At 34.2% G+C, this 144,179-nt stretch overlaps 7 protein-coding genes and 3 long non-coding RNA genes across 18 annotated transcripts; 8 read left to right on the forward strand and 2 right to left on the reverse strand.

The window, feature by feature from the left end:
• Positions 1 to 2,024: 2,024 nt before the first annotated feature.
• LOC106067356 (endosome/lysosome-associated apoptosis and autophagy regulator family member 2-like) lies at positions 2,025 to 42,088 on the reverse strand. Of its 4 annotated transcripts, none has more exons than XM_056026890.1 (25): positions 41,945 to 42,088; positions 39,891 to 39,986; positions 36,636 to 36,765; positions 35,706 to 35,910; positions 26,259 to 26,406; positions 24,937 to 25,026; positions 23,959 to 24,070; positions 23,144 to 23,290; positions 21,813 to 21,901; positions 20,817 to 20,985; positions 20,126 to 20,242; positions 18,874 to 19,094; positions 17,391 to 17,455; positions 16,169 to 16,369; positions 15,097 to 15,315; positions 13,706 to 13,841; positions 10,546 to 10,587; positions 8,634 to 8,734; positions 7,864 to 7,943; positions 7,648 to 7,687; positions 5,914 to 6,156; positions 5,575 to 5,644; positions 5,372 to 5,454; positions 3,969 to 4,140; positions 2,025 to 2,157 (listed from the first exon to the last, which is right to left on the reverse strand). In XM_056026890.1, exons 2-25 carry the CDS (start codon positions 39,981 to 39,983, stop codon positions 2,101 to 2,103), a joined length of 3,030 nt encoding a protein of 1,009 aa, XP_055882865.1. In that variant the 5' UTR covers positions 39,984 to 39,986; positions 41,945 to 42,088; the 3' UTR covers positions 2,025 to 2,100. The 4 variants fall into 4 exon arrangements, with proteins under 4 accessions (XP_055882865.1, XP_055882863.1, XP_055882864.1 ...); XM_056026888.1 differs by having other exon boundaries at positions 39,891 to 40,123; positions 41,945 to 42,087; XM_056026889.1 differs by having other exon boundaries at positions 39,891 to 40,123; positions 41,910 to 42,087.
• A 258-nt stretch (positions 42,089 to 42,346) lies between these two features.
• Positions 42,347 to 47,572, forward strand: LOC106067389 (protein CFAP276-like). 2 transcript variants are annotated; one of them, XM_013226577.2, is made up of 4 exons: positions 42,347 to 42,577; positions 43,939 to 44,171; positions 45,660 to 45,778; positions 47,349 to 47,572. In XM_013226577.2, exons 1-4 carry the CDS (start codon positions 42,491 to 42,493, stop codon positions 47,420 to 47,422), a joined length of 513 nt encoding a protein of 170 aa, XP_013082031.1. In that variant the 5' UTR covers positions 42,347 to 42,490; the 3' UTR covers positions 47,423 to 47,572. The 2 variants fall into 2 exon arrangements, with proteins under 2 accessions (XP_013082031.1, XP_013082023.2); XM_013226569.2 differs by having other exon boundaries at positions 42,348 to 42,577; positions 46,859 to 47,572.
• A 3,533-nt stretch (positions 47,573 to 51,105) lies between these two features.
• LOC106067405 (rabenosyn-5-like) lies at positions 51,106 to 65,494 on the forward strand. 2 transcript variants are annotated; one of them, XM_056026883.1, is made up of 11 exons: positions 51,106 to 51,223; positions 51,387 to 51,475; positions 53,925 to 54,083; positions 54,877 to 55,017; positions 55,161 to 55,304; positions 55,662 to 55,823; positions 57,415 to 57,617; positions 58,794 to 58,864; positions 60,597 to 60,683; positions 61,234 to 61,357; positions 62,949 to 65,494. In XM_056026883.1, the coding sequence occupies exons 3-11, from the start codon at positions 53,954 to 53,956 to the stop codon at positions 63,468 to 63,470; spliced, it is 1,584 nt and encodes a 527-aa protein (XP_055882858.1). In that variant the 5' UTR covers positions 51,106 to 51,223; positions 51,387 to 51,475; positions 53,925 to 53,953; the 3' UTR covers positions 63,471 to 65,494. The 2 variants fall into 2 exon arrangements, with proteins under 2 accessions (XP_055882858.1, XP_055882859.1); XM_056026884.1 differs by lacking the exons at positions 51,106 to 51,223; positions 51,387 to 51,475 and adding an exon at positions 51,730 to 52,395.
• Positions 65,495 to 65,811: 317 nt separating this feature from the next.
• On the reverse strand, positions 65,812 to 75,095 carry LOC106067416 (probable 28S ribosomal protein S25, mitochondrial). 3 transcript variants are annotated; one of them, XM_056026886.1, is made up of 6 exons: positions 74,951 to 75,095; positions 71,145 to 71,200; positions 70,454 to 70,591; positions 69,227 to 69,333; positions 67,899 to 67,986; positions 65,812 to 66,191 (listed from the first exon to the last, which is right to left on the reverse strand). In XM_056026886.1, exons 3-6 carry the CDS (start codon positions 70,588 to 70,590, stop codon positions 66,005 to 66,007), a joined length of 519 nt encoding a protein of 172 aa, XP_055882861.1. In that variant the 5' UTR covers position 70,591; positions 71,145 to 71,200; positions 74,951 to 75,095; the 3' UTR covers positions 65,812 to 66,004. The 3 variants fall into 3 exon arrangements, with proteins under 3 accessions (XP_055882861.1, XP_055882860.1, XP_055882862.1); XM_056026885.1 differs by having other exon boundaries at positions 74,946 to 75,095; XM_056026887.1 differs by lacking the exon at positions 74,951 to 75,095 and adding an exon at positions 71,611 to 71,689.
• Positions 75,096 to 75,187: 92 nt separating this feature from the next.
• On the forward strand, positions 75,188 to 88,009 carry LOC129926026 (solute carrier family 2, facilitated glucose transporter member 1-like). Of its 2 annotated transcripts, XR_008777715.1 has the most exons (6): positions 75,188 to 77,145; positions 77,302 to 77,367; positions 78,959 to 79,119; positions 79,493 to 79,576; positions 87,681 to 87,788; positions 87,980 to 88,009. XR_008777715.1 is itself a non-coding variant. In XM_056027848.1 (5 exons), exons 1-4 carry the CDS (start codon positions 76,957 to 76,959, stop codon positions 79,569 to 79,571), a joined length of 495 nt encoding a protein of 164 aa, XP_055883823.1. In that variant the 5' UTR covers positions 75,188 to 76,956; the 3' UTR covers positions 79,572 to 79,576; positions 85,152 to 85,266. The 2 variants fall into 2 exon arrangements, 1 of the variants encoding a protein (XP_055883823.1); XM_056027848.1 differs by lacking the exons at positions 87,681 to 87,788; positions 87,980 to 88,009 and adding an exon at positions 85,152 to 85,266.
• LOC106067366 (solute carrier family 2, facilitated glucose transporter member 5-like) lies at positions 84,557 to 88,047 on the forward strand. Its single transcript, XM_056027587.1, has 5 exons — positions 84,557 to 84,699; positions 85,152 to 85,276; positions 86,291 to 86,461; positions 87,681 to 87,788; positions 87,980 to 88,047. Exons 1-5 carry the CDS (start codon positions 84,557 to 84,559, stop codon positions 88,045 to 88,047), a joined length of 615 nt encoding a protein of 204 aa, XP_055883562.1.
• Positions 88,048 to 89,144: 1,097 nt separating this feature from the next.
• LOC129926027 (solute carrier family 2, facilitated glucose transporter member 1-like) lies at positions 89,145 to 93,406 on the forward strand. The gene is made up of 4 exons (XM_056027849.1): positions 89,145 to 89,245; positions 90,225 to 90,300; positions 91,320 to 91,447; positions 92,591 to 93,406. Exons 1-4 carry the CDS (start codon positions 89,216 to 89,218, stop codon positions 92,837 to 92,839), a joined length of 483 nt encoding a protein of 160 aa, XP_055883824.1. The 5' UTR covers positions 89,145 to 89,215; the 3' UTR covers positions 92,840 to 93,406.
• Positions 93,407 to 117,528: 24,122 nt separating this feature from the next.
• LOC129926040 (uncharacterized) lies at positions 117,529 to 121,853 on the forward strand. The gene is made up of 3 exons (XR_008777724.1): positions 117,529 to 118,486; positions 118,627 to 120,615; positions 120,756 to 121,853. It is a non-coding gene; the product is annotated as an uncharacterized LOC129926040 (long non-coding RNA).
• A 12,517-nt stretch (positions 121,854 to 134,370) lies between these two features.
• On the forward strand, positions 134,371 to 136,509 carry LOC129925642 (uncharacterized). Its single transcript, XR_008777327.1, has 5 exons — positions 134,371 to 134,532; positions 134,673 to 134,869; positions 135,360 to 135,499; positions 135,913 to 135,975; positions 136,395 to 136,509. It is a non-coding gene; the product is annotated as an uncharacterized LOC129925642 (long non-coding RNA).
• Positions 136,510 to 138,509: 2,000 nt separating this feature from the next.
• Positions 138,510 to 139,759, forward strand: LOC129925643 (uncharacterized). The gene is made up of 2 exons (XR_008777328.1): positions 138,510 to 138,758; positions 138,855 to 139,759. It is a non-coding gene; the product is annotated as an uncharacterized LOC129925643 (long non-coding RNA).
• The last annotated feature ends 4,420 nt before the right edge of the window (positions 139,760 to 144,179 follow it).

The following is a 144,179-nucleotide window of genomic DNA, read 5'->3' on the forward strand; positions in this document are numbered from 1 at the left end:
TATAATGTGAAACAGAGGTCAACATTTCAAAAATAACACTTTAAAAAAAAAATGCAGACATGCACACAAAAAAGGGAAAAAGTAAATAAAAAAAATATTGAAGAAGTTGTTGAAAAATCAGAATATAAATGCTAATAGCCAGCAAAAAAAGAATTGCCAAGCCAAAACTAAATGAAATAGTTAGAAAAATAAAACAGATTCTATTCACCATGTACATATTGTAGAAGAGATCAGTGTAAAAACTTGTTCCAATAAAACCAACACAACCAAAGCATATTGCACAATGAGATGACCTGAAGATATTTCCACAATACCACACGACCAGGCATCTATCAACCTGATAGCTAGTCATGACATAACTATATATGACCTGAAGATATTTCCATAATACCTTACATTCATTGACTTCTGCCTTACATCCATCGACTTCTGCCTTACATCCATTGACTTCTGCCTTACATTCATTGACTTCTGCCTTACATTCATCGACTTCTGCCTTACATCCATTGACTTCTGCCTTACATCCATTGACTTCTGCCTTACATCCATTGACTTCTGCCTTACATTCATTGACTTCTGCCTTACATCCATCGACTTCTGCCTTACATTCATTGACTTCTGCCTTACATCCATTGACTTCTGCCTTACATCCATCGACTTCTGCCTTACATTCATTGACTTCTGCCTTACATTCATTGACTTCTGCCTTACATCCATCGACTTCTGCCTTACATCCATCGACTTCTGCCTTACATTCATTGAATTCTGCCTTACATCCATCGACTTCTGCCTTACGTTCATTGACTTCTGCCTTACATCCATCGACTTCTGCCTTACATCCATTGACTTCTGCCTTACATCCATCGACTTCTGCCTTACATTCATTGACTTCTGCCTTACATTCATTGACTTCTGCCTTACATTCATTGACTTCTGCCTTACATTCATTGACTTCTGCCTTACATTCATCAACTTCTGCCTTACATCCATTGACTTCTGCCTTACATCCATCAACTTCTGTCTTACATTCATCAACTTCTGCCTTACATCCATTGACTTCTGCCTTACATCCATCAACTTCTGCCTTACATCCATCGACTTCTGCCTTACATTCATTGACTTTCGGGAGAGATACAAAATAAAAATACTTTTTGAACGAGCTTCTTAAAATATGAATTTAATTAATAATATGATCCCTATATGTTGTTTAACGACATTATGTCTGTCAATCGGTCCCCCACAAAGTTACATTGACATTCATTGACTTCTGCCTTACATTCATTGACTTTCGGGAGAGATACAAAATAAAAATACTTTTGAACAAGCTTCTTAAAATATGAATTTAATTAATAATATGAGCCCTATATGTTGTTTAACGACATTATGTCTGTCAATCGGTCCCCCACAAAGTTACATTGACGGGCCCAACAAACTGAAACTAAAACAATGGATTCACCAATAACTGTGGAAGGGAAGATGTGAACACTTTCAGCAGACACACACAGTGGTCCCAGTCAATAAACTATCAAAACAGAAAGACTTACACTCACATAGGTAGGCGATACAATCAACACCAGTGATTCATCTGAGCGCAGACATTGCCTCCCAAGACAGAAAGAGAGCCATATTACAAGGGTTTTAAAAATCTCTTTGTTAAATTTTTTTTTTAAAAAAAGGAAAGCAATTGATTGAAAATATGTACACATATTACCATTATTTTAACATTAAAAAAAAATAATTTTATTATTGTATCCCCTTAACTACAATAACTGCAATATAAAAGGTAACTCACGGAAATTGAAAAATAATAATGGAGGTGTCACAACTGCAAAGGAAATTTTGAAGCCCACCAAAAAATAATTATTAGAAATAATACATTCATTATTGTCTTCTATTGTTTTACAAACAAAATTTATAACTAAATAAAAAAAAATATATATATAGTTCAATATACACATGCAATATATATATTAATATGATTTTATAAAATTTTCAACAACTTTTGGTTCCATGATATTTTATAGTTTTTGTGTTTTGTTAATATCATAAAGAAGGGAATTAGTTTAGTATTACAATTCCTGCTGTGTCCTTGTCTTTCATCTAGGTAAGTGACATTTTCTCTGACATTTTGACTGCCACAAATGGATTATCTTCATCCTATGAAAATGAATGCACAGGATTTAAAAAGTGACACAAAAGACAAAGATCTATAACAATACAAAGAAATAACATACAGGGTGAAGACCAAGGCTAAGACAGATTTTTTTATTCTTATTGCAAATTGTGATAGTCTTCAATCTTCTAGTTGTATGATGGCTGTCTGGCTTCGACAGTTTCTTGCATGGGCGTATTTGATGTTTTTCAACAACTAATCAACAAAACCTACACATTAACAAGTTGAAAGGACCAAGTCCTGACCTCTAGATACTTGAATAAAGGTTAATACATAAAGGCAACAGTCGAGTCTCTGTACCTAATACGATGTAGTCACCTTGAAGTTCTAACATCAACTACACAATACTAACATAAACAAGCTAAACCCACTTTCTGTGATGTCACTTAATGTCATGTTCGAAGTCCAACTACTTTGGTGCGTCTCTATACTAAGTAAGTGTATTTTGATTACATAGACTTTTTCAATTAAAAGCAACAACAGTCTAAAAAAGAGAGCAGACAAACACAGCAAGAAATCTAAAGATGATAAAACCAATGTGACAATAAGAAAATATTTTAACTGCTATCTCATAGCACCCTCATAACCTTATTGAACATAAAGTAGCATAACGCATATAACTAAACACTTATAACTGAACACTTCAAACTATGGGGATATGCAAATGAGAGTGTGAACTGATTGGCTACCTATCAAGAGGGCTTGAGTTTCAGTCTTACCTCAAGATGTGTTTGCTGAGTACATAAAGGCAGCACAGAAACCTTCTCCTAGATACCCCCTTCCCCACATAATAGTTGATATTTTGGGTTTTTGGCACATCCGCACAATTTAGGCCTAGTCGTGCCCATAATCCAGGAAATTTATTAGATAAGGAGGCAGAGTCACTAGGCAGAGCTTAGGTCATTGATTAATATGCATGACTGAATGCATGACGCCTAGGACGTAATCATCTTCTTTTTTGAAGTAACGTCTGTATCATATAAGATAAGAGTGATGGCTAATAAAGGCAGAATGAGGTAAATAGGAGGCAGACACAAAGATTGAAAAGAAGTAGGGCACTTTTGAGCTCCAAAAAGAGGAGCGCAATTTAACATCCTGTCTCGGGACGTCTCCCCACATGTCCACAAAAGAGATGGCTAAGTATTTTTATAGTAAGGAGGAGGGCGTAACAGAGGAGCGCTGTAAAGATCAACTAAGGTGCCACTGCAGCAGAAGGCTCTTTAAAAAGCTAAAGAACTCTTATAAAGTTTGGAGACAACACATTTGCAACTCAGAGAAAAGCCCTCGCTGAAGACAGGCCCAGAAGATGAAAACATAAATAAACACCAAAGCACAATGGCTTTGTCTGCATCAGATGTGACAAAATATGCAGGTCACAACTGGGTCTGTATAACCATCCTAAATATTCAGAATTGAAGACATTGCCATAATTAGATAAATATTACTTTTAAGCTAAATTAGTCCTATTACAAATTATACATCTTGTTGGTGTATATTTGTATATCGAATTAAATATTTCCGACAGAAAACTCAAAAAGAATGTTTTGCTTAAGGTATTAGCTGTGAAGACACTTGTGTCAAGAAATGAATAAAAAAGACAAACATTCTGATTCTAATGACATCAAGTCTTTTTAAAGTTGCAATGCATCCAAAATTAAATTAACTTTTTCTTTAATTGTTATGGAAAATTCAAACTTACTTTTGATATGAAAGTGTTCCTTTATCATTATTACTAAAAAAAAAATGTGTTTTTAACTCGATTAAAGAAAAATTTACTTTAAAAAAAGAAATTTACCTTATTGGGAGCACGGGAAAACTTTTCTTTTAGTTTACCAAAAAAACTGGATGTTTGTTCGGCAAAGTGGACATCCTCCTCATCATCTTCCATCCCACAAGTGTCAGCTGCTGGCATCTCTCCATCATGTCCACCAGCTGTCTCTACCAGTTTCATGTATTTGTACTCCAGCCTTTGGACAGTTACACAAAGAAATCAAAAAAGGTGACCAGCAAACAAGCAGAAACTATGAGAACCAGTAACCATTAAGGCATAACACATCAACATCAACACCATAGCACAGACACAGCATGAAGACCACAGCACAGACACAACATGAAGATCACAGCACAGACACAACATGAAGACAACAGCACAGACACAACATGAAGATCACAGCACAGACACAACAAGAAGACAACAGCACAGACACAACATGAAGATCACAGCACAGACACAACATGAAGACAACAGCACAGACACAACATGAAGATCACAGCACAGACACAACATGAATACAACAGCACAGACACAGCATGAAGACCACAGCACAGACACAACATGAAAATCACAGCACAGACACAACATGAAGACAACAGCACAGACACAACATGAAGACAACAGCACAGACACAGCATGAAGACCACAGCACAGACACAACATGAAGACCACAGCACAGACACAACATGAAGACAACAGCACAGACACAATATGAAGACAACAGCACAGACACAACATGAAGACCACAGCACAGACACAATATGAAGACAACAGCACAGACACAGCATGAAGACCACAGCACAGACACAACATGAAGACCACAGCACAAACACAACATGAAGACCACAGCACAGACACAAAATGAAGATCACAGCACAGACACAACATGAAGACCACAGCACAGACACAACATGAAGACCACAGCACAGACACAACATGAAGACAACAGCACAGACACAATATGAAGACAACAGCACAGACACAACATGAAGACCACAGCACAGACACAGCATGAAGACCACAGCACAGACACAACATGAAGACCACAGCACAGACACAGCATGAAGACCACAGCACAGACACAACATGAAGACCACAGCACAGACACAACCCATCAACATCAGCAAGAAGACTACAGAACAGACACAATATATAGAAATCAACAGGAAGACCACAGAACAGACATAACACATTCATAGGTAGAAACTATCACCAGAAAGAGACAACAAAATGTCCAAACACATTTCAGACAATCAAAAGCCTCAAACATACATTTTAAATGACTTTATGCAATAACAAATATATAGCAAAATAACAATAAAAAAAACAATTCAAGACATCTTCAGGGCGCAAAGCTAAACTGATCTTATCTTATAATCTTCAGGGAGCAAAGCTAAGCTGATCTTATCTTATAAGTTGCTTACTTCTTGTTGCGTGACCAACAGTAGATCAAAAGTATGAGAAGAATGAGACCCAGACCAACAGTTACAGGGATAGCGACCATCAGCTAAAAAAAAAAAGGGGACAAAATCAACAGCAATAATCACTGAAAATGATCGAGATAACATACAAACTACAAGTCTACAAAAATATTTTTAATTCATTGCTAACATCTCAGTTTACTTACAGCAAATGGTAAAATTTGACATTTCATTTTATTGGGTGTTAGAGTTCCCTCTGGAAGTTGAAGACAGTGACTGGAAGAAATATAAACAAATAATTGACATTGGAAAGAGAAAACATTGAAATAAAACAATTTCTTTAAATAAGTGCCCTAATGAAAAAATATAGAAATTACTAGAATCAGAATTTTTTGTCCCTTAGAGTATTTAATGTTGGAAAGATTTTAACTCTTTCTCTCCGTAATTATTTACCACATTCTGGTGGAATCAACGCTGGTATCGTCAGTTAGGAGAGAAAGAGTTAAAAGTATAAAAAAGTCTTAAAAAATGAAAGGTCAGCTTACTCTGGAGGAAAATAGTGGATGACTTGTTCCCCCTGGACACACTCTCCCCTGACCACATGATAGTCCTCCTTCCTGCAGGTAGCGCACGCATGTCTGGTCAACCACAGGAAGTGAAACGTGCAGCCATCGCATGTTCCGTCGGAGCACTTTGGAGAAAGTAAGATTTCACCGTTCCCAGTTTTGGTTGGTTCGCAGCGTAAGCTGATAATGGACGTCCTACCGTTAGGACAAGCACTGGTGGAACTGGAGTGGAAAAAATAATGGCCATTTGCATTTAATCTAAGAGCATTACTACAGTAAAAAAAAAAATTTAAAAGCAAAAACACCAGTGTATTCTGTTTAACAGAAGTTACAAAAACACCAGTGTATTCTGTTTAACAGAAGTTACAAAAACACCAGTGTATTCTGTTTAACAGAAGTTACAAAAACACCAGTGTATTCTGTTTAACAGAAGTTACAAAAACACCAGTGTATTCTGTTTAACAGAAGTTACAAAAACACCACTGTATTCTGTTTAACAAAAGTTGCAAAAAGAACATTTCCTATAATTTAGAATTTCTTTTAATATCAATTTTACAAAGGATATAATGACCGAGTGGCAGAGCTCTAGGCTGCTGCAATACAAGTATTGGGTTCAAAACACTTATGTAAGATTGTTCTTTATTGATTTCTCATCAGCTTTTAACACTATACAACTTCATTTACTCATTGAAAAGATGAAAGCGCTGAAGACACCGATAGCAAAGACAAACAGACTCAAACACTCTTTTGCTCCCCTGGCAATCAAATCATTAAATGAGAACAACCTGGTATAAACTTTGTCACATGTAAATTATGAGTGAGTCTGGTGTGAATGTACACTTTGGTTTCTTATAGTTATAATGTTTTTTGTTTGGTGTAATGCAAAAATTGTAAGACAAATTTCCATACGTACAATAAAGATTATTATTATTATTATTATTAAAACAAGAATACTTGACATAATATTTAAAGTGTTGAGTCTGCAGAGCACTAATAAGTAACTATCATCTTTTGAAAATATTATTTGCTGTAAGCCTTCTGTTTCTCCCAACTAACATTTTAGACTCAATGGATAATGCTTCTCTTGTTTTCCTTACTGCCCATATGCAGACTGGTTAACATTATAATTTTTTGTGTGCATGAATAACTCGTGCAGACACACATGTGGGTGTCTCGAAGGAGATAATCTTTTTTTTTTCTGATTGTAGAAAATGGAGAAAGATTGAGAGTAAATGGATTTTTATTTGAATTTGGCAGATTATTGTTCTCAGTTATATTGTTCCACTGGATTAAGTTTTCATTATATTAGATTGTGCATCCTGTGAAAGAAGCTGTATTTTGAGAGAAAGCAGTAACCAGATAATTGAGTTCCTTAGAACCCTAAACATAGCATTACACAATTCAGTTATCTGGATTCATTCTATTTTACCCTCCTCAAAACTATTGTGCTCACCAAAATTAATTTCTATGTAAAATTTCAGCTTTGCCTTTAATCTTGTTGACAATTAATGTCCTAAAATAGTGTTTCAAATCTAAAAACAGTTATGACTTTTCCTCTTCAAGTTTACCATGAACACTCAAGTATCCCAAAGCTCAAGTATTCCTAAAGTAAGATAAAACCCATAACCATCACACTGCATGAGGTCTCTGGCTATTTAAGGCAACACTAGAAATACTCCAGTGCTTCACAACAATTAAAAGTAAGTCACTGACCTTCCTGATTCATAATAGAAGTGGATGTCTCTGTCTAGACCTGTAAGGAATTGAGAAACATTTCAGTCACATGACCAAACATCCTGATATACTTCATGAGACACTGGGAAGATGTAAATCTAACAGAATAAACAGTACACAACTTTCTACGATACGTAACTTAGAATCCTCAACACCATTAAGGAAAGACAATAATCTCCAACTCCAGGTTCATACCTTCAGTAGGAAATCCTTCTTCAGTGTAGAGAGCTTCCAAACTTATGTTAGTCAAGATCTTGGTCAGATGTGTACCTAGACTGTTACACACACAAAAAAGCTTATTATAAATTGTCTTTTTAGACTTTGTTTTCAAAATGTACTTTTAATCTTATGAAAACTCATGCATTTTTCAGTTTGTAAATTACTCCAATGATTAAAAATATGAAAGTCTCTATACTTTGTTATGAGACCTTCAATTTTGTTTTGGTATATTCTACAGTTTGACAAAAACTGAGCTTGGTAATACCTAAAACACTGAAAACAGTGAGAAAAAAAAGGCAGACCTATTCATCAGATAAACTTAAACAGGCTGTGACATAAGGTTAAATACGGTTTGTTTTGCATTTCATACTTTGGCTGTTCCCTTCAGAATTGAAGATTAGTACACCCGAAACCTCCAGCAGTACAAGGTTTGAACCAAGGACCACAGAAATGACAGTCCAAACCATATATCAAAAGACAAGGAATAAAAGTGTGTAAAGTATAAAAGAGTTTTTTCTTAAAGAGAGAAGATACAAAGAGAGAAAGAGAGGTGTGGCTTAATGTAAGAATGATACTTATATAATGGCATGTCCAATAAGTCCATAGAAGACAGGACAATATAATTGAAAGTACAAAAAAGGCAGAACATGTCATGACAATACAAAGAAGACAGGACAATGTCATGACAATACAAAGAAGACAGGACAATGTCATGACTATAAGACCCAATGTCTCCCAGTGCTTACCTGACAGGCTGTGTGGACACCAACACCTTCTCTTGGTCACTCTGTGGAATGAGAGTCGTCCGACACACCATGCTGCTCAGAGGGCCAGGCTGGTTCAGAAACTAAACCACACAGCAACAAGGGAGAACAATGGAAACTAATTATGTCAAGAAAATGTGTACAAAGTGCAAGAACTTAAAGCAAAGACTAAAATTAGGAGACATTAATGTCATTCAAAAAGTGATTCAGCTTGGAATGAAATCAAAAATAATATGATGGTCATTTCTAAAATATCCTATTGATAATATCATTATGAAATATAAGAGGATAAAGTACAAAAAAAGCTGAATCACAATTATATATATATATACTTTTTAAACAACTTATTGTAAACGTTTATATTACCATCAGAGAAAAAAAGGTTTTAAATATCTAGTAAACTACATGTCAGTGTGGACTTATCCATCAAACTACTCATTAGAAATGTCTGGAGTTCATAAACTTCAGTATAAATCACTGATAACCATATACAAAAGACTTAATTTCCAGATTAGGCAGTGAACCTGTGATGTTTAAGTTTTGTCCAGAGACACAGCATTCCCTACTTGTGGTATAAATTCCTTTTGAATAAAAGAAAACAATAACACAACAAAGAACAAAACAATACAGACGCAAACAAACATTCTGAGATTTAAACAAACATTCTGAGATTTGAGCTAACTTATAGTTAAGATCATAACATAATGTTCCACATTTTAAAGTGGTGTATTTGCTTTCTTTTCCCAATCATTTCATAAAATAAAAGGAAGCCCAAACACAAGATAATGGATAGTTCAAGTCACCAAGTCAAGATAGTCGAGCAAGACTATAGAGGAGATGTCCAATACAGGAAAGAAAATAATAAAAATGATTAAGAACAAAGAGGAGAATTGAAAAGCCATTTCACAATCACTTTGAAAACATTTGTTTCTTAGAGAGAATTTTATAATATGCACTTTCAAACTTTTGCATCTCCATTATATTTTAAAAGAGTAGATGCCACTGTTTGTAAGATAAAATACAGTGAATTGGTAGAATCTGAAGAACAAACTACAGACTTTTGGACAGGTCTTTACGTCAGGTTTCTCTTTCCTACCAAACTATGGCGGGTCTTGATATTGTTTGAACCCAAATATAAAGTACAAACTTAATTGTGATTGAATGTGTCTACATTTTATCTTTGTGTAGTAATGAATAATTTATTTTAATTTACAAGAATTTAATTTGATCAGCTTCCTCAAATTTAGCAAAGATGAAAAGAAAAAAATATGCAAACAACAAAAATGAGCCCACATTCCTTATCATTTGCAAGTGTCCTAAACTTCTAATCATCACTAGCTTTATGCTACTGGCATTAAACAAAAAAAAGTAACTGTGTATTTAAGATTTTAACAATAAAGATAGTTTTATCATAACTATAACAATTAAAGTTATACTATAAAAGGCATCTATGCTGTTTAAATAGTTAAATCTATGTTAAGATGCCTCATTGATCTAAATCTAGTAAACTCTCCTGTTGTAAGGAATCGTTACTTATCCTAAGATCACCACTAATTCTAAGGAACATTCAAAGTTTCATTAAGATTAGTCAAACGGTTTTGATTTCTATAAAGGACATACATACCTACATACTCCTTACATTCTTCTTTATATATTACATATGCAATTTAGGTCATAGTATATTTTTTTAAACAGTTTCATCATTGATATTGTCCTAATACAATATTGCAATAGCTAACCCTAACTAAAATGTCATCAAGAAGAAAGAAAGATAAAACGCATTAATGATGTGTAAATAAAATGAAAAAAAAAAAATTTAGAAAAGAACATAAGCTTTCCAATCCAAAACCAAAACATAAAGGTAATATCATGATCCCAGCGGCATGCTACATACATTCTCTCTCGACAAGAGTTCCAGTTCCTTGGATCCCTGTTTCTTTAAACAAATAAATACAGAAACATAAATACAAGATTCAAAGTTCCTCTAGTCGAACTGTTAGTAAAATTAGAAAATATGTAATATTCCCCTCGTTGATTAGATGCAAACTCAGACATGCACAACATTATTCATAATAAGGAAAGGTACTGAGGTTGCCAGAACACTTTGAAGACAGTCATGTTTGTTTTGTAAGTTTTGGGGAAAACTTTTAATGTCATGCATAAATGAATTATTGAATGCAATAAACTTTATGCAAAATTAAAAAAAAAAAAAACAAGACATTTCACTAAAATCTGATTTTTATTCTAACACATTGGGTTCCCACTTATTTTATGGGGAGTATATTCATCAAACAGTATTGAAGTAGATGTGTTTATACAGCTTTTGTTTTCTACAAAACGTATAAATGTCAAAGCAATAGAACATATTTGAAAGATCATTTGAATTGGTTAAAGAGACTCATTACTCAGAATGTCTACATTTAATTTTCAAAGAATTAGGTGACAAATGTCCACCTTAAAAAAGTATTGCTATTGTTATTTAATGGTTTTATTAGTAAGCTCCTACATTATAATCAAAATTAGTTCAATGAAATATTAGACTGAGTTTAAAAAATAAAAAAAAAGGACAAGCTCCAAAAAGTTAGAACTGAAAAAAAAAAGTAAGTAAACAACTCTTTTGAAATATCTTTTACAACAAAACTACAAATTAAACACAAAACTAAAAGACAACAAACTAATGTCTTCAGGGAGTCTCAAGATGTGCTAAACATTTCATCTTTGCAACATAGTGAATTACTTATTTTTTAATAATATAAACCTAATTAAGTAACAACTATATCCCGACATATAAAATCCCAATAGCGGAAAATAGATACTACAAAAATATTATCATGCATATAGCATTATGTTCTAGGAAAATCTCGGACTAAAAGAACAAGCCATTTAATCTTCTAGGAAACTCTTGGGGTAAAGGAACAAGCCATTTAAATTTCTAGGAAAATCTTGGGCTAAAAGAACAAGTCATTTAAACTTCTAGGAAAATCATGGAGTAAATGAACAAGCCATTTAAACTTCAAGGAAAATCTTGGGGTAAAAAAACAAGCCATTTAAACTTCTAGGAAAATCTTGGGGTAAAAAAACAAGCCATTTAAACTTCTAGGACACTTTTGGGGTAAAAGAACAAGCTATTTAAACTCTTGTGTTCTTTACACATGCCTTGATTTCAGTGTGGTGGTTAATCAAGTTATAAGTGGTCACAGTGCAAGTCAGTGATTTCAACCTCGTAGCGAAGAAAATGTTAGCTAGACCTGGCAGCTACAGGAGTTATAATGATTTGTTAGATATGTTCAGGCTACTATAATGTTATGGTGTTAATCTGGCAGCAGTAAAAGACTATACCTCCGCACTGAAAGTATCCTCAGCTACTCCTGGATGGAAATCATAACTACAGATCATTACATGGATGTGCAATAAATGTGCTGACAGTTTCATGGCAATATAAGATATGTGTTGGTCATTATTCAGATGGATATGGCATAATAAATTGCCCATTACAGAGACATTCATAAAGTGTGTTTTTAATAGCTAAACCTGACATCAAAGGTCATCATTTCTTTCAACACTAAGTGTTAAGTGATTTTATTGAATGTCGTGGTGGCTGAGTGGCAAAGCGCTTAGGTCCAGAAATGAAGAAGCATGATAATTCTCAGTTATTAGATGACAGCAATGGTTTGTGGTCTGTGCGAGATTATGCAACCACAATAGATATTAACCTGCCTGCTTTGATCCCCAGCTGTTTAGCACAAGGTTTGGACTATAGCCCTGGGAGGCATGGTGACTGAATGGTAAAGCGCTTGGCTTCTGAATCAAGTCCTGAGTTCAAATTGTGGTGAAAAATGGGATCTTTGATTTCAGGATCTTTGGGCACCTCTGAGTCCACCAATCTCTAATGGATACCTGACATTCGTTGGGGAAAGGTAAGGGTGGTTGGTCGTTGTGATGGCCACATGACACTTTCATTAACCATAAGCCAAAGAAACAGATGACCTTTTACATCATCTGTCCAATAGATCGCAAGGTCTGAAAGGGGAACTTTAATTTTTTTTTATTTTAACGTAATAATTTATCTTTCTGAAGGATCATCCAAAACTTATAAAAACAACACAATAAGACTAAAGTATTGAATATGTAAAATAAGACTAGGGTATAGAATATGTAAAATAAGACTAAAGTATTGAATATGTAAAATAAGACTAGGGTATTGAATATGTAAAATAAGACTAAAGTATTGAATATGTAAAATAAGACTAGGGTATTGAATATGTAAAATAAGACTAGGGTATTGAATATGTAAAATAAGACTAAAGTATTGAATATGTAAAATAAGACTAGGGTATTGAATATGTAAAATAAGACTAAAGTATTGAATATGTAAAATAAGACTAGGGTATTGAATATGTAAAATAAGACTAAAGTATTGAATATGTAAAATAAGACTAGGGTATTGAATATGTAAAATAAGACTAAAGTATTGAATATGTAAAATAACTATTTAAGAAATATAAGAAATCACTAAACTTAATATATTACACCCAAAATTCTGTGACCACATTTTATGTAGCTTTCATTATCAGCCTGTCTATTTAAAAGACTAGATCAATGCTACATAATTGATATTTTGAAGATCTTATCTTTGCAAAGAAAAGAATAACACTATCAAACCAAAGCCCAGAATGTCTAATATACTCCTAAAAGAATGATACCCCTCTCTTGTTCTGTTTGTTTCTACAATTTTCGGTTGTTCCTTCACAAAAAAAGATTATTATATCCCAGTCCAAACCTCCTGCAAGACGGCAGGGAATGGAAATGGGTAGGGCTCAACTCGGGACCATCAAGTCCAAAGTGCATTCCACTCAACCAGGCGGTCATCCTTCTTGGACTAACTAAATAAAACTTATCAAACAACAAGCTAAATACTAAATGTAATGTGCTGACAACATATAAAAAAGAAAATATTTAAAAAAAAAAAATCTTTTTTTTTAAGAGTGTATATAAAAACTATTTGGCTAACAAAAACCTCTGACAGAGTTAAGGTTCTTGAACTCTAAACCTACCACATTTTCACTTGTCACATTGTTGACACAGGAAGGGAGGGGCTTGTTGCCATGGTTACACAGCGTCAGGTTGAAGCCATGGTAGTACTGGGTGCCACTGGCAGTGAACAGACGAGATCCTGACACAAAATGAATGCTGCGAATGATACGAAAGTGTAAAAGCTTTTATGTGCATGCCGTATTTTGATGTCAAATGTCATTTTTGTGTGTGTGTGTCCACTGAGTTATTTTCTGTTTTTCAACAAAATTATTACTTTTGAAACAGTTTGTTTTAGTAAAAAACACATTTTGATATTATAAACAAAACACTTTTTAACAGCGATTTTAATGGAATAGTGGTCGTGATGGGCAAGTGGTTGAGCATTTGGCTTCCAAACCCATGGTCTCAAGTTTGAAACTTGGAGAAGACTAGGATTTTGACTTAGAGGGTACTCCTGAGTCCATCGAACTCTAATAGGTACCTGCCAAACATTGAAGTAAAGGTGGTCAGTCATTGTGCTGGCCACATGATACCTTGGTTAACTATGAGCTTTACATCATCTGTCTCTATGGCTCACAAGATCTAAAAAAAAGGACCCTAACCTTTTTAATAGAATAAGTAAATGTTGAAAAAATAAATGTTTATCTAGCCATTTCTGAAAACTATGAAAGAGGAATTTTGATTAGAATGTTTCACTATGCTCTAAACAAAGTTTTATCATAATGTTTGACTTGATTTTATAAAAGCAAATACATGTTTTATCATAATGTTTCACTAGACTCTAATGTACTTTAAAAAGTTGGATTACAATTTTTCACTAGACTCCTTTGCACTTTACAAAGTTTAATTAGAATGTTTTACTAGACTTCTATGTGAAAAGCATAGTTTGATTAAAATGTTCCACTAGACTCGTATGCACTATTTTGATCAGAATTTTTCACTCGACTCCTATGTATTTAGCTAAGTTGGATATAAATTAGTCACTAGAAATATATAACCCTAACAAATTTTGATAAGAACGTTTTGAGCAATTTAAAGTTAGGTAAAACTTTTGTCATTAGACTTCTATGTGTTTTGGATGGTTTGCTGGCCACATGACACCCTGTAAAATCTTCTGAAGTTTTGTGCCTGCTGTTCTTCTCAGTTATTCTGTACTAGCAATAGGTATGCTTGTAGCACACAATACTACAACCTGGAACAAACCTGGGATGCCACAAATCCCAAACTGAATCAGCACTTGCAATCCCTTTAGACATGTCAGCTGCACAGAGAGAGAGAGGACTGCTATGTGGGCGACACCCTAACTAATGCCCAGGCACTCATCACATTAATTCTATGAGATGATCAATAGTTGCAATCGAAGGAGGTCATAGTTAACATATGTTTAGACAGTTAAGCAAAGCTGACTTACGTATCCAGTTCGGTGAAGTCGTACTCACGGCCACTGTCATCTGTGAAGTGACAGTCAGACTTGCAGGAACGTCCCCCAACTGGGTGGAGCCCTTGGCCGCAGGGCTTACAAGATGACTGGCCCCAGGAGTTGCTGCTTGGCAGGACAGTGCCAGGGGGACAAGGTTGACAGGTTTGGGTGTGGCTGTCTATGTATTGACCATCAGGACAAGGTATACACCTAGAGAACGATTTGGTAATGAGTCATAAATGTCCTGATCTGAGTCCTAAATGTCCTATTACAATAAGAAGAGGTTGTGTTTTTAAAGCTAAAAGAGCCAACCTTAAGCCAAAAAAGCCAAACCTTTTTAGCACTTCTATCCTCTAGTAAAAGGGATTCAATACCCTAGTCTAGAAATACTCATATTTAAAGTTTGTTTGACTGTGACTTTGATCAAACCTATGTTTTATGGTTGGTACTTTAACTCTTTCTCTCCTAACTGAAGATTACCATCGTTGGTTAGACCCATTAAATTAAATTAATTTTCTGTTTTATAAACTTACTTTGTTTGCTATGTAAAATGGGGCATATATTCCCCCCTTTCTGTATCAACTATAACATTTTCTGATAACAAACTAAAAAAGTTATTGAAGTTCAATCACAACAGGCTAGTGAACTACAAAATGACAAAAATGAATAATTCCTTTGGATAGTGAAAGATAATTACGGAGTGAAAGAGTTAAATACATTTTTTCAAAACTAAATGTGATAACCTAAATTCATACATTGTTAGTCTATGTTCATTTAAATTTGTAATCCAGCGTTCTTCAAGTAGAACCATTATGAAAAAATTATAAAAAAAAAAAGTTAATATTTTTAAATAACAACAATTCAATGAATTCAAGTTTCAGCTTACTTTCAAATGTATCACTATAATTGTGCTACACTTGAATAACTGACAAAACTTTAAAGGAAATAATTGTAAGACTTTATTTTGACATTTTTGTGTCTCCACCATTCCAATGTTCTAAAAAACATAACTGTACATTATTTAAATCAGATTTGAATGTCTGATTTAACTAGAATAACTTACTCGCCCCCGGACTTTCCCTCTGGACATGTCTCACAGCTTGTTGCTCCACCGTCAACAGTGTTGGACACTTGAATACTGTAGATCTTGACATAGTTCTCCATTTTGTGGTGGTCCTTATCATCATCAGGAGTTGCATAGCCAAAGTCATCAGGCTGGAATGCCCATGTCAAGGTCATGGACTCGTTGGTGAAGATATCTTGACTGTAAAAGTAAACAAAAGACTAGTCTGACATAGCACAATATAGCCTATAATAATTATTTTCAAACATATTTACTTTTTTAGTGGTTGAGTAGTAATTAGTTTGGCTTCCAAACCGAGGAGTTCTGGGTTTAAATCCTGGTGTAGACTGAGATTTTTAATTTTGGGATCTATAGTCTGAGTCAACCCAGCTCCAATGGGTACCTGACATTAGTTGGGGAAAAGTTAAGACGGTTGATGATTGTGCTGACCACATGACAACATCGTTAACTGTGGGCCACAGAAACCTTTAATAAATCTTGATCCTTGCAGTGCCATAGTCTGACAATCATCTTATAATGTTACAGTAATGTCCATTTTTACAATCAGCTCATAATGTTACAGTAATTTCCATTTTTTTCGTTGCTGTGCATTTATACAGTAATTCATTATATATTAAAGTAAAGTGGATGGCTGCCTGGTCTTGTGGTACGTCCTCTGGACTATCAACTTGATGGTCTCAGGATCAACCACCATTCCCCCATCCTATCAGAAATTTGGCCTTGGATATAACAATCTTTAAATCTAAAGGAACATGCAAAACCATGTTAAACAAAGAAATAAACTACTAAGAGATGTTTTAAAATGTGTCTTCCAATAGTGCAGTGATGCCCAAACTAAGGCCCACAGGCCATTGCATATTAGACCCAGGGCCTGCTGCTATCTGGCCTATTGATTATAATGACCTCAGTGTAGAGGATAGGTCACATTGAACTTGACATTTTTTGGTGAGTTGCATCCACGGCATGTGTCAGGAATGTATACTGGGAAAAAGTAATGATCACCACTGCAATAGTACATTCAACATAAAACAACAGTACAACAATAGTAACAAAATGCATATCCAGAGATTTTCTCATTGGTTCTAGCCAATTCTTGTAATAGCAGAATTTTAGATTTTCAATAATTCATTTTTAGCCTGAATGTTTCTTAAAAATATGTTTCTTGGAGCCGCATTAAAAAAAAATAGCAATTAGATCTTACGTGTAGGTTGTCCTCTTTGCGGTAGTATCCCAACTTTTTAAAACTGCATTTTTGCCGTCTGCATCCTGCATATAAATTACATTAAAAACTATGAATAGTTAATTTAAATGAACTTTTATTTAACAAAACAATCTTGACATCTTCTTTTATTAAAATGAATAATGATACACTATTTGTTTGTATTCAATTCATATAAAAAAAAAAAAAAAAAAGCAAACTCAAAGAGACTGCAATACTTAGTTCATAATGTATCAGCTTAAAATATTGTACTTTTCAAGAAAAAAAAAAAAATCCTACTCGAAAATAATGTTAAAAAAATTTAAAAAAAATGATATACATCTTTATCAAGAATCTAAACTGATAACCATTTATATTTTTCCTGTTTATTTTCATTAGCTCGGGTGGTATACAAGAGTAAAATTGATGTGACAGCTGAACAGCTAGTTGGCTGGAGAATTATTCTTAACAGCCCATCCTAGGCTTGGGAGATGAACCTCCAGCTGGAAGGGGGTCAAGCCTTCATTCCACATCACAAGACAAGCCCCTTACCTGGAACCCCCCAAAGAAATAGAAAGAGAAGACAGCCCAGAAGATTTGGATGCCAAACAGATGTGCAGGACATCCAGAATCTATTCACCAAAAGGAAGTTTGTTGATGGCATATGCCCCAGATATGACAACAGGCAGTGATGATGATGATTACCAAATTCTTTACAGTACCCTTAGATTGTCTTGACAAATAATCATTCAGGATCTAAATGGAACTCCTCATTTTAGCTACACCAGTTCAAATTATATACCAGTTTGATTTGTATTTAAAGTACTAAAAAACTAAAAAAATTCTGTCATATGAATAAACATTGAACAAGAAAAGCATTAAAAAATGCACTTTGAAAAAAAAAACAGGCTTATATTAAGTGTAATTGTATCTATTAGTTTGGATCAGCCATGTTACTTTATGTATAATAGACCCAGACATAATAAATCTGTGCGATTAGAAATATTTTTACTAATTGTTTTTGTTTAGCATTTTGCTTGCTCAATGCACTGTGATCCTATCACTTGTCTGGTCCAGATGTGAAAGGGGGAGGGAAGAAGGGGGGTATCAAGGTGAATTTTTACATGATCGTTTTTTAAATGTATTAAAAAAAATGTTTACTCAGGGCTCGAGTCCTCAAAGGCGAACTAATTCAACTTATACCACCACATCTGTTAAGTATGATTTCTTTTCCTTGTTCAATATACCAAACAAAATAGTTAATTAACAACATATTTAATTAACTAATTTGTTAATTTTTAAAATTCATTTTAGTGTTGTCAGGTAAAAGAAATAATTATGTAAAATTTCAGCTTAATTCGAGATTGGGTGTAGGATAAATAATGAGTACAAACATTTTACCATACCGACAGACAGAGTGAGTTGATATAAGCTTTGTAAACAATCTGTCATATAAATAAACATTAAGCTCAAAGGCCTCACTGACCGACAAGAAGACCAGCTGACAAGGCATAGGGCAGTTCAGTTCCATGTCGAATGTGACGGTGCTGAGAGGGATAGGTTTGCCGTCTACTGTTCCTGGCTCTCCTCTAAAACCTGGCAGCTTGAGAAGGAGGACAAGAAAGGTGTTGTTGTCATTCAAGCCAAAGATGGTTCTCACATGATCACCGGATGGTATCCAGCCAGCCATGTTACTGCAGGGGGTCACTAGAAATAACAAGCTTTGCATCAGTTCTCTGGTATAAATACAAACATTAACATTTCATTTATAAATGTAAATAGTGGGAAGCATGGTCGAGAGGCTAAGTAAGCTTGAACTTGGCTTGGCTACCTGACTCGGGCAGAGTTGTGCTTACTGAGCGCCTAAAGGCAGCATGGAAAATCTAGTCATAGATACCCCCCTCACCCCAATGAGATGGGACCAAAGCACTCTGAGCATGCTAAAAGCATGAAAGTAGCCCTATTTAAAAGCTATATTATTATTATTATTATCTAAAACTAAAAACCTAGTTCTGGACATTTCTACTTAAGCAATCATAAAACAGTTGAAGATTTTCTAATCAAGGGTTGATAGTATGTTTGTTTTGTCAGATGTTTCGGAATCTAATCTAATAGTTATTCAATTCTTAAGTTTTCACATTTAATCAGCTTAGTTAGCCCCTAAACTAAACTGTGAAAAGGAAAAGGATTAGATCCTCAACTCTAAGACTGTTAAGAGAAATGGTTTAAGTCATTTTTTGCTTAAAATGTATATAAAAAAAAGAACAAAGTAACAAGTAAAAACCTTAGTCAAACATTCCAACATTGTATTATAAAACCTTCTGGCAGAATAAAAGAGGGAATAGAATGTTCCATAGAGACCTGGTCAGCCATGGGGTTGTTCAAGTCAAGCTTACCCATTTCTTTGCAGTTCATGAGACTTTCCTGTTTGTTTTACATGTTTCTGATGCTCTTTCAGAGTTCCTAGCCCAAACCTCCGGCAGGATGACAGGGAAAGGCATCTGACAGGGTTATGAACCTGGGAACACCGAGAGGACCGAACGACCAGGCAGTCATGTGGCCAGAGAGATATCCAATTGGTTTTACCGAGCCCAACATAAGTCAAATAACATTTAACGAATGTTAAGTGGCTTAAGTATGCCCTAAAATATGACATGGTATTCAAAAACAAGACATTGCATTTAGTAGTCAAGCATTCTTCCAATTAGCAATGAATGCAAAGTGGGTCAAGGTCTTACCTCCTACAGGTACACAGTGAGCAGACATGTTTTGTGGCAGGACTGACCAGTGCTGATAGTCAATGTAATAGTTAGGTGACGTGTTCTCTCTACACTCCAGACACATACTGTTGTCATCTAAGTAAAAAAAAAAAAAGACATTTGTGGTTGTTAGTCAACTTCTGTAAACCTTCAAGTACTGAACTTTTTCATTCAAGGGGCTTTTATGTTGTATTTTAATTAACTGTAGATTTGGGTTCAAGGTCAGGAAAATTACTGGGGAGATCTTCCTTCAAACTTTTTCGAATGTTGACAAATAAAGTTTTCCCTTACGTTGCAATGTTACAAATAATATTTTAACAATTAATGTTTGCTTGCTTTACATGCTTCGGAAGTTTCTTCAGAACTGAAGATCATTAAATCCTAGCCCAAACCTCACACAGGATAACACAGGGTGGGCGATTGGCAGGGTTTTTGAACCCAGGATCACCTAGATGACAGTCAAGAGTGCGTACCACACAAATAGGTAGCCAATAAAAGAGCAGGATAAAACAAAGCTTCAAATATTAAAGCAAATCTACAGATATCTCTACATAAATGTAGTTATAAACATTCAAATGTTATTATGTAATTTATACCTAACCATGATTTTTTTTTTTTTTTTACATACCACATAGTGAAAAGAAAAATCATTTGGAAATTTCTAACATACCCACGTAATGGTTAGGCTGACAAAAGGCACACTCAGAGTTGTTGACCCTGTACATGCCTTTATTACAGGGTGGACATTGTTCCAAGTCTCCATTTTTAGGCAGCAAAACCGACTGGGGATCTTTGTCATTGCAGATCTTCGGCTCCATCCAGCTAAATATTACCTGGGTCTGAAAGTTAATCAGTTTTACATTGATAATAATAAAGTATATTATATATAATAATATAGCACTCTTAGTAAAAAATTATACATACGAATGTAACTTACTGTTGTAAATTTGGCATGTAATGTAAAAGTAAAACTGCGGTGTGAACATATATCTTGTGTGCTAATGTAAAAATGTTTGTTTTAATTATGTATTTCTTTTGCAGTGCACAATTGTAAAACAAATTTCCTTACGGATAATAAAGATTATTATTACTATATCTTATTATTATTAAAGACATGTTTTATATAAGGACATGTATATGCGACTTTAAGTGACATATTCGACTTTCTGTGAAATCAGTACTACTGCTTAGTCTAGGTAGAACATATAATGTAAAATGTCATTATCCAAGGGTAGAAAAATTGGTTTAAAGTCAAGAAAGGCAAAAAAAACCCAAAGAAGTACAAACACTTTCTATCATAATTAACTGAATCACACTGACAAAGTCAGAATAAAGTACATGATTGCAAATATTTGTCATCAGTGGTATCACTCCAATTTATCTGGTGGACTGTATCTTTTATAAACCAACACAAAAAAAAAAGTTTTATTTTCATGTAACTCTCATACAAAGACTATTAATAACTTTGATACAGTCCAAGTCCTTTGAATATGTCATCACATTAGAAGAGAATATTGACTTGTCAAAACTTTGTATTAAATAGACAGTATTTAAAACTGATGAAACTGATATCATGTTTGATGATTCTTATCTTATCTTATTTAATACAGACGTTACTTCAAAAAAAAATAGAGTCTAGGCAACTAGGATAAGGCCATGAACATACCTGTCCATCTGCATCACAAGGTTTCTGGAAGGAGTAGTAGTCAAAATTAGTGCATGGAGGTCTGATCATACAACTTGGAGAGCCAATTTCTGGAGATACAAAGGAAGAGAACTATACAAAGCTAAAAAAAAATAGCTGAGACTCCTAATGACAAGCAAATCAACACTAATAAAACTTTCAAGAATTTAATTTCAAATAATGTTCAAAATACATAGAAACTTTTTTAGAGTGATTTAGATCTAGTATTTTGATGACTCCTTTGGTTCAATCTTTTAGGAGTGATACCAGGACTATCCTACCTAGCCCCAACTTAGTGCCAAAGTGAAACGGTCATTAGAAGATGCGACCTTGCCGACGGGTAGCATAACAAGTAAGAACTTTTTTTTATTGCACTGGTTGAGGATAGAAAGAGATATGCATAAGCCCTGTCTGTTCTATGATGGACTCCTGGACGGTTAGTGTGGTATATTGAAGGAAAATGGTGGAAGTCCCTGGTGTGCTCATCCTTAGGTCATGTCTATAGTTCTGGGTGTCTTTGGTTTCGAGCAACTAGCATTAGGGACCCCTTCCAGACAGGACAATTGTTCAGAAATGTTGGAAGGGAGCTTTCCTAGGCCCTAGTTTCAAGATCCACATTTAAATTCTCTCGACAATTACAAATTTAGGTGTGATATAGTGATTTGTTAAAGCTTTGGGTTAAATCTTTTTAGGAATGATTTAGTGATTTTTATTTTATTCTTTTAGAAAAATTTAGGGAGTGATTTAGTGATTGGTTGAGTTCTTCCAAGGATTAAGTGATTCCTTTGGTTAATTTGCTTTAGTAGGGAAAAAATTTAGCTATTCAATAGATTTTCTTGTTTGTATTTACTCTGAGCATCTTCATTACTTACGTACTTGCTTAATCCTGTGTACTCCCAGGGGAGCATAGGGCCGCAACCACACCTCTCCACCGAACTCGGTTCTGAGCAGCCTCATCTGCTCCCATGTCACTCCAGTACCCTCAGCTTCACTGATGACCGACCTCCTCCAGGTCTGCTTGGGTCCACCAACCCCATCCCCCTTCCCCACTGGCCCCAGTCAAGAGCCTGCCCTGCAACATTGGCAGCTGGTTTTCGCAGGGTGTTTCCCATCCAGCTCCATCCAGTTTTGTGATGTCTTGGGCCACGGGCCCCTGTCCAGCTCTCTCCCACAAACCGATAGTAGCTATCTTTTCTGGCCACCTAATTCCCATTAGCTTTATACAATGTATTAGTAAACCTTGTCTTTCACTCAACAAACTCAATGGTATAGAAAGTTGTGAGAAGCATAAAGATATAAAAGCAAGCACTGACCTGCATATTCTGATGAAGGACAAGGGGTACACTGTTTCGCTCCATGACCTGAAAACTGATCAGCAGGACACAGCTGACAAAACGATGTCCCACCGCTGCTGTAGGTACCATTGGGGCATTTGGAGCACTCGGATGTGTAGGCGACACCTGGAATCATGTAATCAGAAGTGTTGGTTATAACCATAAAAGTTGTATTGCTTTTGGATTTCATATACGAATGAAAACAATTTTTACATGTAATTATTAAGAAGAAATAGAACACTTAGAGCCTGCCATTTAGAATGATATAGCCTAGAAAAAAACAACCTTTGCAATCAAACAATTTGTTAATGTTCTTCTGTCACTATCATCACCACCTTAGCCTAAAACTTGTTAAAATAGCAAGAGTAGCACATAAGTGAACAACTTTCTAATGCTTTAAGTCAATTTTAAGTTTTTCAACTTTTTCTCATTTAATATCTCAACCTATGGTCATTAGATTTAAGCAGATAATGATGTATCATAATAAGGCCCACGTCACTGATGAGAAAGTATGACTAGAATGACACATAAACTGCATATGATATTATTATCTTCTCTTTTGAAATACTGTCTGTAATTTATAGGCTAAGAAAGTGTAAATAAATTGATATAAGAAATTCCCGGCAACATTAAAAATTAATTTAAAATCCAGTTTGATGAATCATTATAATCTTTTCTTTAGAGATAATGTCTGTAATTTATAAGATAAGATGTATATAGAAATATTAAAAAAGGAATAAAAAATGCAGTTTAATGAATCAGAAATTTCTCCAGTGCATTGTTATCATTCATACCTGTGATCTCAATTTTCCCAATAAGTATTGGACTGACTGTTGAATGCATCATTTCTGACAGAGCTCCGATTGTCCTCCAGCGCAAAACATTCATACCAGTTTTAAGATTGACCTAAGTAACATAAAGTATAAGATGTCAAACAGAATAGTTCACGTCTGCTACAAATTGTCAAAAAATATTTATTGAAATAGCAAGTTTTAGCTGCTTATGTATATCACATTTCAATTTTTTTATTTCCTTGTAGATTATTATTGCTGATATGTTGATTTAATAATGAGGAATGCAGTATTTCCTGTGGCGACCCAGCTCCAGCTGCGACCCACATATTTTGCCACATTCAGCGCAGACCATTTTTGCCAGTGGTCAATTTAGATTTCATTATACAGACTCTATTGCAGCAAATCATTTTGTGGGGTAGTTGTATGTTTTATATGTTGATTAATAAATTCAATAAGTCAATGACCACAGCACTAATATTGAAACAAGAGTTTTTTTATAGTGCTTATATTGACATAATACATAATTAGCATGGTAGCAAAGCTAAGAATTAATATTCTATTTCATTTCTTCATTTTCCTTGGGGCAATACTTTTTCTAAACTGCACAGTAAAAATAATCTCTGTCATCTATCAACCTGTAATTGACTATTCAGCAGTAATCGCAAAGATGTAACAAGTATCACAACAATATAGCTAATAACATGTTTTCATTGAATGGAAGGAACTTTTTAATCCACGTGGCATGCAATAGTTCAATAATAAACCAGGGTCTAACATTCTTCTTTGGTGCTAAGATACTTGAAAGCAGAAAATGAAAGCTACAATTTCCAAAAATATGTCAATCCTCTTAATCAGACCACAAGTTGCTTTTACTAAAATCATTCCTCCATTTAACGTTACTGAAAAAAAAAAAAGGAGGGAGGTTAAATAGTTGGTTTGTAGCTTTTTTAATAGTAGAAATTGAGTTGCATGACTGACCACAATAGTTGACCATTTTCCTTCAGAGGTTATCTCTGGCCACTTATCATTATCTTCACTGTCAGACGCTTGACATTGATCATTTTGAACCTGTGGATACATTATCAATGTGAACAAGCCAAACAGAAGTGTTCTTGACTCTAGCATTATGTTGTTTTTTTAAATTATTACTGTTTAGCACATCTCAATACTTCAGTATTTCTCCCAGTGTGCTCTCGTCCAATAGGGACATATGGGGGACAGGGTATTTGGGAGAAGGTTTCCTGTTGCCTTGAGGTGCTCAGAAAATAGACAGCTGTTAAATCTGGAATTTACAATTCCTAGTCTCCCTCATAGGATATTTGAAATCAGGATGGCTGTCTGGTCGTGCGGTTTGCGCGCTGGACTGTCATTTGGATTTATCGATGGTCGAGGGTTCAAATCCTGCCCGCTCCCATCCCCCGTCGTCCTGCGGGAGGTTTGGACTAGGAAGTAAACTATCTTCAACTCTGAAGGAACATCCGAAACATGTAAAACATTTTTACAAACAAGGTATCAGCCAACCACACCACAAGGTCCTCAGGGATCGCAAAGACCTTCCTTCAGGGAACAGTACTAGGAAGAAGAGGCAGACAGAGAAAGTGATGGGAAAACAATATCAAAGAATGGACAGGCCTGTCAGTGCATGAAATTCTATCCAAGACAAAGGACATAGAGGAATGGAGAAAGATGGTTGACAGTTCTTGTATGGTGCCCCAAAGATCCAACAGACTAAAGGAAGGTGATTAGCTCACCAGTATATGCTACTCAGCCAGAAAGATTATAGGTGATTCCAGCATTATGAGAACAAAAAACTAAAGCGCATTTCATAGTATGATAAAATACTTAATCGTGCCAATCTTACCCTAATTAAACATCACAAATGACATTCTAATATAACGGTTTCCAACTTGTCTATGGACTTGTGATTATTATATAATTTTACTTCATTAAACTATTCTCATGTCTTGATGGCAATTGAAAAGATTGGGATCTGATCATTACTAACTCTTGATATAGTAAATGAATAAAATCTTTATGTAATTTTTTCCTGTTCATGAATGAAAAGATTTGCTATACATAAATTTGAATACTCTTGAAATGACATCAAAACATAGGCATCTGATACAAGCATGACATTTACAAGTCTTACAAGACTATAATAGAGCTCCAACAAATATGTTATAACCAAAACAATTTAACATCTGATGACTCTTGACTTTATATCATGGCAATCACAAGACAATATTTAATTTAGTAAATGACAATTGACAATGACAACACTGAAATGAATGCCTACTCACAGTGAAATGAAACAAAGAGTCTGTGTCTGTATACTGGTACTCGAAGGTCACCTTACCCGGCCTGACAAGCTTGGCAGAGAAAAGTAGGTCACTGGGGCAGTGGCTTGGAATTGACATGATGTAGTTGCCTCTTGGAGTCCACTCTGATCTGCAGAATAATACAAGATCAGTTCAGATCATCCAGATTAATCAGAGTGGAACCGGATGCAGAAAATTTGAATAAACAACATTGTAAAATGAAAAAGAAAATTGAGCAGAAAACATTTCCTATTTATTAAATACATTTTCATTAAATTAAAAGCAGAATGATGATTATCAGCCATTTAATCAATGTAAACTATTCAATAAATTATATTAGTCCACTAACTAATATGTGTTACTCTTTTTATGTCTCAAGAGACAATATTTTCCCTTTGCAACTTCTCCTTGATGCAGTCACAGGTGCTGTTGCACTTTCACCCTTCTTTCTACTTCTGGAGTGTACTCCATCTACAATCCAGTACCCCTCCTTTATGCTTGCTCTCCATGTGAATCTATCCAGTTCTTCCCAACTGTTAGAGCTTCATGTCGCGTTTGCATACATCAGTATTCTTAAAAGTGGACGACCAGTGGCTCTCCTGCCTTCTATTAGATTACCATACTGAATGTCTTGTAGGAGTTGACCTTGTGGCATTCTGTGAACATGACCAAGCCAGCTAAGCAATCGTATGCTGAAAACAGCACAGATATCCTGGCACCCTGCTCTTTGCATCACATCCTCATTGGTTATATTATCTTGCCACCTTCTTTAAAAAAAACGTCTTAAGCATTGGAGGTGGAAGATATTCAGATTTTTTCTTGCCAAGAGTAGGCTGACCATGTTTCACTACCATATAGCACAGTGCTCATCACACTAGGGCTTTGGTATTGTTAGTCAGCAAGGTATTGTTCCACACTCTTTTCTGCAGCCATATTAATCTACTCCTGATAGCAATCCATAACTTTGTGTAAGCTACAAATATTGCAAAGCTCTATCTTTAACTGATCTAGGAATGATTTAATGCTGTCAACTTTATCCTATAGCTTCCACCTGAGAGAGTAACAACTGCATTCATTTTTAATATTTATAAAAGTTTATAGAAACATTGTTTTGAAATAAGTTGCAGAACCATTGACAACAAACTTAAGGGTTATTATCTCTAAGCCCTACAGATAATAACTCTGGCATAGGACAGTCGCAAGCCTGGCTGAGAAAGGAGGAGAGTTGAGTGTACGGCTAGTTAACATACCCTTAGAAAAACCACTAGCTACAGAAACACCAAACAGCAAATCAACTGAAGTCACAACCTGGGAGAGGATGGACTTCTAGCTTGAAGGTTTATGACCCATCTCATAAGGGTCATTTGAAAGCCGACAGGCTGAAGAGCATCTCCATCATCTCTACCAGGACCATCACCACCATCTCTACCAGGACCATCACCAACATCATCTCTACCAGGACCATTGCCACCATCATCTCTACCAGGACCATTGCCACCATCATCTCTACCAGGTCCATCGCCACCATCATCTCTACCAGGACCATCACCAACATCATCTCTACCAGGACCATCACCACCATCATCTCTACCAGGACCATCACCACCATCATCTCTACCAGGACCATCACCACCATCATCTCTACCAGGACCATCACCACCATCATCTCTACCAGGACCATCACCACCATCATCTCTACCAGGACCATCACCACCATCATCTCTACCAGGACCATCACCACCATCATCTCTACCAGGACCATCACCACCATCGGTACATGAAACGTCCGGACCATGTATAAGACTGGGAAGACAGCGCAAGATGCAGCTGAAATGAAACGGTACAACCTCACCATCTTAGGAATCAGTCAAGATGGATAGGTTCCGGGCAGAAAAGACTGACTTCGGGTGAGCTACTTTTAGTAGTAGTTAGACTACTAATGTTTACTAATGGGAATAAGTAGGGGAAAGGCTTTTGATAAAGAACCTAACACCTTTCCCAATAAGGTAATTATCTCTAAGCCAGACAAATGTTGTTAACTAGTGAGACAATCTAAGTGCACAGCAAACTAATCAGTATGTGACTCTATTGGAAATGTTCTACTAATGTGTGGTCAATGAAACTATACAAAACAAGCTGAGAAGTATGTTCAGTCCTAACAGTCGAATGAAACAACAAATCATTGTAATAGTCAGCCCTTCTCTCCATCACTACACACAATTAACATATCAGATTGCTGTAAAAGATTTCACAAAATTGGATGAGAAACAAGAGATGCTAATGGACTTGTAACAAAGATGACATTGAAAGCCCCCCCCCCCCAAAAAAAAAATTAATGTTGTTAATATTTAAAGAAGGATAGATATAGAAAGATTATATTGTATCGGAGTATCCAAGGTATAGAAGAAAGATGAAGATTTGAAAGTGGTGTTATACTTAGTTCATTTTTTTAAAAAGCTGAAATAAGTAAGACCCAGAACAAAAAAAACAACATTACATGTGAAACTAACAAGTTGCAGTGTAGAAATTTTGCTTAGTGACCACTAGAGTTAATTATAATGACTATAAGATATTTAACCATTATTATTATTAAAAGGGAAAAAGTCTGACCCAAAATACGCACATGTATACAAAACTGTCACAAACGGATAAAAAAGGAAATGAAAGAAGCGAAGAAAAGTGGATAGAGAATAGGTGTCAGTATTGGAGGTGAAAAGCTGACTAGTGTCAGTTGCTTCTAATACCTCGGAGCTATTGTCTCAGATGAGGGAATGAAACCTGAACTACTGGCCCAAATTGCACAGTCCACAGAAGCCCTTTCAAGGCTTAGCCTTTGGCACCAAAATCAGACTGACACTGGTCATGGCCACATTTCTATATGCTTGTGAGTCTTGGACGCTGACTGCAGAGCTAGAGAGGAGGATCCTAGCAATGGCATTGAAATGCTACAGAAGGATCCTAGGCATCACATTTAAAGGCCGCATTACAAACCAAGAGATAAGAGACAGGGTTACTGCAGCGATTGGACCCCATGATGACCTGCTAACTATCATTTAAAAAATGCAAGCTAAAAATCTATGGCCATATTACAAGGTCTCCGGGGCTCGCAAAGAAGCCTATACACTGATTACATATGTCGCAGTTACAGGATATGGAAATAACTGAGCTTGTTGAATAATAAATATTTCAAATTATTCAATATAATCAGAGAATTATCTAATAACAATTCCCTGAATAACCTTAATATATATATATTAATAATGGCATTAGATTTGATATAATAATAATAATAACAATAATAATAATAATAATTTTTATTGTCCGTAAGGAAATTTGTCTTACAATTTGTGCATTACACAAAACAAAACATTATAACTATAAAACAAAAATGTACATTCACACCAGAAAAAAGAGACAGGAACAGAGCCATAACACAGTCACTATGTGCGTATGCATTCAGCAATGAGCACTTTTAAAGTAACCAAGACTAAAGAGCTACTATAATGGTCAACTTGGTCATGTGGTATGCATCCAACCCCAGTCATCCTGGGGGTGATTAGGGTTAGGATGTGATTATCTTCCAATCTGAAGGAACATCAGAAAACATTTATAACAAAACTTGAGGCTGATGTGTTTCTTGAAAACCTGATTTTCCAGGGGTTAGGGTTAGGATGTGATTATCTTCCAATCTGAAGGAACATCAGAAAACATTTATAACAAAACTTGAGGCTGATGTGTTTCTTGAAAACCTGATTTTCCAGGGGTCTGTGGTGGCTGAGTGCTGAAGACCTTGACTTACAAACTGAGGAGTTTCAAGTTCGGGTCATCTAGGTAAAGACTGGAATTTTGAACTTTGGGATTTTTAGGACTCCCCTGTCCACCCAAATGAAATGGATACCTGACAAAAGTTGGGGAAAATAAAGATGATTGGTCATTGTGCTGGCTAGATGACACCCATTTTAACGCCATAGAAATATCGCCTGCCCTATAAATTTTAAGGTCCGAAAAGGTCACTTAAGTTATTCTTTTGATTGCAGTATGTGTAACATAGGCCTAATGAGCTATGAAACAGGCTTGGCAGTAGAGTAAGATAGTAACATCTATTTTCAACAAAACAAAGCAAGATCGCTGGCAAGGATTCTGCTAAAAAGCTAAAAGCAATAATCTATTTGATTTCATTATAAAAATCAAGATAAAATTCCAGTGGTATGCATTGTTGTATGCATTGTTTTTATTAAAAAAATCAAAATATAAAATGTTATTTCTATACTATAGTCCAAATCAATAGTTACAGGCATTTGAAACACCATTTTTTATTGTCTGGTTTATTTTTTTAAAAAAGTTAAATCAAGGGAGATGACCAAATTGATAACACTATCTCTTGACAAATAGAACATCAGTTAGAGCCTGTCACACAATAATCAATACCCCACTATGCACTTAATTGCAGTTATCTTCCACTGATCACAGCAACTATTGATCACCCAATCAAGGAAAAAAAAGTTATTGACAAGGTCAGTCAATGCAAAAATATTGAAGAAACTTTACAGTCCAATAACTATTCCAATTATTCTTGGAGATTTAGACTAGTCATTGAGCTGATTAAGACAACCTGTTCCATTCTCTAACGGCACTAGGGAAGAAGGAGCACTTGTACAAATTTGTTTAGTGTATGGAATAAGAAATGTGCCTCTATCTTTGAACCTTTCTGAGTATTTCATTAAGTTTTGTTTTTCTATTTGTAAAGTATGGTGAAGTGTTTATGTATTATAGCTACTTTACTTTTCATTCTTCTGTCCTCAAGTGTCTCTAAGTTTAGTAATTTTACTAATGTTGTTACTCTAATTAAATTGGAATATTCGTTTGTTATAAATCTCACTGCACTATTTTGTATTTGTTCTAGTTTCTTTATGTTGTTGTTTTTTAGTTGAGGGATCCCAAACAGAGGATGCATATTCTAATATTGGCCTAATTAAAGTTAAATAGAATTTTTAGTTTTATGTTTGTAAAAATGTTTTAAATAAAATAAATGTTTTGCTTAATTTTTTAAATAATTTCATCAATATGGGATTCCATAATAATTTTTCATTTATTATTACACCTAGATATTTTAAGTTTTTTAGTCTGTGTAACTGGTTTACCATGAATAAAATAAGTAGTTTTTATTTGTTTTAGTTTTTTGTTACTCTAAATAACTGGCATTTTTCTGGGTGGTAAGACATGCTCCAATTTGAGTCCCATTTTTGGGATAATACCTATTTGTAATAGATATATAGAAATGTAATTCTATGTTTTTGTGAGTTTTAAATTGCAATCAATTTTTTTACTTGCATTTTCAAAATAAAATAGCATTAAAAATACATAGTCTATTGGGTTAGGATTGCTTCAACAAGGGAAAAAAAATCAATAACTATAATGTACTTAATAATAACCTTAGATCAAATCAATGTACAAAAACAACAAGAAGGCTTTCACAGACACTTGTCTAGTTTCAACCAAGTCACCACATCAATACGAATGTTGACTTCAATGTTGTTTATATTTATTTGTTTATATTTGATTTCAAAGCAATGTCTCTGGTTAATGTAATTCTGACATATAGTTTTCCTTTTTTTTTAAATTAATTCCTCTATTCAGTTTTTGAATTCATGGGAACTGGGAAATACTTCTTTAACAATTTTCCTAGACATCTGACAGTGGATGTATATCTTAGGAAAAGAATTACTAGCTAATTAGCCAAACTGGGAAAACTCTAGTTTGACTGTTATATATAAGTTTTTGAAATATTATCTTCTATCATTAGAAATTGTATATACTCTGAGTGGATTTATAAATTGTTTCATAGGGGGGGGGAGAGGGGTTTTGTCCTGTCTAGCATTCAATTACACCAGGAATGGAGATATAGGCTAACAGTGTGGAGACTAACAGGCTCCTATTACACCTGTCAATTTAACTATCACTTGTTCTGTAATACATCACAATAAACTTGTCATGACTAATTTGATCATGTCTACCCTCTCTCTCTCTCTCTCTCTCTGCACACCCAGACCATCTTACCTCCCCCCTTCCCCTGGACCACCACCAACACACATCCCAAGATATCAATATGTTATTGTCTGAACAGCTCAATCTAAAAATAGCTCACCCCCACCTGTTGTTCCCCCTCGCCAAGTGATGGTTTGCTGTAGTCACTCTAGGAAATAGCCAGGTGTGAGATGACACTCACACCTCACTCCTGTGTCATACATTAGGATTGTTTCCTTGTTTTAACATTGCTTTACAATATTCTAACAGTATAAAGATTGGTTCCTGGAAATTAACTTTGCCTTTAACATACTTAGCTATTTTAATAAATAAAAAATTCATTCATTGTTCCATTTTTTTTTTTATGTTTTACATTAATGAACCATAAATCATCCATAAAAAAAAAAGTAAATTCCCAGTTCAGACCTTGTGGTCTGTAGAGCAAATGATGTGAAGGTCAACTGTTTCTGTGGCCTACGGTTAACGATGGTGTCAAGTGGCCAGCACAACGACCAACCGCCTTTAATTTTCTTCAACTAATGTCAGGTACCCATTGGAGCTGGGGGGACTCAGAGGCACCCTAAATCATCCATAAACTTGCAATATTTTTTTAAACAAACCATAATTTTTTTAAAATTATATAATAACAGGGAGCCCCAGAATGACCTTCTGATCATTATAAAAAAAATGCAAGCTAAAACTGAATGGCCATATCACAAGATCCACACTTTCCTGCAGGGCACAGTTCCAGGTAAAAGAAGAGGCAGACAAGTAATGGGAAGACAACATCTAGGAATGGACAGGCCTGTCAACAAAAGACAGAGAAGAATGGAGAGAGATCACGTGTGATGCCCCAACAGTTAAGGCTAAGTGGGTGAAGTTGAATATCAGGGAGAGGGAATGAGAAAAGAATAGAATAATAAAGGCAATATTTTGTGGAGATAAATTTGTTCTAAATCTTGATTTAATGAAGTTATGTAAACACTGTATAAGCTCGTGTTCACAAAAGAACTGTTTTAAAATGGAGCAAAGATAAACATAAATAAAAAAATAGTCAGATACACAGATGGAAAGACAGTGCAAAAAATTAAACAACATTTGTAAACAAAAATCATAGTTTATAACTCTCAATGATAATAGGAAGACCTTTTAACAATGCATTGTATTTGTGTTGTAAGTTAAATGCTAAATCTGTAGTAGGCTTCAACCAAGAGATGAGACCCACTGATCAAAATAAGATGAAGCCAAGCTAACTTAGAACCATCAACCTGGCGCCAGACAGCTCCCAGTCTGGCCAGGGGATGGAGAAGCCAACATACTGTCAGAACACTTGACAAACAACAGATACATTTTGAAAACCAAAGAAAACAAGCTTCCTGCGTAAGAGTGCACTTAGTACTATGTGTGGGTGTGGAGAATTATTGTGTGTGTGTGTGTGTAGCACTGCTGTGGGTGTGTGATCCTTAATTTAATCCTCACATTGGAAGGGAATAACCAGCCAATTATCTTCCCATCTTTCATCAAACTGATACAATACCTATAATTCAAACTCATTTTAATTCATCTTGTTTCTTTGAGAGCCATTCAAAATATTTTTTTTTGTATAAAAAACAATCAGCTGCATCATCAACAGCTTGTGATTGAATTGTTCATTTACATCCATAATTCAATCTAGCACAAAAGTTTCAATTTTGGCTCAGGGCGTGAGCTGAACTCAGTCTGGAAGACATGAAAATGGTTCCTGGTGTGATCAATAATCATAAATCATTTTCTTGCCGCCTTGTTTTGTTGTCTCTCATTTGCATGACAAGGAATAATTTAGAAAGCAATATGCTAGAGGAAGAAATTTTGATTGTGTTAGGCTATGTGTTTGTGTGAAGTGGGACAAGAATGTCAAACAGTTATACCATTAATCAAGCCATTTGCAGTTGGCAAGGAGCTATGTTAATTCTCTCTTGCCTTGATATATTAATGAAAAAAAAAAACAACTTCTATATATTTCAATATAAAATAATTTGTAACAAAAGTTTGTAAATATTTTTTTTTGCTAGATTGACTAAAATTGAATGAGACTACAATTCAAGTTTCTTTCTGAATTCAAGCAGAGCTCTTTTAGTTCTTTGGTTACAAGAATATTATATGGCCAGCACAATGACCAACTGCCTTAATTTTTTTTTCTTTACTTAACAAAAGTCTGGTACTTTTTACCTTCCAAACCGTATGTGGAAAGTAACATTCTCAAATAACATGTAGAAATGTTTTTCTAATGAGATTTTAAACCAGGGCCCATCATTTAAGTTGATCTGCCAGTTGGTCTTCACATCTCAGAATGGCACAATGTTTCAGTCTTTTACTGCCAGAGCATAGTTTTATTTCCAACCAGTTGATTTAAGCGTTAAGTTAATAAGTGAGATAGAAAAGTGTTTAAATAGAAAGGGGAGGCCAACACAAGTGTGCACCCACACACAAAATTGATTTAACTCTAACATTATATGATAGCTTTAGAAAAAAAATTAACAACCACAGAAAACAAAAGCATAGCAATGTTTATAGAAGCATGCCTTTTATTATTTTGAGCTAAGATCCGAATGTAAGAGCATTGCTAAGCGGCCTCAAATATTGTTTTAAAAACAAAAGCATACATACAAGTTTTAAAAAAATATGATGAAATACGGTTTAACTATGTTTCTGTGTTTAAACAGAAATTAGCGGTCCTTAGTCTGATTGTTCAGCAAAGAAACTCTATTTTGGTTTATAAAAACCTGAATAACTTAAAACAGTTGAACAGGTTTACACTTTTAATATTTTCTTATGGACTTTAAAAAAAACATGAAAACATTATTAAAAAAAAAAAAGAGAGCTAGAGATAAAGACACTAAGATATTCTAGGACAAATTCTTGGTGCTCCTTCCCTAATGCCATTAGAGCATAGAAAAGATGGCCTGAATCAGCCAAGAAAATCAATGACTTAACATTTCAGTTTCTAATTGGCACACACAATTAGATTAACACATGGATATGCATAGAATGTAATAACCTTCTGTTTTGAAGGAATGACTGTAATATATAAAGGGGTCCCAAACAGAGGACGCACACTCTAACACGTTGGTCAAATATTTTTTCATTATCTCTTTTTTACAGTTAAGTAATGGCTAGTTTCCTCATGTGTCCAAAAAAAAAATTTGTTTTCTATTTCAAACAAATGAAAGTTGACGCACACAAATAGCTTTACTGTTTCATTAGAAATGGCACTGGGCCATAATGGGCATGTTTTTAGGGAAATCTGACATACTATGATTTTTTTAATTTTTTTTACTAAGCTCTCAGAATAGACAAAGAGCAACCTTATACAATGCAGGACATCGCCAAAACATGTAGATATTGATCACATGACTCAGTGCTTACCTTGAGCAGTTAGAGCGCTGTTTCCTTCTCCAGCCACTGAGCCCATCTTGGGCCAGCTGTTCCACTTTCACAGCAAAACCTGTCGGAAGTATATCCCACTCATTGTATCTAATTCCACCGCCCAAGGAGTATGTTCCAGCTGGGCAGGGGTGACACTGCTGATCTCCTTGAATGTCCAGGTACTCGCCCGCATTACAGGCAAAATCTGGGTTAAAAGAAATATAAATAATGCTTGGGATAGTTTGTTTGCATTGTTCGGAGCTATTCATCTATTGTAAAAACTTCTTTGCATTTAAAAATAAATAAATAAATAAAGCTTGTAGAATTGGTAGTTCATAAGTTACAATTATAGTTTCAAGAGGCAAGTTTTCAAATTGAATTTTAATAGTTGATGTCAGACATGCTTAATGCTTTGACAATACCCCTGAGCTCCTATTGACTTTCAGTGTCAAGTAAGGTGCATGATACTGCTATATCGATAAATACAATACTGATATATCGATAAATACAATACTGATATATCGATATATCAGACTGGCAGGTTCAAAAGGTTAATGTGTGTAAGTGTTAATTTATTGGAATCCTTACATTTTTTCCAGAAATTGTGTAAAAACATTCACGCTTCACAAGATTGAATTACATAAACTGTCACAACTATTGCAGACACAGGAAGAAAGGAAGCTTGTATGCTATCTGGATTGAAGTTCAGTGGTCACAACGGTCCCGGGTTCAAACCCTGCCCGCTGCCATTCCCCCCCACCCTGTCATCCTGCGGTTGGTTTGGGCTAAGATGTAATTATCTTCAGAAGATGAAGAAACATCCAAAACATCATACAGTGTAAACATCTAAGGGTAGAGTGTAGTAATCTTCATTTTGTAAGAGTCTTTATGTTATAGCTTATTTCAAGTTGAGGTTACACAGCTACTTACCACATTCCTTTCCTCTTGTTGTTAAACCAGGGTAGTTGGCAGGTGTACAGGCTCCAGGATTCTTGGGCACTGGCACTCTCCATCTTCCCCCTTGGCTATCACACTCAGTATAAACATAATGGAACTCATCCTTAGGAAATAAAGACACACCAAACATTAGAAACTTTGTAAATTTTGTTTTCATTTTGGTTTGAATTCAAAGCATTGAAATCTGGCATAATCAATAATGGAAAATACTTCTTTAAAAAAATGTTAAAGACTATTTAGGCATATATGCTAGTAAAATATAAATGTATCTTTTCAAACATCTGTAGGAAGACTATTTAGGCATATATGATAGTAAAATATAAACTTATCCTTTCAAACACCTGTAGGAAGACTATTTAGGCATATGCTAGTAAAATATAAAGGTATCCTTTTAAACATCTGTAGGAAGACTATTTAGGCATATATGCTAGTAAAATATAAACTTATCCTTTCAAACATCTGTAGGAAGACTATTTAGGCATATATGCTAGTAAAATGTAAACTTATCCTTTCAAACATCTGTAGGAAGACTATTTAGGCATATGCTAGTAAAATATAAACTTATCCTTTCAAACATCTGTAGGAAGACTATTTAGGCATATATGCTAGTAAAATAGAAAGGTATCCTTTCAAACATCTGCAGGAAGACTATTTAGGCATATGCTAGTAAAATATAAACTTATCCTTTCAAACATCTGTAGGAAGACTATTTAGGCATATGCTAGTAAAATATAAAGATCTTTCAAACATCTGTAGGAAGACTATTTAGGCATATGCTAGTCTCTAGAGAAAATTAAAATATAAAGATCTCCTTTCAAACACCCACAGGGCAAAAGAGGAAAAGCTTAAAAATCTGCTTCTATGGACACAATTTAACAAGGGAGATAAGTGACCAGCACAATGACTGTCAGGGGGAGGTATGGCGAGAATGAATGTTAGTTTGATATTTTGGTATGATTGTTATATCCCCTTGTTAAGAATGCAAAGTGTTTCACATGTTATGAACTGAATGATTTAGTCTTCTTTGAATGTGCGAGAGAGTGTGTTAGTTAGTGAGGTCTTGTTTCCGGTCCAGGAAGGTTGGAGAGTCGCTTCCTGGACTGGTGTTTTGTGTATTAAATATTTATTGAAGTTGATTCATTGCTCTATTGGATATTATTAAAGTATTAAAGTATCATTGTTATTTCATGGAAAGTATTATTGTTATATTGTTGAAGTTTATCAATAATAATTAATTGTAAGTAATCAAGTAAACCCCTAAGGAGCCAAGACAAGACCAGCATATAATTTGAACCCTGACAATCTCTTTTAGTTCCCCCCAACTTATGTCAGATACGCATTAGAGTTTGGTTCCGTACAGTCTTTTTGTTAATGGATATAAGCACTCCCCTACCTATAAAACGCTTCCAATGGCATGTCTCAAATAGCCTTTGACAACCAGTCCAACTTCTGGCCTTCACATAAAGCAGCAGTTCTCAACCCTTTTTACAGTCCCCCACTCTGCCGCGACCCCCCCCCCCCTGAACACACACAGCAATGTACAAAAAACAATGCATTTTTCGATGGTCTTAGGCGACCCCTGGGAAATCGTCAATCGACCCCCAAAGGGGTCACGACCCACAGGTTGAGACAAAAGTAAAGTAAAACAACCCTTTCAAACCTTGAGGCCAGAGAGGATGTAAAGGTCATCTGTTTCTATGGCCCAGGGAGTCATAATACCAGCACAACGACCAGCCGCCTTTACTTTCCTCAACTAAGTCAGGTACCCAGTAGAGTTGGGTGGACTGAAGAGGTGTCCAGAAAGTCCTGGAATGAAAAATCCCAGTCTTCACAGAGAATAGAATTCAGGATCTCTCTGTTTGGAAAGCATTTTACCACTCATTCACCATGCCTGTGGCCTTTACATGTGACACAAATACTGGATCCGGTGGAACACTAACAGGAGAAGGGGCAAATAAAGTAACTGAGACCTTTAACCAAGCTTTAGGCAGGAGTGGCTTGTGATCCTTAGCTGGCTAACCACCTAGGAGAAAGAGAACCCTGAATTCAAACTTCTGCTACCTTGCAGCTATATCCCAACTTAAGAAAAGCTTCAGGAGTGAGTCAATTCTCTCAAAAAATCAGGAGTTGGCAGCACTTAGGCAGCTTGATAAACACAGTGCTACACCTTGGCAGAGCCTTCTAAGCTACTGATATTAAAATCTTTCTGCACTTGCCATTCCTTTATACAAAGCAGCTGCATAGAGATGGGGGAACTGCTATGTGGATGACTCATTCTGAAGTTCCCAGGCATTCATCTTATCTCTATGAGATGATCCATAGTCATTTTGGAACTGAGTTTGGTGGACTCAAAGGCAACCTCCTAGAAAGCCCAAAGTTAAAAATCAACAGGATTTGAATTTAGAGCCCTTGGTATGGCAACCAAGCATTTATTACTAATTCACCAAGTCCCACTCTTAAAGAATAATATTCTAAGATCAAAAGAGTGTCAGGATATTACTATTTTTAAGATTTAAAGTTTTAATTAACGTTTTAAAAAATTTAAACTAATAAAATGTATTTTATAACTATTACTTTGTCCTTTACATCTTCAAATATTTTATTTTATCTTTCATTTATGTCATGACATCTTAATAGTATCTTTGTTTTGTGTATGTCATGGCATCTTAATAATATTTTTGTTTTGTGTATGTCACCACATCTTATTATTTACTTAGTTTTGTGTATGTCAAGACATCTTAATAATATCTTTGTTTCATGTATGTCATGACATCTTAATAATATCTTTGTTTCGTGAATGTCATGACATCTTAATAATATCTTTGTTTTGTGTATGTCACGACATCTTAATAATATCTTTGTTTCGTGTATGTCATGACATCTTGATATTTTTCTTTGTTTTATTTAAGTCATAGAATCTTAATATTTTCCTTGTTTCATGTATGCCACAATATCTTGAGTTTTTCCTTTGTTTTATTTATGTCATAACATCTTACTAGTTATTTACAAAAATCAAACTTAAAATTATAGGGAAAAAAAAAGGTGAAAATGTGATTTGTGAAATATGATTAAAGATACGAATTTCCTTTTTCAAATTAAATACACCTTAAAAAAATAACAGAACACATAATAAGACACCCTCTGGTGTTCTGCATGATGTTTGGCCTAGAATGTAATTTTTTCTTTATGTCTGTCACAAACTTTAAAAAAAATAAATTTACTTCTTACCAAACGGCACTGGGGTAAATCAGCACTACTTGAAATAAACAGCAAACTTGATGCCAGCCAAAGCAGAAGATAGCTGTATTCACAAAGCAGCATTTTCTTTTGAAGAACGTCACAACAGAAAAGCTTTATATTGGGAGTATCACACTATTACTATAGCTACAACGTCACTCTGCGTTAAACATTTTACCAAACTTCTTCAAGTCTTTCACTAACGACTATTATCCAATTATAAACTAGATGAAACAAAATAATTAAAATCCAAATTTACACTTTCTGTTACAAAGACATCTAAATATAATATGAGTCGCAAAATGATTAGACTGAAAGGGTTCATTATTTGTTTCAATCAGCATCAAATTTAAGTTTATTCCATAACAATTATATAATTGTGTTTAACATCTTCAACAGTGATGGAACATAGGTAAAAAGGTAAAGATGATTTGAAGTTTCTATGGCCGATGATTATAGGCGATGTCATGTGGTCAGCACAATGACCAACCACCTTTACTTCCCCATCATATGTCAGGTAACTACTAGAGCTGGATGAGCTTGATGGTTGACTGGTCGTGCGGTTTGCACGCTGGACTGTCGTTTGGATTTATCTATGGTCCCAGGTTCAAACCCTGCCCGCTCCCATCCCCATCATCCTGCGGGAGGTTTGGACTAGGAAGTAAACTATCTTCAACTCTGAAGGAACATCCGAAACATGTAAAACATTTTACAACTCAGCAGAGTCCTAAAAATTCCTAAGTTCAAAATTGTAGTCTTCAACTAGAATCAAACTCTAGATTCTTGGTTTGGATGCCAAATACTTTACCACTCAGCCACCATGTCCATTACTGCTAAAATAATTAGGCCTACTGTAAATATGGGTGAAATTTTTCAGTTTGAAAGTATATATATCATATATGGTATAACATTCTGGTATATGAAATTTCAGCCAAAATTATTTCTAGAAAAATAAAGTAGGCCTATTATCATTACTCTTAAAATACTAGAACCTGACAAGCAGGGCAATTTGTAGGGTATCTAGCTAATATGTCAATTCTTTACAAAAATAAAAAAGGCAAGGGGAAGAAAAAAAAATGTATGATTGTTGTCAGCCTGGCTGATTCAGACTACCTGTTCCATGCTCTAAGGGAACTAGGTAAGAAAGAGCACTTTGATCTATCAGATTTAAACTCTAGTCCTAGAAGAATAAGCAATAATATATGGAATAAAGAGAATAGACTACAGTCTACAGTTACTACAGACTACATTACAGTTACAGAGTTATTTTAGAGTGTATCATACTAAACTACTAATTAAACTTGACTTGTTTTAAATTTAATCTACTAGACGCTATTATTTTATTATGATTTACTTTACAATTTATGTGGGTGAAATTATAGGTAGATAGCTAAATTAGAATAGATTATAATATTATATAGTAAGCCTATGCCTATAGTATATCTAGATTGAAAGATTGCCTAGAATTTAAATTTAAAGGATAATTAAATTATATGTAGAATCTAGATCTAGTGACCTATCCTATGCCCCTATGCTCTGTTTGTTAGATTCTAATTTCTAGATTATAGTTAGATCTAGATCTAGCCTATATACTATCTAGACTCCTAGCCTCTAGGTACGTAACAATAATGTTATCTACGTAACATATCATACAATATTACAATAGAGTGAATAATATCCATCCATTCAGTCGATTGATTATATTGTAGTATTGTAGATTATAATATTATAGGGCCTAGTCAGTATAGTAGATCTATATATTTAATTATAATTATATTATTAATTTATTTACAGAATAGATCTAGAGTCTATATGACTGAGTATGAATCTATTCTATAACTTAAATGACTATGTAAACGTAAGTCGTAACAGCAATTTAAAAGTATGTAAACTATTTTAACTATGACACTATGTAAATGTAGGATTGTAGTAACTTATTGTAGCCTACAATGTAGGCTATTCATCAAGTGATCAAGGCAAGGCTATTGAATTGTATAACAAGAGACGCACATGTAATTACGACAGGTAAATATCTAAACTCTTACTAGAGACGAAATGCCCAGACCACTATTACTATTAGAGAAATATGTAACAGATGTTCAACAAAACATTTAAAAACAGAGAAGTGAGCACTGCCGGACGATACACACTCACTCTGTAGCACACGACTCACTCAATCTAAATCTATATTGAGAATCGGGTAAAATATTGTTACTGTAAATAGAATTTCCAGTCTAGCTAATCTCTAATTTTCTTAATTCAAATTAATTAATATTAAATTGAAAGAGTACGAAAATAGAAAATTATATTTAATCATAATATGAAATAAAAAATATATTATCTAGATCTAGACTTTAGATCGATTAAGTCATTTTAAAACTAGAATTAAAAATAATAAAGTCAGGTTAATCGAAAGTGAGAGTATAATAGTAACCATGGAAATTTCTAAAACTTCCGGTAGACGATTTTTTTTTCTTACGTTACAAATCTTGAAACATCTCATACGATTTTTTACATAAAAAGTACAAAAATCTAGATATAGATCTATAGATCTTTATAATTGTCAATTATAGACATACTTTTAACTTTAAATGGCAACGTTGCAATCGACTAGAAACCCGTATCCGTTCCCGCAGTTTCAAAACGATGATAACTTCCAAGGCCAAAGAGAGCCTGAGGTAATTCAAGTAATTTTAGTAATCGTTATCTCATTATCATTATTAATAATATTATTATTATTCTATATTAGTATTACAATATAATATAGAATATAGATCTATATTACATTATAGATTTCCTGACGTTTCTTACAATAAAAAGACTGAGGGATACACATTTGAATCCAAGAGGCTAGATTATAATAATAATCATATTCATAATAATCTGATTGGGACATCTTAAATTATCGAAATATTTTACATTATTATTTAAAACATTTAACAAAACAGAATAAAATATTAATATACTATATATTATATAGATATTGAGAAATTCTTAAATATAATTCTAGTTATTCTTATTCAAGTATATTTTAGTAATGTACCCAATATTCTTATTATGACTTATACAATATATTATATATATATACTTTATTATACATCTAGATACATATATATAGAGAGATTTATATAATATAGGGGCCTAATAATTCTGGGAGTATCATTTATGATTAAATTATTATAGCTTCAAAATGGATATTAATGCTCAAGTAAAAGCATTAAAGAATAAAGAATACACATTTGTAGGTCCATTTTCATCAAGGTATTCTTGAAATATCATTTATGCTCTGTTAACAACTGAACCATTAATTGAACAACAGTTACATCAGCGGTCGGCTCTTCTCCATACAAAAGAACAGAGAGATTTTTTAAATGTCTTTATCCCACTGTCGGTCACGGTGTCAAGGTCATTAGTCATCACAGAGTTGTACATATAAGAGCACAATTCATCAAGCGCTGGTTGTGTGTGTGTGCGTGTGCTTTCTTTTTGTGTGCATTTAATTTGTTTGTGTTTGCATTTTTATTATTATAGTTATAGTAGTATATTGTAGTATATTATAGTAGTATATTGCTGAAATGGAAAATTTCCCTTTCTGGACCAATAAAATAATCTATCTTATTTTATTTCTATCTTATCTTATATAATACAGACATTAGTTCAAAAAAGATGATTACGTCCTACGCGTCATGCATTTAGTCATGCATATTAACCAATGACTTAAATTCTGCCAAGTCACTGGTTTTCCTGGCTAGCTCAGGCAACCCATTCCATGCTCTAATAGCACTAGGGAAGAAGGAGTATTTGTACAAATTTGTCCTAGCATATGGGACGAGGAATGTGCCTTTATCTTTGTATCTTTCAGAGTATTTTATTAAATTTTGTTTTTGTATTTGAAGATTATGGTTCAGTGTTTTATGTATGATTGCTACTTTACTTTTGAGCCTTCTGTCCTGAAGGCTTTCTAAATTTAGTGATTTTACTAAAGGTGTTACTCTAGTCAAATGTGAATGTTCGTTGGTTTTTATTATTTTTTGAACAGATCATCTGCTACCCAGTGCCAACACATTTAGCTCAACGCCAGCTTCCATGGCATCGTCTAAGTACACATCACACCCTGAGCTCAGCAAGACATGAAGCCTACCATTTCGATCCAGCTGCTCCTAATGATGATTTGGACTTTGTCTTAAAAGCCACTTACAATCATCACGAGGCTTTACTTAACAACAAAAATGAAGTTGTATTCCAGCCTGAAACCTTCACCGATGAACATGGGTAATCAAACGTTTCAATAATTTGTATTTTGTTTTAGCATGATCTTAAAATGATTTGCAAGATGTTAGTAATAACCATTAATCTTGAACTGCAGTCATGGCTGATTCAGACTACCTAGCAGGGGCGGACTGGCTGTATGGGCCTTCTGGCAATTTGGTACCCAAATGGGCCAGTAGGGCCACCTAAAGGGCCTCTTGAATTGTTAAAGGTTTAAAAGTTTTCTGTTGTAAAAGGGGCCCTCTGAATGACGTGTTTAAAAAAAATATTTTACAGACTCTAAAGTGTAATGCTAATTTAATCTAGCACATTTTCCGAAATAATGTAATAGCCCAACACCTGTAGACAGTACTACTAGTAGGCTTCATCCTATAAGGGCCTACACACTAAGCTATCAAAAAACATCCTAAGGCCTATATATTTCTTATAAAGATATAGAGTTCACTGTATGCATCCATACACTTATCGATACATTATCAAACTTAACATTTTGTTAAGTTTGTCAAATGACCTTTTTTGTTGCATTTTTGTTTTTGTTGACCATACATACCTGAGAGGATGATGGGATACTTTGATTTTCTAACTAGGGTCAGAAGCAGTTTATTATTGTTTAAATGATTATTCGTATGATTAAAATGTTACCAAACTTACTATGATGTGACAATTCTTATTTTCTGATACTATGTCTGTTATGTTATTTACAAGAATCATGAAATTATAAAGTTATTTTCTGATATATTTTACTGAGAAAATGAGAGTTCCCTTTAGATCAATGGGGCAGACTATACAAAGCTCAATGAACAATGAACATCCATCTTTGCTTTCCCCAACAAAGGCCTGGCTCTCTTTTGAGCTTTGTCTGGAATGCATTACGATACTGGTGACTCGTGGCAGTTATCAGTCTGCCTTCACATCTATATTATATGGAAGTATAAAAGTCGAGGTTTACCTGACACAGAAAACAGGATAAATCAATAGAAAGGTGGACAATGAAGAGTCTATTTCATTTTGTCTATTTTTGTCTATTATGTTGTTGCGATGAAAACTATTTTTCAAAGAACAATTATATGAAGAGCCTTGAGTATAGGATCACCAATGCTCCTTTAGAGGTTGTTAAAAAAAAAAGATGTCTTTCTTTCCTGCAAATGAGTTGCAGCAATATTGTTAGCATCTGAAAATCTTTACATTAATATGCTATTCTTTTTGGTATTGCATGCATGTCAGCACATCATTTGACTTTGTTTAGATCAGAAATAAGAATTGAGTTTGATAGCTGGATTATAGGTCTTTCCAATGAGTAATTGAGTGCAAGCTGGGCATGTTCAGATTTTGGGCTAATTTCTGTTGAATGGAGGATGTCACCTCAAAAATGAGTCTAGTTACTCTAATGTTCATAATCTATTCTAATACAGGAAAGATTTCTTTTTTCAGTTAAGCTTGAAATATGTAGGCCTACATAAATATCTTTTTTTTTTCTAACTTCCAATAAAGGCGTGTGTTGAAGAACAGAGTCAAGCCTTTGCCAGAAAAGAAAATGCCATTGAATCATCCTCTGATAATAACTGGACAAGAAAAGAAAGAGAATCTTAACAGCGTCAAGAATGCCATTGGTATGACTATTTCATTTATATATTTATCTCTCTTTTGTACTGGAACCTGGTTAATTGCTAGTTTTGTAACTGCAAAAATTCTTTAATTAAAAAAAAAAATAAAAAATTACTCTCAAAACAGGCATTCTGTTTTCTTTATATAGGAGGTCCTTGGGTTACATAGTAAGACATAATCTTCTCAATACTACATTAAGCGTTGTTTCAATTTTAAGTGGTTTGGCATGGTAAGTGCAAACTTCGTTTGTGGAAACTAGTTGGTGTGCATGGCAGAAAAATATGCAATAACACTGCTGTGGACAGAGTAAGACTTAATGTCTCCACAGTCGCATTTTTTGTGGCTTCTTCATTCTCTATCTGGTGTTCCTATTTTGTTAACCTTTTGCCTATCATTATGGCTCCCAAGGGTAAGGAAGACTCTTCTGATGGCAGTACATCAAAGAAGAGGAAAGCTGTTACAATGGAAGTAAAATTAGATATTATTAAGTGATTCCATAAGGGAGTAAACATTGGCCAGACACTTGGACTAAGTCCTTTCATGACTAAATGTATTTTATATTTCCTTAATTTTGTTTTTTGATATGCAGGGTCTTGTTTTAGGGTAGGTGTTGGGATAGGATAAGTGCTTACAGCATCTATGTACAGTATGTACATATGTTAGGTAAATTGCTTTTTCGATACAACGTCGGAAGAGATCAACATCTTAACCAAAGGACCTCCTATAAACTATAAACAAAGTAATTAAGCAAGTTCCAGTGTATTTTGAATGTTTTTAAATTCATAAAATTTGTTCATTATTCTTATTTTTTTTAATTTAAATTGCAATAGCTTTTGCATAAAACTACAGTATTTTATTTTAATGACCAACTACATTTTATTTTTATAACTTTTCTGACCATAAGATTTAAGAGCTTGTTAATTAAGCTTCTTGTAATTGTACAGAGTAAATATTTAGTAATTTAATATAAGTGTCTCACATTATATTTTAAATGTTAGTTTTAGATTGCAGAATTTGGATTTAAATGTTTTTTTTTTGTTGTTGAATTTAATGCTGTTATTATTCTGTTTGTTTGCCAATAACAGCAAGCCATCACATAGAGACTACCAACAAAGGCTATTCAAGGAAACCAGATGGAGGATTTTTTTGTTCTTAAAATTGTTTTCATTATGTTTAATATTTATTAAGTTTTAATCTATGTATTTATGCATGAGGGGTTTTGAATTTTACACCTATTCTATTGTATATGTAAATTATGTACACTTTAAAAGCAAATTTACTTGACCAATATGTCTTTGGAAAGCTATTCGAGGGGAGATAAGCATTAATTAGCCTATCCAGCATTTTATCTTATGCAAATAAAAGTGGTATAATTATAATTTATAAACAGTAGTTGATAAGGATATTTTTTCAACAGTTGTTCATGTATAACACAAATTTGGTATTGGTAAACTTTTTTTTTTCTGACTAAAGAATGTTTTTTTTTGTAACTTTGTGTTTTAGCTTTAATGTCATTGAGTACAAAAACAATCAAGAAAATAAAATGTAATGTATGACTTCATTTCATGTTTTTAGGACGCAGTCACCTAAATGCAACGAGAAATGGCTACACCAGAAAAAAGGAAATTGGTGGCTTTTTTTTACCATGATAACTCAAGTATTAATATCCAACATGAGCGCTGTATGCCATTAGTTTTATGTTCTGTTAAGAAAACAAATGCAAGCTTACATTGGTATTATTGTAGCAATTGTTAGTGAGCCATCTACCTTTTCATTTAATAAAGCTGCAGATATCATGACACCTCTTTTTTATTTATTATGTTTACATATTTTTATTAAGCTTAATGTGTGAATCTGTGGTTTGAATATATCATTTAAATCAGTGTCTATATTGTACGGCTAAACAACTAAATGCTTTTCCTTAACATCTTGTATTAAATTGAAAATGCAAGTTGCTTCTAAATATGAGGTGTGTAAAAGCAGGGTTATTAAAAAGGGTTTTGTAAAGGCAGATAACATGTTTTAAAAAATATATATATATATATATATAAATCTGAAATTGTAGCAGAGTACATGTTTCAAACTTGGCAAACAGCTTTTAGCCTACTAATGATGAAATATAAACCATATTGTCATTACTGGTATAAAAAATGTTTGTAAAATGTTTTACTTATTTTGGATGTTCCTTCAGAGTTGAAGATAATTACATCCTAGTCCAAACCTCCCGCAGGACGGCGGGGGATGGGAGCGGGCAGGGTTTGAACCCAGGACCATCGATAAGTCCGAACGACAGTCCAGCGTGCAAACCGCACGACCAGGCAGCCATCCAATGGGTATAGGTTTTGCCTTAATTCCCATAAATGGATACCATTTAAAGAAAGATAAAGATGTTTAGTGATGGCATTGCATGACAAATTAGTGTTTCTATACTCTCCACACCTGCCTCTAGCAGAACATGGTTATTTGTAATGCAGTCTTGCCAGCGTACGCCCATCATAGAGCGAAGGCAATAGAGCATCGAATCCATGTCTCACACCCATACAAAAGTGTGGTGAGAAGCCCCCAAACAGAACTAGTCCAGCTCCACAAACCTATGTGAATGGTCATGTCCAATGATGCGTCACTGTCCAAAGAAATAGACAACCGTCTCGCTTAAGTCAAAAACGTTTTTCCTCAAACTGATTGAATAGGTCTTTTCACATATAAGTAACATAACAACATAAATAACCATCACTATTAGTATCTGTCTTATCATCAATACTGTCATTAACTTCATTAATAGACTACTATGTCGAGCGGTATGCCTGCTGGACTGTCGTTTGGATTTATCAATGGTCCCGGGTTCAAACCCCGCCCGCTCCCATCCCCCTTCGTCCTGGTTTGGACTAGGAAGTAAACTATCTTCAACTCTGAAACACCCGAAACATGTAAAACATTTTTACAAACTATCTGTCAATGTCATCAATAGGCCTACTGTCACTAACTTCATTATTGGCCTACTGTCACTAACTTCATTATTGGCCTACTATCTGTCTTATCATCAATACTGTCACTAACGTCATGCAGTATTAGCCTTACTGCCTTATCATCAAAACTATTGCTAACTTCACTTCTACTGTCTGTCTTATTATCAATAGCCTACTGTCACTAATGCCAGTATTAGGCCCCTACTTTCTTGTCTTATAATCAATACTGTCACTAACGTCAGTATTAGCCTACTATCTGTCTTATCATTAATACTATCGCTAACTTCACTTCTACTGTCTGTCTTATCATCAATAGCCTACTGTCACTAACGCCAGTATTAGGCCCCTACTATCTGTCTTATCATCAATACTTTCACTAACGCCAGTATTAGGCCCATAATATCTGTCTTATCATCAATATAGGACCTACTGTCTCTAACGTCACTTCTGCTGTTTGTCTTATCATCAATATTGTCACTAACGCCAGTATTACTATATCTGTCTTATCAGCAATAATGTTACTTACTATTTGTCATCATTAATACTGTCGCTACCTTAAAATTACTAATACTTTGTGTTATTGATACTGCCACTAACGTCAGTATTACTATCTGTCTCATCATCAATACTGTCGCTACCTTCACTAACACTATACACCTTGTGATGACCTTATCAATACTGTCACTACCGCCGGTATTTTTATGTCTCATCATCAATACTGTCGCTACCTTCACTAACACTATACACCTTGTGATGACCTTATCAATACTGTCACTACCGCCGGTATTTTTATGTCTCATCATCAATACGGCCGCTACCGTCACTACTACTAGCTGTGTTATCATCAATTGGCCTACTGTTGCTACCGTCACTATTATTATCAATACTTTCGCTACCTTCAATAGGCTACTACTATCTGTCTTATCATCAATACCGTCGCTACCTTCACTATCAGCCTACTAACTACCTTATTATTATCTATTTCTTCCATCATTGGTGACGAGGTTGCAAGCATATATTTTCCTCACTTTTTTTGTTTCCTCATCTTTTGGTTTGCTTTGGAAGAGCAGCTTTATAAGGTAGCCACCAAAAAAATTTGACGGAGCAAACATTTTAGTGGAAGCTGCATCTGAAGGTTCTTTATCTGTAGCAACTAACACTTTGAATGAGCTGTCCTCTTGAAAAGCTGCGTCTGAAGCAACGAGAGCGTCAAGTGTATTTACGGATGTGTGGTGCTGTTGCGCTGTATGGATTCATTGATCTAACAAATCAATAATGTCTAGTGTTTCTGACTAATTCCCTGGGGCAGTAAGGCGCAGTGCTATTAATTAAGCGAGTTGACAATTGGACCATCCATATTTATTTTTTTTTTAAATCACTAATCTGTACGTACGTGGCATTCGCAAGCATGCACTTGCCACCCAGAGGTCAAGGGTCAACCACCTCTGACCTCACCTTATCACCCTTTTCTTCACCAACAATCATAACTGACTTCTTTCAGTTGTCGTTGTCTCTCGTAGTCAACCCTGGGGGAAAAAAAAAGTCCGTGACCATTTAGCAGCTTGCAGCTACATCATGGTAGAACCGTGTAAGTCTCATTGCACAAGGGCACCGTGTTGAGAACTCTATTCTCTGATAACGCGGACAAGGAAAGCGGCAGTTCTTCACAGAGTTTCTCTGTCGCCGTACAGAGCCAGCTCTTCATGCAAACCAGTTTTTATTTCACTCAAATGGCCATGTTTGGGGTGTAGAACCTGCGACGCCGCTAATCCCCCTGAGTCTCAAATAAAAGCCATTATTGAAGATAGGCACACAAGACGGAAAGACAACTTTAATAGACAGTCAGAGGACAACGGCTTTATCTGCACGAGATGCGGGAAAATATGCAGTTCGCAATTGGGTCTTCATTGTCAGGTGAAACACTGCACCCATCTTTAATTAATCTTCGGAATCGAAGACATTGCCATCATGTATGCACCATTGTCCGATTGTTCTATTTAGATATTGAGACAGTTAAAATAGAGACCGGGCCAGTGGCTGTTTGTATCGGCTTTGTTATAACTGTTGGTGAAGGCAGGCCCCATATTGATGCCTTAATATGTGTAATATGAATGCGCCATGCTAGATCTATATGATTACATTTAATAATCATCTTCTCTTTTGAAGTAACGTACGTCTGTATTATATGAGATAAGCAGAGGATAAGATATTACAAATTGTAAGACAAATTTCCATACGGACAATAAAGATTATTATTATTATGTGGACAGATCATAGACTCTATAATATATATATAGTGACAATATAGTCTATGGGACAGATGAAAAACACAGGGATACTAAAATATAAGGATCAGTGTAGCATTGCACTTTTTTTTTTTCTATATGCACTAGCTTTTCCGGAAATATAACATTAGCTAAATAGTCTCCCTTTAATCATTAATGGAAACCAAATTTGCTATGCAATGAATAGATTCTACTTAAGGTCTAAACATTTTCTAGACTAGATCTAGAGAATTAATTTTGCAATAAGTTTAATGCCATAGCTTATTAACGTATTGTCATCTAAAGTTCTTAAACGCTGTCCATTGGATATAGAGTCTAGCGTATTTTTAGCTTTTTATCTGTAATTTTGTCTTGTGTTTCAGCTGAACTACTACAGCTGGACATCATCTCGAAAATCGGAGAATTTCGGAGGTACCTCCCCTTCCACTTACTTTGAGTACTTTGTCTTGAGGTAATATATTTAGATCTCTGTAGACTTCTAGATCTAGTCAATAAAAGTCAATGTAGATCTATATAAATATCTAGACTTCTAGATCTACTATCTAGTCAATATTTCTAGATCTAGATTGACTAGATTAATTCTAGATCCAAAAAAATAAATAAAGACATATCATTACTTAGACTAGTAAATAGTTTAAAATAGTAGTAACTTACTTTTAACTTACTAACTAGATCTATTTCAACTTTCTTATACTTTACTTATAAGTTATAGTATCTTGATTCAAGAAGATATGCCAGAAATTTGTCTAGATTTACATGATTGCTAGAGAAGTTAGATCACATCTAGATCTAGAATCTAGTAAAAAAAAATGTTTGGTTATGAATGTCACTGTGATAGATCTAGTTAGATTTCTAGATCTATTGACTATGTTATTTTTAGTATGTAAAAAAAACAACACGCACATAAATTTAATACTTAAAATGCTGCAACTTTTTAGACTTTATGAGATAACTCTGATATCAATAACTTTTTTAGAAATCCAATTATGTGTCAATAATGATGTTATTTGATCTATATATATTATTAAACCTGAGTCTATGCACAGTGCCACTCTGTGACCTGTCTTATCTGCTGCTGTGTGGCGATTGGAGGCGTAGTGGCTGAGTCGTAAAGTCAAAGTGCTTAGCTTCTGAACCGAGGGGTTCCAGGTTTGAATCCTTGTGAAGACTGGGATTTTTTATTTTTGGATCTTAAAGGTGCCTCTGATGGCTCTAATGGATACTTGACATTAGTTGGGAAAAAGTAAAGGCGATTGGTCCTTGTGCTGACCACATGACACCTTTGTTAACCATCCACAGAAACAGATGACCTTTACATCATTTTCCCTATAGAAGGATAAGTCTGAAAGGGAACTTAAATCTGTGGCGACAGTAAGTTCATTATCAGGACAAGAAAATAACTTTCCAATATGAACTTTTTTGCTTGCACTCCATTATGTCAAATTGTAAAAAAAGTACTTTTTATTACATTCCTGCCTATCACTGCCACATAGTTGTTTATGATAATCATGTGATAGCTACTGCAGCAACATCACATTTATTTGCCTATGATGTTTGTCTGTGTTAACAAAAAATGTGTTTAGTTAATAGTCATGAAAACTAAGGCAGAAAAAGTTTATAAAAAGTATATTAAAATTTAAAGTAAGTACTAAAAAGTAAGCAGACCGCTGTAGAGTGAATACATAAACAATGTAATATCTAAGGATAACAATAAAACCTATGGTCATACATTACGAAGAAAATGGAAACAACACAGGTTGCCTGAGCCAGCCGGGAAAACCAATGAATTGGCAGAATTTTGAGTCATTGGTTAACATGCATGACTAGATATTGACCTAAGAACATGTGTAGGACATAATTATCTTTTTTGAAGTAATGTCTGTATTTTATAAGATAAGATAAGATTGAAAGCTTGATTTAACCCACTACCAGCAGCAAGACAAACCCTCTAATTTACAAGGAATATTTAGAGACCTTAATCTAATAAAAAAAAATCTATGTTCCTGTCTTTTGTGTATATTTACTAATCTAGAATTGCTAGATTTACTTATTATATTTTTTAAAAATTAAATAATTTAAAGGAAATCTTGATCTAGATATAGTTTGGGAAAAAAATTATGATAATAATTAGCTCTAGGTGTATAATAATTTAGTCTTTCTTCTTTCTCATTCTCATTTTTATGTTGGAGCGTTCAGATATTTGAGATGAACTATGCAGTGGTTTCCAAATCAGGGAGCTTTCCATATAGTTTTCTTTCTATAGGGGTGTTTTGGGGCCAGTGTCTTGTACGGGCCTCATGGTAGAGAGAACAGTTGTGAAGGACATGGTCAGCATTCTCTGGGGACACTCCACATGGACAGATTTCACTGGTGTACCAATTTTTAGCTTCCGGTACATATATGTTGTCTCATTCTGTTGTGTCCGGTCCTGAGTCGAAAGAGTAGACGTTGATCTTGTCGGGATAGCTTATGATTGGCTTCATCTTTCTTGTGATTCAAATGAGAGCTTGCCAATTTCTTTTTTTTATTTTATTTACTATTAGTTTCTTCATTTTTTCTAGATAGAGTGCAATGTTTAATTGTGAGTTTGTTCTCCCACTCTTGGCGAGTGTGTCAGCCTTCTCATTTCCTTCTAGTTCTATATGTGCTGGTATCCATTGAATAACAGTTTTTTTTGCTGTTGTTCTTGTTCAGTGATTTCATATAAAAAAAAAGCAACATTTTTGTCCTTGTTTGATCCTTTAGTGAAAGAATTGATTATTAATTAAGCCTGTTAAAGATAATAAATTATTGAACATCGATGAAATGAAAAGTGTGAATGCTTAAAAAACTTAAACCATAGATAGTTTTAATTTATTGTTCTCTGAGTTAATTTTTATATTTAAAAAATATTCCTACAGACCTAGACGTAAAGGACCCAATCAAGAAAATGTCTGATATCATCGAAGGTTTTCTTTGTCCCATTTGTATGAAAGATCTTGGCACTGTAACACAGCTTCAGGGTCATTTTGAAGAAGAGCACTCATCAGAGGACAAGGCAGTTTTCCAGCAATTAAAAGGTATTGCCAATTATAATTTTAAGGCTTATGTCAACTTTATCACTCTATTATAGCAAAATTGTCTACATTAAAATCTCATTTTATTTACTTTGCATTTTTGCTAATCATACAAATTTAGATTTTATAAACAATCTAATGAAGTGGTCACAAAAGTTTTTAATAAATTTTGGATGAAATAACCTATTTAAAACAAAATAAAGGAACTTAAGTATGATCTGTCTGTCTATCTGGTAAAAAGTTTGTACATGTTATTTCTCCAAATCCCAATCTCAGATCAAGCTGAAATTTCACACAATTATTTCTTTTACCTGACAACACAAGAATCAGTTTAAAAAAAGGTATCTAGAACAAGGGGAACAATTTTTATTGACTGAATTGGTGGTATAAGCTGGATTAGTCCCCTTTATAGGTCGTTGTCTGAGTCTTAGTGAACACAAACCTGAAAAATAGGACAAGACTATAGAAACAGTAGATAACTATACAATCTTCCATATTCATAAGCTCTCCACTAGCAGAGTGGTTACAGTGTTGGCTTGAGAACCCTGAGAAGACTTGAGCTATGAATTCGAATTCAGGCCATTCCCCCTTTTTAAAAATTGTTTTAAATGCTTTCTTATTGTTAGTCTAGATCTATTACAAATTTAATTACATGACTGATCTAAACTAATTGATAAAAAGACACTTAATATTTAGCTTTGTTTTTTTTTTAAAGTATTTTAAAAATATTTTCTTGTTAATTGCATCAAACAAATTGAATGTTTCTCTTTGAAATTTTTAATGCACTCGTATCTAGGTTTCTTCGACAAAGCCAAAAAAAAGATTTTAGGAGACAAGGTGGAGGTTGAGCTGAATCAGCCAGGGGAAGCAACCAAAAGAGAGGAGCTACGAGGGTTATCCGGATACGATCCCTCCTGGTGGGAAGACCAAGAATTAGGTAAGAAATGAACTTAAACTTTGAATTTCAGAAATAAATTTTGTCTATTATATTCACTGTAACAAAAATAAAGTTTAAGTCAGCAGAACATTTCTTGTATCTCCTGCGTTTACAGTTGTATGCTTATGTATTCACTTATATAGGTGCAGTGAGAAGTCATACTGACAACTTTAAATCTATACGAGATGCCAGAGTAAATCATTTTGTTGTGGAGACTAATAAACTACTGATTCGTTTAGACAAATTGTTAAGCCCAGATGCTCCTACAGATCCAAAGAAACGAAAAGGTATGAGGAAGTAATCTTAGCTTTGTCCTTTTAAAAAAAAAATTTCTACTGACTGGTTAAATTTAAAATCGTATGCATACGCTCACAAAGCAGTTTTAAAACATGTGAAAATAATCCATTCAAAAGTTTATTGACAGGTTGACGTTTAACTACTTTTGTTGAATTTAACATGTTTTTCCAGGTTACCAGATCAAAGAATAAAAATCCTTACATATAGCTTAGTTAATAAAAGTACCTTTTAGACTCTCTGAACGTTGTATAAATACCTTATAGACAGTCTAGTTTCGATATAATATGCTCTGTTTTGATTCATGTTGTATTATGTTTCAGTTTAGGCTATATTACAATCTGTTTCAGCCTATGAAAAAGCTATTGTGAGATGGATTCCCGACAATGAAGTTCCAGCATGCCTGAACTGTGCCAAATCTTTCAGTATACTCACACGCAGGCATCACTGTAGGTTGTGTGGAGGGATAATGTGTGACAGATGCTCTGAATTTATGGCTTCATCCTATGCGCGTAGGCTTTTTTCTATGAGTTTACTTACAATCACTTTGATTTTCGAACATTTGCTGCTTTATGTCTCATTTATGCCAGCGTAGTTAAGTGTTAAGCAAGATATTATTATTATAATTATTCTCACTTTAAAAGTTTTTTTAAACAAATAAAGCCTTAGTATTAATTATATAATGATACAGAAAATGTGACATCGACTGAATCATGTTATTCATATACTCTTGCACTTTGAATCATGAAACACCTGCTAGAGTAAAATAAGTCAAAGGTAAATTTAGAAAGCTTCAGGAGAGAAGACTCAAAAATAAATTAGTAATTATATATAAAACATTGAGCCATAATCTCCAAATACAAAAACAAAATCTAATAAAATACTCAGAAAGACACAAAGATAAAAGGCACATTCCTCATTCCATATGCTTGGACAAATTTGTACAAATGCTCCTTCTTCCTTAGTGCTATTAGAGCATGCAGTGGGTTGCCTGAGCCAGCCAGGAAAACCAGTGATTTGGCAGAATTTAAGTCATTGATTAACATGCATGACTAGCTGCATGACGATAAGGACGTAATCATCTTCTTTTTTGAAGTTCCGGTAACGTCTTATTATATAAGATAAGAAATCTACTGATTATAAATATTATATAAACTATGATATAAGAGAAATGCAAACAAAGTTTTGTACAAATATAATATACACAGAGAGACTCCTACTTCCAAGAGTTTTTTAAAACTGCTTTAGTATAGTGCATTTTCATTATTTATAAATAGTTATAGAATTGTGTCATGCTATATAGATGCCAGCACTAATATTAAATGCTTTTTCTGTTTTTTATAGCATGTCTTTCACATTATAGTGCACTCTGGTTCAATCTCTCTAGTGGACACTTTAGTTGGTAGGGGTATCTGGGAAGAGGTTTGCAACAGCTCGAGTTGAAGCTCAATTGAAAATTTTTAGTCTACATTGGCCCATATGATAGGTAAAAAGAAAAGTAAAGTCTCCTTTCTGACCTTACGATCTATAGGGCAGATGATGTTAAGGTCATCTGTTTCTTTGGCCAACAGTTAACAAGCAGGTTGTCATGTAGCCAGCACAATGACCAACTGCCTTTACTTTTTCCCAACTAATGTCAGGTACCTAGTAGTGTTGGGTGAACTCGGGCGCCCTAAAAATCCAGAAATTCAAAATCCCAGTCTTCGCAGAGATTCAAACCCACGACCCCAGGTTCGAAATCCAAGTGCTTAACCACTCAACCACAGTGCCCTCCACATGATAGGATGCCAAGTAGTGTATGCCTCTCATCTATTCATCACAGTTCAAAATAGTAAACACAGATGTGTTATAAGTATTTTTGTTTCTGTTGAATTAGAATTACACACATAGTATTTAATTTTAATGAATCCTCCATTTAAAGAACACTACGAAGTTTACATGTAGATCTGTGTTCTACTGTATTTAAATAATATTTTAATTTTTGTTTGTTTGTTTGTTTTTTATTCTGAAAAAATAGCTGAGCGTTGTTTTTTTTTAAATTATAACTTATTCTGAGTTTATCTATGATTTTAACCAGAATTCATTCTGTGTTAATCTCTGTAGAAAAGTTGGTCAATCCTGCTCACAGTTTCAATGGAGAAGGTTTCCTGAAGAGGACCAACAGTAACACTAGTCTTAACTCCCTGGTAGGTAATGAAGGCGAGTCTATCATGAGGGTCTGTAAAACCTGCCGCAAGCTGCTAGAGAGACGTGACATCATGACAGAATTGAGGAATACTAAGCCGCCAATTGTAAAGATTTATGATGTGAGTTTATTATTTTTTTTTACAACTTTAGTTGTTGTTTTTTATGAACATTTTATATTTCAATCAGTTATGGGAAAAATAGTTTCAAATATTGAGTGAATATCTCTTATTTTTATCAATGATATTTTAATATGTAAACAAATTTGTTTCTTTAACACCGCCAGACTTGTGGACCACTTTTTCAGTAATTTCCAAAATGGCGGCTATGTTGGGTAGACCACTTTTTTGGTAGTTGCCTATTTCGTAAAAAGAAATCACTCAGAATAAAAAATAAAACAATCGTAATTAAACTACAGGTTTGCAAATGGCTGCGCCCGCGTGTTTACCTTGAATTGGTTTGGTTTTACATTGTCTGAAAATTTGGCATAAACATGAACCAGGCACTTAAAGGTTATTTCTAGGCTTGTAATAAGCCTAGAGTTGATTGATATTTTAGTTGATTTATTGCCCAAAGTTATTTTTACCTCCATTGAAAGATACTGTCAGAGATAGATAGATAAGAATTAAATCATGATTTTCATTCAGATTGAGAGCTTCAAAGATAGATCTAGTAAGTAAAGAGAGGCTTGCCCCCTTGGGAGTTTAGGACGTAGTGGACAGTCTGTTTCAGGGGCTAGGGGCTGGTAGGGTTAATGTGTAATGTGCTTGTAAGCCAGTCTTGATGGTGGTTCTATGTTGTCAACAGCTGCTGTTAATGCCACTGGTAGAAAAGTGTACAGCTTGTCATTTACATTATTCTATTCTTATAAATTATAGATGTTCCTTCAGAAAAGAAGATTACATTTGCTGTTCTTGTTACACAATTATGTCATTGACTATTCACTTAAACTTAAGTCGTTTTGACCTCCACATGTCACTGTGTAAAAACTTGCTCCCCTTTCAGAAATCATTAATTCCTGTATTCAAATCATGCTAGGAAGAAAGTTCACTTATGATCTTTGGTTGAGGCATTATGACATTTTTACTTCTAAATGGTGTAAAGAATATACATTTTTTCCCCCCTGAAACTTAGAGTCTAGTTCCTAAAATCTACTCTAAAGATACCAATAGTTTCACCTTTTTTTTTTTATAATAAATTTGTTGCTGTGATTTTTCTTCTTCTTTTAAATTTCTATAGTCTAAATTTGTTTAATGTAATGACTTTTGTGTTGACCATTCTCTTTGTTCTATTTCTAGAAAATGAAGCTTTGCATTAAGGAGGCGGAGCAAATCATCCCAGATTACATGCCAATGGTGGAGTCTCTGAGGTAAAGTTAATTATGTATAAAGTCGTAAAATGTAAAATAATGAGCAGAGCCTACACATGTTGTTATCTTTCTGTCTGAGGAGTTGATAAAAAAGGTTTATTATTGAAATATAAAGGCAAGTCATATTCTTAAACTACTTACCTTCTTTACTGTGTTTTTTTATTTCCATTTCTGTCTTTGGAAAAAATTAATCTAGTGATTTGAAGTGTCATGACACACCCAGACCCTGCCAGACATGCTTCACCAACACTCTTAACAAAGAGTCAACACAAACATGAAGCCTTTAGGCTTTTCATGAGACCAAGGCCCTGACTTAACTGTATATCTCTCAACAGAATTGAACAATCAAAAAAAATATTTTTTTGGGGTTGGGAGGGGGATTTTGCTAGTCAGTTGCTGTGTTCACATGGTGTTGGTACTTACTGCCAGGCTCACTTCACCAACAATCTTAAGAGAGCCAACACAAATATGAAGCCACTAGGCTCTTCCTTATATAAAGTAAATTGATATTATATTAGTAATGATTATTTGTCTAAAATTGTGTGTGCCACTGATAGTTTTATAAAAAAAAAAAATAAACTGAAAGTTTTGACATGAAGACATTTGTGAAATACAAGCTTAGGGATAGAATTTTGTAAAGACACATCAATATTGGTATTACACTTATACCAAACACTTTGCTTACTAACTTTGACCCAGAAGTACTGAGTTATGCATTTCATATATTTGGTATTACTAATTTAGGTTTTGCAACCTGGAAGATATGTAAATATTACAGAAGGTAATAATGGATCAAAATTTAAGTCTTGAAAAAAAAAAAGCTGCAACAATAAAACAATTAGTGAAATGTCAACTAAAAATATTTCAAAACTAGGGGGGAAAAAAGTAAAAATGAATAATTATAGACTTTGACCTCTAAATATTTTTTACTTAGACTAAGACAGCTATGTTGATTTTATTGGAAATGTTATATGATAACAAGCTTTTTTGAAAGGTATAAATAGTTCTTCCATCATGGTTTAATGATGACCACTTTTGTCATCCAGGGGGCTGAGGGCTTTGCACTGGGGTTTTGTGCCTCCTCATGTGGCTGGTGAGACCTATGTGAGCCCGGGATGTTTGGCTGCACACTGGACTGGTTATTCCAGCTGGAGCCAGTGTCTTTGGCCTTACACTTTTTTTTCTCTAAAGCTTTTCTTCTGCCAGCGCTGTTCTCTTGTCCTCTGCAATTTGTGCGCCAATTTTCACAGCGTGACGCCATGATGCTCTATCATGTGCTTCTGTCTCCCAGGTGGCTGTGTCAATTCTTTGTCCAACTTGTGAGCGCTTTCCTTCCCTTAATTGGCCATACATTTAAAGTAGTCCTTTAGGGATAACGAGGGTCTTCCATTCTTCAGATATGGCCTGCCCATCACATCTGGGACTGCATCAGGATTGTGTGGATTTTTCTTGCCATTTAACATTCAGTATTTTTCTGAGACAGGTCATTTGGAAGTGGTTCAGTTTTTTGTGTGTGCATGTTTTCTGTATACTGTCCATGTTTCTGAGGCATAGAGCAATGTAGGGAGGATGACAGCTTGATAGACCCCTAGCTTTTTAAAAGGTAGATCTCTTGTGACTGCAGAATTGGACATATAGGGCTCTAGTGACAAGTCTGAAGAAAAAGAGTTGTTGTTTTTTCATATACTTGACAGCACATTCATTTCTGACCTATATGTTGTAATGATTTCAGCCAAGGGGAGACACAGTATGACTACAGGCAAGCTCAGATCATGCGCACAAAGTTGGTGAAACTTTATGAGGCTGTGGACCAGTTGAGGTGAGTTACCTAGTAACCTGATATTTAATAAGAGGCTAGTTCTGTGAAATTAATTGAATGCAAAGTTAAACTGAAGATTAGGCTTTGACTTTGCACTTAAAAACATCTAATATTATTGTTTGTTTGTTTTACTAATAATAGATGTTCCTTCAGAATTGAAGATTATTATATGCTAGCCCAAAGCGTGGCAAGCAGTGGCGACAGGCAGGAATCAAACCATCAATTAAAACAGTCCAGAGCGCTTACCACACAACCAGACAGTTATTCAACTCAATGATACCCTACTGCAGTTTCCCAAACTTTTTCCTTAACAGAACACTTAGCATATTTTGAGTATTTAACAGAACACCTTGCTTATTTTTTTTAGAGAGATTAATTTAAATAGTGACCTACTAGTTGATAATTTCAGTTAGTTCAGGCCTCATAGAACACTAGGGTTCTGCTGAACACAGTTTGGGAAGCCCTGCCCTACTCTTGTAATTTATAGTTGTCATTTAATAAGTCAACCTATTTAGCTAGTAACAATGTTTTTTTAATTTTGTTTAAACAGCAAAAAAATCTTGACCTTTGACCTGAACAGCGAGCAAGGTGTTAATCCTAAGCAAGTTCACCTTCAGAAGTCCATTCGATTGTATGCCACAAATTTTATGCAAGAGAACCTTATGGGATTGCAGGTAATTCTGCATAAAGCATTATGAATACTACCAGCACAGTTGTGGGAAATTTTGTAAAAATAAGATAAAGAATAACACATTTGTAAAAATCCTTTATTTACCAACATTGGGAAATTAACTTCATTGAAGTCTTGACGATAATTTGTGACTCATTAAAGATAGGGCTTTTATTCTACCATTAAACTGTTGCAATAAACAGTTGTGTTGAATGGCAGTGAAATTTGTCAGTCTTGTAACCATTACATTTCCACTTGAAAAACATTTAGTTGTACTGGTTAGAAAAGATGTAATTAATTTGTGTGGAAACCATTCTTTTTAACAAAGAAAAGAGTACAGTTCTAGTGCTAAAATAATTTTCTATTCTCTCCCCCACCCCATATTTGGAACAAATATTAGCTCAGACAGACATCTTGTTTAAAACCTACCTTAAGATCAAAGACCCATTTTTAACTTTGTTTGAAATCTTAACTGTTCTCAAAGTACATTGAGCCTATATTTTGCTTGTTAACTTTGCTTTTTAAATGAAATTATGATGTAATATGAAGAATGTTAAAATCATAATATCTCAAAACAGTCATAATTAGTGGCCCACTTCTGAGCCAGCATCACATTTTCTTTTTTAAATAAAGAATTTTCCAATCATCAAAAATCTCAGAAATGAGAAAATTTTAAGTAAATACTGTATCATCATCATCATCAAACTCCATTGGAGTGAGAGCTTGAGCGGCTCAAATCCTTTCTTGCAAAAGCCTTGGACAGAAACCCTGCTGTCTTGCGTAGTGCATACATGTCACCATACAGGTCGAGAATTTTGGGTTTCCCAAACCTGTCAGTCTGGGGAAGGCGAACAGAATATGAGGCACGGTTTCCTCTTCTTCCCCACAGCGTGGGCATGTGAGTAAAAATTTGGCCATAGCAGTGAGAAATATGAGCCAACGGACAGTGGCCTGTCCTGCACTGTGCTATAATAGCTTGCTCAGGCCTGAACAGCCTCCACCACGGGAAGTGCGGTCCGAGTGCCTCATGCGCTCCCAGACTCCACAGGCTTTTTGGGACTTGTCCCAGCACTTGAACCACTTTTCCATTTCTGTTTTTTGATTTATAGCCAGAGCATGATGAAAACTTACAGCCTGTTCATCTGGTGGAAATTGCCCTCCCTGGTGGGCCTAGGAGTCGGTAGTAGTGTTGCCAGTCACACCTATATGACTCGGTACCCACTGCATTATTACAGGGGTGCCATATCGTTGCTTTATGATGACAGTGTCGATATTGGGGGGTCAATGTTCCAGGGCTTTGCAAAGCCTGTAGTAGAGGTTTTGAGTCAGTGATCACAACAATCTGTGTTGCCCTCAAATGTCCCTCACCGAGTTGAGAGTCAATGACTTTTAAGGCTTCACAGACTGCCATGGCCTCCGCATCAAAACACTGTAGCATAACCTTTGATTCAACATAGAACTTAATTAGTTACCTGAAATACTATAGAATAATCAGTGATCCATAGTAAGACATTACATTTGCCAGGATGATAAAATAGTAAAGTCACAGTCAATATAATTAGCATCATTAACTAACTGGGTTTTTTTTTATCTAGGCGTTGCCTACCGAAGAGGACTACAACAAACTTCGTCAGAGGAGAACTGCCGAGATACAAAGAAAAATTGCAGCAGAGAGACAGGCTGTGATAGAGGCTCAAGAAAGAGAAAGGTCTGAACGAGAAAGGCAAGAGCAAGAGAGGTTGATGAAAGAGAATGCAGTGTCTCCTGAAGATGGGCCAAAACCTGGTCACAGGAGGGTGTCCTCTGGCGGTGACATTCAGAAAAAAAAGCTGCTGTCTGGCAAACTTCCAGTGAACATTGTTGGCACTTCGAAAGGCCATGCCAGGAACCAGTCTGATGAGAGTGTAGGTAAGGGCTGGAAGCCCGTTGAGGATGCAGGACGAGTAAGCAAAGCTAGCGACCCGATGCTGCAGCAAATGGAAATAATCCGAGGTTATATCCGCCAGGCTAAGCAAGCAAACAGGGTGGACGAAGTCGTCATGCTGGAACAAAACCTGCGTGACTTGCACACCGAGTACCAGCGTCAACAGGAAGTTAAGGGCCAAGCTGGTTATTAAAATGCTAAACATTGAAAATTTTTCATTTAATTGAAGACCTTAGTGTTTAATTGACCTGTATTAGACTTATCTGGAGTGTAAATTTAACTTTTAGTTAGAAATAAGTGCTTTATAAATCTCACACTCAACTATTTTAAGGACAGGGATAGCTGAATGGTAGAATACTTGGTGCCAAATTAAAATTTCAGCATTCCTTTTGTATAACTTTCATCAAGGCAAGCCTTAGGATCCAATCTTGATCTAATGAGTGTAACACCAGGAGGATAAAGCTAAGCCAGTCTGTAATTTTGCTAGCAGACAGTGTCTCCATAAACCCCATAGCAACAAATCAGATGTTTATTTACCAAGCTTGTATCATTTCACTCTGTCCAGTCAACACAGCTGTAGTTCTAATTTTCCCCAAATTCAGTATCCTTCAAAATGTCAAAAAAAAGAAAGAACAAATATGATCCCACTTCCCATTCTAGGAACAGATTGATACTTTGCACAATTATTCATGTTGTCATGTGAATGATGTGAATCAATAAAAAAAAAAAGTAACCTATTAGTCCATAAGTTTTAATTTATTAATTTTATATGGAAAATTTACTGAGCTAATGTAAGATAAAAGTCTTGCAATAATGAGACATATGGCAGCAATTGAACAGTGCTCTACTCCCAAGCGCAAACTCTTTGTCAATATGTGAGATAGTTTGCCAATATATGAGATAGCAAACACGTAAATTTCACAAGACCAGGAGAGTTGTGTAGTTAGGATGATTAAAAATAATTGATGCAATTTCTCTCAATATGAGCAACTTTTCAAAGTATTTTTACAATTCAACTGTTAAAAGTGCACTTAGATTTGTTTCCCCTTGCTTTTCACGTCTGCTCTAACCTTCGTTGTGAAATGTTGAACTAAGACCACCATTACACGAAGAGTTGTGAAACTTTTATCAAGACCACAATTCCACAGCTAACTATTTGAATTTAAGTGTTTGTATAAATAAATAAATTCTAGCACAAGGGTCTTCAGTTTGTGTGAACAAATTTTTTTTTTACATTATAATGCTCTCTTGAACAAACGTATTTATAAAGTACTTATATTCTTCCCTATGTACGTTAATTTCCCTTTGGCTGTAAACTTCACAAGTTCAACGATTTTTAGCGTGTTTGTGATATTTGTCCATCTGATAATTGATTATTGTTCCCACTGTTCTGTTTTTTTTTTATGAAAGCAGCCTTAACAAATGCTCTTTGTGGGAAAAGTGAGGTAGCTTGTTGGTTTGGAAAGTCAAGGACCTAATTAAAGTGACCACAGCATAGGTTGATGTCTATGTCGTCAGAATTGTATGTTGGATGTATTTATGTAAATACTTTCTAAATGCTGATGTCCGTATGATTTGTGTATGCCATGTACATGGTTGTATTTCTGCCTTCCTGTTGTGCAATAATTTATTTATTTCATAAAACCTTTATAAACACCAGAGATCACAATGTTTGTATATGTATCTATATTTGTTTTTTTAGCTTCTGTTGTTTTATTTAAAAACCTGAAATAATTTAAGGTGGTATCGTGACCTTAACCTTTTGTCTTGACTATGGCCTTAACCCTGATGCACGGCCCACGGTTGCATTTCTACTTTTAATGAAATCATCATTAATGATGTTCAGTACCGATATAGAAGAACATTTAGTAGTGGTAGTATTGGTATGTACTATTCCAATAGTTCTGTTGTACTTTACATCTAGTGATTTTGTCTGGTTGTACAATGATTTAATTTTGATTGATATTTGTAAATATGAAAATGACTCCATGTTTGAAATTGGTGGATACTGTTTACAGTTCATGCTGCTTTAAGGTTCTTAGAATAAAAGCAAACATTTGACAGGCTGTGACTTATGACTTCTAAAAGTCAAATAACATTGACTTGAAGCAAATACATGGTTTATTGTGTCAGTGAACTAATTTCCCTTAACCCTTGCCATGCCATACATTGTACATATATAATTGTGGAATAAATAAACCTACCAAGTACTATAAAGTATTTTTTTTTCTATTTGTAACTCAATTCTATCTAGTACTCTTAAGTAGTAGAAACTATGTTTGCCTTTTATTATATTGATCTTAAACTTTTTCAAAAGAATTTTCTTATCTACTAGATGTAACATTGAGAATCTTAACATGTTAATTTATATGAATACCAAATGACCAGTTATTGTAAGTAGCAGTCTCTGTGCCATAAAAATAACATTTACTATTGCCAATAAATCCAAGAAGGTAAAAACACCTTTCCAAGATGTTCTTCAAGATTTTCAAAAACTAAATGTGAACAAATATAAAAGATCACAAAATTGAACATAATTTATCATTTTTAAATTTATTTATGCACAAAATTCTGCTTTTCTTTACAATGATTAACTTATAACAAATAATGTTGCATTCAACAACTGTCTAAAACTAATGATAAATATATTTCACATCACAAAATGATTTTTAGATGTACACATCTTTCCAAACTATTACCCTAGAAAAACAAAATTCAACAACACAGTTATTCGGGTTCCACGTCCTTGCCTAAAAATTTGAATTTCCCTCTGAGTTCTTTAGGAGGTATGCACCACTTGGTACAGGGAACTTGGCCAGGAATTTCACAGATGCACTCGTGTGTGCACATGTAGCCAAAATTAGCTGGATTATTTTTCTTTTCTTTGGCTAAAGTTTCTGCATGTAATGTTTCACTAAAAAAAAAACAAGAATTAAACAAGTTTATAAAGTGTTAGTGTTGAATGAAGTATAAATTTAGTGATATCACTGCCTGGTATGGCAATGTGTACATAAAAAATAAACATAGAATCCTAAATGCTGCTGGTAAGGTTACTGGCAAAAAAAATAAAAATAAACCCCATTTGGGCAACTAATTGAGGAAAACATTCATAAGAAAGGTCTAAAGATTTTTGAAATAAAAAACACCCGGAGGAGGGGGGGGGTTTTAGAATTTTGTGAAGTTACTATTACAAAGAAGATACAAGAAACCCATAACAAATACAAGATACAAGAAACCCATAACAGGTACAAGAAACCCATAACAAATACAAGATACAAAACCTTTGTTTCCCTGGCAATATATCATTAAATACAATTTAACTATCTGATACAAACATGTAACATTTCACATGTCATCATCATCAAACTCCATTAGAGTGAGGGCTTGAGAGGCTCAAATCCTCTCTTGCAAAAGCCCTGGACAGAAACCCTGCTGTCTTGCGTAGTGCATAAATGTCGCCATACAGGTCGAGAATTTTGGGTTTCCCAGACCTGTCGAGACGGAGATCAGCAAGTCTGGGGCAGTCAAACAGAATATGAGGCACGGTTTCCTCTTCTTCCCCGCAGCGGGGGCACTGTGAATCAAAATTTGGCCATAGCCGCGAGAAATATGAGCCAACAGGACAGTGGCCTGTCCTGCACTGTGCTATAATAGCTTGCTCAGGCCTGGACAGCCTCCACCACGGGGAAGTGCGGTCAGGGCGCCTCATGCGCTCCCAGACTCCACGGGCTTTTTGGGACTTGTCTCAGCACTCAAACCACTTTTCTATTTCTGTTTTTTGTATTATAGCCAGGGCTTGATGAAAGCTTACAGCCTGATCAGTGGGTGGAATTTGCCCTCCCTGGTGGGCCAAAGAGTCTGCGATTGTGTTGCCAGTCACACCTATGTGACTCGGTACCCACTGCATTCTTACAGGGGTGCCATAGCGTTGTTTGATGTTATGTGAAGCCATGATGACAGTGTTGATATTTGGGGGCCATAGTCCGGGGCTTTGAGTGAATCTGGTGTAAATGTATAATTAGTTTATAAATAGGTAAAATGTTCTCTTGGTGTAATACATAAACTGTAAGACAAATTTTCTAATGGATAATAAAGATTATTACATTATTAACAACCCACATGTTAAAAAAACTGGACACACTTCATTGTTCCTTATCATTCAATTCCACTAAATGTCGCTATTACAGCATAGAATGGGTTGCCTGAGCCAGCCAGGAAAACCAATGACTTGGCAGAATATTAGTCATTGGTTAATATGCATGACTAGCTGCATGACGATTAGGACGTAATCATCTTCTTTTTTGAAGTAACGTCTGTATTATATAAGATAAGATGTCAAGGTGATCAAAGCATGTGAGCATGTATGGAAAGAGATGTGTGTGTTTTATCACAAAGTTCAAGTCTAGAGTTTCGGCCACTTTAGTCACATGATAAGTTGTAAAGGGAAAACATCATCTCAAGAGAGAGACACAAAATGCCCCCAGAAAGAATGAGCTTGTCCAATTCTAATGTTGAATTCAAGAGGGAAAAAGATTGTTTCACATTTTTCCTATTGGAATGTAATTAATAAAACATGGCCATTGACACAAGCTGAATCCAAAGATTTGAAATTAAGACTTACTCTGTTTTGCAAAATATTTTTTTGACTTGGTTAAATATTGTTTCTTTGTCCTGGCTATCAACATCTAGTACCAGTTTTTTCCCACCACCTGAAAATACAAACATACTTTTACTATCATGTTAACATTATAATAATAATAAATAATAATAAAAATACTTGTCTTCAAGTCCAAAGATTAATGAGTGCATTTTTTCACATGGCTACGCAGCCCCAGCTGCGACTTACATATTTTGCCACATCCAAAGCATAACCATTGTCAGGCAGTGGTTGATAAAGATTCTCCTTTCACTGCCTTCGTATGTCCTCTGCATGGATATTTTTGGTTTCAGATGTGTATCCAGCAGTTTTGTTCTGAAGCTGCCTGCAGCCAGCTGCTCTCTTCTATGTCAGTTAAAGCAAGTAGGTACCAAAGCTGATCTTTAAAGCGTTTCTTTGGGACACCACCTTTCAGCTCACCATTTAGAAATGTATGTAATACATAAATGATCATAGACTTCAACATGGTTTTGTGCCTCTTCCTCATGTGGCTAGTGAGACCTGAGTGACCCCGGAATATTCGGCTGCACACACTGGGTAGGTTATTCCAGCTGGAGCTTATTTCAGTTGTCATGGTTTTTTTCTTTGCTTTTCTTCTTAAAATACTAACATTTCTCACTATCCAGGATCTCTGCAAACTGCACCACACAACACAACCAAATCAAAGAACTTGACAACTGAGGGCCCCAAAGTAATGTAAAACTTTAATGTCCATTAAATCACAACCAATACTGTACAATTGGCAACAACGTAGCACAGACTGTACAAAAACTTTGCCGCAACTCTGTATCAGGCTCCACTGGCTCTTCGCCTTTTCCCGGACTACTACTCAATATTCTTGGTTCTAGACTCTGACTTCGATTCATACATGTGAAATAGCAAGGTAATGTGAAGTGACCTGACTCTGACACCTTTGCTTTAGGCCTTCTCGAACCCAATGGAATGTTGCTCGAACATTCTGGTTGATCACATGACTACATTTGATGTGACTTGCCTGAGCACTATTCACAACACAGATCCTTTCCAAACTGTCACTCATCACGGCTGGCTGTCAAAACTTGTCCCCAGTTGACTGCTCATCTAGCACTGGCATGGGGTGATTTGCATCAGCTAAAAACACACACACCAGTAACCCCATCTGGTTTATAACACTACACTAATGCAGATAGCTTTTGATTGGAAGGCATGGGAAACTTAAAACTGCACTGCCTGTAATAGCATCACCAGGAAGTAAGTGAAACACTTGTTTCATCCTAAACTTTTTCATGCTAATTATGCAAACCAATACTTACTGAAAAAGAACTGAATGTATGGAGAAGGAGTCATGTTGTTGAAAACATACATATTCACATTAGGATTCTTGTACTGCATCTGAGCAAAATGCCAAAAGACAAAATTCCTGTAAAAAAAATTCATTACAAGTATAGTTGTAACACTGCAGCACTTACATTTATTTTAGTTACTTCATATTATTTCATTTGTTACTTTAAAAAATTAAAATTGTTACATATGGACAAAATAATAATATACATATCTTTCTCTAGCATTGAACATGAAACAACACTATGTATAAAAAATATAGGTTCAATTTTAATAATATTACAATTAATATGACCAATTTTATTTCTATTAACTAATAAGAATAACTATCATCTAAACATTTTTATCAACTAATGAGACTAGCAATCACCATCAAACTTCATTTGAGTGAGAGATCTTATCTTATCTTATATGATACAGACGTTACTTCAAAAAAGAAGATGATTACGTCCTACGCGTCATGCATTTAGTCATGCATATTAACCAATGACTTAAATTCTGCCAAGTCACTGGTTTTCCTGGCTAGCTCAGGCAACCCATTCCATGCTCTAATAGCACTAAGGAAGAAGGAGTATTTGTACAAATTTGTCCTAGCATATGGGACGAGGAATGTGCCTTTATCTTTGTGTCTTTCTGAGTATTTTATTAAATTTTGTTTTTGTATTTGAAGATTATGGTTCAGTGTTTTATGTATAATCTCTTTCAAAAGCCTAGGACATTAACCCCCTACTGTTGTGCATAATGCACATACTGTATGTGACCATAACGATCAAGAGCTTATGGCTTTCTCGACCTGCCAAGAAGGAAATCTAAAAGTCTGGGGCAGTCGAAAAGAATATGAGACACTAGTCTTCATCCTTGGATTGGGGGCACAGTGGGTCAAAGTTTGACATGAACGCAGCAAAATATTAACTAATGGGTCAGAGGCTTGTCATGCACTGTGAAAATATGAGACACAGTTTATTCTTTCTTCCTGCATTGGAGGCATTGTGAGTCAAAGTCTGGACTAAACAGAGTAAAATATTAACTAATGGAACACAAGCCCATCATACACTGTGCTACAATAGTTTGTTTCTGATTTATCTCAAGATTTTCTGAAATGCTAACGTCTTGAGTCTTAATTTTAAAAAACACACCAGTAACTCAAAACAAATTTAAGACCTATTTTTGTCTAATCCCTTTGCTTATAAAATACTTACTCTGTGCCTGCACTAGGAGGGTGTTCCAAGTTAAAATTGAACGCAACCATTTTAACGCTGTCTTTCAAAACAAGCCTCCCATTTTCTAAGTAATTTAATGTTCTCCGTATAGGAGCGGCACCTTTCATAAAAGGCATGCTGAATTGGAAAAAAAAAAAAAAAAAAAGGCTGTAATTAGAGCATGGTTTGCCACTTTCATGTTTTATTTCTAACATTAAATCAGAAGTAGAGCTGAGTAAAAAAAAAAAAGAACAATATGCAACAGAAAATTTGAAATAATTTAACTGCTTTCAATATCTTTTCTTTTTTTTTAATTGTAGGTAACAATTTATTGAACACTTAAAGAAACATACAAAAAAATAAGCAATTAAGTGACAAACACTGATAGGTTTTATTTGATCACATATTTTAACAAAACTTATTTAAATAGTTTCTTCTGGAATGCAAAGAGTGCCACTCATATTTGTATCACAAAACAACATGTTAATTTTTAAAAGTAAAAAAAAAAAAAAAAAAAAACCCAGCTGACTAACCCTTCCAAAAAAAAACCCAGCTGACTAACCCTTCCAAAAAAAAAAAAAACCCAGCTGACTAACCCTTCCAATTCCTTAGTATATATACAGTTCACTTCACACTTTTTTCTTAATGATAAAAGTACATAAAACTTAATCCTGTGGTAACAATTACTTACATTTTTGTTTACTGTGTTTAGTTGTCTTCAATTAAAAACATCAAATTTGGCAACTCCTGTAAATAAGGACACAACATTTGTTTAATAAATACAAAAAGGCAACTGTTTTTAAAAAGCCTAGACTTTAAGGCCTAAAATCTATTGGGCAATTTTTTTTTTTAATGCAAGGAAATTCTAATTATAAATGGTTTCCAAAGAATAGCAGATCACTAAGATTCAAATTAAAGAATTCAACTCATTTTTGGTACCCTATATTTGTAATAATAAAGTAGGTGAGACAATCACCTACAACTTAAAAGAAAGAATTTTATTTGACACACATGTCACAAGACTAAATTACACGATGTTCTTACTCCATACCAACATGGCTTTAGGAAATATAGATCATGTGAAACACAACTAATAGGACTAATTGATGATTTTTCAAAAGGTTTAGATAATAGTGAGCAAATAGATGCTATCTTACTAGATTTTTCCAAGGCTCTTGACAAAGTTCACCACCATTGTTTGCTTAAAAAACTAAAATATTTCGGCATTAATGGTCCATTGCATCAGTGGATTAAAGATTTTCTGATAGGGAGAGAACAAACTGTAATAATAAATGGCTCTAAATCAACACCAATAACAGTAAACTCAGGTGTACCACAAGGAACAGCCTTAGGTCCACTACTATTTTTAATTTACATAAATGATTTACCAAACTGCATTAGTTCAGGAACAAAAGTCAGATTATTTGCAGACGATTGTATAATATATAGAACAATAAAAACAACACAAGACACAGAAATTTTACAAAGAGAATTAGATGAATTACAGAAATGGGAATCAAATTGGAGCATGTCTTTCCACCCAGAAAAATGTCAGTTATTAAGAGTAACAAAAAACTATAACAAATTAATTCCACTTATCTTATTCATGATAAACCAGTAACACAGACTAAAAACACAAAGTACCTAGGTATTATAATAAATTAAAAACTGTCATGAAATTTCCATATTGATGTAACTATAAAAAAATCAAACAAAGCATTTGGGTTTATTAGAAGAAATTTCTATAAATCAAATAAGAACATAAAACTAAAATATTATTTAACCTTGGTTAGGCCAATAATAGAATATGCATCCTCTGTTTGGGACCCCTCAACTCAAGAAAACATTAAGAAACTGGAACAGACACAAAATAGAGCAGTGAGATTCATAACAAATGAATATTCACATTTGACTAGAGTAACACCTTTAGTAAAATCACTAAATTTAGAAATCCTTCAGGATAGAAGACTTGTAGAAATTATACACAAAACACTGAACCATAATCTTCAAATACAAAAACAAAATTTAATAAAATACTCAGAAAGACACAATATAAAGGCACATTCCTCGTTCCATATGCTAGGACAAATTTGTACAAAAGCTCCTTGTTCCCTAGCGCTATTAGAGCATGGAATGGGTTGCCTAAACTAGCCAGGAAAACCAGTGACTTGGCGGAGTTTAGGTCATTGGTTAATATGCATGACTAAATGCATGACGCGTAGGACGTAATCATCTTCTTTTTGGAAGTAACGTCTGTATCATATAAGATAAGAAGAAGATAAGAAACCCACTCTATGTTCTAAGTGCACTAGGGAAGAAGGAGCACAGACTAGGGAAGTAAAGCACTTGTATGAATATTTCATAGCGATGGAATAAGAAATATGCCTTTATCTTTATATCTTTCTGAGTATATTTTATTAGGTTTTGTTTTTGTATTTTTATTTGTAAATTATGGTTCAGTGTTTTATGTATTTTTATAGCTAATTTGTTTTTATTTTTCTGTTCTGAAGTGTCTCTAAATTTAGTGATTTCATTAATTGAGTAAATATTCGTTTGCAGTAAAACTTATGGCTCTATTTTGCGTTGACTGTTTCTTTATTTTCTTGACTACTTAGACTAATCAAAATTGAATTGACATTATATTAATTATATAACATTTAGACTCCCATAGTGTTAGATAGACTAGAGCTATTATAATCTATATTTAAATTCACCCCTGCCTCTTATGAATTTATAGTAATTAGTACGAGGGGTGATAACGACATTCATGGCTGGGAAACATAGTTAGCTCTCAATCACTCCTCATGGCATGAAGCTGTGAGTGTCAGAGTCTCAAGATACAAGGCAAGGAGAGTGGCCAGTATCAAAGAACGCAAGCCAACAAAAAGCTGAGAAAAGCAGGCCTAACTGTAGTTGACCCAACCTACTCATGCTATGTGTGTGGCCGGCTTTTTAAAGTTCATAGAGAATAAGAAAATGTGCTAATCTTCTAATAAGGAGGAGCTAATATATATATATATATATATATATATATATATATATATATATAGAGAGAGAGAGAGAGAGAGAGAGAGAGAGAGAGAGAGAGAGAGAGAGAGAGATCTACTAGATCTATCATCTCTAAGATTATAAATTATCTATACATTATATATATCTGATATAGATCTACATTATAATAGCTTGAGATATAACATTATAAAGCTTCAAGTCAGCTCTAATCTATCACTATCACAGAAAAGAGAAGTAACAGTGCAAAAAATCTAGATCTAGATCTGCACTAATATTAACATAGTTAAAGTACTACTACTATAGTAAAGTGCAGCCTCGATTTGTATAGAGGCTAGATCAGTTCACTTTTTATTTGCTAAAACTTTTTTATCTGAATGTTTACCAAATTACTACTATATTGCTACTGCACATGCACTTTTGTTCTTCACTTCCGACACATACTATTTCCTTTTCCTTGTAAAGATAAGTTCATGATGAGGTCAAACTCAAGAGGTGTGGAATTATTATTTTTTTTACCTCCCGGTAGTGAAGGAAATGGGTCACGGGCTTATGCCATTTATGGCTATTTTAAAGTCTGATGGCTCATCATCTCAAAGAGACTATTTGAAGTTGTGGAGCGCGGGAAAGGTGGCAGTAGATATGGTGTTCTTACGCTGGAGTAAAAAGAAAATGACTTCATAGTGAAAATTAAAGATTAAAACATGTTTTAGATATATATATTTTCATTGATCTGCTCAAGCCTTCTATCAGCCTGATCGAGCTTACTAACTAGGGGAGAAATCTGATTGAGGAAAAGTACGCTTGGCGATACCTACCATACACCTCTTTGACCTCATATTTAATTTTAACTAAGCCAAGTGATACATTAAATCAGATATATTTCTATAGACAAAAGGATGAGGAATTCAGAGATACCATCGTTTTTTTCATAGGTCAGACCGTTATGGTGCTATAAAAATCCAAACGTGAGAATCGCTGCCAGCGGGCTTAAGTTAATGCGATCGAACTACGCACTTTACTCTCTAAGTATACTCTGGAAGTCTAATAAAAAATTATGCCAAGTCGCCCAAGTGCTTAAATTTTGCTTAGTGCAATTACTGAATTAGTCTTAGGCTAGGGCACTAGACTAGGGCTTAGTAATTAGACTTCTTATAACTTATAGTATACTGGATAAGGAGATACTCATCAGTCATCATGATCTAGGCTATAGACTATATATATAGATTCTAGTTAAAGTACTTATAGATTATAATACTAATATAATAGATAGCTAATTATTATATTAATTATTCCCTCAAATGGCTCAATTCAAGACAATTGATGAATTTAGTTAGACTAACTTAGACTGTTGGCTGTTGGTTAGAGATTAGAATTAAAGATGAAGTTATGATTCTGACTATCTGATTCTGACTGAGTCGAGTTAAGTATAATCTATACAGTTCTATAGATTAGATTCTAAGACTAAATTATGAACTCAACTAACTTTACTTTCTAAATGTCAATCTCAATTCAAGTTTCTTCCAATTTTAACTCAAAACTTTCTGATTCTGTGTGACAAAATTTGAAAAATGAGTCAATGACAGTCACAGTCACAGTGATGGAGAAGTTTAGCTAGGATTAAAAAAAAATTACATTTGGAGTTATCTGCCCATAATACAAAACAAATAGTGTCTATTCTGAACCAACTGGAAATTGTTAATCAATCTTATCTTATCTTATATAATACAGACGTTACTTCAAAAAAGAAGATGATTACGTCCTACGCGTCATGCATTTAGTCATGCATATTAACCAATGACTTAAATTCTGCCAAGTCACTGGTTTTCCTGGCTAGCTCAGGCAACCCATTCCATGCTCTAATAGCACTAGGGAAGAAGGAGTATTTGTACAAATTTGTCCTAGCATATGGGACGTAAAAATAAAATAATGCAGCAAAAAGATTTACATTGAATTTGTAAAAAATTGAATGCACAAATAATCTCTTCAACGCTAGTCTAGAGCCTTGCCAAGTTAAGAATGCTAAAAAAATCTCATTCACATTCCTTTCTAACTAATTATCTAGACTCTAATACTTTGTGATTCTTGTTTACTGACGAATATATTATAGATCTATATGAATATATCTACTACTGACTAGACTAAGAGTTATTTAAGCACTCTTTAGTCTTTTATGCAGCAGTAGCAAGGAATTTTGTTGAAATTAATGTAGAGATTGTGTTTTGGAAACTTAAACCCGATTGTATTACATCTAGATTTACTCGTCTATAGTCAGTAAGAGTAACTAAGGTAACTAGATCTAGTGCAACTAGTTGAACTAGTGCTGCTATGACTGTTATTGTTAGATCTAGATCTAGACCTAGTAGTAGTTTATGCTATTCGGACACCTATAGATAGATCTAGATTTATATAGAGAGAATATAGAGGATTCATTTAGGCAAGAATGGCTATCGTAACTGTAGGGGCCTATATACTACAAAAGATCATCTGTATTAGAAATGTATTAAATTAATAAACAAAAAAACACAAACATTCAACACACATCTAATCATGCAAACCCCAAACATTCAACACACATAAAATAAACATCTACCCAGTTACTTCTAGTAGGTCTAGATTACTCTAGATCTAAGCATTTAACTTCATTCAATGTACCAAGCTCACTTCAAACATTTGCCCATTTATTCTCTATTTAAAAAAACAACAACAAACGAACAAATATAATATAAGATCATTTTTATTGATGTCCAAAAACTCCAGGCTGTCCGAAATAAATTTTGGTAAGAAAATCGTAATTTAATTCGGACACCGTATTAATTTTTTTTTGGTATGGAATTACAAATAAATTAGCTCCAAAAAACAGAATAAATATTGTCTGGCTCATTAGTATAGACTTAGCCAATCAAAAAATATAGTCTTAACTCTAGGAAGAGGTAAAGTCATCCGGGTAACATAGGAAAAAACAACCTGACTAACAAATTTGAAATTTGTTTTTCTTACATAAAAAGACAGCTAAATGGAATTAAATGGGTTAGAATCAATGGAAAATGGACAAGCACATTATACAGCGCGCTAGTTTTATAATACATATTAAAATAATTATTTAATGACCACAAAAAACAGCGAATGTCCGAATTCATGTAATGTCCGAAATAAATAAACTACTATATAATAATTATAAAATTATAATAATATAATGTAGACTCCCGATCTAGATGTAGATTTTGAATTTTCTCTACTAGACCTAAGACTAGAAATTAGAATGACTAGTGTCTAGTCTAGATTCTAATTCAAAATTAGATTCTTAGTGTTTCTACATAATATTATTAATATAGATTCCAGATAGATCTATTTCTGGAGACTGGAGGCCGCGGGAAATCTGTTATAAGTTATAAAATGGTTTAATTTAATAATTTATACACCTAAAATTAGCGCGGGTCCTATACAAGTGCTGGGCCCACTGCGGTCACATAGGTTGCAGTGGCCTAAGGTTGGCCATGCAAAATAGCGGTGTATGCTACGCCGCCGGTCGAGTATTTATTAGACTCTATATTTTGCATATTGAATTATTGTGTATCTCTTTGCAGACATCAAAATCTCATTTGGCTTTAGCAGTTTTAGCTTGTATACTTGGAAGTCCTTTACAAATTGGTCTGAATACTGCAATCTTGAATGCACCTCAAGAGGTAAGCTAAGTTTTATAGGTTATCAATATTTTAAATTATTGTCTTTTTTTTTTTTTTTATTTCACCTTCTGAATAAAGAAACATACAATGAGTACCAGTTTTATAGATTCGTAACTCTGTGTAACTCGTAAACAAAACTTTTGATTTTGTCATCAGAATGGAGAACCTACAAGTAGCAGCCATTGCAGTCATTTGTTTGGCAGTTTCAAGACCTCGAATCAGGTTGATTTGAACCCCCAGGAAATGCTTTGTTTCTTACCCTGATTTTTCTTTTCGATTTCTTTCTGACTCTTTTTTTTTGCTACTCAGATATGTCTCTCTTTTTCTTTCTAAGAGTTGTTTTTGTTTTAAATAGTTTGAGGGGTGGGGGCGGTGGCTGGCAGGATTTGAACCTATTACCATCATGTTGACAGTCCAGAGATAGTCAATGCTACCAAATAAAATATGCTTAAAATATTTCCATTTATTGTTTATTTAGAAGATTACAAGTAAATGATTAATTTCTTGCATTCTTTACACACAAAAAAATGAAATTAAACCAACTATGCATTTAAACAAGAAAAGAAAACTTTATGACTATGCTGCGATCAGTTTCATTCTTTTTAAATATTTTTAGCATATTATTGTATTATTGTAACGTTTCTCACTATCCAGGTTTTCGACAAACTGCACCACACGACACAACCAATTCAAAGATTATGACAACTCAGGGCTCCAAAGTAATGGAACAGTTTAATGTCAAATAGGCTTAAATGACAGCCAATACTGTACCATTGGCAACAACGTAACACTGACTGTACAAAAACTTTGCCTCTTCCTTGCCTTGTACTCAATTCTCTCTTCCGGATTGACTTCACTCCATGCTGGTTATGTCTCTGACTTTTCCTCGTACTCATGAAATAGCAAGGTAATGTTAAATGACTTTTTGACTCTGACTCATTCGCTTTTATATAGGCTTCTTATAAGCCTTCTAGAACTGGATGGAACATCTTTGACTATTCTGGTTGATTCTATGACTACATTCGACGTGACTTGTCTGATTCCTTATCATAACACAGGTCCTTCCCGAACTGGCGTGTACTGTAACTCATCTTGGTTAACCATTTGTCCAGTGCTGGCCTGGGGCAATTTGCCTCAACTAAAAACACACACAGCACTACCTTCCCCCCCCCCCCCCCCCATTTATGTCACCACCAGGTTTGTAATATTATTGTGCACTGGGTTTTCAAAGCCTACTCTTCTTCAACTTTTTGCTGCTGAGCTGTAAACTCTTATGCAGTCTATGCCAAGGAAAAAAAAAGCATGCTGAAAAAAAAAAAGACAGCGAGTTGGCTATACTGATTTGTTGCGATAATAGGGTCTGTCTAAGTGAAAGAAATTAGGAAATTCAAAGAGGATATGATTGACAGTTTTATAAGGGTGGTTGCAATATCCACAGACTGGTGAGAGTGTGGGACTTATTCTGTCGAGGTGAAAATTTAAAGATATGTCTCCTGTTTTTAGTTGAAATGATTTGCTCTTTGCAGGGGAGGAATGGATAGTTTGGAGTTTGCTTGACATGGTCGTCTCTCTGTACGTAGCTCAACTTACTATGCGGAAACAAGTTTCTTCTACATTTACTAACAAAAATGTGTTTATTCTTAGCTACTGGTTGTGTGATAGGCCTTTCAGGGCCACGTTTAAACACTGCCAGCTTCCATCCCTTGGTTTCCTAGATTTGAGCCAGGAGATAGTAATCTTTTTTTTTTGAAGGAATGTCTGAAACTATACTCTGTTTCTGCATGTTTCTATATAATTTATTTTTCCTCTACAGGTGATCAAAGATTTTTTCAATGAAACCTACTTTGATAGGTATGATGAAGTCATGTCAGACTCACTGCTTACAATGCTCTGGGCAATGACTGTGGCCCTTTTTTGTGTTGGGGGCATGATGGGAGGAGTTTCTGCTGCATATTTTGCTGGGAAATTTGGAAGGTGAGGAGAAGTGATTGTTTGAATAAGGAAAGAAAGAACAATTTGAAACAGAAATATTTTTTTTACGCCCTTTAACTTACAGGGGACTGTCACGAGCTGTTTTCACCTTCACCTTTCCCTAAGTCTGTTGAATCCTTAGCCACCAAACAAGATCTGTTGACAGTCTATCTCTATTCCTCTCTTGTCTTTTGTCTTGAATTTATTTCAATAATGGGCCTGTCCATTATTTTATGTTGTCTTCTCATCGCTTTTTCTGTCTGCCTCTTCTTCTTTTTCCTGGTACTGCTCCCTGAAGGAAGGTCTTTGCGTGCCCTGAGGACGTTGTGATATGTTGATAGAATTTTAAGCTTGTGCTTTTTTACTTTTTTAATAGTCTGGTAGGCCACCCACGCTTTCATCTTGCCTTCCACAAGATGAGCCATCATGATCTTGCCACTGATGGAGGCAAATGAGTCTGGTAGGTCACTGTTTCATCAAAGTTTGGCCAGTTCCTTCCATTTTTTGTTTTCAACTTTCCATTTACTCTGCCATCCCAAAGTTTCAGTCTGTATGAAAACCATCTATTAGGAAAGCAATATTTTTAAACTAAGTTTTAAAAAAATTGTTTGGAACACTGTTGATATCAAACAAGCAGTTTAATTATTAGGTGATTATGTACCCAAATTTAATACATAATAATGTGGAAAAGTAAACTAGCTAAATGTTTCAGGATAAGAGAATTGAAGTTATTTTCATTTGTCAAAAGTTCATTTTTTAACTACAAAGTGTAATAGCTAATTAATTTCATAGCACCACCTTAAATATATATATATTTTTTTTTTTAAATTTTTTTAATTTTAGAATTATGCTATTTGAAGACTCTAAATGGATTTAACTTTTTTTATAGAAGAAATTAAATAGAAATGTTTTTGCGCAGTAGTTAGGTTTTGTTTTATTGTAATGATAGACAGAAATTAGAACTGTGGTTAATCATCATCATCATTGAACATTGTAACATAATAGTATTATATGTACATTTGCACACTAGCGCGTCAGTGCAACACCGCTTGTGTTTACGTAATAAATGGAGTTCCTAATATGTCTTCCCTCTTAAACACTAGTTTGTTATTTGTGTAACACGAATATTTTACATGGTGTCAGAATAAAACTTGAAAAGCTGTCCAGACAAAGGTTTTTATTAATCTAATAATGGCTTCTTTTTATTTTGAGCAACCAATCTTGAATTGGAATGCTAAAGATCTGTATCAAGAGTTTATAAGATTTCAACAGCAGGTGAGCTTTTGTTTCAAAGGACCGTTAGCTGGTGCCGATAGTAAACAAAAAGCCGGATGGCTGGGAATGTGGATAGGTCAACAAGGCCGTGAAGTTTACAAAACTCTAAATATTACTGATAATGAAGAGGGAGATCCGCAATTGCTATTAAAGAAAATAGAAGACTACATAAGGCCAAGACAAAATAAAAGAGTGTCTAGATTTAGAGCACATCAGAGAAAGCAGGAAGAAGGAGAAAGTTTTGATAACTTTGTTAAAGACCTAAAGCTTCTCATTATGGACTGTGAGTATGACAACCCAGACGATATGCTTATTGATTTGATCATTAGTGGAGTCATACACGAAAAGGTACAATTAAGACTTCTTGATCAGGGACAGAAGTTGACCCTTAGCAAGGCTATAGAAATAGGACAACAATATGAGATGTCGCAAAGCCAAGTGAAAATGTTTAGGGGCCAAGAAGTTCTAGCGATCAAGAGAGGGTCACACAATGTACTAAAGCAGAAGTCTAAAGATAACTCAGATAAATTATGTAGTAAATGCGGCAAGAACCACGAAAAGGGAAAATGTCCAGCAATAGGAACCACATGCAATTTCTGCAAAAAGAAAAACCACTGGTTTCAAATGTGCAGAAAAAGACGCAACGTCAATCTAGTAGAAGATGACAGTCACAGTGATGAAAATATTATACCTGTTAGCACTGCAAGTAGCCAGTATAGAAAGGGTAATATTGAGAACATCAATGTCGTCGAAGACAAGTGGACTGTAAAACTAGTCGTGCATGGCAAGACATTAATTTTTCGTATCGACACTGGTGCAAGATGTAACATTCTTGTCAAGTCAGAGTTTGAAAAGCTCAAAGACAAAGTAAAACTTGCTTATTCAGCAAAGTCGCTCAAGTCTTACTCTAATCATGTTATTAAGACTTTAGGAGCAGTAGTGCTACCTTTGAAAAATAATATCCAAGAGGTGAAAGCAAGGTTTGAGGTAGTAGACATTAGTCAAGAGAACATTTTGAGTGGTGACACAGCAGAATGTTTAGGACTACTACAACGGATTGACACCATAGAATCCAAGGCAGAAGACGAGTTACAAAGAGAGTTTCCTGAAATGCTGAAAACAACTGTAACACTGCCAGGAGAATACAAGATTCAGTTACAGGAAAATGCTAAAGGAGTTATCCATCCACCACGTCGCTTAGCAGCATCACTACGCAATAAAGTTGAAGAAAAACTTAAAGAAATGCAAGCTGATGGATTTATTACTCCAGTACATGAACCTACTGAATGGGTTAGCTCCATGGTTGTTTCGTTCAGGAATGACAAAGTGAGATTATGTGTTGATCCAAAAGATCTCAATAAAGCAATCAGACGGGAACATCACCCGATGAAAACTATTGAAGATGTGATCACTAATATTCCAAATTCGAAGATGTTCTCAGTTCTCGATGCCAAGTCAGGGTTTATGCAAATAAAGCTTGAAAGAGAATCTTCATTTCTCACAACTTTCAACACACCTCTGGGAAGATATAGATGGTTACGATTACCTTTTGGTATCAAATCAGCGCCAGAAATTTACCAAAGAATTATGCATGAAATGCTTCAAGGTATTGAAGGAGCATATGTCATCATAGACGACATTCTAGTAGCTGGTAGAGATGTTGAACATCATGATCACATTTTGAAACAAGTCATGCATAGAGCAACGGAGTACAATCTAAAGCTGAACTATGACAAGTGCAAGATAAGGCAAAACAGAGTACCTTATATGGGTCACATCTTGTCAGAGAAAGGTTTAGAACCAGATCCAGCAAAGATAAAGGCAATTATTGACATGCCAGCTCCTCAAGACAAAGATGGAATCAGAAGATTTCTAGGTTTAATTCAGTACCTAGCAAAATTTATTCCTAATCTAAGTCAAGCAGATGCTCCAATACGAAAGCTTCTAAAAGATGATGTAGAATTTCAATGGAATCATGAACAAAACAAGAGTTTTGAAGAATTGAAACATCTTTGTACAAACCCTCCAGTTTTGTCATATTATGATGTCAACAAGAACGTAGAGATAGAATGTGATGCAAGTAAAGATGGACTGGGAGCAGTATTACTCCAGGAAGGCCGTATAATTGCATACGCATCAAGAGCTCTCACAGATACAGAAACAAGATATGCTCAGATTGAGAAGGAAATGCTCTCAATTGTGTATAGTACAAGCAAATTTCACTGCTACATATTTGGTAAGGAAGTAACAGTTTATAATGATCACAAACCTCTGGAGCAAATCTTCAAGAAACCTCTATTGTCAGCACCAATGAGAATACAGAAGATGCTAATAAGACTACAGTGGTATGATCTAAAAGTCTGTTACAGAAAAGGCAAGGAAATGTTTATCTCCGATACACTTTCTCGTGCACATCTACCAAATACTGATACACAGACATGTGAATTTACAGATGATTCAGTGCATATGATCTCTGTAAGTGATTCGAAATACAGTGAAATTAAAGACTGTACAAGCAAGGAACTTTCAATGCTTCTGGAAGTAATTATGACTGGTTGGCCAGACACAAGAAGCGAGACTCCAATTGAAGTCAGACCATATTGGGATTCAAGAGACCAGTTATCAACTTCGGATGGTATTATATACAAAGGTCTGAGAATAGTCATTCCACCAAGCTTACGTAAATACATGCTAAATCTGATTCACAAGTCTCACTTAGGAATAGTCAAGTGTAAGCAGCGAGCCAGAGAAGTCATGTATTGGCCAGGCATGAATGCAGACATTGAAGTGACAGTTAGGGATTGTAGCAGGTGTGCTGAACATCAGAATCAAAATGTGTCAGAGCCGCTAATGCCTACCAAGACACCAGACCTTCCATACAGCATGGTTGGGTGTGATCTGTTTAACTTTGAGGGTAAAAAGTATGTTCTTCTAGTTGACTACTTCTCAAAGTTTATTGATGTCAAAGAACTGTCACAGGAAACCACATCAGATATCATCGAAGCAATGAAGAGTATATTCGCATGCCATGGAATACCTAGAAGGTTAAGGTCAGATAGCGGGCCACAGTTCTCTTCAAGGGAATTCCTGAATTTCTGTAAATCATACGGAATAGAGCATGAAATGTCGAGTCCTCATTTTCAGAGTTCTAATGGTGAGGCTGAAAGAGCTATTCAAACAGTGAAGAAACTTTGGAAGAAAAGCGAAGACAAATTTCTGTCGCTATTAGACTACAGAACTACTCCACTGAGTAATATTAATTTGTCGCCAGCACAATTACTCATGGGACGCCGACCCAGAAATTTGTTACCTTCTAGCGAGGAAATACTCACACCTAAGACACCAGATCTCAAGGTGGTGAAGAAACACTTTGACTCCGTAAAACAGTCTCAGAAACATTATTATGATAAGAGGAAAGGAGTTAAGAGTCATAATCCACTACAAGACGGAACGGCAGTCAGAATGCAACTTAATTCTAAGTGGAAACCAGGAACAGTAGTTTCGAAGCATTCTAAGCCTAGATCATATAATGTCAAAAGTGGAAATAAGGTCTACAGAAGAAACAGAAAACACATCAGAAAGTCTTCTGAGAAAGCAAACAGATTTGACAACAATTATGACTTTCCAGATGACATCTCAGAACAACCAGAACCTCTAGATCTAGAGAGTCCAAGATTACAAACTACACTAGATTGTGAGCCGCCACTACACACTGCTTCTTCTAACACCGCTAGACCACATGAACCTTACGTAACACGCTCAGGCAGAATAGTTAACAAACCCAAGAGATTTGATTTGTGATGAACTGATTAGACTTTTTAGTTGACTAGTTTGTTAGTTATTCTGATAAATAGATTTTCTAAATTAAAGAAGAGAGATGTAACATAATAGTATTATATGTACATTTGCACACTAGCGCGTCAGTGCAACACCGCTTGTGTTTACGTAATAAATGGAGTTCCTAATATGTCTTCCCTCTTAAACACTAGTTTGTTATTTGTGTAACACGAATATTTTACAAACATCATTAGACTGTATTCTTTCCTGCAGCAGGGGCACAGTAAGTCAAAGCTTGGCCTGAACTTTGCAAAATATGAGCCAATGGAATAGTGGCCCATACTGCACTGTGGTGTAATAGCTTGTTCAGGCCTTGGCAACCTCCACCATGGGGGGAGGCATGATCAGGGTGCCTGGTGTGCTTCCATACTTTCTGGACATTTTGGTACTCGTGTCAATACTGAAACCATTTTTCCATTTCTATTTTTTTGGATTTATGCCAGGACATGATGGAAACTTACAGCCTGCTAGGTAGGTGTTGTTAACTCTCCAGGGTAGGCTAAGGAGTCTGCAACAGTGTTGCCAGTCACAGACTGTGATTAATAGCTTTTAGTTCATTAAGAATATGATTTATTTTTTTTAGTTGTTGTTTTGCTTACACCGAGGTGTGGTGATTGAGTGGTAAAGTGCTTGGCTTCAGAACCGGGGGTCCTAGGTTTGAATCCTGGTGAAGACTGGGATTTTTTATTTTGGGATCTTTGGGCGTCTCCAAATCCACTCAGCTCTAATGGGTACCTGACATTAGGTGCAGTAAAGTAAAGGCAGTTGGTCATTGTGCTGGCCACGACATCCTTGTTAACCATAGGCCACAGAAATAGATGACCTTTACATCATTAGCCCTATCTTAAGGTCTGAAAGGGGACTTTTTATTTATTTTTTTTACACCATTGTGGTTTACAAAAATTTTGTCTTCTTTCATTTAGGAAAGGTACTCTACTCTTGAATAATGCTGTTGCCTTTACCTGTGCTGCTCTCCAAGGCTGCAGCAAAGTCTCCAACTCTTTTGAGGTGTTGATTGCTGGACGTGTTGTGGCTGGCATTTGTTGTGGTGAGAACTACATTGAACTCTTTGTTTCTGGTGATATTGTTGATACTTGTTTCTGTTTGTGTAACATTGTTAGAATGTGTTCAAGGCAATGATGAAGTGAGTAGCTGTAATAGTGATAATCATCTTAAATTATCCATGAGGGAATTGGTCTTACAAATTGTGCATAAATAAAAATACATTAAAACACATTAGTAACATAGTTGAAAAGGATTATAAAAATAAAATCTAAATCTATTTACAAAATGTTATTATTGAGAAAACAGTTAAAAAGGCTTTTTATTTTTTAAAGTGATACTAAAAAAAAAGGAATAGTAAGAAATATTTGTTGTACATGTTTCAGATGTTTCTTCAGAGTTGAAGATAATTAACTTCCTAGTCCAAACTTCCTCCAGAACGACGGGGGATGGTAGCGGGTAGGGTATGACAACCGAACGACAGTTTAGCGCGCATACTGCAACACCATGCAGCCATGCCCTTTAAATTAATTAGTTCTTTAAATTAATATCCTTTTTTTTTTTTATTTTGTACAAGGTAAGGCTTGCAAATAAAAAAAAAGACATAAGATAGTTTTGTTCTTGTTTGTTTACTAAAAGTGTTAAGTTTTATCAATTTCCACTTGTCCCATGTCTATGCTATTTAAACATCTTTTATACTTACACTGTGTATAAGTAGCAGTCAGCAGAATCTATTCTATACACTTAGTAAAAGCAATTTATCCCATATCCTGTGGTTTATATATATACACGGTAGGCATTGTCTTTATTTCCAAACATTATGGTTCAGGAAGATGTTTTACGTCAAACTCAATTAGCATGTGTTTTCCAAAATGATGTCCAGCGTGCCTGAGGACTGGGGAGCTTTCCATGAAATCTGAATGAACTTAGAATAATAATTGTCTAATTGTCCCTAATTGATGCAAGTGTCAGAGTCTAAAAATGTTTACATATTGTTACCTTTTGAAAAAAAAATGCTTAAAATTGTATAACTATGGTTTGTATTTTGCTCCAATGAAAGGTTTAAACTCTGCTGTTGCACCATTGTATCTTGCCAAAATAGCACCAATTTCTCTGCGAGGTTTTTGTGGGACTTGCAGCCAGTTGTCAATCACATTTGGAGTTCTCATCTGGGGAATTCTGGGAATGAAACTTGTACTGGGCACTGAAACCCTTTGGCCAATACTAGATGGTAAGTTTTGCTGTTATAGAATAAACTTTAATAATTGCCCTGAATACAATTAACTGTAACTTTGTTTTGTATAAACTGAATAGGGGGAAGAATTTTATTCCTAGCTGACAATAAAAGCTAAGGCTTATACATATGAAATCCAACTCGAGAGAAAAAGAAAGTTAAAACTATTTCATTAATGTTTAAGCTTCTGAAGAAAGGTTTACTGTGAAAGCCAAGCTGTGCACTAAATGTTAAAAGTAAGAGAGAGTATGCATCACACCACAATGTTTATCATTGTTATTGTTCCTGATTTAGTGCAAGGTCGATATTGGGATCAATTTATATTTTATACTGGATAGAACTATGGTACACAAAACATATTGAGCATTAAATATTGCAGCCTTTTGTGATGTTCTATTAATTTGTATCTGTATTTGTGCTTGGGGTTTGTAAAGGCACCAAACTTATGTGTATCACTTGTCTAGCAAGTTTCTTTGCATGACTGACTTGAAGATTGTGTGGGCCTTTCAATGCCAAGCGTTTTTCTTCTGTTTCCAGTTTCTTGTACAGATTTGTTTAGAGGGCTGTGACGTCATTAAATTGATGACCTGTTTAATACCTCTCTGTTGTATTTCAAGCCGAATAGGCCAGTGGACCCATAACAGTAAGACAAATTAATAGCCTTGAGATTTTATTATTTTATTTAACCACAAACTTGGTATCAATTCATCATTTTGTAATGTAATCTGATCCCTGGTATACTAGGCCATTTACTAACTGACCTTATGTACTGAAAGTTACTCACCTAAAAAATATTTAAATTAGTTTATAGCCAGTTGCCAGCTTGGCTGGTAACTTTTCAAATTCATTTTCTCAAAGCTCATTTCACTATCCTATCATGGCATCACTGGTTTAGTTGTATGAACTATATATTTTTGGTCCTTTTAAGAAATAAGAGAGAAAAAAATTGAATTCTGTAGTATGAAACCAAGTTTAAAACAAAAAGAAAAAATATTAAAAAGAACTTGTGAACTAACATTTTTGTTGTGACTAAATCTTATACCATTCAAACAAAATATACTCAACATGTTGTTTTACATATTCCTTAGCAAATAAAAATTTCAATACATTTTCATAATTTCAATACATTTTCATTGACATGCGCATTAATACTAGGCCAACAGATTGTTTAAAATTTACATAGTTTATGTACATATATTTTTAACCTACATTACAGCTAGTCCAACTATTCCTGCAATATACAGTCTTGTAACCTTGACCTTTTGCCCAGAGTCTCCAAAATATCTGCTGGTGAATAAAAGAGATGATGATGCGGCTGAAGCAGGTGAGGTTTTTACAATTTTACTTTGTCATGGACATATTGTTATTTCTATCAACTTTTTTTTTCTAGTGATCTAGTAGTGCTCAGGTATTTGTTTATCCTAGTTATCAAAGTTGGGGTTTGATGCACATTTCTGAACACTTGAAACCTGTTAATCATGATAAATTCTGTTGTCTTTTCCTTTGTTTACACAGCTCTGATTTGGTTAAGAAAAACAAGCGATGTGTCTGAAGAGATGGAGGCCATGAAGAAAGAACGATAGGACCTCAGGAACTCACCAAAGGTAATTTTTTTATATTGCATTTTTTATATTAACTCTAGTACAAGGCCTAAGTGTCAGTTTAATAATTACTACTATTTAAGGTGTGAAAGTAGTGTTTTCACTGTGCTTTGATTTGTTCACCCAATTGCAAGACAGCAACTTAAATGAAGCAATGCTACGAATTGTTAAGCAACTTACAGCTACTAATGTTATTAATAAAACTAAAGCCTTTATCCAACAATGCTATCAACAACTAATTAGTGCAGCCATATTGTATCATAAATGATGTACATTACAGGTCACTAAGGTCAGAAGTGTACACACACTTGTATGTCTGTTGGCAATACATCAAGTGCACAAAGGCCAGCAACTCCTTGTGTATCTCATATTAAAACTTATTTTGTTTATCTTTCAACATATACATCATCTGCCCTATATATCGCAAGGTCTGAAATGGGTACCTTACTTTTTAATTTTTTTAGGGTTTACTTGAGTTGACAAAACTACCCAGAGATATCAAATTGAAATATATTAATTTGTTTAATCAATTGAACATGAAACATAAGGCCTCAGTAAAAATACGCCACTCTCCACAGTTTCTTGCTAGTTTTTTAATGGCTTCCCAGCTCTTTCTGTCATCTCAGCTTCATCTAGTAAACTGCGTTGCCACGTTCTTTTTGGTCTTCCTCTACATCTTGTGCCTTGGGGGTTCCACTGTTGTTGGTATTTTTTCTAAGGCTGTGACCAATCCATCTCCATTGTTTCTCTAAAACCTGGACCCAACTGGCCCATACAAGACACTGGCCCCAAAACACCCCAATAGAAAGAAAACTATATGGAGAGCTCCCTGATTTGGAAACCACTGCGTAGTTCATATCATATATTGATCTAGTCATCTGAACGCTCCAACATAACAATGAGAATGGGGAAGAAGAAGAAAGATTTTTTTAAAGCTTTGTACGTAGATATTAAAAAGAAACACTATTATAGACATTTAATCATGGAATGGATTCACTCTCTACTTGAAGTCTTTCTTTAGTTTTCACTTAGAAAAAAAAAAAAACAATAAATCTACTTATAACTTTTTTTTTCATGTTAGTTTTGTGTGCTTGATTTGATGAGGACCAGTGATTGGCGATGGCCACTAATTATATGCATAGTACTATAAATGTCTCAACAGTTTTCTGGCATCAATGCTGTGAGTTTAATATAATTATAGTCAATACAGTCGATAACCTATTTATTTAGAATTGATACTGATACATTGCTATGATAGCTTTGCTTCCTTTAATAAACCTAGATGGGACTTGGGTTGCTGGTTTGAGTTCATGTCCTTGATCATTGGTTTTTATGTGATGCAATGAGAGATTTCAGTTCAAGATGTTCTCTCATAGGTAAAATACTTATATATACCTAGATGGTATTAAATGGTAGGTTTCCATTTGAAGATATTGAGTTGTAATCCTTTTGGGTTGGTAGATTTTTCAATTGAGATTCAATTTGAGCAGACATGTGTTCCTGAAGTGCTTAGCAGTAAAACTTTAAAACTCAGCTGGTCTGGTCTGAGCAAGGAGACTTCTCAGTATGCTACGGTAGCCACAGGTGTTGTAAAAGTCATGATAACCTTCATATCTGCCCTGATCATGGACCGGGCAGGCAGAAGAACTCTGCACATGATTGGTCTCATGGGCATGTGTATCTCCTCAGTAGTACTAGTTGTTTGCCTTTCACTACAGGTGAATCTACATAGATTACTTACTTAGGACCTAGGACCTCCCACATCATTCAGTGCATTGGGCAGCAAGCTGTTTCCATAAAAATCAATCTTTATGTATAGATGGCATTTCTTTTTTTTTTTTAAACTAATTATTGTTTATAAAAAACTACAGGGCTACTATTCCATCTATCCCTTAGTCTGTTGGACATTTGGGGCACCACGCAAAATCTGTCAACCATCTTTCTCCATTCCTCTCTGTCTCTTTCAGTGTCCATTCTTTTATGTTGTCTTCCCATCATTTTCTCTGTCTGCCTCTTCTTTTTCCTGGTACTGTTCCCTGAAGGAAGGTTTTTGCAACTCCTAAAGACCTTGTAATATGGCCATAGAGTTTTAGTTTGCTACTATTACAATTTCTTAAAATCCTTTAAACTTTAGCTGATAAGGTTGTTTTTTTTTTCAGAAAACATTGCCCTGGCTATCATACATAAGCATTGTGTCTGTCATCATCTACACCTGTCTCTTTGCTACTGGACCAGGTGTGTTTAGTTTGAAGGCAATTAATTCAAAGCAGTTCATAAAAAAAGATTTTAATGTCTACCTGATAATGTGGTATGCATTTTAGACTGTCATCTCCATGGTCCCAAGTTTGAACCCTGGACCTCTGCATACCTGCTGTCTATTGGGAGGTTTGGACTAGGACGTAATAATCTTCTTTTCTGAATGCATCTTATTTACGAATATATAAAATTGTTTGTCGTACGATGCCATTCTAGCTGGTTCCAGTTGTGATGGAGTTTTTTTTATATTTTTAGCTGAGCCTTTCATCTCCAGGGGTTTCTTACCCTGGACTGTCTTGCAATTGCTTTTGGTGTCTTCTTCATGACCCTAATTATTGACTGATTCATTTTTAAGTAGAAAATTTATAATGAAATACATATGCTTATAAAAAACTTAAATGAATGCATTAAGACGAAAAACATGCAATTCAGTATCACACCCACATTTGTTTTTAATCTTATATATTGTTTCACAAACTGACTAATTTTTAATTGATTCATGATTAGTTAAGTGCAATAAATAATTACATAAAGTTTCAACTTGATCTGAAAGTGGGTTTGTGAGAAGAAATGTGTAAAATTATCTAAGGGGACCACACTCTACATATTCATTCATATCTGTTAATACTGAGGGATTACTTTCCCTTGTTGGTATTGAAAAGATAATTAACATTAATTAATAAACTAATGGGTTACATTTTTTTCATTGATTCATGTCTTTGTCTATGCCAAAGAATAATTGTGCAGTTTCAACTTGATTTGAGAAAGGGTGTGGGAGAAATAACCTGTACAAACTTTTTACTAGACAGACAGTGAGTTGAGATAAGCTTTTTAAAAAGCTAACTATGTATAGTTTTATTTGCTATAGATGAGCATCTCTAATAGATGACTGGTGTCTCCTTAATAAGGTCCTTAAAGTCTTTGAACTTATAAGAAAGACCCATGTGGAAATGAGTCTAGAAACCTCAGCTTAGGCTTCTAAATCTCTTATGATTCAGGACCAATACCTTGGTTCATGGTGACTGAGATGTTTGCGCAGGGTCATAGGTCAGCCGCAGTCAGTGTTTCCGTAGTGATCAACTGGCTGTGCAACTTTGCTGTTGGCTTAGTGTTTCCCAATTTACAGGTGAGTACATTTTAAGAGGCTCTAATTAAACAAGTAAAGTACCCTTTTCAGGCTTTGGAATGTATAGGACAAATGATGTCATCTGTTTCTATGGTTGACAGGGTGTCTTGTGGCCAGCACAACGACCAACCGCTTTACTTTCCCTAACTAATGTTATTAGAATTGGGTGGACTCAAGGGATTTCTTAAGATCCTAAATAAAAAATCCCAGTCTTCCCTAGGTTTCGTAAGCCAAGCGCTTTAACACTCAGATCTATATCTACTTAATCTACTCCTTCATGCTGTGCTGCTTTTTTTGCTAAATGTTCTATGATTACATAATGACATGCTGTAAAAATAAATTGTCTGTTATATAAAGACATTTGCAGTTTAGTCATTGAAGTAAAGCATTACTTTTTTTCTCTATTGTAATCTAATTACTCAGTTAATAGAATTAACTACTCCTTTTTTTTTTCAACATTTTTCACCTTCACCTATACAAAAACAGCATAATCTATTCTTCATACATCCCAGATATTGACAACTATGATTTGACTACAATTATTACAATAACCATCATCAATGTGTCCATTATTTTTATGTAGACAAAGTGATTTAAATTATTTCAAAATTATATCATTTTATACCATATTAAATACTAAGTGATATAACTTTAAGATCAAATAGGCTCTACTAATGTAGATAAAATTTTAATAGGTTATTAATTTTAAAATATTCAATTATTGTAAAACATTTTCAATGCTTGACTATTATTGTCTTCTTGTTTGGATGTAATTATTATAAACATAATATTTATCTAGTGGGTATTAGGGTGGGGACCGGAGGGGTCTAAATTTGAAAATTTGAAACTCGTCCAAATGAGTGTCTGAAATTGTTTGTGCATTAAATATTAAGCCAATGACATTTTATCTTGCTATTCATGTTGTTATGTAAATTATTGACCATCTTGCACACATTAGACTTATCTATTTATTAAGTACATTATCTCAAGTCAAGATGTCAAATGTCAACACAAAGGGACCCCCTTAAAAGGCCAAGCCCCCAGGACTCCTAAATCCCTTGCTACGCTACTGTATTTATCAGCGATGATTTTTCATGATTAAAAATTGAATTATTACTAAACTACTTTTTTTTTTCCTTACAGAAGTCCTTTCTGCCTTTCTCCGTCATGCTGTTGTTGTTCTTCATCTTCACCTATATGTTTGTCCCAGAGACCAAAGGCAAAAGTATTTCTGAGATTAGCCAGCTGTTTAAATCTCCCACTATGGATAGATCAGAATCCAGAAATTCCTACAAAAGCTCAAAGAACAGATACAGCACCCAAGTCTTGATAATTGATCCACCTCTCTCAGAAAAAGGGACGGCATATTATATCGAGTCCAGCTACTTATAGAATTTAGGTGGCTGAACAATTTTGGCTGCTGTTTTATTTTTTGAAATGTTAGTCTTTTGATTTAGTTTCATGTTGTTGGATAAATTTGTTATTTATAACATTTTATTATAATATATACAGGGCTTTCATTATTATATCAATGCTAATACAATTAATCAGTTTTAAAAAATATATTCATCATTTTAAATGACTTGTTATATTGTTCTAAATATGTATGATCATGTATCAACATACCTCAATAGAATTGTGATAACACACCACAACAGTTGTTTATGAGATACCATTTAATACATTTACTTAAAGGAGGCCAGAGACTTTCTTCCAATAAAGTGATTTAAAACTATGTACCCCCATCAGTATTTTATATTATATTTATAAAACTATTTAAAGCAGCTTTATTCTGGCTGATAATGTCTGTGCTGAATGTGACAAATCTGGATGTGGCAATATATGTAAGTTGAGCTGGGGCTAGGTAGCCAAGGGAAACACTGCTTTCATTAAATCTTCAGACTTGAAGACAAGCCTTATTATTATTAATCTGGTCAGTGATTTCAGTGCAATATGAACACTGTTTAGTGTAACTATTTTTCTATTAAAAATATTTTTATTATAAGTTTCAACTTTTATGAGCATTGATTACTTGAATGAGATTGTGAGATTCTGTTTTCAGTTATTTAATCTTGATATTTTTTATGTAACTGTTTTGTTTTGGATGTTCCTTTGTAATTGAAGATTGTTATATCCTAGCCTAAACTTCCTGCAGGACAGGGTTTGAGCCCAGGAAATTTGAGATGACAGTCCAGAGCATGTACCATATCACCAGTCAACCCTAAGGCCCAATATTGGTCCTGTTTGAGCATCTTAAATACATACTGGTGACTTGAAAACAAAGTAGAACTTTTTTCTATTTAGTTTTTAGGAAAAATAAAATAATCAAAAGTTATTCTAGTAAGTAAAGTACCCTTTCATACCTTGGGGCAGAAGATTTTAATGCCATCTGTTTCTGTGGCTTCCAGTTAATGAGGTTGTCATGTGACCAGCACAATGACCAACCACCTTTACTTTTTCTCAACTAGTGTCAGGCACCCATTAGAGTTGGCAGACTCGGGTGCCCTATATATCCCTTAAATAAAAAATCCCAGTCCAGATTTGAACCTGGGATCTCTCGGTTCTGCAGCCAAGCTGGGACCCAATGGTTCTGCAGCCAAGCTGGGACTCAATGGTTCTGCAGCCAAGCTGGGACCCAATGGTTCTGCAGCCAAGCTGGGACTCAATGGTTCTGCAGCCAAGCTGGGACTCAATGGTTCTGCAGCCAAGCTGGGACTCAATGGTTCTGCAGCCAAGCTGGGACCCAATGGTTCTGCAGCCAAGCTGGGACTCAATGGTTCTGCAGCCAAGCTGGGACCCAATGGTTCTGCAGCCAAGCTGGGACCCAATGGTTCTGCAGCCAAGTTCTTTACCACTCAGCCACTGTGTCTCCTAAAAGGTTTCCAATCTTACAATAAGCTGCGTAAAACTAAATGTTCCTGAGCCACTCAGACCATTGAAAAATATAAGCATTTTTTTGAGTACATTTCAACAAACAGTTAACCAGAAATTAAACACTAAATTATGTAGCAACTTCTCCTTCATGGTCAAAGAATAGCACAATCTCATTTCCCATGAGATTGAAGATGCCTTTTTTTTTGTTTACTTTTAAATTGCTTTTGTGTAATGCAACTGTCCTGCTTGTAGTATTCTCAGGGCACTAAGGCTCGATCTCTTTTGGATCAGTGGGGGGAAGTGAAGATCGGGGTGAAGGTTTCCATACTGTCATTAGGCACTAGGCTAACACAACATAGCTTGAGTAGGATTTGAACCTGAGCCCCCTTGATAGGTGGCCAACTGGTTTATTCCTCTCAGCCACATATACCATTAATAGATAAAATTTATAAAATTATACCATTAATAGATAAATTATTCTGTCACCATTATCATCACCGCTTGGCTGTTTACCAAAGTAAAGGGATTGTTAAAGAGTTTGATTAATTAAATCTATTAATCAATGATTCATTTGATGTCCACCAGTTATTTGTCTTATGAGAAGGTAGTGATCTCCCTTTGTTTATAAGCTTTCTAGGCAGCATGTAGTTATTCCTTGAGAATTAGAACTGCAAAACTACCTGGGTGTATGCTATGTGGTACTGACTGTCATCACTAGGGTCCTGAAATCCCACCTGTTGCTGTGCCTTAAGAATTGGGCCCACAAAAGAAGTTGTAAGTGGGAAAGGTCATCTCTTTTGTTGATATGACCTTACTCAACTTATTACGACATAAACACAGTCGTGTGTTTTTGTGTTGACAGTGAGAACAGGTTAGCTATGCAGTGGGAAGGATGCAGGATAAGTGTCATTGTTGTTAGCGGTCTTAGGTAGGGGAGACAACTTTAAGGAGGTTCGACACCCGACTCGGGCAGAGTTGTGTATACTAAGCGCCTAAAGGCAGCACGGAAAACCAACTTCTAGATACCCCCACTGGTCCACAAATGAGATTGGACCAAATGCGCTCTGAGCATGCTATAAGCATGAAAGTAGCGCTATATAAAAGCTATAATATAATACCAGATTGAAAAGACATGTTATTGTAGGGAGTTAGTTGGAGTTCAATGTCCTGAGGATATGGGGTTGGCAAAACACTAGGAATGAAGCCAAATATCCTCGGAATGTAGGGTTGGAAAGACGCCGTGAATGGCGCCAAATGTCTTGAGGATGTAGGGTTGGACAGACGCCGTGAATGGCGCCAAATGTCTTGAGGATGTAGGGTTGGACAGACGCCGTGAATGGCGCCAAATGTCTTGAGGATGTAGGGTTGGAAAGAAGCCGTGAATGGCGTCAAATGTCTTGAGGATGTAGGGTTGGAAAGATGTCGTGAATGGCGTCAAATGTCTTGAGGATGTAGGGTTGGACAGACGCCGTGAATGGCGCCAAATGTCTTGAGGATGTAGGGTTGGACCGACGCCGTGAATGGCGCCAAATGTCTTTAGGATGTAGGGTTGGAAAGACGCCGTGAATGGCGTCAAATGTCTTGAGGATGTAGGGTTGGAAAGACGCCGTGAATGGCGTCAAATGTCTTGAGGATGTAGGGTTGGAAAGACGCCGTGAATGGCGTCAAATGTCTTGAGGATGTAGGGTTGGAAAGATGTCTCACCAGCAGACTTGTACAGTTAAGACTTCAATTTGTTTCTTCACTATCTCTGTATTCTCTAACGATAGCATTGATGTTGACATAGTCAAGTGTAAATCGTCATCTTTCTGTTGGTGTTGTAGGCATGTTCCAGGAATGCAGTCTCAATTGCTCAGGTTTCCAAAAATGTCTTCCCACATAAAGAAAATCAATCAAATAGGCCTATCGTGGTGGTACAATTTTGGAGTTTTGGGGGGGAAAAACTGTTGACAATGCTTTGCAATCTGATCCAATATGGAAGGGGGGGGGGGTAACAATTCTGAGTCTTTGCGAAATAAACTGTTGACAATTACTCTGCAATGAGTTGTAGTGTCTCTCTCACACTCAGTGTGCACCACATAAACCCAGGAGTGACTCAAGGGTGACATGTGACCTAAAGTTGTGCCAGACGTTAATAAAACAAAACAAAAAGTCTCTATTCACAGCAAACTTGTGACCAGATCAAATAAATACACATCGTTTCCTTCTGGTCGCTAGATCAAAAGTCAAGTAGTACAAACTTTTCTGCCAAAGTGTTCAACACAGGTATGTCCACTTCGTTGTTCACTTTCACAGGTCTACGACAGTTCTACATAGTGCGGATGTTCCTTTAGAGTTTAAGATAATCTATTTCCTAGTCCAAACCTCCCACAGGACGAGTGTATGGCAGCGAGCAGGGTATGAACCCGAGACTACCGAACCACACTCCAACGCGCATACTGAACGGCCAGGCAAGCCTTTCAAAATATGCTTTATAACTCTCTCCTGGATCTTTAGAAAGTAGTGTCCTAACTTTACTAGCAGCTTTACACGAGTAGTTTTAAAATTCATGCAGCATCTAAAAGCAGGTCATAACTTCTCCCTCATCAACAAACATATATTCGTCGTTGCGTTTCCATTCAAGTCTTTCCACAAGCTATCTTATATAATACAGACGTTACTTCAAAAAAGATGATTAGCTATATCACCACTATTTCCCCCTTTTTTTTTCAAATAAATTTTCAATGTCCAGTACAAATAAAAACTAAAATTAACATCATTAAGTCGTGAAAATCGTTTAAGATTTTTATTTTTTTTTGCTCAGACGATCAAGGACACATTAACACGAGAAATATCCTTTCTGCCGAGAGACCAAAACTATTAGCCGATTGTCCGCACAGTTTTGTCGAGTCTTTGTGCATGTAATATTGTATCATTTCGAATAAACTGGCTTTTAGCGAAGAAACTATTTTGTGTACATTTTTCACCTTTCTTCTGACCTGGCGTCTCGCGACTTCATTGAATAAATTAATTTTTTTTTTTTTACATTGGGAACAATGTCGTTTTTTTTTAAAAAATTAATACTCATATATGGATTTAAAAGTAGCCTAGTGTTGAAGCAAGGGAAATAATAAAGAGATTATCAATTTACATCTTGACTTTTTTGTTCTCTCCCTTCGCTATCGAAGATTTAATAATATTCATTTAGAAAAGGAGCACTCAAAGCGTCGTGATTTACAGTGTATTAGGGGGCTACTAATTTAACGCATTTTTTCGAAATAATGTAATAGCCTACATCCGTATACAGTGCTTTTAATAGGCTTCATTCTTCATAGGGGCATACACAAGATAGTCAACAACAAAAAAGAACAATCCGTCAGAACGTGGAAAAATAATTACGGAGATAAAGAGTTAAACCGAAGTACAGAGAGACTTTGCTAAAATATGAAGCAATCTTGACACTATTTGCTGTTCAGAAAGATATTAACTCTTTCTCTCCGTAATCATTTACCACATTCTGGTGGAATCAACGCTGATATCGTCAGTTAGGAGAGAAAGAGTTAAATTACCTTTAAACAAATGAACGTGATGCTCTGAGATCGTATAGCCTAAAATTGTGTGTGTTGCCAACTCTAAGATGTAGACACTCGAACAGGAAATACAGGTTAGTGAAAAAGCAGCAGACGACTTTGTGAGGTGGCCAGACAAAAGAATTGAGGATGAAGAGTTGGATTTGTCCATTTAATTCCATATGGCCGAGAACATGGATAGGAGTTAGGAGTGAAACCGAATCCGATGAGAACATGGATAGGAGTTAGGAGTGAAACTGAATCCGATGAGAACATGGATAGGAGTTAGGAGTGAAACTGAATCCGATGAGAACATGGATAGGAGTGAAACTGAATCCGATAAGAACATGGATAGGAGTTAGGAGTCAAACTGAATCCGATGAGAACATGGATAGGAGTTAGGAGTCAAATTGAATTTGATGAGAACATGGATAGGAGTTAGGAGTGAAACTGAATCCGATGAGAACATGGATAGGAGTTAGGAGTGAAACTGAATCCGATGAGAACACGCAGCAGGTGATGCGATAAATATAGAATTTTAAAGATGTAAAGTTTAATGACAGGGGTGTATCTTTTAATTATGCTGTCTTTTACGAACGAACGAGGTCACTGAGTATTAAATATATATTAAATATTTTTAAAAATAGGCTGAAAAGTACCATGAAAAGAGACAGAGCATTTCATGGTGATGGCTGTTGATAAGGACATTCCGCGTCATCTATTTGAACATACTCGAATAGCTCATTGAAGGGGGGGATCTTAACGAGCCCTGTATGTGAATATGAAGGCCTATATGATAGAAGTATTTATTTTTTTCACGTTATAATAAAAAACTAATTTCAAGTGTTATTTAGTAGTATCAAATAGTTTTAAAAATCATGGAAGGAATTATTCATATAGCAAACCAAGCAGGTGCGGCGGCTAAGCGGTAAAGCGCTATGCTTCAGAACCGAGGTCCCGTGTTAGAATCCTGGTGAAGACTGGGATTTTTAACCCAGCTCTAATGGGTATCTGACATAACTGACATTAGTTGGGGAAAAGTAAAGGCGGTTGGTCGTTATGCTGGTCACATATTATAGCACCCTCGTTAACCGTGGGCCACAGAAACAGATGACCTTTGCATCATCTTCCCCATAGATCTCAAGGTCTGAAAAGGGAATTTTACTTTTTTTTTTCTTTTTTTTAAACCATGCAGGTTACCTATTATTAGAAATACATTATGATACATAAACCCAGTTTTCGTCACGATATCAACCTTAACATAATGAGTTTAAGGATATTGTCAGGGAGAGGTATGGCGAGAATGAATGTTAGTTTGATATTTTTGGTATGATTGTTATATCCCCTTGTTATGAATGCCAAGTGTTGCACGTGTTGTGAACTGAGTGATCAAGTCTTCGTTGAATGTGCGAGAGAATGTGTTAGTCAGTAAGGTCTTGCTCCCGGTCCAGGAAGGTTGGACGTTTACTTCCTGGACTGGTATTTATGCATTTATATATTTATAAGTTGATGGACTGGTGTTTTGTGTATTTCATAAGAGTGATATATTTGTGTGCTTTATTAAGTATTAAAATATTTTCGATATTCGTGAATATAAGGAGTTAGAGTTGATGTATATTAAGTGTTCGTATTTGAGTTAAGCAAGTATTGAATTATAATTGAGTAACCAAGAAAGTACCAAGCAAGTATTATTTAGTATTCAAGAAACCCCTAGTGAGCCAAGTTAAGTAACACAAGACAAGCAGAGCATAGCAGCAGCAGTATATATATATGTAATTTGGAAACCCCTGACAGATATGTATAATTAAAAAAAAAAACTCAAATGGCACGTAATATGGTGGCCGGATTGCATAGAAATGCCTGGCCCTGTCAAGTTGATACTTTAAACAATTATTTATTCTACCTAACAAAACATGAATCAATAAACGAAAATACCAAATTAATTGTTGGGAATTAACTATATTTGTTTGATATAGAATAAGGGAAATAACTAGTACATTATTGGAGATATAAATTTAAGGACGGAGTTCTCTCCCCCCCCCCTTTTTTTTTTAAAAAAAAAAGGATTTTAAAAATAATTTGCGTGTTATTGGTCCTACCACCAATGTCCTGATTTACAACATTCATGACACCAGTTATGAGAAATCACGTTAGTGGGGACGTTCTGAAATGTCCTCAAAACGTTTTCAGTAGCAAACGATGCAGACTCATCGCTCGAAAATAGCAGGCCTATACATTTCAAAAAGTGCTACTTAAACCCCAGAAATTGTTAATAGTTCATTTGGTTGTCCTATTTTCCGGCTGTAGATACATGTCCTCACATGCCAAACGAAGATACAGGGATTCTTCCGAAGGCAGCCGTCTCCAGTTTCCATGGAAGCCTGGGAGCCAAGGAAAAAAATCCTAAAACACAATCCGAATTGTTTTTGTTGGTGCGTAAGAATTCCTCTTGTTCTATTGTTTTTAAGTCCAACACTTTATACTTATAACTGGACTAATCAAAAGAATTATATACTCCTTTTGTGAAGAAATAAGATATGCAAGAAATTCAATTTGTTTCTTGAAATTTGGTTTTGTATTAGGTCTCAGATGCAGAATCGGTGAAATGGATAGTTCATCTATAACAATTGCTTCCCTTTTCTTGAAGAATCAAAATCTTCTTTAGTTTAAGAAGAATAAGGACATAATCTATATTTGTTATTATATTTAAGATAAAAGAGGCCATGTGTTTTCTTCTAATCCAAACTAATTTTTTTCACACTTTGATTCGAAACACCAAAGTTTATTCCAATCAGTCTCTATATTTTGGCACCAATAAACTCAGATTTTAATTCTATATTAATATGAACTATATTCTAAGATCCCCAAATTTGAAATCCTGTTTCCTTACACAAAAAGGGGGAGGGGGGGGGAATCTCCATTCAAAACTAACGGGAAAGGGGACACTTTTTGTCTACAATATTTATTCGCGGTAATCTATGAGTAGGCCTAATACCAAAAAGATTACAAAACATTTAATAAAATATTCATTTTAAACTATGCTATTTACAATTAATATATAGTTTTCAGGCTACATAGGCCTACATGTAGGCTATAAATAAAATACATCATGTAATCCTATCCAAGCATTTTTAATGCGATATCAAACTATATATATATTTTGAAGAGAATGCTATTTCTGGACAGGATTGTTCTCGCCAATTCCAGATTTTTATTCCCAGTCCGACCCTGCTAGATCTATAGCCTAAAGTATGGTCTAGTATTGGACGATTTTTATCGTTTAGAAAAAAAAATCTTATTAGCCTACTAGATCTATTATTTACAATGAAAACAAAACAAAAAATGCTAGCAATTTAATCTAAACCGGCATAAAAATAAATGATTTGTTTTACAAATAGATAACTAGATCTATTTTTGTGTCATTGGCAGACTAACCAATAACATCTTCTTTTACTTTCAAGCTACGTAGAAGCACATGTGTTGGTGTGTAGCGGCAAGAATTTAAGTGAACAGTGGTCATTACTTCAAATCACTACCTTAGAAAAAAACATGAAGGATCTAGAATAATCTAGATCTAATACTATATATCCAGAATAGATAAGATGAATTACAGAAATGGGAATCAAATTGGAGCATGTCTTTCCACCCAGAAAAATGTCAGTTGTTAAGAGTAACAAAAAAACTAAAACAAATTAATTCCACTTATCTTATTCATGGCAAACCAGTATCACAGACTAAAAACGCAAAATACCTAGGTGTTATAATAAATGAAAAACTATCATGGAATCCACATATTGATGAAACTACAAAAAAATCAAACAAAGCATTAGGATTTATTAAAAGAAATTTCTATAAATCAAATAAGAACATAAAACTAAAATGTTACTTAACCTTGGTTAGGCCAATAATAGAATATGCATCCTCCGTTTGGGACCCCTCAACTCAAGAAAACATTAAGAAACTGGAACAGACACAAAATAGAGCAGTGAGATTCATAACAAACGAATATTCACATTTGACTAGAGTAACACCTTTAGTAAAATCACTAAATTTAGAAAGCCTTCAGGACAGAAGGCTCAAAAGTAAAGTAGCAATCATACATAAAACACTGAACCATAATCTTCAAATACAAAAACAAAATTTAATAAAATACTCTGAAAGACACAAAGATAAAGGCACATTCCTCGTCCCATATGCTAGGACAAATTTGTACAAATACTCCTTCTTCCCTAGTGCTATTAGAGCATGGAATGGGTTGCCTGAGCTAGCCAGGAAAACCAGTGACTTGGCAGAATTTAAGTCATTGGTTAATATGCATGACTAAATGCATGACGCGTAGGACGTAATCATCTTCTTTTTTGAAGTAACGTCTGTATTATATAAGATAAGAAAAGATAAGAATAGTCCACATATCGTCATATCTTAAACTAGTCATCTTTTGTGTCTCATCTGAGCTCGATTTCTTAATCTTTGTTTAATCACATAGATCTATTTAATATTAATCATCATTCATTAAATTAATGGAGAAAGTCTCAGAAAGTAAATCTAGTTTCGTCTAAATCTAGTCTTTGCCGTAGTAGGTTAGTACTGACCAGGACGTTATATTCACTATATTCACATTATTATACCTAGAATGAACATAGATCTAGTCTAGATCTAATTACCTCACCCATCTTTTTTGAACTATTTGAAGTCATGTCTGAATTATATAAGACAATCTAATTAAATGTCTATAGTCTAGGTATAATAGTTCTTACTATATTAAGTCTAAAGGCTTAGAAATGCACGGTACTCCGGTAGGGACATAGTCTACCAATATCATGAATATGACGAATGTCATCGTCGTGATCGTGATTAGATTCTACTCAATATAGAGAATCTAGATCTATCTAGATATAATCTAGATATATGTAGGCCTAATTCAAGAATTAATCATAATGATACAAAAATTGTTTTTAAGTACGCTAGAGCGTAGAACAAATTCGTACAAGTGCTCCTTCTTCCCTAGTGCCATTAAATAAAGAATGGGATGCATTAAACCTTAATCAGCCAGGAAAACCAACCAGTTACCAGAGTTTAAATCATGCATGACTCTAGATTTATACAAGAAATGCGTAGGATGTAGACTCTAGTCTACTCTAGATCTAGAATCAATATAGATTCTAATTATCTTATTTTTTGAAGTAGGCCCTTACCAGATCTGTTGATCTACATTTGAAGTTTTTAACGTCAAAACTTATGATCATATTATCTTAATACAACCTGTCACTTCACATTGCATTTATCATTTATAGAGCCTGAATAATTCAGGAAAATCTAGAAATAGCAGTAAAAATTCCAATTTCTCAAGATAGCCTTAAACTCAATATCTTTGGTATGGCATCACAACACTCCATAAGAGTCCATTCTATATTTTTTTTTTAGATGGTGTTGCACTCTATTTCTCTAGAAATAGAACAGCCTACAGATGAATGAAACTAGCATCTTTGGGCTTGAAAACTACATTAAAATGTGCAGCAAGTGTATTTGTATGAGGTAAGTTTTTCTTTTAAATGCTTTAGTTATTTTTAAATTAACTTCATTGCTTCCTTTGATGTATGTATAATACAGTACAGGCAAACTATGCTAATTGAGAATATGTATAATGTTCCAATAACATTTTAAGAATATTTCTACTAATGCTTCAGTAATTTATTTTCCACATTTGCATAAGTTTGATATAAGTTCATCTCCTGACAGCATTTTTAGAGCACAATTAATTCCTCAGTATACAACTACCTTAGTTCAAATTCATATCAACTAAGACTTAAACACAAATTTGGTTAGACAGCCCAATGCTCTTTTAATTTGTTTGATAATATTCCTCAGATCAAGTTGCAGAGATCTAAATGTTTCATGCATAAATCAAGAAAAAAAAAGGAGTATTCATATTAATGGAACCATCATCTAATAGATACAAGCAAAATATAAAAACTCAAGCAAGGAAGTGTTGTTATAAATGGCAAGTAGTATTTTATAGCTGTATACCCTTTTTTTTTTATGTATGCATTTTATATGAAAACTCTGAGACTCCACATCTTTTGTTTTTCTCATTTTTTTTTCGCATGCAAGTTGAGAATATTTTATTGTTCAATAACATAAAGAAAAATTTTTTAGAATTGCGAACATGTTTTTATAATTAGTTCTCTTACTTGGTCTAACTTCTCCTCACATAACATAGAGCTAGAATAATTTTTAGTAGTTTAGTAGTTTAGTTTTTTTACAATGATATTGAAAGATAACATTAAATATCTAGACTAGATCTTTTGTATAGTAATTACAGTATTTTTTAATAGCTATACATTTTTAAGTAAACTATTTGTTTGTTTTTTTTTCTATTTCAGATGCTGAGCATACATAACTAAAGCAACAGACAACCCATGTAAATACATATCATAAGAGTATAGCATAGATTTTAAGGAAAGAATTTTGAGAATAAATGTTTTAGATTAAAGCAAAATATTTTGATTAAAAGAAAATTATTTTAGTTGATATATTCAATAACATCCTGCTGATTTACAGACACTTTTGGTTGCTACTTGTGATTAAGAACTGACTTGGAGTGATAGCAAGAGGATGATTTAAATCACCGCTCGTGATGAAACGCACACTAATCAACATTTGCACTTGCAGACCAACTAAATAGTTGCGGAGAAACACATTTAATTGATGACTTTACTATCTTTAGCTTAGGACTTTTTAAAAGCGAAGACTGGACTCCTTAGCCATCTTCGTGTTCATAGGAATGATTAATGGAGGAATTCTAAAAGCGAAGACTGGACTCCTTAGCCATCTTCGTGTTCATAGGAATGATTTATGGAGGAATTTTAAAAGCGAAGACTGGACTCCTTAGCCATCTTCGTGTTCATAGGAATGATTAACGGAGGAATTTAAAAATCGAAGACTGGACTCCTTAGCCATCTTCGTGTTTAAAGGATGTAGTTGAGGACTTTTTTTTTGGAAAAAAGATCGGTCTCCATGGCCATCTTTGCTTAGGTAGAATAAAAAATGGACTTGGATATTTTTTAGAGCGAAGATCGGTCTCCACAGCCATCTTCGTACTTATAGGAAAGGATATTGTATTATATTTTAAACATGAGGAATTTTAGCTGAGGACTAGATGTAGTAAGTCATCAATTGATGTGTTCATCCAAGACAAAATAGTTGGTTATGTTTGTGCATTTGTAGACAACCCAGGTATTGAGGTATTGACATTGTTTAATACATTACATTTTTTGTACCTTTTTTTTATATTTTTAACAATGATATCGAAAGATATTATTAAATATCTAGACTAGATCTTTTGTATAGTAATTACAGTATTTTTAATAGCTATACATTTTTAATTAAACTTTTTGTTGTTTTTTTTTTCTATTTAAAATGCTGAGCATACATAACTAAACTGGAAGAACAGATGAAGTCCAAAATGCTAAAGCAACAGACAACCCAGGTAAATACATATCATAACAGTATAGCAAAGATTTTAAGGAAAGAATTTTGAGAATAAATGTTTTAGATTAAAGCAAAATATTTTGATTAAAAGAAAATTATTTTAGTTGATATATTCAATAACATCCTGCTGATTCACAGACCAAGATAAAGTTCCTCCTGCTGATTTACAGACACTTTTGGTTGCTACTTGTGATTAAGAACTGACTTTGAGTGATAGCAAGAGGATGATTTAAATCACCGCTCGTGATGAAACGCACACTAATCAACATTTGCACTTGCAGACCAACTAAATAGTTGCAGAGAAACACATTTAATTGATGACTTTACTATCTTTAGCTTAGGACTTTTTAAAAGCGAAGACTGGACCCCTTAGCCATCTTCGTGTTCATAGGAATGATTAATGGAGGAATTCTAAAAGCGAAGACTGGACTCCTTAGCCATCTTCGTGTTCATAGGAATGATTAACGGAGGAATTTTAAAATCGAAGACTGGACTCCTTAGCCATCTTCGTGTTTAAAGGATGTAGTTGAGGACTTTTTTTTGGGAAAAAAGATCGGTCTCCATGGCCATCTTTGCTTAGGTAGAATAAAAAATGGACTTGGATATTTTTTAGAGCGAAGATCGGTCTCCACAGCCATCTTCGTACTTATAGGAAAGGATATTGTATTATATTTTAAACATGAGGAATTTTAGCTGAGGACTAGATGTAGTAAGTCATCAATTGATGTGTTCATCCAAGACAAAATAGTTGGTTATGTTTGTGCATTTGTAGACAACCCAGGTATTGAGGTATTGACATTGTTTAATACATTACATTTTTTGTACCTTTTTTTTATATTTTTAACAATGATATCGAAAGATATTATTAAATATCTAGACTAGATCTTTTGTATAGTAATTACAGTATTTTTAATAGCTATACATTTTTAATTAAACTTTTTGTTGTTTTTTTTTTCTATTTAAAATGCTGAGCATACATAACTAAACTGGAAGAACAGATGAAGTCCAAAATGCTAAAGCAACAGACAACCCAGGTAAATACATATCATAACAGTATAGCAAAGATTTTAAGGAAAGAATTTTGAGAATAAATGTTTTAGATTAAAGCAAAATATTTTGATTAAAAGAAAATTATTTTAGTTGATATATTCAATAACATCCTGCTGATTCACAGACCAAGATAAAGTTCCTCCTGCTGATTTACAGACACTTTTGGTTGCTACTTGTGATTAAGAACTGACTTTGAGTGATAGCAAGAGGATGATTTAAATCGCCGCTTGTGATGAAACGCACACTAATCAACATTTGCACTTGCAGACCAACTAAATAGTTGCAGAGAAACACATTTAATTGATGACTTTACTATCTTTAGCTTAGGACTTTTTAAAAGCGAAGACTGGACTCCTTAGCCATCTTCGTGTTCATAGGAATGATTAATGGAGGAATTCTAAAAGCGAAGACTGGACTCCTTAGCCATCTTCGTGTTCATAGGAATGATTTATGGAGGAATTTTAAAAGCGAAGACTGGACTCCTTAGCCATCTTCGTGTTCATAGGAATGATTAACGGAGGAATTTAAAAATCGAAGAGTGGACTCCTTAGCCATCTTCGTGTTTAAAGGATGTAGTTGAGGACTTTTTTTTTGGAAAAAAGATCGGTCTCCATGGCCATCTTTGCTTAGGTAGAATAAAAAATGGACTTGGATATTTTTTAGAGCGAAGATCGGTCTCCACAGCCATCTTCGTACTTATAGGAAAGGATATTGTATTATATTTTAAACATGAGGAATTTTAGCTGAGGACTAGATGTAGTAACAGTCATCAATTGATGTGTTCATCCAAGACAAAATAGTTGGTTATGTTTGTGCATTTGTAGACAACCCAGGTATTGAGGTATTGACATTGTTTAATACATTACATTTTTTGTACCTTTTTTTTATATTTTTAACAATATCGAAAGATATTATTAAATATCTAGACTAGATCTTTTGTATAGTAATTACAGTATTTTTAATAGCTATACATTTTTAATTAAACTTTTTGTTGTTTTTTTTTTCTATTTAAAATGCTGAGCATACATAACTAAACTGGAAGAACAGATGAAGTCCAAAATGCTAAAGCAACAGACAACCCAGGTAAATACATATCATAACAGTATAGCAAAGATTTTAAGGAAAGAATTTTGAGAATAAATGTTTTAGATTAAAGCAAAATATTTTGATTAAAAGAAAATTATTTTAGTTGATATATTCAATAACATCCTGCTGATTCACAGACCAAGATAAAGTTCCTCCTGCTGATTTACAGACACTTTTGGTTGCTACTTGTGATTAAGAACTGACTTTGAGTGATAGCAAGAGGATGATTTAAATCGCCGCTTGTGATGAAACGCACACTAATCAACATTTGCACTTGCAGACCAACTAAAAAGTTGCAGAGAAACACATTTAATTGATGACTTTACTATCTTTAGCTTAGGACTTTTTAAAAGCGAAGACTGGACTCCTTAGCCATCTTCGTGTTCAAAGGAATGATTAATGGAGGAATTCTAAAAGCGAAGACTGGACTCCTTAGCCATCTTCGTGTTCATAGGAATGATTTATGGAGGAATTTTAAAAGCGAAGACTGGACTCCTTAGCCATCTTCGTGTTCATAGGAATGATTAACGGAGGAATTTTAAAATCGAAGACTGGACTCCTTAGCCATCTTCGTGTTTAAAGGATGTAGTTGAGGACTTTTTTTTTGGAAAAAAGATCGGTCTCCATGGCCATCTTTGCTTAGGTAGAATAAAAAATGGACTTGGATATTTTTTAGAGCGAAGATCGGTCTCCACAGCCATCTTCGTACTTATAGGAAAGGATATTGTATTATATTTTAAACATGAGGAATTTTAGCTGAGGACTAGATGTAGTAAGTCATCAATTGATGTGTTCATCCAAGACAAAATAGTTGGTTATGTTTGTGCATTTGTAGACAACCCAGGTATTGAGGTATTGACATTGTTTAATACATTACATTTTTTGTACCTTTTTTTTATATTTTTAACAATGATATCGAAAGATATTATTAAATATCTAGACTAGATCTTTTGTATAGTAATTACAGTATTTTTAATAGCTATACATTTTTAATTAAACTTTTTGTTGTTTTTTTTTTCTATTTAAAATGCTGAGCATACATAACTAAACTGGAAGAACAGATGAAGTCCAAAATGCTAAAGCAACAGACAACCCAGGTAAATACATATCATAACAGTATAGCAAAGATTTTAAGGAAAGAATTTTGAGAATAAATGTTTTAGATTAAAGCAAAATATTTTGATTAAAAGAAAATTATTTTAGTTGATATATTCAATAACATCCTGCTGATTCACAGACCAAGATAAAGTTCCTCCTGCTGATTTACAGACACTTTTGGTTGCTACTTGTGATTAAGAACTGACTTTGAGTGATAGCAAGAGGATGATTTAAATTGCCGCTTGTGATGAAACGCACACTAATCAACATTTGCACTTGCAGACCAACTAAATAGTTGCAGAGAAACACATTTAATTGATGACTTTACTATCTTTAGCTTAGGACTTTTTAAAAGCGAAGACTGGACTCCTTAGCCATCTTCGTGTTCATAGGAATGATTAATGGAGGAATTCTAAAAGCGAAGACTGGACTCCTTAGCCATCTTCGTGTTCATAGGAATGATTTATGGAGGAATTTTAAAAGCGAAGACTGGACTCCTTAGCCATCTTCGTGTTCATAGGAATGATTAACGGAGGAATTTAAAAATCGAAGAGTGGACTCCTTAGCCATCTTCGTGTTTAAAGGATGTAGTTGAGGACTTTTTTTTTGGAAAAAAGATCGGTCTCCATGGCCATCTTTGCTTAGGTAGAATAAAAAATGGACTTGGATATTTTTTAGAGCGAAGATCGGTCTCCACAGCCATCTTCGTACTTATAGGAAAGGATATTGTATTATATTTTAAACATGAGGAATTTTAGCTGAGGACTAGATGTAGTAAGTCATCAATTGATGTGTTCATCCAAGACAAAATAGTTGGTTATGTTTGTGCATTTGTAGACAACCCAGGTATTGAGGTATTGACATTGTTTAATACATTACATTTTTTGTACCTTTTTTTTATATTTTTAACAATGATATCGAAAGATATTATTAAATATCTAGACTAGATCTTTTGTATAGTAATTACAGTATTTTTAATAGCTATACATTTTTAATTAAACTTTTTGTTGTTTTTTTTTTCTATTTAAAATGCTGAGCATACATAACTAAACTGGAAGAACAGATGAAGTCCAAAATGCTAAAGCAACAGACAACCCAGGTAAATACATATCATAACAGTATAGCAAAGATTTTAAGGAAAGAATTTTGAGAATAAATGTTTTAGATTAAAGCAAAATATTTTGATTAAAAGAAAATTATTTTAGTTGATATATTCAATAACATCCTGCTGATTCACAGACCAAGATAAAGTTCCTCCTGCTGATTTACAGACACTTTTGGTTGCTACTTGTGATTAAGAACTGACTTTGAGTGATAGCAAGAGGATGATTTAAATCGCCGCTTGTGATGAAACGCACACTAATCAACATTTGCACTTGCAGACCAACTAAATAGTTGCAGAGAAACACATTTAATTGATGACTTTACTATCTTTAGCTTAGGACTTTTTAAAAGCGAAGACTGGACTCCTTAGCCATCTTCGTGTTCATAGGAATGATTAATGGAGGAATTCTAAAAGCGAAGACTGGACTCCTTAGCCATCTTCGTGTTCATAGGAATGATTTATGGAGGAATTTTAAAAGCGAAGACTGGACTCCTTAGCCATCTTCGTGTTCATAGGAATGATTAACGGAGGAATTTAAAAATCGAAGACTGGACTCCTTAGCCATCTTCGTGTTTAAAGGATGTAGTTGAGGACTTTTTTTTTTGGAAAAAAGATCGGTCTCCATGGCCATCTTTGCTTAGGTAGAATAAAAAATGGACTTGGATATTTTTTAGAGCGAAGATCGGTCTCCACAGCCATCTTCGTACTTATAGGAAAGGATATTGTATTATATTTTAAACATGAGGAATTTTAGCTGAGGACTAGATGTAGTAACAGTCATCAATTGATGTGTTCATCCAAGACAAAATAGTTGGTTATGTTTGTGCATTTGTAGACAACCCAGGTATTGAGGTATTGACATTGTTTAATACATTACATTTTTTGTACCTTTTTTTTATATTTTTAACAATATCGAAAGATATTATTAAATATCTAGACTAGATCTTTTGTATAGTAATTACAGTATTTTTAATAGCTATACATTTTTAATTAAACTTTTTGTTGTTTTTTTTTTCTATTTAAAATGCTGAGCATACATAACTAAACTGGAAGAACAGATGAAGTCCAAAATGCTAAAGCAACAGACAACCCAGGTAAATACATATCATAACAGTATAGCAAAGATTTTAAGGAAAGAATTTTGAGAATAAATGTTTTAGATTAAAGCAAAATATTTTGATTAAAAGAAAATTATTTTAGTTGATATATTCAATAACATCCTGCTGATTCACAGACCAAGATAAAGTTCCTCCTGCTGATTTACAGACACTTTTGGTTGCTACTTGTGATTAAGAACTGACTTTGAGTGATAGCAAGAGGATGATTTAAATCGCCGCTTGTGATGAAACGCACACTAATCAACATTTGCACTTGCAGACCAACTAAATAGTTGCAGAGAAACACATTTAATTGATGACTTTACTATCTTTAGCTTAGGACTTTTTAAAAGCGAAGACTGGACTCCTTAGCCATCTTCGTGTTCAAAGGAATGATTAATGGAGGAATTCTAAAAGCGAAGACTGGACTCCTTAGCCATCTTCGTGTTCATAGGAATGATTTATGGAGGATATTTAAAAGCGAAGACTGGACTCCTTAGCCATCTTCGTGTTCATAGGAATGATTAACGGAGGAATTTAAAAATCGAAGACTGGACTCCTTAGCCATCTTCGTGTTTAAAGGATGTAGTTGAGGACTTTTTTTTTGGAAAAAAGATCGGTCTCCATGGCCATCTTTGCTTAGGTAGAATAAAAAATGGACTTGGATATTTTTTAGAGCGAAGATCGGACTCCACAGCTATCTTCGTACTTATAGGAAAGGATATTGTATTATATTTTAAACATGAGGAATTTTAGCTGAGGACTAGATGTAGTAACAGTCATCAATTGATGTGTTCATCCAAGACAAAATAGTTGGTTATGTTTGTGCATTTGTAGACAACCCAGGTATTGAGGTATTGACATTGTTTAATACATTACATTTTTTGTACCTTTTTTTTATATTTTTAACAATGATATCGAAAGATATTATTAAATATCTAGACTAGATCTTTTGTATAGTAATTACAGTATTTTTAATAGCTATACATTTTTAATTAAACTTTTTTTTTTTTTTTTTTCTATTTAAAATGCTGAGCATACATAACTAAACTGGAAGAACAGATGAAGTCCAAAATGCTAAAGCAACAGACAACCCAGGTAAATACATATCATAACAGTATAGCAAAGATTTTAAGGAAAGAATTTTGAGAATAAATGTTTTAGATTAAAGCAAAATATTTTGATTAAAAGAAAATTATTTTAGTTGATATATTCAATAACATCCTGCTGATTCACAGACCAAGATAAAGTTCCTCCTGCTGATTTACAGACACTTTTGGTTGCTACTTGTGATTAAGAACTGACTTTGAGTGATAGCAAGAGGATGATTTAAATCGCCGCTCGTGATGAAACGCACACTAATGAACATTTGCACTTGCAGACCAACTAAATAGTTGCGGAGAAACACATTTAATTGATGACTTTACTATCTTTAGCTTAGAACTTTTGAAAAGCGAAGACTGGACTCCTTAGCCATCTTCGTGTTCATAGGAATGATTAATGGAGGAATTCTAAAAGCGAAGACTGGACTCCTTAGCCATCTTCGTGTTCATAGGAATGATTAATGGAGGAATTCTAAAAGCGAAGACTGAACTCCTTAGCCATCTTCGTGTTCGTAGGAATGATTTATGGAGGAATTTTAAAAGCGAAGACTGGACTCCTTAGCCATCTTCGTGTTCATAGGAATGATTAACGGAGGAATTTTAAAATCGAAGACTGGACTCCTTAGCCATCTTCGTGTTTAAAGGATGTAGTTGAGGACTTTTTTTTTGGAAAAAAGATCGGTCTCCATGGCCATCTTTGCTTAGGTAGAATAAAAAATGGACTTGGATATTTTTTAGAGCGAAGATCGGACTCCACAGCCATCTTCGTACTTATAGGAAAGGATATTGTATTATATTTTAAACATGAGGAATTTTAGCTGAGGACTAGATGTAGTAACAGTCATCAATTGATGTGTTCATCCAAGACAAAATAGTTGGTTATGTTTGTGCATTTGTAGACAACCCAGGTATTGAGGTATTGACATTGTTTAATACATTACATTTTTTGTACCTTTTTTTTTTTTTTTTTACAATGATATCGAAAGATATTATTAAATATCTAGACTAGATCTTTTGTATAGTAATTACAATATTTTTTAATAGCTATACATTTTTAAGTCAACTTTTTGTTGTTTTTTTTTCTATTTAAAATGCTGAGCATACATAACTAAACTGGAAGAACAGATGAAGTCCAAAATGCTAAAGCAACAGACAACCCAGGTAAATACATATCATAACAGTATAGCAAAGATTTTAAGGAAAGAATTTTGAGAATAAATGTTTTAGATTAAAGCAAAATATTTTGATTAAAAGATAATTATTTTAGTTGATATATTCAATAACATCCTGCTGATTCACAGACCAAGATAAAGTTCCTCCTGCTGATTTACAGACACTTTTGGTTGCTACTTGTGATTAAGAACTGACTTGGAGTGATAGCAAGAGGATGATTTAAATCGGCGCTCGTGATGAAACGCACACTAATGAACATTTGCACTTGCAGACCAACTAAATAGTTGCGGAGAAACACATTTAATTGATGACTTTACTATCTTTAGCTTAGAACTTTTGAAAAGCGAAGACTGGACTCCTTAGCCATCTTCGTGTTCATAGGAATGATTAATGGAGGAATTCTAAAAGCGAAGACTGGACTCCTTAGCCATCTTCGTGTTCATAGGAATGATTAATGGAGGAATTCTAAAAGCGAAGACTGAACTCCTTAGCCATCTTCGTGTTCATAGGAATGATTTATGGAGGAATTTTAAAAGCGAAGACTGGACTCCTTAGCCATCTTCGTGTTCATAGGAATGATTAACGGAGGAATTTTAAAATCGAAGACTGGACTCCTTAGCCATCTTCGTGTTTAAAGGATGTAGTTGAGGACTTTTTTTTTGGAAAAAAGATCGGTCTCCATGGCCATCTTTGCTTAGGTAGAATAAAAAATGGACTTGGATATTTTTTAGAGCGAAGATCGGACTCCACAGCCATCTTCGTACTTATAGGAAAGGATATTGTATTATATTTTAAACATGAGGAATTTTAGCTGAGGACTAGATGTAGTAACAGTCATCAATTGATGTGTTCATCCAAGACAAAATAGTTGGTTATGTTTGTGCATTTGTAGACAACCCAGGTATTGAGGTATTGACATTGTTTAATACATTACATTTTTTGTACCTTTTTTTTTTTTTTTTTACAATGATATCGAAAGATATTATTAAATATCTAGACTAGATCTTTTGTATAGTAATTACAATATTTTTTAATAGCTATACATTTTTAAGTCAACTTTTTGTTGTTTTTTTTTCTATTTAAAATGCTGAGCATACATAACTAAACTGGAAGAACAGATGAAGTCCAAAATGCTAAAGCAACAGACAACCCAGGTAAATACATATCATAACAGTATAGCAAAGATTTTAAGGAAAGAATTTTGAGAATAAATGTTTTAGATTAAAGCAAAATATTTTGATTAAAAGATAATTATTTTAGTTGATATATTCAATAACATCCTGCTGATTCACAGACCAAGATAAAGTTCCTCCTGCTGATTTACAGACACTTTTGGTTGCTACTTGTGATTAAGAACTGACTTGGAGTGATAGCAAGACTGGACTCCTTAGCCATCTTCGTGTTCATAGGAATGATTAATGGAGGAATTCTAAAAGCGAAGACTGGACTCCTTAGCCATCTTCGTGTTCATAGGAATGATTTATGGAGGAATTTTAAAAGCGAAGACTGGACTCCTTAGCCATCTTCGTGTTCATAGGAATGATTAACGGAGGAATTTTAAAATCGAAGACTGGACTCCTTAGCCATCTTCGTGTTTAAAGGATGTAGTTGAGGACTTTTTTTTTGGAAAAAAGATCGGTCTCCATGGCCATCTTTGCTTAGGTAGAATAAAAAATGGACTTGGATATTTTTTAGAGCGAAGATCGGTCTCCACAGCCATCTTCGTACTTATAGGAAAGGATATTGTATTATATTTTAAACATGAGGAATTTTAGCTGAGGACTAGATGTAGTAACAGTCATCAATTGATGTGTTCATCCAAGACAAAATAGTTGGTTATGTTTGTGCATTTGTAGACAACCCAGGTATTGAGGTATTGACATTGTTTAATACATTACATTTTTTGTACCTTTTTTTTATATTTTTAACAATATCGAAAGATATTATTAAATATCTAGACTAGATCTTTTGTATAGTAATTACAGTATTTTTAATAGCTATACATTTTTAATTAAACTTTTTGTTGTTTTTTTTTTCTATTTAAAATGCTGAGCATACATAACTAAACTGGAAGAACAGATGAAGTCCAAAATGCTAAAGCAACAGACAACCCAGGTAAATACATATCATAACAGTATAGCAAAGATTTTAAGGAAAGAATTTTGAGAATAAATGTTTTAGATTAAAGCAAAATATTTTGATTAAAAGAAAATTATTTTAGTTGATATATTCAATAACATCCTGCTGATTCACAGACCAAGATAAAGTTCCTCCTGCTGATTTACAGACACTTTTGGTTGCTACTTGTGATTAAGAACTGACTTTGAGTGATAGCAAGAGGATGATTTAAATCGCCGCTTGTGATGAAACGCACACTAATCAACATTTGCACTTGCAGACCAACTAAATAGTTGCAGAGAAACACATTTAATTGATGACTTTACTATCTTTAGCTTAGGACTTTTTAAAAGCGAAGACTGGACTCCTTAGCCATCTTCGTGTTCATAGGAATGATTAATGGAGGAATTCTAAAAGCGAAGACTGGACTCCTTAGCCATCTTCGTGTTCATAGGAATGATTTATGGAGGATATTTAAAAGCGAAGACTGGACTCCTTAGCCATCTTCGTGTTCATAGGAATGATTAACGGAGGAATTTAAAAATCGAAGACTGGACTCCTTAGCCATCTTCGTGTTTAAAGGATGTAGTTGAGGACTTTTTTTTTGGAAAAAAGATCGGTCTCCATGGCCATCTTTGCTTAGGTAGAATAAAAAATGGACTTGGATATTTTTTAGAGCGAAGATCGGTCTCCACAGCCATCTTCGTACTTATAGGAAAGGATATTGTATTATATTTTAAACATGAGGAATTTTAGCTGAGGACTAGATGTAGTAACAGTCATCAATTGATGTGTTCATCCAAGACAAAATAGTTGGTTATGTTTGTGCATTTGTAGACAACCCAGGTATTGAGGTATTGACATTGTTTAATACATTACATTTTTTGTACCTTTTTTTTATATTTTTAACAATATCGAAAGATATTATTAAATATCTAGACTAGATCTTTTGTATAGTAATTACAGTATTTTTAATAGCTATACATTTTTAATTAAACTTTTTGTTGTTTTTTTTTTCTATTTAAAATGCTGAGCATACATAACTAAACTGGAAGAACAGATGAAGTCCAAAATGCTAAAGCAACAGACAACCCAGGTAAATACATATCATAACAGTATAGCAAAGATTTTAAGGAAAGAATTTTGAGAATAAATGTTTTAGATTAAAGCAAAATATTTTGATTAAAAGAAAATTATTTTAGTTGATATATTCAATAACATCCTGCTGATTCACAGACCAAGATAAAGTTCCTCCTGCTGATTTACAGACACTTTTGGTTGCTACTTGTGATTAAGAACTGACTTTGAGTGATAGCAAGAGGATGATTTAAATCGCCGCTTGTGATGAAACGCACACTAATCAACATTTGCACTTGCAGACCAACTAAATAGTTGCAGAGAAACACATTTAATTGATGACTTTACTATCTTTAGCTTAGGACTTTTTAAAAGCGAAGACTGGACTCCTTAGCCATCTTCGTGTTCATAGGAATGATTAATGGAGGAATTCTAAAAGCGAAGACTGGACTCCTTAGCCATCTTCGTGTTCATAGGAATGATTTATGGAGGATATTTAAAAGCGAAGACTGGACTCCTTAGCCATCTTCGTGTTCATAGGAATGATTAACGGAGGAATTTAAAAATCGAAGACTGGACTCCTTAGCCATCTTCGTGTTTAAAGGATGTAGTTGAGGACTTTTTTTTTGGAAAAAAGATCGGTCTCCATGGCCATCTTTGCTTAGGTAGAATAAAAAATGGACTTGGATATTTTTTAGAGCGAAGATCGGTCTCCACAGCCATCTTCGTACTTATAGGAAAGGATATTGTATTATATTTTAAACATGAGGAATTTTAGCTGAGGACTAGATGTAGTAACAGTCATCAATTGATGTGTTCATCCAAGACAAAATAGTTGGTTATGTTTGTGCATTTGTAGACAACCCAGGTATTGAGGTATTGACATTGTTTAATACATTACATTTTTTGTACCTTTTTTTTATATTTTTAACAATATCGAAAGATATTATTAAATATCTAGACTAGATCTTTTGTATAGTAATTACAGTATTTTTAATAGCTATACATTTTTAATTAAACTTTTTGTTGTTTTTTTTTTCTATTTAAAATGCTGAGCATACATAACTAAACTGGAAGAACAGATGAAGTCCAAAATGCTAAAGCAACAGACAACCCAGGTAAATACATATCATAACAGTATAGCAAAGATTTTAAGGAAAGAATTTTGAGAATAAATGTTTTAGATTAAAGCAAAATATTTTGATTAAAAGAAAATTATTTTAGTTGATATATTCAATAACATCCTGCTGATTCACAGACCAAGATAAAGTTCCTCCTGCTGATTTACAGACACTTTTGGTTGCTACTTGTGATTAAGAACTGACTTTGAGTGATAGCAAGAGGATGATTTAAATCGCCGCTTGTGATGAAACGCACACTAATCAACATTTGCACTTGCAGACCAACTAAATAGTTGCAGAGAAACACATTTAATTGATGACTTTACTATCTTTAGCTTAGGACTTTTTAAAAGCGAAGACTGGACTCCTTAGCCATCTTCGTGTTCAAAGGAATGATTAATGGAGGAATTCTAAAAGCGAAGACTGGACTCCTTAGCCATCTTCGTGTTCATAGGAATGATTTATGGAGGATATTTAAAAGCGAAGACTGGACTCCTTAGCCATCTTCGTGTTCATAGGAATGATTAACGGAGGAATTTAAAAATCGAAGACTGGACTCCTTAGCCATCTTCGTGTTTAAAGGATGTAGTTGAGGACTTTTTTTTTGGAAAAAAGATCGGTCTCCATGGCCATCTTTGCTTAGGTAGAATAAAAAATGGACTTGGATATTTTTTAGAGCGAAGATCGGACTCCACAGCTATCTTCGTACTTATAGGAAAGGATATTGTATTATATTTTAAACATGAGGAATTTTAGCTGAGGACTAGATGTAGTAACAGTCATCAATTGATGTGTTCATCCAAGACAAAATAGTTGGTTATGTTTGTGCATTTGTAGACAACCCAGGTATTGAGGTATTGACATTGTTTAATACATTACATTTTTTGTACCTTTTTTTTATATTTTTAACAATGATATCGAAAGATATTATTAAATATCTAGACTAGATCTTTTGTATAGTAATTACAGTATTTTTAATAGCTATACATTTTTAATTAAACTTTTTTTTTTTTTTTTTTCTATTTAAAATGCTGAGCATACATAACTAAACTGGAAGAACAGATGAAGTCCAAAATGCTAAAGCAACAGACAACCCAGGTAAATACATATCATAACAGTATAGCAAAGATTTTAAGGAAAGAATTTTGAGAATAAATGTTTTAGATTAAAGCAAAATATTTTGATTAAAAGATAATTATTTTAGTTGATATATTCAATAACATCCTGCTGATTCACAGACCAAGATAAAGTTCCTCCTGCTGATTTACAGACACTTTTGGTTGCTACTTGTGATTAAGAACTGACTTGGAGTGATAGCAAGAGGATGATTTAAATCGGCGCTCGTGATGAAACGCACACTAATGAACATTTGCACTTGCAGACCAACTAAATAGTTGCGGAGAAACACATTTAATTGATGACTTTACTATCTTTAGCTTAGAACTTTTGAAAAGCGAAGACTGGACTCCTTAGCCATCTTCGTGTTCATAGGAATGATTAATGGAGGAATTCTAAAAGCGAAGACTGGACTCCTTAGCCATCTTCGTGTTCATAGGAATGATTAATGGAGGAATTCTAAAAGCGAAGACTGAACTCCTTAGCCATCTTCGTGTTCATAGGAATGATTTATGGAGGAATTTTAAAAGCGAAGACTGGACTCCTTAGCCATCTTCGTGTTCATAGGAATGATTAACGGAGGAATTTTAAAATCGAAGACTGGACTCCTTAGCCATCTTCGTGTTTAAAGGATGTAGTTGAGGACTTTTTTTTTGGAAAAAAGATCGGTCTCCATGGCCATCTTTGCTTAGGTAGAATAAAAAATGGACTTGGATATTTTTTAGAGCGAAGATCGGACTCCACAGCCATCTTCGTACTTATAGGAAAGGATATTGTATTATATTTTAAACATGAGGAATTTTAGCTGAGGACTAGATGTAGTAACAGTCATCAATTGATGTGTTCATCCAAGACAAAATAGTTGGTTATGTTTGTGCATTTGTAGACAACCCAGGTATTGAGGTATTGACATTGTTTAATACATTACATTTTTTGTACCTTTTTTTTTTTTTTTTTACAATGATATCGAAAGATATTATTAAATATCTAGACTAGATCTTTTGTATAGTAATTACAATATTTTTTAATAGCTATACATTTTTAAGTCAACTTTTTGTTGTTTTTTTTTCTATTTAAAATGCTGAGCATACATAACTAAACTGGAAGAACAGATGAAGTCCAAAATGCTAAAGCAACAGACAACCCAGGTAAATACATATCATAACAGTATAGCAAAGATTTTAAGGAAAGAATTTTGAGAATAAATGTTTTAGATTAAAGCAAAATATTTTGATTAAAAGATAATTATTTTAGTTGATATATTCAATAACATCCTGCTGATTCACAGACCAAGATAAAGTTCCTCCTGCTGATTTACAGACACTTTTGGTTGCTACTTGTGATTAAGAACTGACTTGGAGTGATAGCAAGACTGGACTCCTTAGCCATCTTCGTGTTCATAGGAATGATTAATGGAGGAATTCTAAAAGCGAAGACTGGACTCCTTAGCCATCTTCGTGTTCATAGGAATGATTTATGGAGGAATTTTAAAAGCGAAGACTGGACTCCTTAGCCATCTTCGTGTTCATAGGAATGATTAACGGAGGAATTTTAAAATCGAAGACTGGACTCCTTAGCCATCTTCGTGTTTAAAGGATGTAGTTGAGGACTTTTTTTTTGGAAAAAAGATCGGTCTCCATGGCCATCTTTGCTTAGGTAGAATAAAAAATGGACTTGGATATTTTTTAGAGCGAAGATCGGACTCCACAGCCATCTTCGTACTTATAGGAAAGGATATTGTATTATATTTTAAACATGAGGAATTTTAGCTGAGGACTAGATGTAGTAACAGTCATCAATTGATGTGTTCATCCAAGACGAAATAGTTGGTTATGTTTGTGCATTTGTAGACAACCCAGGTATTGAGGTATTGACATTGTTTAATACATTACATTTTTTGTACCTTTTTTTTATATTTTTAACAATGATATCGAAAGATATTATTAAATATCTAGACTAGATCTTTTGTATAGTAATTACAGTATTTTTAATAGCTATACATTTTTAATTAAACTTTTTTTTTTTTTTTTTTCTATTTAAAATGCTGAGCATACATAACTAAACTGGAAGAACAGATGAAGTCCAAAATGCTAAAGCAACAGACAACCCAGGTAAATACATATCATAACAGTATAGCAAAGATTTTAAGGAAAGAATTTTGAGAATAAATGTTTTAGATTAAAGCAAAATATTTTGATTAAAAGATAATTATTTTAGTTGATATATTCAATAACATCCTGCTGATTCACAGACCAAGATAAAGTTCCTCCTGCTGATTTACAGACACTTTTGGTTGCTACTTGTGATTAAGAACTGACTTGGAGTGATAGCAAGAGGATGATTTAAATCGGCGCTCGTGATGAAACGCACACTAATGAACATTTGCACTTGCAGACCAACTAAATAGTTGCGGAGAAACACATTTAATTGATGACTTTACTATCTTTAGCTTAGAACTTTTGAAAAGCGAAGACTGGACTCCTTAGCCATCTTCGTGTTCATAGGAATGATTAATGGAGGAATTCTAAAAGCGAAGACTGGACTCCTTAGCCATCTTCGTGTTCATAGGAATGATTAATGGAGGAATTCTAAAAGCGAAGACTGAACTCCTTAGCCATCTTCGTGTTCATAGGAATGATTTATGGAGGAATTTTAAAAGCGAAGACTGGACTCCTTAGCCATCTTCGTGTTCATAGGAATGATTAACGGAGGAATTTTAAAATCGAAGACTGGACTCCTTAGCCATCTTCGTGTTTAAAGGATGTAGTTGAGGACTTTTTTTTTGGAAAAAAGATCGGTCTCCATGGCCATCTTTGCTTAGGTAGAATAAAAAATGGACTTGGATATTTTTTAGAGCGAAGATCGGACTCCACAGCCATCTTCGTACTTATAGGAAAGGATATTGTATTATATTTTAAACATGAGGAATTTTAGCTGAGGACTAGATGTAGTAACAGTCATCAATTGATGTGTTCATCCAAGACAAAATAGTTGGTTATGTTTGTGCATTTGTAGACAACCCAGGTATTGAGGTATTGACATTGTTTAATACATTACATTTTTTGTACCTTTTTTTTTTTTTTTTTACAATGATATCGAAAGATATTATTAAATATCTAGACTAGATCTTTTGTATAGTAATTACAATATTTTTTAATAGCTATACATTTTTAAGTCAACTTTTTGTTGTTTTTTTTTCTATTTAAAATGCTGAGCATACATAACTAAACTGGAAGAACAGATGAAGTCCAAAATGCTAAAGCAACAGACAACCCAGGTAAATACATATCATAACAGTATAGCAAAGATTTTAAGGAAAGAATTTTGAGAATAAATGTTTTAGATTAAAGCAAAATATTTTGATTAAAAGATAATTATTTTAGTTGATATATTCAATAACATCCTGCTGATTCACAGACCAAGATAAAGTTCCTCCTGCTGATTTACAGACACTTTTGGTTGCTACTTGTGATTAAGAACTGACTTGGAGTGATAGCAAGACTGGACTCCTTAGCCATCTTCGTGTTCAAAGGAATGATTAATGGAGGAATTCTAAAAGCGAAGACTGGACTCCTTAGCCATCTTCGTGTTCATAGGAATGATTTATGGAGGATATTTAAAAGCGAAGACTGGACTCCTTAGCCATCTTCGTGTTCATAGGAATGATTAACGGAGGAATTTAAAAATCGAAGACTGGACTCCTTAGCCATCTTCGTGTTTAAAGGATGTAGTTGAGGACTTTTTTTTTGGAAAAAAGATCGGTCTCCATGGCCATCTTTGCTTAGGTAGAATAAAAAATGGACTTGGATATTTTTTAGAGCGAAGATCGGACTCCACAGCTATCTTCGTACTTATAGGAAAGGATATTGTATTATATTTTAAACATGAGGAATTTTAGCTGAGGACTAGATGTAGTAACAGTCATCAATTGATGTGTTCATCCAAGACAAAATAGTTGGTTATGTTTGTGCATTTGTAGACAACCCAGGTATTGAGGTATTGACATTGTTTAATACATTACATTTTTTGTACCTTTTTTTTATATTTTTAACAATGATATCGAAAGATATTATTAAATATCTAGACTAGATCTTTTGTATAGTAATTACAGTATTTTTAATAGCTATACATTTTTAATTAAACTTTTTTTTTTTTTTTTTTCTATTTAAAATGCTGAGCATACATAACTAAACTGGAAGAACAGATGAAGTCCAAAATGCTAAAGCAACAGACAACCCAGGTAAATACATATCATAACAGTATAGCAAAGATTTTAAGGAAAGAATTTTGAGAATAAATGTTTTAGATTAAAGCAAAATATTTTGATTAAAAGATAATTATTTTAGTTGATATATTCAATAACATCCTGCTGATTCACAGACCAAGATAAAGTTCCTCCTGCTGATTTACAGACACTTTTGGTTGCTACTTGTGATTAAGAACTGACTTGGAGTGATAGCAAGACTGGACTCCTTAGCCATCTTCGTGTTCATAGGAATGATTAATGGAGGAATTCTAAAAGCGAAGACTGGACTCCTTAGCCATCTTCGTGTTCATAGGAATGATTTATGGAGGAATTTTAAAAGCGAAGACTGGACTCCTTAGCCATCTTCGTGTTCATAGGAATGATTAACGGAGGAATTTTAAAATCGAAGACTGGACTCCTTAGCCATCTTCGTGTTTAAAGGATGTAGTTGAGGACTTTTTTTTTGGAAAAAAGATCGGTCTCCATGGCCATCTTTGCTTAGGTAGAATAAAAAATGGACTTGGATATTTTTTAGAGCGAAGATCGGACTCCACAGCCATCTTCGTACTTATAGGAAAGGATATTGTATTATATTTTAAACATGAGGAATTTTAGCTGAGGACTAGATGTAGTAACAGTCATCAATTGATGTGTTCATCCAAGACAAAATAGTTGGTTATGTTTGTGCATTTGTAGACAACCCAGGTATTGAGGTATTGACATTGTTTAATACATTACATTTTTTGTACCTTTTTTTTTTTTTTTTTACAATGATATCGAAAGATATTATTAAATATCTAGACTAGATCTTTTGTATAGTAATTACAATATTTTTTAATAGCTATACATTTTTAAGTCAACTTTTTGTTGTTTTTTTTTCTATTTAAAATGCTGAGCATACATAACTAAACTGGAAGAACAGATGAAGTCCAAAATGCTAAAGCAACAGACAACCCAGGTAAATACATATCATAACAGTATAGCAAAGATTTTAAGGAAAGAATTTTGAGAATAAATGTTTTAGATTAAAGCAAAATATTTTGATTAAAAGATAATTATTTTAGTTGATATATTCAATAACATCCTGCTGATTCACAGACCAAGATAAAGTTCCTCCTGCTGATTTACAGACACTTTTGGTTGCTACTTGTGATTAAGAACTGACTTGGAGTGATAGCAAGACTGGACTCCTTAGCCATCTTCGTGTTCATAGGAATGATTAATGGAGGAATTCTAAAAGCGAAGACTGGACTCCTTAGCCATCTTCGTGTTCATAGGAATGATTTATGGAGGAATTTTAAAAGCGAAGACTGGACTCCTTAGCCATCTTCGTGTTCATAGGAATGATTAACGGAGGAATTTTAAAATCGAAGACTGGACTCCTTAGCCATCTTCGTGTTTAAAGGATGTAGTTGAGGACTTTTTTTTTGGAAAAAAGATCGGTCTCCATGGCCATCTTTGCTTAGGTAGAATAAAAAATGGACTTGGATATTTTTTAGAGCGAAGATCGGACTCCACAGCCATCTTCGTACTTATAGGAAAGGATATTGTATTATATTTTAAACATGAGGAATTTTAGCTGAGGACTAGATGTAGTAACAGTCATCAATTGATGTGTTCATCCAAGACAAAATAGTTGGTTATGTTTGTGCATTTGTAGACAACCCAGGTATTGAGGTATTGACATTGTTTAATACATTACATTTTTTGTACCTTTTTTTTATATTTTTAACAATGATATCGAAAGATATTATTAAATATCTAGACTAGATCTTTTGTATAGTAATTACAGTATTTTTAATAGCTATACATTTTTAATTAAACTTTTTTTTTTTTTTTTTTCTATTTAAAATGCTGAGCATACATAACTAAACTGGAAGAACAGATGAAGTCCAAAATGCTAAAGCAACAGACAACCCAGGTAAATACATATCATAACAGTATAGCAAAGATTTTAAGGAAAGAATTTTGAGAATAAATGTTTTAGATTAAAGCAAAATATTTTGATTAAAAGATAATTATTTTAGTTGATATATTCAATAACATCCTGCTGATTCACAGACCAAGATAAAGTTCCTCCTGCTGATTTACAGACACTTTTGGTTGCTACTTGTGATTAAGAACTGACTTGGAGTGATAGCAAGAGGATGATTTAAATCGGCGCTCGTGATGAAACGCACACTAATGAACATTTGCACTTGCAGACCAACTAAATAGTTGCGGAGAAACACATTTAATTGATGACTTTACTATCTTTAGCTTAGAACTTTTTAAAAGCGAAGACTGGACTCCTTAGCCATCTTCGTGTTCATAGGAATGATTAATGGAGGAATTCTAAAAGCGAAGACTGGACTCCTTAGCCATCTTCGTGTTCATAGGAATGATTAATGGAGGAATTCTAAAAGCGAAGACTGAACTCCTTAGCCATCTTCGTGTTCATAGGAATGATTTATGGAGGAATTTTAAAAGCGAAGACTGGACTCCTTAGCCATCTTCGTGTTCATAGGAATGATTAACGGAGGAATTTTAAAATCGAAGACTGGACTCCTTAGCCATCTTCGTGTTTAAAGGATGTAGTTGAGGACTTTTTTTTTGGAAAAAAGATCGGTCTCCATGGCCATCTTTGCTTAGGTAGAATAAAAAATGGACTTGGATATTTTTTAGAGCGAAGATCGGACTCCACAGCCATCTTCGTACTTATAGGAAAGGATATTGTATTATATTTTAAACATGAGGAATTTTAGCTGAGGACTAGATGTAGTAACAGTCATCAATTGATGTGTTCATCCAAGACAAAATAGTTGGTTATGTTTGTGCATTTGTAGACAACCCAGGTATTGAGGTATTGACATTGTTTAATACATTACATTTTTTGTACCTTTTTTTTTTTTTTTTTACAATGATATCGAAAGATATTATTAAATATCTAGACTAGATCTTTTGTATAGTAATTACAATATTTTTTAATAGCTATACATTTTTAAGTCAACTTTTTGTTGTTTTTTTTTCTATTTAAAATGCTGAGCATACATAACTAAACTGGAAGAACAGATGAAGTCCAAAATGCTAAAGCAACAGACAACCCAGGTAAATACATATCATAACAGTATAGCAAAGATTTTAAGGAAAGAATTTTGAGAATAAATGTTTTAGATTAAAGCAAAATATTTTGATTAAAAGATAATTATTTTAGTTGATATATTCAATAACATCCTGCTGATTCACAGACCAAGATAAAGTTCCTCCTGCTGATTTACAGACACTTTTGGTTGCTACTTGTGATTAAGAACTGACTTGGAGTGATAGCAAGACTGGACTCCTTAGCCATCTTCGTGTTCATAGGAATGATTAATGGAGGAATTCTAAAAGCGAAGACTGGACTCCTTAGCCATCTTCGTGTTCATAGGAATGATTTATGGAGGAATTTTAAAAGCGAAGACTGGACTCCTTAGCCATCTTCGTGTTCATAGGAATGATTAACGGAGGAATTTTAAAATCGAAGACTGGACTCCTTAGCCATCTTCGTGTTTAAAGGATGTAGTTGAGGACTTTTTTTTTGGAAAAAAGATCGGTCTCCATGGCCATCTTTGCTTAGGTAGAATAAAAAATGGACTTGGATATTTTTTAGAGCGAAGATCGGACTCCACAGCCATCTTCGTACTTATAGGAAAGGATATTGTATTATATTTTAAACATGAGGAATTTTAGCTGAGGACTAGATGTAGTAACAGTCATCAATTGATGTGTTCATCCAAGACGAAATAGTTGGTTATGTTTGTGCATTTGTAGACAACCCAGGTATTGAGGTATTGACATTGTTTAATACATTACATTTTTTGTACCTTTTTTTTTTTTACCATGATATCGAAAGATATTAAATATCTAGACTAGATCTTTTGTATAGTAAGTACAGTATTTTTAATAGCTATACATTTTTAATTAAACTTTTTGTTGTTTTTTTTTTCTATTTAAAATGCTGAGCATACATAACTAAACTGGAAGAACAGATGAAGTCCAAAATGCTAAAGCAACAGACAACCCAGGTAAATACATATCATAACAGTATAGCAAAGATTTTAAGGAAAGAATTTTGAGAATAAATGTTTTAGATTAAAGCAAAATATTTTGATAAAAAGAAAATTATTTTAGTTGATATATTCAATAACATCCTGCTGATTCACAGACCAAGATAAAGTTCCTCCTGCTGATTTACAGACACTTTTGGTTGCTACTTGTGATTAAGAACTGACTTTGAGTGATAGCAAGAGGATGATTTAAATCGCCGCTTGTGATGAAACGCACACCAATCAACATTTGCACTTGCAGACCAACTAAATAGTTGCAGAGAAACACATTTAATTGATGACTTTACTATCTTTAGCTTAGGACTTTTTAAAAGCGAAGACTGGACTCCTTAGCCATCTTCGTGTTCATAGGAATGATTAATGGAGGAATTCTAAAAGCGAAGACTGGACTCCTTAGCCATCTTCGTGTTCATAGGAATGATTTATGGAGGAATTTTAAAAGCGAAGACTGGACTCCTTAGCCATCTTCGTGTTCATAGGAATGATTAACGGAGGAATTAAAAAATCGAAGACTGGACTCCTTAGCCATCTTCGTGTTTAAAGGATGTAGTTGAGGACTTTTTTTTTGGAAAAAAGATCGGTCTCCATGGCCATCTTTGCTTAGGTAGAATAAAAAATGGACTTGGATATTTTTTAGAGCGAAGATCGGTCTCCACAGCCATCTTCGTACTTATAGGAAAGGATATTGTATTATATTTTAAACATGAGGAATTTTAGCTGAGGACTAGATGTAGTAACAGTCATCAATTGATGTGTTCATCCAAGACAAAATAGTTGGTTATGTTTGTGCATTTGTAGACAACCCAGGTATTGAGGTATTGACATTGTTTAATACATTACATTTTTTGTACCTTTTTTTTATATTTTTAACAATATCGAAAGATATTATTAAATATCTAGACTAGATCTTTTGTATAGTAATTACAGTATTTTTAATAGCTATACATTTTTAATTAAACTTTTTGTTGTTTTTTTTTTCTATTTAAAATGCTGAGCATACATAACTAAACTGGAAGAACAGATGAAGTCCAAAATGCTAAAGCAACAGACAACCCAGGTAAATACATATCATAACAGTATAGCAAAGATTTTAAGGAAAGAATTTTGAGAATAAATGTTTTAGATTAAAGCAAAATATTTTGATTAAAAGATAATTATTTTAGTTGATATATTCAATAACATCCTGCTGATTCACAGACCAAGATAAAGTTCCTCCTGCTGATTTACAGACACTTTTGGTTGCTACTTGTGATTAAGAACTGACTTTGAGTGATAGCAAGAGGATGATTTAAATCGCCGCTTGTGATGAAACGCACACTAATCAACATTTGCACTTGCAGACCAACTAAATAGTTGCAGAGAAACACATTTAATTGATGACTTTACTATCTTTAGCTTAGGACTTTTTAAAAGCGAAGACTGGACTCCTTAGCCATCTTCGTGTTCATAGGAATGATTAATGGAGGAATTCTAAAAGCGAAGACTGGACTCCTTAGCCATCTTCGTGTTCATAGGAATGATTTATGGAGGAATTTTAAAAGCGAAGACTGGACTCCTTAGCCATCTTCGTGTTCATAGGAATGATTAACGGAGGAATTTAAAAATTGAAGACTGGACTCCTTAGCCATCTTCGTGTTTAAAGGATGTAGTTGAGGACTTTTTTTTTGGAAAAAAGATCGGTCTCCATGGCCATCTTTGCTTAGGTAGAATAAAAAATGGACTTGGATATTTTTTAGAGCGAAGATCGGTCTCCACAGCCATCTTCGTACTTATAGGAAAGGATATTGTATTATATTTTAAACATGAGGAATTTTAGCTGAGGACTAGATGTAGTAACAGTCATCAATTGATGTGTTCATCCAAGACAAAATAGTTGGTTATGTTTGTGCATTTGTAGACAACCCAGGTATTGAGGTATTGACATTGTTTAATACATTACATTTTTTGTACCTTTTTTTTATATTTTTAACAATATCGAAAGATATTATTAAATATCTAGACTAGATCTTTTGTATAGTAATTACAGTATTTTTAATAGCTATACATTTTTAATTAAACTTTTTGTTGTTTTTTTTTTCTATTTAAAATGCTGAGCATACATAACTAAACTGGAAGAACAGATGAAGTCCAAAATGCTAAAGCAACAGACAACCCAGGTAAATACATATCATAACAGTATAGCAAAGATTTTAAGGAAAGAATTTTGAGAATAAATGTTTTAGATTAAAGCAAAATATTTTGATTAAAAGAAAATTATTTTAGTTGATATATTCAATAACATCCTGCTGATTCACAGACCAAGATAAAGTTCCTCCTGCTGATTTACAGACACTTTTGGTTGCTACTTGTGATTAAGAACTGACTTTGAGTGATAGCAAGAGGATGATTTAAATCGCCGCTTGTGATGAAACGCACACTAATCAACATTTGCACTTGCAGACCAACTAAATAGTTGCAGAGAAACACATTTAATTGATGACTTTACTATCTTTAGCTTAGGACTTTTTAAAAGCGAAGACTGGACTCCTTAGCCATCTTCGTGTTCATAGGAATGATTAATGGAGGAATTCTAAAAGCGAAGACTGGACTCCTTAGCCATCTTCGTGTTCATAGGAATGATTTATGGAGGATATTTAAAAGCGAAGACTGGACTCCTTAGCCATCTTCGTGTTCATAGGAATGATTAACGGAGGAATTTAAAAATCGAAGCCTGGACTCCTTAGCCATCTTCGTGTTTAAAGGATGTAGTTGAGGACTTTTTTTTTGGAAAAAAGATCGGTCTCCATGGCCATCTTTGCTTAGGTAGAATAAAAAATGGACTTGGATATTTTTTAGAGCGAAGATCGGTCTCCACAGCCATCTTCGTACTTATAGGAAAGGATATTGTATTATATTTTAAACATGAGGAATTTTAGCTGAGGACTAGATGTAGTAACAGTCATCAATTGATGTGTTCATCCAAGACAAAATAGTTGGTTATGTTTGTGCATTTGTAGACAACCCAGGTATTGAGGTATTGACATTGTTTAATACATTACATTTTTTGTACCTTTTTTTTATATTTTTAACAATATCGAAAGATATTATTAAATATCTAGACTAGATCTTTTGTATAGTAATTACAGTATTTTTAATAGCTATACATTTTTAATTAAACTTTTTGTTGTTTTTTTTTTCTATTTAAAATGCTGAGCATACATAACTAAACTGGAAGAACAGATGAAGTCCAAAATGCTAAAGCAACAGACAACCCAGGTAAATACATATCATAACAGTATAGCAAAGATTTTAAGGAAAGAATTTTGAGAATAAATGTTTTAGATTAAAGCAAAATATTTTGATTAAAAGAAAATTATTTTAGTTGATATATTCAATAACATCCTGCTGATTCACAGACCAAGATAAAGTTCCTCCTGCTGATTTACAGACACTTTTGGTTGCTACTTGTGATTAAGAACTGACTTTGAGTGATAGCAAGAGGATGATTTAAATCGCCGCTTGTGATGAAACGCACACTAATCAACATTTGCACTTGCAGACCAACTAAATAGTTGCAGAGAAACACATTTAATTGATGACTTTACTATCTTTAGCTTAGGACTTTTTAAAAGCGAAGACTGGACTCCTTAGCCATCTTCGTGTTCAAAGGAATGATTAATGGAGGAATTCTAAAAGCGAAGACTGGACTCCTTAGCCATCTTCGTGTTCATAGGAATGATTTATGGAGGATATTTAAAAGCGAAGACTGGACTCCTTAGCCATCTTCGTGTTCATAGGAATGATTAACGGAGGAATTTAAAAATCGAAGACTGGACTCCTTAGCCATCTTCGTGTTTAAAGGATGTAGTTGAGGACTTTTTTTTTGGAAAAAAGATCGGTCTCCATGGCCATCTTTGCTTAGGTAGAATAAAAAATGGACTTGGATATTTTTTAGAGCGAAGATCGGACTCCACAGCTATCTTCGTACTTATAGGAAAGGATATTGTATTATATTTTAAACATGAGGAATTTTAGCTGAGGACTAGATGTAGTAACAGTCATCAATTGATGTGTTCATCCAAGACAAAATAGTTGGTTATGTTTGTGCATTTGTAGACAACCCAGGTATTGAGGTATTGACATTGTTTAATACATTACATTTTTTGTACCTTTTTTTTATATTTTTAACAATGATATCGAAAGATATTATTAAATATCTAGACTAGATCTTTTGTATAGTAATTACAGTATTTTTAATAGCTATACATTTTTAATTAAACTTTTTTTTTTTTTTTTTTCTATTTAAAATGCTGAGCATACATAACTAAACTGGAAGAACAGATGAAGTCCAAAATGCTAAAGCAACAGACAACCCAGGTAAATACATATCATAACAGTATAGCAAAGATTTTAAGGAAAGAATTTTGAGAATAAATGTTTTAGATTAAAGCAAAATATTTTGATTAAAAGATAATTATTTTAGTTGATATATTCAATAACATCCTGCTGATTCACAGACCAAGATAAAGTTCCTCCTGCTGATTTACAGACACTTTTGGTTGCTACTTGTGATTAAGAACTGACTTGGAGTGATAGCAAGAGGATGATTTAAATCGGCGCTCGTGATGAAACGCACACTAATGAACATTTGCACTTGCAGACCAACTAAATAGTTGCGGAGAAACACATTTAATTGATGACTTTACTATCTTTAGCTTAGAACTTTTGAAAAGCGAAGACTGGACTCCTTAGCCATCTTCGTGTTCATAGGAATGATTAATGGAGGAATTCTAAAAGCGAAGACTGGACTCCTTAGCCATCTTCGTGTTCATAGGAATGATTAATGGAGGAATTCTAAAAGCGAAGACTGAACTCCTTAGCCATCTTCGTGTTCATAGGAATGATTTATGGAGGAATTTTAAAAGCGAAGACTGGACTCCTTAGCCATCTTCGTGTTCATAGGAATGATTAACGGAGGAATTTTAAAATCGAAGACTGGACTCCTTAGCCATCTTCGTGTTTAAAGGATGTAGTTGAGGACTTTTTTTTTGGAAAAAAGATCGGTCTCCATGGCCATCTTTGCTTAGGTAGAATAAAAAATGGACTTGGATATTTTTTAGAGCGAAGATCGGACTCCACAGCCATCTTCGTACTTATAGGAAAGGATATTGTATTATATTTTAAACATGAGGAATTTTAGCTGAGGACTAGATGTAGTAACAGTCATCAATTGATGTGTTCATCCAAGACAAAATAGTTGGTTATGTTTGTGCATTTGTAGACAACCCAGGTATTGAGGTATTGACATTGTTTAATACATTACATTTTTTGTACCTTTTTTTTTTTTTTTTTACAATGATATCGAAAGATATTATTAAATATCTAGACTAGATCTTTTGTATAGTAATTACAATATTTTTTAATAGCTATACATTTTTAAGTCAACTTTTTGTTGTTTTTTTTTCTATTTAAAATGCTGAGCATACATAACTAAACTGGAAGAACAGATGAAGTCCAAAATGCTAAAGCAACAGACAACCCAGGTAAATACATATCATAACAGTATAGCAAAGATTTTAAGGAAAGAATTTTGAGAATAAATGTTTTAGATTAAAGCAAAATATTTTGATTAAAAGATAATTATTTTAGTTGATATATTCAATAACATCCTGCTGATTCACAGACCAAGATAAAGTTCCTCCTGCTGATTTACAGACACTTTTGGTTGCTACTTGTGATTAAGAACTGACTTGGAGTGATAGCAAGACTGGACTCCTTAGCCATCTTCGTGTTCATAGGAATGATTAATGGAGGAATTCTAAAAGCGAAGACTGGACTCCTTAGCCATCTTCGTGTTCATAGGAATGATTTATGGAGGAATTTTAAAAGCGAAGACTGGACTCCTTAGCCATCTTCGTGTTCATAGGAATGATTAACGGAGGAATTTTAAAATCGAAGACTGGACTCCTTAGCCATCTTCGTGTTTAAAGGATGTAGTTGAGGACTTTTTTTTTGGAAAAAAGATCGGTCTCCATGGCCATCTTTGCTTAGGTAGAATAAAAAATGGACTTGGATATTTTTTAGAGCGAAGATCGGACTCCACAGCCATCTTCGTACTTATAGGAAAGGATATTGTATTATATTTTAAACATGAGGAATTTTAGCTGAGGACTAGATGTAGTAACAGTCATCAATTGATGTGTTCATCCAAGACGAAATAGTTGGTTATGTTTGTGCATTTGTAGACAACCCAGGTATTGAGGTATTGACATTGTTTAATACATTACATTTTTTGTACCTTTTTTTTTTTACCATGATATCGAAAGATATTAAATATCTAGACTAGATCTTTTGTATAGTAAGTACAGTATTTTTAATAGCTATACATTTTTAATTAAACTTTTTGTTGTTTTTTTTTTCTATTTAAAATGCTGAGCATACATAACTAAACTGGAAGAACAGATGAAGTCCAAAATGCTAAAGCAACAGACAACCCAGGTAAATACATATCATAACACTATAGCAAAGATTTTAAGGAAAGAATTTTGAGAATAAATGTTTTAGATTAAAGCAAAATATTTTGATTAAAAGATAATTATTTTAGTTGATATATTCAATAACATCCTGCTGATTCACAGACCAAGATAAAGTTCCTCCTGCTGATTTACAGACACTTTTGGTTGCTACTTGTGATTAAGAACTGACTTGGAGTGATAGCAAGAGGATGATTTAAATCGCCGCTCGTGATGAAACGCACACTAATGAACATTTGCACTTGCAGACCAACTAAATAGTTGCGGAGAAACACATTTAATTGACTTTACTATCTTTAGCTTAGGACTTTTTAAAAGCGAAGACTGGACTCCTTAGCCATCTTCGTGTTCATAGGAATGATTAATGGAGGAATTCTAAAAGCGAAGACTGGACTCCTTAGCCATCTTCGTGTTCATAGGAATGATTTATGGAGGAATTTTAAAAGCGAAGACTGGACTCCTTAGCCATCTTCGTGTTCATAGGAATGATTAATGGAGGAATTCTAAAAGCGAAGACTGGACTCCTTAGCCATCTTCGTGTTCATAGGAATGATTTATGGAGGAATTTTAAAAGCGAAGACTGGACTCCTTAGCCATCTTCGTGTTCATAGGAATGATTAACGGAGGAATTTTAAAATCGAAGACTGGACTCCTTAGCCATCTTCGTGTTTAAAGGATGTAGTTGAGGACTTTTTTTTTGGAAAAAAGATCGGTCTCCATGGCCATCTTTGCTTAGGTAGAATAAAAAATGGACTTGGATATTTTTTAGAGCGAAGATCGGACTCCACAGCCATCTTCTTACTTATAGGAAAGGATATTGTATTATATTTTAAACATGAGGAATTTTAGCTGAGGACTAGATGTAGTAACAGTCATCAATTGATGTGTTCATCCAAGACGAAATAGTTAGTTATGTTTGTGCATTTGTAGACAACCCAGGTATTGAGGTATTGACATTGTTTAATACATTACATTTTTTGTACCTTTTTTTTTTTTTACCATGATATCGAAAGATATTAAATATCTAGACTAGATCTTTTGTATAGTAATTACAGTATTTTTTAATAGCTATACATTTTTAAGTCAACTTTTTGTTGTTTTTTTTTCTATTTAAAATGCTGAGCATACATAACTAAACTGGAAGAACAGATGAAGTCCAAAATGCTAAAGCAACAGACAACCCAGGTAAATACATATCATAACAGTATAGCAAAGATTTTAAGGAAAGAATTTTGAGAATAAATGTTTTAGATTAAAGCAAAATATTTTGATTAAATGAAAATTATTTTAGTTTATATGTTCAATGACATCCTGCTGATTCACAGTTCAAGATAGACTAGGCTACATCCTGCTGGTTAGACCATGATAAAGTACATCCTGCTGATTCAGAGACCAAGATAAAGAACATCCTGCTGATTCACAGACCAAGATAAAGTTCCTCCTGCTGATTTACAGACACTTGTATGGGCTGCTACTTGTGATTAAGAGCTGACTTCAAATGATAGCAAGAGGATGATTTAAGGTATTGACATTGTTTATTACATTACATATTTTGTACCATTTTTTTTTTACAATGTTATCGAAAGATAACATTAAATATCTAGATCTTTTGTATTTTTTAATAGCTTTACATTTTTAAGTAAACTATTTGAAGTCCAAATGCTAAAGCAACAGACAACCCAGGTAAATACATATTGTTGGGTGGACTCGGGGTCGCCCTTAATATCCCGAAACTCAAAATCTCAGTATTCACCGGGATTCGAACCCTAGGACCTCAGGATCGGAAGCCAAGCGCTTAACCACTTGACCATCACGTCCTCTATTACCCATAGACGCTTAGTTAAAAAATGTGCATTATTCTGAGACATATTCAGTCTCTTCACACAGCATTTATAGAGCCTGAACAATTCTTGAGAATCTAGAAATAGCGGTAAAAATTCCAATTTCTCTTTAACTTGACATCTTAGGTATGGCAACCTAACACTCTATTTATCCTATATTATATTTTTCAGATGAAGATAGAGAGTAAGCTACATCCTATTACTCTAGAAAAAGAACAGTCTACAGATGAATGGAACTAGCTCCTTTGGGCTTGAAAAATCCATATATCAAAAAATATGCAGCTAGTCAGTCTCTCAAGTTATTTGAATAGGTAAGTTTTTCTTCTTAATACTTTGATTATTTTAAAATTAACTTCATTGCTTCTTTTGATGTGTAGGCCTATATACAGAACAGGCAAACTGTAACATGACAGGTAATCTTCAGAAAAGCAAGTAATTTTTAAATTTTTTTTTTCACTAATAATTTAAGCATGTTAATTAAGTATGTCAGTTTCAATGTTCCAATAACATTTAAGAATAATTTTCTTAGTTCTCTCAATGTTTAATAATAATTTTTGTTTCCTTTGTATAAATTTGATATTTAGTTCTTATTTTATATTTAGAAAGAGATTAGTCAAGAGTGTCCAAACTAGTTTAGTAAATATTTCATTAACCAGAGATATATAAACTCAAATTATTTGGTTAAGTAGTCTGGTGCTCTATTCACTCATCACATATTTTTCAGATTAAGTAGTGGAGCATACAGATGGAGTAACAGGCAAGAAGTAGAGATATCAAGAACTGTGCAGTAAGCATATCCAAATCTTTATTCTTTTGGCTCAAAATGTGCTTCTAAATTCAACAATTAGCTTCATTATGTGCACACAATTCAGAATAGTCTAGGTATAAAACTACAGATAAACATCAGAAAAGCATGTATTTTTTTTTATACCTGTTGTTTATTGGCATGCTGAGAATATGTTTGTTTTCAATGTTCAAATAACTTTTTAACATTTTAATAATAGTTTTGTAAGTTATTTCTCTCAATATTTGTTTTCTAGTTTGTATAGTTTTGATAGGAATTAGTACCTTTTTCTTTGTATTTATAGAACTAGATTAATTCAAGGGACCAAACTGAATTAGTACATATTCCATTATCTCTACTAAAAATCAAACTGGTCATCTTTGATGCTCAATCCATTTATCATTAGATTAAAAAATTTTCAGATCAAGTTGCAGAGCACAATCGATCTTTAGCATCCAGCATACAGTTTAATGGAACAATTATCTACTTAGAACAAACTATAGAAGCTACATGTCCACAAGTTGTTGTTTTTTTCCTTTAAGGCAAGTAGTCTTTTAAATTAATAATAATTATCTATAATAAGCAAAATTGTATTTTTTCTTAATATATGCATAGTACAGAACGTGCAAGCTATGAAAATGATTATACAATAGAGCAAAGCAAGTATTATAATTTTACTTTTCTTGTTGCTGTTGATCTGTTGTTATGCATGCTCATTGAGAATGCTTTTCTTTCCAATAACATTTGAAGAATAACAATTTCATTCAGTCCCATAACATTGTTTTTCAGCTAGAACAATTTAGAAGTAATCAACAAGCTCAGTAAAAATGTCATTATCTTCAGCAAGATTGAAACATATTCTTGGTTAGACTGCCTAATGTTTTATCCATATATCATTTCAATCATTATCACATTTTTGAATTTTGCAGTTCAGGTGTCTGAGTACATTCTAGCACTATAAAGCAGCATACAGACGAATAAAACCATGATCTACCAGGGACAGGCAAAATAAACAAAAATAACACGTTAAGAATCACAGCAAAGATGTCCAAAAGATTTTCTTCCTTAAGGCAAGTAATTTTCTAAAGTACTATAATTTAGGTATATAAAATTAAATTTTGTTTCTTTTGACCAATGAACAGAACAGCGGAATTGAAATTATTGATAAAACTCAACAAAGCAAGTTAAATCTTTTTTTGTTTAGATTTATGCATGCTAATTTGAGAATATGTATTATGTTTCAATAACATTCTAAGAATATTTCTACTAATGCTTTTGTAATTTATTTTCCACTTTTGCATAAGTTTGATATAAGTTCATCTCCTGGCATAGCATTTATAGAGCACAATCCTGAGTATGCAACTATCTAAGTTCATTTAAACACAAATTTGGTTAGACAGCCCAATGCTCTTTTCATACATTTAATAATATTCTTCAGATCAAGTTGCAGAGATCTAAATGTTTCATGCAAAAAGAAAGAAAGAAAAAAAAAAGCATGCAGGGAAATGAAACCATCATCTAATAGGGATATGCAAAATATAACAATCACAGCAAGGAATTTTTATTCTATAAGGTGAGTAGTCTTTTAAAATACTATGTTTTAGCTGTATATACTTAACTGTTTCTTTCAATGTATGCATTGCATATGAATGGTAGGAAACTCCAGCAAAGCAAGTAATCTTTTTTTCTCATATTTTCTCTTCTTTGTGTTTTTTTGTGCATGTTCAACTAAACATAAAGAATAATTTTTAAAAAGTTGTCAACATGTTATTATAATTAATAGAGATAGAATAATTCATTAGTTCAGTACATTTCAGTATCACTAAGACTTTCAATTCATTCTCTTTGATTTGGCTGCTAAATGTTCTTTTTTTTTTTTCATTTTTCAGTTGGAGATCCAATTAGAAATATATCAGCATACAGTAAAATGAAGCCATCTCCTAGGAGTAACAGGCTACATATAAAGATATGTACAGCAAGATGTCTAATAGTTGCTTAGTTGAAGTCACATTTTACTGGGCCTTCAAAATACTTTGATTTAACTTATTTAAAATCAGATTCTTTTGATATATATGCATAATTTGGAACAGATTAGCTAAGAAACTACAGGTAAATATCAGCAAAACGTAATTTATTTTTTTAATCTTTAGGTTTCATGCATGCCAATTAGTGTGTTTTCAGTGTTCTAATAAATTAAACTAATTTTATTTTAATGATTAGTTTTGTATGCTGGTAATCAATAAAACTCCCATAGATAAACAGAGTAAATACAGAACTTTTTAAATTCAATAATATAAATACTAATGTAGTACAATTTCCAATATCTCCATTTTTAAGTTGACTAGTTCTTGTTTTTTTCTGTTACAAATGCTGATCATAGGAACTAAATTGGAAGAACAGATGAAGTCCAACAGAATAGTAAGGATTTTGAGGCAAGTATTTTATGACTATAGTTCTAAATGAAATAGCAAAGTTATCTAAAAAAAATATTTTAAGGTAATATATAATATTCAGTTGTTTTGGACTACTGGTAACTAAGACGTGACTTAGGAAGACAGCCAAGATTTTGATTTAAGGTGTTGACATTGTTCTATATATTATTTATTTTGTCACATCTGTACTGTCTTTTGAATAGTAGTTACCACAGTATTATTTAATTATAGCTATACATTTTAAAGTTAACACGTTGTTTTTTTTTCTATTTCAAATGCTCTGCATACATAACTAAACAGGAAGAATGGATGAAGTCCAAAACTCAAAAGCAACAGGATAGCGAGGATTTTGAGGTAAGTGTTTTTATAAAAATAATTATAAATAAAATATAAATTTTTTATGAAAAAAAAATAAATTTAGGTAATATATTTAGTTGTTTTGATTTACAGACCAAGATGAAGTACATCCTGCGGACTTAAGACCAAAATAAAGTACATCCTGCGGACTTACAGTTCAAAATAAAGTACATCCTGCGGACTTACAGATCAAAATAAAGTACATTCTGCTGATTTCCAGACACTTGCATGGGCTGCTTGTAATAAAAAGTGTCTTTAAATGATAGCCAAGATGAAACTTTTCAAAATTATTTATTAGCATAGACAAGAAATGAATAAATAAAAACATCTGGTAGGCCTAATTAATTATTTTGTTTGATACCACCAAGGGAAACAAATCCTTCAGTATTCACAGATACAGATATTTCACCCTCACACATTTTCAGATTAATTTGATAATATATGATTATTTACTCTACCTAACCAGGAGCATGCTGGGCCCATAACCCAGAGGTTCATGGATCGGAACCTTGCTATGCTACCACTTAATAAAGTAGAAAAGCAACACTTGATAACCACAAGTAAGGACACCAGATTCATGAGGGAATTTATTTCGACTTTGTTAACACACGATACATAACAATCCAACATTAAATCTCTTAATCAAGGGGAATCATTACAGATACTTATATGTCAAGGGCAGGTATGGTGAGAGTGATTGTGTTATTTCTTTGTACTATTTAAGTATGAAAGAGTTATATCCCTTTGTTTATTTCTTCGTGTTATTTCTTTGTACTATTTAAGTATGAAAGAGTTATATCCCTTTGTTTATTTCTTCTCTTCCAGTATACACGTGATGCCTTTGAATGGGAGTTTCCCTTGGTTGATAGAGTGAATTGGTAGTTTGTTAGTTGTATTATGTTCCTGGACTGGTGTTGTATGTATAAATTATACATTGAAGTTTGATATCATTATTTGTGCTCTTTTGATTTTCTAAGCAGTAAAGTATCATTATTATTCCATTGATTTAGTGTTATTCTGGAGTTGGAGTTCATATATATTTAATAGTAATTGATCCTAATTGTATAACAATTCTCAAGCCCCTATCGAGCCATAGGAACTAAGTCCAGCCAAGCCTGACATTATATAAACAATGACAACGTGAATCAATTTAAAAAATACACTAGTCAAATAATTATTTGTAATTGATATCAAATCAGGGAAATAAATTGTACACTATTGATATACTTTTTTTGAGCAGAGTTCTTCCCCTTTAGTTAAGTTTTTTTTTTTTAAACGGAATTTTTATAATTTGCTTGTTTAAAAATCTTATTATAGAATGAAGCTGTAGGTGAGTTTTAACTCCATTTTTAATGGTCTCAAGTAAAAAAAAAAGCTAAAGATGATGAAAAGGTCATTTGTTTTGTGGTCCACAGTTAACAACATATATTTTAATAACAGTAAAAGAATTACAACTTTATAGTTTATTAGCAGTAAAACATTATAAACCATTAGTCATTGTGCTTGCCACATGACACACTGCTTCTTTTTGATTCTTTAAATAGCACATATATTTGAGGCTTAGAATTTAGTTCACATTTCCCTTGACAACTCATAAGGAGTTTATAACTTTTTTAAAAATGTCAATTGGGAGTTTCTAAATTGTTCAAAGCTTCTTAAGAGAACTCATTAAAAGTTAAGTACTTTATATTTCTTTTTACAGGTCATTAGGAGTTTGAAATTTGTTTAAAATAATAATTTATCAAAATAATAATTAATAATAATAGTAATAAAAATAATGATAATAAAAAATGTATAAGCCCATAAGTTACTAGCAGAGGAACAACAAGGTTGCATTGAAGAGTCGATGGGCTGTAAATTACATCTAACCATAGATGATACTATATTGCACCAACCGAATAGAAGAAAAAGAAACTAAACGTGCTACATCGACTACAAAAAAAAAAAGCAGATGATTCAGTTCCGGGAGAGTCTGGATAACTGGAAGATAAATCTACATCTGAGTTTAACCCACTTCCGGTATCTAAATTCCTCCATTGCACTGCGTACGGACTACAAGGTAGACACTAAATTTAGAAAAGTAAATCTCGCCTATTATACAGAGATGATTTAAATCTATATGCAGAAAAACGCGCAAAGTTACACACCATAATTAAAACTTGCGTGACATGTTTCTTTTGGCCTGGATAAGTAGACCCTATGGTATAAACATTGTTAAAGTGCGAGGCAGCCAACACCAACATTGCATTTGAAGGCATCGAGGGAATTTAACTCTGCCTCTCTTTATTAATATCTTGGAATAAACCAGAATGTCACAATAAACCATAAAAAATTAAAAAAGGACTGTCTTTGTCAATATAAGCAAAGATTACATAAAATCCTCAACACTAAACTGTCTGGCAGTAACCTTATCACTGCAATAAATAGCTGGGCCATCATCCCGACCGACCTACATGGCATTTACAGACTATCGAAAATACTACGAAGCAAATTTCGATGTTAAACCACAAGTCCTCCACCAAAAGAGATTCGCCATTGGTAAGAAAAAACACTCCACGGAAAATTTTCGGCATTATTAGATGGGGAAAACATTGAAAACATTCTCTCCCCTAAAACTGAAGGCTTTGTTACAACAATACAAGACAGAGTAATTAGGACAAAATTTACGAGAAACAAATCCTAGGACTCAATAGTGTTGACTAATGCCGAAAATGTGGGTGAGTCAATTGAACACATAATGGCAGGATGTTCAGCCCTATCGGAATATGCCTACCTAGGTCGCCATAACCAAGTTGCAAAGCTAATACACTAGCACTTGGCTTTGACTCATAATTTGATCGGTAAGGATACTCCTCCTAATTAAAATAAGAGGTTCTCGAGGCTACTGAACATCTGCTGTACTGGGATATGCCTATTTTGACCAACAAAAGGGTAGATTTTAATCGCCCTGATCTGCTGCTCATCGATAAAAAAGAAAAGGCCGCTACCATTATTGACATCGCCGTACCACTATTTCATAATTTAAGAAAAACTGAGGGTAAAACTTCTCAAACTGAGTTGGAAAAACAGCGAAACTATGGGAACCTAGGCTTGGAGATTAAGCGTTTATGGAAGTTATCTAAAACAACGTTTACCCCATTGTTATATCAACCGAAGGGATAATATAACTGACCTCACAGATACTTTCAAGACTCTTGGCATTCCGTTTGATCGTCAAAGAGCTGAGCCGAAGCCTCTTCGAGCTCTAAGTTTGAATAAAAAAAACCTGTTTGAGCGTCAAACAGTAAAAAAAAAAAAAAAACCTGTGGGAACACAGTTATGTCTGGAAGAGACCCAAGTCAATGCCTATGTAAAGCATTGCTATTTCCGATGTATCTGGCCCCCGACGCATGGGCTAGACATGTCCGAAAGCCGAGTGCACCGGGAACCTCCGCCATTTTCCTATGTTGTACCAAGCTAACCGTGAAGGGCTCACCATTAGTGTAACGGCCCCTTGAGGAACGGCGCATGGATTATCGACAGGACCGCGAGGGCTCTCTTTCAACCCCGCTCCGTGCAATGGGTGGGCTCTCGCCAACCCGTGATCACCCCCACGGGGGTTTTGTTTTAGCCGTGTAAAAAAAAAACGTAGAAAGAAATCAAAGCCTAGTAACTAAGTAGGCTAGTAGTCGGTCGACCTGAGAGTTGTTAGAAGATTTTTAGAAAAGTAGCGATGTAAAGAGAAGTGATTAGGTCACAGTAGAAGTCACGTGAGAAGCAATTATAAAAGTCTGTATGAAGTAAATGACTACTTTTATGTGTTGAGATTGATGTGCTCGTCTTTAATAGTAGTTAAATATCTGGGCAACAAGCTGCTAAGAACATGTAGATTTCATTTCACATCAAGACATATTTCATTGTATATTTCATAGACAAGATATTTTGGGTGTTCATGGGCGCCCGCAGGATTTTTTTGCAGGGGGATGCAAGTTGCCACCTATGGCTCAAAGTCGTAGCTTCAATTTTTTTCCCCCGAGCATATTAAAGAAAATAATTGGTGCCCCCTCGCCCCCCCCATACCTATACGAAATTAATTTCACTGTAAATGCATGACCCGTAGGACGTAATCATCTTCTTTTTTGAAGTAACGTCTGTATGATATAAGATAAGAAGATAAATACTTGTTTCATGCTCTTGCATCGTTTTAGGATGTAAACAAAACAGGTTGAACTGAGCATTAGTATTGCTTGAAAAGAGAGACGTTAACGAAGAAACTAACGAATCCAGATACGGACTGTAAAGCAGTGTTCTTTAATAATCCCAAAAAGCCAAACAAAGGTTTTTTTGCTTGGTGTGTCTGTCGACTACAAATTATCGGCAGCACTAATTCATTGCCTAGTTTGTCTGCCAATAGTCTCGCCTTCCTTAAGATGCCACCCCTGAAGTGTTCCTCACCATGGTCAATTTGGTTTTTGATTATGTAATTAATGTGACTGCTGGTGTGCTTTCGAGCGGCTACTTATGCTAAGACGGACAGACTGCAACGTACAACACGGAAACTGGTTCAAGAACAGATGAATAATTGATTAGGCTACAATTAAAACACACATCAGAAGCACACGAGAAGCAGGCACTGATTACACATAAAGCAGTTTGTCTGGTTTCACTTATAGTAGGCCTAACTATTTTAAAATGCACCAAACATGTTGTATTGTTTGTTCGTAAAATGTTTGACATGTTTCGGATGTTCCTTCAGAGTTGAAGATAATTATTTCCTAGTCCAAACCTCCCGCAGGACGACGGTGATGGGAGAGTGCAGGGTTTGAACCCTGGACCATCGATAAATCTGAACGACAGTCCAGCGCGCAAACCGCACGACCAAGCAGCCATGCAATTCAAAGATCTTCTCAAATTGACAGCTGACTAGAATTTTTCCTCCAAGACAAAAAGAAAATATTTTATCATATTCTAGACCTTTACTAAATATAATGATAGCTATAATTATGTGCAAATGAAAAAAAAAAATCGTCACGACTACGTGCTACAGAATGTTGAATTGCAAGCCCATAATAAAACGTACATGGTCGGACATGAACTACAGATGAGCTTATTCCAGTTTATTACAATTATATAGCTTGTCCTCATAAACTTTACTTCAGTGAAATCACTACATGCTAAGTTGCTTCGTATCAGAAGTTAATTGATTTGAAGGTGTAAAAAACATGACAACTCTCTCGCGCGCTTAAAGATTGCACGAAACAGGAAAGGCTCGATATTAACTATCAAACAATTTACAGCCCAGACACCAGAACATAACATCTGGCATAGGTTTCTGTCACATACTCGTTTGAGATTCAATGTGACATGAAGTGAGTCAATAGCCATTTGACTATCTCGTGCCTTATTTACGAAGAAGTTTTAGTTTAAAGAGGGGAGACA

Source organism: Biomphalaria glabrata, chromosome 4 (genome assembly GCF_947242115.1).
Source record: "Biomphalaria glabrata chromosome 4, xgBioGlab47.1, whole genome shotgun sequence".
Taxonomy (NCBI): domain Eukaryota; kingdom Metazoa; phylum Mollusca; class Gastropoda; family Planorbidae; genus Biomphalaria; species Biomphalaria glabrata.

Coding starts and splice junctions, on each gene's coding strand:
- LOC106067356 (XM_056026890.1), bottom strand. CDS start 39,983: ATGCTGCTTTGTGAATACAGCTATCTTCTGCTTTGGCTGGCATCAAGT. Junction 13,842..15,096: donor GACTTCACCGAACTGGATAC/GTAAGTCAGCTT, acceptor TATCATTCGCAG/CATTCATTTTGTGTCAGGAT. Junction 5,645..5,913: donor ATCCACTATTTTCCTCCAGA/GTAAGCTGACCT, acceptor TATTTCTTCCAG/TCACTGTCTTCAACTTCCAG.
- LOC106067389 (XM_013226577.2), top strand. CDS start 42,491: ATGGCAACGTTGCAATCGACTAGAAACCCGTATCCGTTCCCGCAGTTT. Junction 44,172..45,659: donor ACCTTCACCGATGAACATGG/GTAATCAAACGT, acceptor CTTCCAATAAAG/GCGTGTGTTGAAGAACAGAG. Junction 45,779..47,348: donor CAGCGTCAAGAATGCCATTG/GTATGACTATTT, acceptor TCATGTTTTTAG/GACGCAGTCACCTAAATGCA.
- LOC106067405 (XM_056026883.1), top strand. CDS start 53,954: ATGTCTGATATCATCGAAGGTTTTCTTTGTCCCATTTGTATGAAAGAT. Junction 58,865..60,596: donor CCAATGGTGGAGTCTCTGAG/GTAAAGTTAATT, acceptor TAATGATTTCAG/CCAAGGGGAGACACAGTATG. Junction 61,358..62,948: donor AGAACCTTATGGGATTGCAG/GTAATTCTGCAT, acceptor TTTTTTATCTAG/GCGTTGCCTACCGAAGAGGA.
- LOC106067416 (XM_056026886.1), bottom strand. CDS start 70,590: ATGCCTTTTATGAAAGGTGCCGCTCCTATACGGAGAACATTAAATTAC. Junction 69,334..70,453: donor CCTCCTAGTGCAGGCACAGA/GTAAGTATTTTA, acceptor TTTTTTTTACAG/GAATTTTGTCTTTTGGCATT. Junction 66,192..67,898: donor AAAATATTTTGCAAAACAGA/GTAAGTCTTAAT, acceptor TTTTTTTTTTAG/TGAAACATTACATGCAGAAA.
- LOC129926026 (XM_056027848.1), top strand. CDS start 76,957: ATGCAAAATAGCGGTGTATGCTACGCCGCCGGTCGAGTATTTATTAGA. Junction 77,368..78,958: donor GTTTCAAGACCTCGAATCAG/GTTGATTTGAAC, acceptor TTTCCTCTACAG/GTGATCAAAGATTTTTTCAA. Junction 79,120..79,492: donor TTTGCTGGGAAATTTGGAAG/GTGAGGAGAAGT, acceptor CTTTTTTAATAG/TCTGGTAGGCCACCCACGCT.
- LOC106067366 (XM_056027587.1), top strand. CDS start 84,557: ATGGGGGGAGGCATGATCAGGGTGCCTGGTGTGCTTCCATACTTTCTG. Junction 84,700..85,151: donor GGAAACTTACAGCCTGCTAG/GTAGGTGTTGTT, acceptor TCTTTCATTTAG/GAAAGGTACTCTACTCTTGA. Junction 85,277..86,290: donor TGTGGCTGGCATTTGTTGTG/GTGAGAACTACA, acceptor CTCCAATGAAAG/GTTTAAACTCTGCTGTTGCA.
- LOC129926027 (XM_056027849.1), top strand. CDS start 89,216: ATGTCTCAACAGTTTTCTGGCATCAATGCT. Junction 89,246..90,224: donor AGTTTTCTGGCATCAATGCT/GTGAGTTTAATA, acceptor TTTTTTTTTCAG/AAAACATTGCCCTGGCTATC. Junction 91,448..92,590: donor TAGTGTTTCCCAATTTACAG/GTGAGTACATTT, acceptor TTTTCCTTACAG/AAGTCCTTTCTGCCTTTCTC.